This window comes from Arvicola amphibius, chromosome 2 (assembly GCF_903992535.2).
Source record: "Arvicola amphibius chromosome 2, mArvAmp1.2, whole genome shotgun sequence".
NCBI classification, from domain to species: domain Eukaryota; kingdom Metazoa; phylum Chordata; class Mammalia; order Rodentia; family Cricetidae; genus Arvicola; species Arvicola amphibius.
Window position 1 is genome coordinate 128,371,251 of NC_052048.2, and position 144,179 is coordinate 128,515,429.

Here is a 144,179-nt window from a genome sequence, read left to right on the forward strand (position 1 = left end):
GAGAAGCCCCACAGGCATGATCCAGGTAGAAGCCATGAAAGAGAAGACCAGGAAGAATGGTGGCCTGGAACTGAGATGGTACCTCGGTGATGCTAGGGCTTGACTGCTGTGGGAGCTCCTTCCGCTCCTTCAGCCAATAGCCTTTAAGATACCAGCCCACTTGGGCATGGTCTCTTTTACTGGCTCCAGCTTGCAGCTGCTAGACTCTGTCCCTGTTCACTCAGAGGACTGTTATCTAGGACAGTGATCTGTAAGTTTGCCCTTAAATAAACAACCTTTTATTATTCATAATTCTGAACTGGTGTGGGATTATTTTGATTTCCATCATCACTTGACCAGACATGCTGAGAACCCCACCTCATCTTACGTAGCCCCACACTAAGCAATGAGAACTAAGCAACCTGTAGCTGAGGAGGACAGGTCTCCTCTGTGGTTCACTGTCTTGTCATCATCCTGTGATTAGCTGATGCTTAGCTCTTGAGACTAGCTGAAACTCTGTTGTGTATTACATTTTTTGTTTTACTTTTAAGTCAGGTTGCTGTTTGCTTACATCCTGGGTTTGGTTACAGTTTTCTATGTAGGAACTCTCTATAGCATATCTACATATGGGTGCTGCATTGGGCCAAATTCAGGTTAACAGAATGCAAAGGCAATAAACTCGCAAAGACAAGCCAATGCCCCAATTTTCTAACCTCCAGGTCGAAGCTCGTCCAGAGTACCTAGAGCCCTGCCTGAAGCCTCCTTTAGCCAAATGCTGGGAAGTTGAAGATTTGCTCTTAGGTCTTCGGGAGGGCAGAAGGCAGGAAAGCAAGGCTCTGGATTTATGCTGCCAGTGAGATCAAACATCCATCACTGATGTACCGGATGGAAAGAATCATCTCACTATGGGGATCTCAACCTGCTGGCCAGGACTGCCTGGCTTGCACTCACAGTCCCGGCTCTAAAGAACTCTGATCTGCCCCTAGTTTAGGTTTCTCTGCAGTTGCCAATCATGACAGCTCCCTTTCAGCACACGCTCGATTCTGCCACCACCACCCCACCCCTCTCTGCTTCTATGTGCTCGATCCCCCCTGGCTATACTGCAGATACTGCTGATCCAAAATACAATGCAGCACCCAAGAGATGGGCCAAACAACACCTCCAAACCTAAGTATGGATCCACTCAACAGAAAACACGCACGCAGGGTGCAAAATCAAGCCTGTACAGATAGATACAAACTGTGTTCTCTGTGTTCCTGAGTAGATGGGAGAGCAGGATGGGAGCTGGGGGTGTTACTCAGTGGTAGAGCACATGCCTAGCATGTGTGACATCCTGGATTTAGTCCCCAGCGCTGCACAAAGTGGGCATGCTGGTCCAAGTCTATAATTCCAGTACTCAGGTGGAAAAGACAGGAAAAAGAATCAGACGTTCAAAGTCATCCTTGGCTACAGAGTGAGTTTGAAGACAGTCTGGGCTACTTAGAAAATGAAACTGTATATGGGTGAGAGGAACCGAGCCAATGAGGGTGATAAGAACTGTCATTCCAGACTCTTGTCCTCCATCTGCCTCTTCGGGGAGCAAACTCTGTTATTAATGTATTATATATCCTTATTCTTCCAATTATTCTGCATACAAAATAGAATACGTATACATCGATGTATATTGAGATTACACACACACACACACTTGCAGGTTGCATTAAACTTTGGTCCCAAGTGGAGCGACTCATTCACTTGCTCATCACTTGATCATTTCAAATGGACTTAACACCAAGGAGAAAATGATGAGCAAAGGCCACCCAGTGCCTCCATGCCCAGGCTGGGGGCAGATGCAATCCATTACTGATAGCCACACACATAAAGATATTAGAACCCGAGATCTGGTGAAGAAATATAGGTGAGGGTCTGAACTGTAAATTCCCCCATCCAATAACAGTCCCGTCTGCCACTGTTTAAGGGCCAGCTGTCAGCGGGTTGACACCCCGCGCCTGTCTGTGGACATGGTCTCTGCGCATTTCTAAGCTGCTTCTGGTTAAGCACTGGAGTCGTGGTGTGACTCACAACCCTACACCATCTGCGGAAGTGGCTCACATGACTCAGCCTCCACCCACTCTGCCTGTTCCTCAGAGCTGCTTCAGAGTAACAAGACACGAAATACATTTCATGTGACTCAGGCAGAAAGGCACAGCCTGGCCTGCCTGGCCTGCCTGGCCTGCCTGGCCCACACCTACTGCCTCTCCATGACTGAGTCGTGCTAGCGGTTTCTCTGGCTTTTCAAGAACATATTCTTCAGGTGATGGATGAGTCAACAGAAAACTTAGTCTGAGATGCTAAAATAAAAAGCACCGCAGACCAGGGACTTAGCCAGCATTATTGTTCCCCACAGGCCTAAGAGCCTGTATCCAAGGGCAAGGTAGATGGAGCAAGTAGTCAACATCTTCTTGCTATGTCCTCTAATGGTAGAAGAGCTCGGGAACACTTGATGTCTCTTGCTGTTACATTTGTATGTCCCAGATAAGGTCTTGCTTTGTAGACCTAGCTGGTCTCAAATTCACCATCCTTCTGCCTCAGCCTCTCAGATGCTAAGCTCAGAAATGTGTGCCACCATACCCAGCTTCATGGTGTTTCTTTTATTCATTTATTTTAAAGTATTTTTTGCTTCTTTAAAAATTTTTTTTGTTACACATATTTATTTGGCAGGGGACGTTGGGGCAGGTGTCAGGGAGGCACAGGCACACACAACACAGTGCACATGTGGATGTCAGTGGACAACTTGCAATTGCTGTTTCTCTTCTTTCACCATGAGGTCTGGGCTTGAACTCAGATCATCAAGCTTGGCAGCAAACACATTTACTGGTGGAGCCATCTTTCCAGCCCCTACTAATCATATTCACAAGGGCTCACTCCCTCATGGCCTAACCACCTCCTCAAAGTCTCCCCTTTATATAGATAGCATCACCATGGGGGTGGGTAGAATTTTAAGGTATGGACTTGGGGGTGACACAGACGTTCAGTTTACAACAGAGATCCTCCCAATAAAAGTCACATTTGTATTGGAGGAAGCCGCTTGTTGGTTCCCGGCCACCCGGCTAGCTTAGAAATAATCACACAGAAACCGTGTTAATTAAATCACTGCATTCCCCATTAGTCTAGCTTCTTATTGGCTAACTCTTATATTAATTTAACCCATTTCTATTGATCTGTGTATCGCCACATGGCAGTGGCTTACTGGGTACTGTTCCCAGCGTCTGTCTCAGGCAGGCAGAGGATCCATGACTTCTCTCTGACTCCACCCTTCCCTGCCTAGCTAAGTTCTGCCCTGCTATAGGTCCAAAGCAGTTCTTTATTCATTAACCAATAAAAGCAACACATAGACAGAAGGACCTCCCACACCACATTTGGTTTCTGGGGTTGGGAGCTGAGCTTGCAGGGAGCTCAGCTCCATTAATTTCATCTTAAGCAGAATCCTCACTGACTACTTACTGCCAGGGAATCAATCCCAGATCTGTGACTAGTTCCCTAGCATGCCAAAGCTTGGATCTGGGCTAGTGCACCCAAGCATTTATCAGAAGTTGTACCTGCCCAAGTACCTCAAACACAGAGCTGGGCATAGCACCCCTGTTCTCCCTGAGCCCAGCTCTGCCCTCTGCCTCTGTCTCCCTGCACAGTTCCACCTTCTGCCCTGAACCTTCACCTTGACATCCTAGAATTTATTTTGGATCCACCCTTCCCTCATCCTTCTTACCTTCATCATCAGTAACTGGAGTTCTACGATGCCTCCCAATGCATGCTTCCTTCTAGACAGTGGATTTTGTCTCTGCAGGCCCTCCCTCATGTAACTGCTCATTCAAGAGTTCTTCTCTGGACTTGGCATCTGCAGCCCAGAGACTTTTCAACTCTTATGATAAATTCCTCAATACAGGCCCGGTGGCAGTTCCCCCACAAAGACCATGAGGTCCAGAAGATGACAGAAGGGGCATCCCAAGGGACAAACTGTTAAAGGGCCACTATAGGAAATATTGAGGATTGGTAAGATTGGAGAATGACTGTGCTCCAGCAATCACTAAGTACACGGGAATAAAGGCTCCACATTCTAGACCTTTCAGACTCCCACAAGATTCAGGAACCCAGTTTTGTTTATAAAACAAACTCACGTAAGAGGAGGGCCCACTTGTTCATCCCAGCCACCCAGAACTGAAATAATCACACAGAAATTGTATTAATTAAAACACTGCTTGGCCCATTAGCTCTAGCTTTTTATTGGCTAACTCATATTAATTTAACCCATTTCTATTAATTTGTATGTCGCCACATGGCAGTGGCTTACCGACAAAGATTCTAACTGGCGTCTGTCTCAGGGGGAGGATCCATGGCTTCTCTCTGACTCTGCTTTCTTCCTCCCAGAATTCAGTTCCATCTTCCCTGCCTACCTAAGTTCTGCCCCATCAACAGGCCAAGGCAGTTTCCTTATTCATTAATGGTAATTACAGCACACAGAGGGTACTCCCACATCAAACTCACATCCATGAATAGTTTCCTTGTGTCTGCCTGTTGGGCTTCTGATGTTCTGGATCTCATTTTCACTTGAGCACCATCACCCATGACAGCTGTCCTCTCTGCTAACAGCCACAGGTATGCTGTGCCCTAGAGATGGCTGTGCCCTAGAGACTAGGCTCTTTGCCATTCCATTCTCTGGGCATGGATCAATTTTCTTGTTTCTGTGCTCTTCTAGCTGATGTGCGCAGCACTGTGCTGTGCCTTGCACATCTACGTGTGCCATCCTTTCCATCTTCTTCAAGGACTTATCCCTTTGTTCCATGTCTGATTTTTGCCTCATTTGCACATTGTACCCATGTCCTAGTTCAAGACACAGCCTGATCTATTCATTATGAGGTGTGTGCATCTTCCTTGCATAACTAGAGATTAAGATGGAAGATGCTGCATCTTGGTCTCAGAGCTTACACATGGCAAGTGCCCCCAGAGACTTTTCAGGAGCTATTATATTAGAATTAAAGATCCTCCGAAATCATGTTGTGCGTGCCTGACTGCATCCCTCACCATGACATCTCACAAGACTTCTCAAAGTCCTTCCATTCTACAATGGATTTGGGTTAAAAGGGACCCAACTCCAAAAAAGAGTCATTGGGTGAGTATCATTACAGTAAGTACAATATCCAACAAGAAGAAACTCACAGGGTATTATAGCTTTATTTGTGTTGTTGTGATAAAGGAAACTCTGGTAAATATCAACTTTGGCAAGGATTTATTTCAGCATGTGGTTAGTCCATTATTAAGAGAACATCAAGGCAGAAACTCAAGCAGCTAGTGACATCACTTTCATAGTCAATAGCAGAGAGAAATGAATACATCTTACTTACTACCATTTCCTCTCATCTAACTTTTCCTTATCTTGTATAGTTTAGGAATACCCTGACTAGGGAATGGTGTCACCCATGGAGGACAAGACAATTCTCAAAAGACATACCCACAGACCAACTTGATTAAGGTAATTTCTCTCTAAAACTCTCTTCTCAGGTAATTCTAGTTACTTCAAGTTGGCAATAAAAGCTAACCAGCACAAGTTAGAAGGATTTATTACAGGTCAAGAAGATACAGTCTATCATGCGGGGAAGTCACAATAGCAGGGATATGAGGAGACTTAGCCCATTGCGACATTGTTACAGTCAGGAAGCCAAGAGGGGTGAATGCTGATACTCAACTGACACTCTTCTCTTCCTTCAACCTGGTACCCCAGCTCATGAAGCTGTGCTGCCCACTCTTCAGTTAACCCTCTCTACAAAGACCCTGATAGACACAGCGACATATTGCCATGGTAATTCTAAATTCAGTCAAATTGACAATGATTAACCATCACCATCTCTAAGGAATCCCATGAGCTGACACCAATATGATGCTGTAGCCCAAGGGTGATATCGTACAAAGTTGCAAAGGTCACCACTAACTAGATAGCTTTTCACATTTCTTTAGAGGCAACTTCTCTCTGCTCTGGACTGGTAGGCTGGTTCAGTCATAAGCACACTTGGAAAGAAAAACAACTTCAGAGAATGGACTGATAGGGTGTCTGTGTGTTTGCAAAACCAGGGTGGGCCTCTTCAGCTTCAGCTTCCTCAGCTACCCAGGCCTCTGCACCCCCCCCCAGCTCCTCCCAGCCCCCACTGGCCGGCTGTGAGGTGGAGGTCAGCTCCGAGGAAGCTCTCTGAGTCACTGTCTGAGCTTCATCCTAATGCGCTCTGCAGGCCTTGTCAATTGCAACTGGGCCCACTTCTTGCTCTGCAGCCTCCTCGTTTATGGCTGAAAACATCTGTGTGAAAACAGGTTCTGCCAAAGCAGTTGCTCCCAGCCCTGCTTCTCTGCACCTGAAGTGCTGGGCCCCTTCCGGCTGTTTATGACTGTTTGCTGTGGAAACGGCTGGATTCATGGCCCAAGAGGGAGCAGGTGCAGAGGGAGCCGGGAGAGCAAATGAGTTCATGAGAATCTCTGTGCCTGCTTCCCATTGATGAGCAGGGACCACAAGGCAGCCCGATCCCCTGAAGGAGGATGCAGGCAGAAGAAAACCCAGGGGAGTGAGCTGGATATGAAATGGCCCCCAGATGTGAGGCCGAGAAATCCCCTCGTGCCTGAGGCTGTACCTGGGAGGATCCGGAGAAGTCCTCAAGCTAAGACAGCATTTCTTGTTTCTTTGCATGTGGGCCTGGTCTGTTGGTCTAGCTGTTGTGCTGGGCTGCTGGGCTGCTGGGCTCTGGGTTTTGCACATTCCATGGATTTTGGCCATTCAGGGATGAATGTCTAGAAAGATATAGAGCCAGCCCATCTGATCAGCTCTCCTGTAGGGGCCACCTTCCACCCTCGGTGAAGAACATTTAGATAAGAAGGACCAAAGTCAAAGGCAGAGACACTGGGTTCAGTATGCAAACACACACAATCAGTGCACTCACTATTCTTAGGAAGATTAATAGGCCAAGATTCAGAATAAGACCCACCAGGTGACTATCTGGAGAATCCCATCAAGAAGGACCCGTCCCCTTCCACCAGGTGAGAACACAAAAGCCCCATGGCCAAGTATGCTTGAAGCAGTTCTTTTCCCACTAAGATATATTTTTATTCCAAGCTGTTATTAAGCTCCTACTGTGTGCAGAGCACAGGGTTAGCTCTGTAAAAACAAAACGTGGCCATAGGCCCTTACTGTTCTCTAAGGAAATAAGAACACAAATCCTTCTAGTGCCATGAGGCCTAAGAAAGGGTGCTGGAAAGGGAGAGGGCCCTGGTCTATGGGGTGAATAACCTTTGAGAGCAACAGATGGGAGCTTGGAGCCTCGTGTGGAGATTTCTGGGAAAGAGTTGGCAGGCAAAGCGCAGAATGGAGGTGGGGGGGGATGGAAGGCTGAGGGGAACAGTTTTGAGTCCATGAGAAAGGTCTAAGAAGGCAGCCCATGGCTACAGGGCCTTGGTGCACAGCTAGCTGGGAGAGAGCTCTCCACTGTGGGACTCTCTGAATGGCTGCTGAGCGTGGCTGTCAGTCAGTGGAGTAGATGATTGATGAAATGGGTTTTCCTTTTCAGAACCAAGAGGCTCCCTCTCCACTGATATGGAATGACAAGCCATAATGGGCAAAGACAAACCCAGAACCCATTAGCAGTGTTGGCTTGGGGAGGCCGACTCAGCCCGTCCTTTGGAACCAGGATGCAGAGCCTAGGGCTGACACCAGGCTCTGCTCTTTCTGTTCCTACAAGAAGGAGGTTTTCACTCTTAGTGCATAGCTATCTGCTCTCCATATCTACAGTCCCTGGGACCCTGTGAAGAGTTGTAAGGAAGATGGGTGTCTCTCTGGAATGTTCTAATATTCCTTCCATTCAAGGTCAAGGCCATTTACGAACAACTCCCGTTCTCCTGTGGTAGGGATTGTTATCTGGACCAAGGTCAGGTACCTGTCTTCAGTACTCCACCCTTCCTCCCGCCTCTCGTGATGAGTTCATTGCCTTCCTTCAGTATTCCTTCTCTTGTAACTGAAGGACTGAATTTGTTGGGACAGTGGGCTTTAGAGGTCTTGGCAGTAGAGGTTTGAAGACTACTCACCAAGCTTTCCCTAAGGTCTAGAAGACTCATGGAGACATGTGTAGACAAAGGCTGCGCTTTAGTTTCCCTGCTGCCCAGACCCGAATAATCACACAAAAACTATATTGATTGCAACACTGTTTGGCCAATGGCTTAGGCATATTTTTAGCTAGCTTACATCATTTTTATTATTTTATTACTTAACCCATTTCTATTAATCTATGTATTGCCATGAGGCTGTGGTTTACTAGTAAGGTTCTGGAGTCCTTCTCCTTCGGCAGCTACATGGCGTCTCCTTGACTCCATCTACTCTCTCTACATATATCTCTGTTTGGATTTCCATCTGGTTTTATTCTGCTAAGCCATTAGCTGAAACAGCTTTACTCATTAACCAATAAAAGCAACACATATAAGAAGGACATCCCACATCAGACATGACTATCCCACCAGTCCCCATCCCTCTCCTTACCCCACAGTTCCTGGGGCAGCTGTGCTCAAAACCAGGCCATGCATCTACTAAGAAGCCTCTTGGTGCTTCAAACCCCACCCACATTCTTTTTCTGAGCTAGCTTTCTAGACTGCTAAGACAGGGTATCCCTAGAGAGAGCCCTGTGTCCTGGGCTAACTCTCCAGCACATAGGCACTGGGGAAGGTTTTTCAAGCTAAGAATGTCAGGGTCCCTTTTAGTGGCCCTTGTGACCAGCTAGCTATCTACATTTGCACAAGATCTCCGAAAGTGTGAGTAGCTGTGGAACATTCCTATTGGAGGTGCATCACAAGGTTTTCAGTGTGACTTTCATACCCTCAGAAGAGAGAACATTAGGGTGTTCTCACAGAGTTGTGTGTGATACCTTGTCCTCACACTCTCAGATGAGCTGACACTCGGTGTTCTCATGTAGAGTTGTGTGCGACACTCACCTTGTCCAACAAAACTAGATGTCTTCTTGCCTTTGTCTGTCCCATCACTATGACTTTTCTAGTTTAGAAGGAGCTTAGCAGAACCCCGTGAGTGTATCCTCTGTGTCCCTGATGGCTTTTGAAGCTATCCCTCTATTTCATCTTCTCCATCGGTCTGTAGGACCCTGTATGTTCTGGTTGGCTCAGGACTCTGGACAGGCACAAAAGGAGTGGGAAAGAAGACATGTCCCCAAATTTTGGGGTCAGTCTGGAGCTATGTAGACCTTTTGTGGGAAGCTTGGGGCCAGAATGCATCTTGAAACTGTCCTTCAGGCCTCATCTGGACAGCCTGGCCCTGAGATCTGAGCTGGCTGGGGTGTTCGGTCCACTCATCAGCAGTTCAGCTCCTCCAAGCCTGAATGAAGGCTATCCAAGAGACCAGATGTCCAAGACCCAGAAATCCTGAGCTGTGGGTCCAGCTCTGCCACTTGAGTTAGCTCTGTGGAGGCTTGGCAAAGGCCTTTGTATGCCATGGGTCTCTCTTCCCGTTGGTGTCCTGAAGAGACATGGCATCCTGAGTGGATGGCTCAGAACACCCTTCGCAGACCACCCTTCCACAAGGGCTTCTTAATGGGGCAACAGAGAGCTTGCTTGAAAACTGGCCACAGGCCACTCTCATGAGAGCATATGTACCTCTGCCACTAAGCTCTACACTGTGCCCCTTCCAGATTTTCACTCAGAAGCATACAAAGGTCAATAACCCTTCAATGTTTAGTGCTAGTTCAAACACTAAAGGCAGGCAATAGTATGCTTTCATCACTCACCATGTGCTGTGTGTTTTATATATTTATTGTTACTATACATACCACAACCCTAAGCTGGCTCTTATCATTCCAGTCTTCCAGCTAGGGAAACTGAGGCTCAGGAAGGTTAAAAAGCCCTGAACTCTGCCAAGCCCAAGGTGTAGAATCCAGCTTGGCCTTCATGCTCAGGGTCTGTGCTCCCTCCACGACATAGGACTGCCTGCAGTAAAGCCACATTCTCCCCACAGTGCTTATGACCTTCCCACTCTGTTGAGGATGGGGACTTGGGCCATACTGCTCAGGTAGGGCAAAGCATGTTGGTCCCCAAAGCTGAACTGGGGTGTGAATAGTGAAGGTAATACAGGAAGGTGAGGAAGCAGCACCCAGCACCATCACCAGAGTCAGGACCCAGGAAAAGGAAGGTTCCTTAGAGGAAGGAGACAGAAGAAGGTAGCATTCATCCTCGGCACTTCTAACTCTATAGAGGTCTGCTGTATGGCGGAGACTTTCGCCAGTGCAGAACACGTCTCCTCGTGATTCTCCAAGGCTGCCTGGAATGCCAGGGACATTAGCCAGAGCATGGTTGCTCTCTGCCATGATGCTGGAGTAGACACCAGCAGAGGGTATGAGGCAGGATCCAGAACCTGAAAGGTTGACCTGGCTCAGCATGAAAGTGAGTGGAGGGAGGGCGAAGCCACCATGCATAGGACGTGGAATGTAAGAGGGACTGAGGAGGTTTGGCAAAGGATGGGGGAGCGTGGGGTTCTGACACTCCTTGCTTTATGGCAAACAGATGTCCATTCCTCATCTGGCAGTTCCCTGAGTTCATAAACTGATCTCACATGTGCCTCTCTTAACCTCGACAGCACAGTCAGCAGGCAGCGCTGGAGTAATGTCTCCATAAAGCCGGAGCTGGGCGATGTTCCACCTGTTGACACTTCTCCAATCGGCATACAATGCACCCTATATCTATTCTGCTATAGCTTTCTAGTCCTCCATGAGCTAGCCTTGACTCTCCTCCATGAGCTAGCCTTGACTCCCCCCTCTCCATCCGTCTCTACCCCACTGCTCTGCTGCAGGACTACTGCCCCGTCTCTCTCTCTCTCTCTCTCTCTCTCTCTCTCTCTCTCTCTCTCTCTCTCTCTCTCTCTCTCTCTCACACACACACACACACACACACACACGCACACGCACACGCACGCACATGCACACGCACACGTGCGCACACACACACACACACACGTGCGTGCACACACACACACACCTCCTTGCTGAAGCAAACTATTCACAGAGGCTGGTGGACTGAAAAAAATAGGCAGAGTCTGGGATTGTCGACTGAATTGTGTTTGCCCCTTAACCTACTCCTGTTTTCCTAACACCCGGCAAAGAGCCTCACCTCACAGCCTTCCACCTGCCTTCTTTCCAGCATGGAATGCTGAGGTCCACACACAACGATGGCCGGAAAGGGTTTTGGATTTTCATTGCTTTTTTTGTCAAGTTCCCTCACAGGATCGGGACTCCTCTTCGTTAGCGATACACAGTAGGCCTGAATTCCTTGACCTCTGAACAGTAGAGATTGGAAACATCTGGTCCCTGTCTGAGCAGAGCGAGGGGACTCTAGGTCTCCCTCACTGGCCAGGCCGGATTCAGGTCATACAAGCTGTCCTTCGTCTGGTTTAACATCATTTCTGTGTGGACATCTGTAGGCCCACTTATGGCTCATATCTTCTGACCTTTTTTTCATCCAGCCAAGAAAGGTGACACACTGCCCTGGCATCTCTCACCATTATGGGTGACATCCTTCGCTCCAGCAGGAAGACTGTGGGGAGGGTTCCTGTAAAGTGAATGGGTAGCACGAGTTGGATGAACGACATTCTCCTACTCTGGAAAATATTCCCTCTCCTCGGCATGCCGAGTTACGGGGAAGGAAAAGAATGGGCAAACCATGCGGACAGAGAGAGCCAGGGGCAGAGAATCTCAAGGCAGTTGGCTCGGCTCCTGGGAATACGCCACTCTACATACCCAGGATAACGTTTCAAAAGCAAGGAAGCTAACATGAAATGCCATCAGCTACCTGGAGCATGCTCAGAGTTTGTCAGGATCCCGCTGTGCATTTATTTGTCATAGCTCCTCAGCCTCCTCCATCCACAGCTCCCAGTTCATCTTTGCCCTCTTTAACACTAATGCTTTTGATGAGTGCTGTCCAGTTGGTTCATGAGATGTCATTCAGCTTGGGACTGTCTGAGCATTCCTTGAGATCAGATAAAAGGTGAGGGTTTTTTTTTTTTTTTTTTGCTTTTTTTTTTTGTTTTGTTTTTGTTTCGCAAGAATGAGGCACCTTTTTTGGAGTGTACATGATTTCAGCATGGCTTAGGCTGGTGATGTTGACCCTGGGCAGCCAAGTATTGACCATTTTGTTCTTTCATAATGAATTTATCTAGGGCAAGATACCTGTGCAAATATGCACACATCCTGGTTCCAAGCATCTATTTTTGCTTAATTAAATGTAGTATCCATCAGTGAATTTTGCCTGTAAAAGCTGTTCCTAAGGCAAGAAGCACTCTTGCCAAAGGGTGATTTCCCAATTGCCCTCGCTTCTTCTACAGTTATTAACTGGAACGCCACTGAAAGCAAAAGTTGTCGCTCCTTCCTATTTACGTATTATTTACTTACACCCACTGGAGCTGGCGCCTGTTCTTTGTATTCTATAATTCCCTTCTATCAATCCTTGTTTGATAACCTTATTGTGTTGGCTCATGCCTTACTAGTTCCTCTAGTGGTTCATACTGTCATCTTTTTTTTTAAAAAAAAAAAAAAAACATATCTCACATTATAAGGCAATTCATTTCAATCTTTTTTTAAAAACTTCATTTTTAACTTTATTTTTATGGGCATTGGTATAATGATGTCAGATTCTCTGGAACTGGAGTTACAGACAGCTGTAAGCTGCCATGTGGGTGCTGGGAAGTGAACCATGGTCCTCTGGAAGAGCAGTCAGTGCTCTCAACCACTGAGCCATCTCGCCAGCTCATACTGTCATCTTGATGGGACTGAGAAGAACACACCTCCAGATAAGTTCACAAGGGTGTGAGCATTGTATCCTCCAGGCTCTGACTTAGTGAATAAATTTATTCCCTGATGAAAATAAATTCTCATTCAAAATCAGAATGGACTTCTGGCAAGGTATGACTTGGCTGGAGGAAGCGAGCCACTGAGTGCATCCTTAGGGGGTGCATCTTGCTCCCCTTATTTCTACCTTCTCTCTGCTTCGAGGTCACCATGATGGAAGCTGTTTGCTCTACCACACTCTCCCTAGCGCCAGAACTGCAATCTTTGGAACTGAGCCAAGCGTCTCGTCTGGTAAGATGTTTCTGCCAGGCATTTGATCAAAATGATAATAAAACAAACAATTCCAGAGCCCGTTGGCTGGGGGAGCTTTTACACTAATGCCGCGCTCTACAGCAGGGGTCGGGAGGTTTCAGAGTGCAGCCCGGGTTGAGGCTACAGCTGTTGACTGACCCAGCTCAAGTTCATCAGTTCACACAGGAGGACTCTAAGGCTGAGGCAGGAGAAGTGACTGGCTTAGCACTACCGTGGCTGAGCTGGGGAGCTGGGCCCAGTATGCAGTGATCTGCTTTGTAGGTCAGACCCCCTCTGCCAAAGTTCATACCCAGTGAAAACAGACATCAGGACAGCGGCTTTTGCTTCTAGAGACTCTTTTTGATCCCCATCAGGGATGGTCCTAGGGTCTACAATGGTCTCCCTGTGTGCTCCATCGTCTAGTCAGGTGGTATCTTGGAGAAGAGTTAAGACGATGCTTGCTCCTGTTCTCTCAAAGACGTCTGGTAGAATTCTCTAGAAGCTATGTTACATGTGGTAATAGCAGATGGGGGAGTTGTCTAGTATCAGAAACGCAAGGTGTAAAATTGTGCCTTGCTTCTCACTCAGATTTTGTTTGCAGTGGAAAATAGTTAATTTCATAGAAATAGATTATTTGTGTTAACGTAGTAGATATTATAAGTACTTAAAATATTGGTCACAGTAGGCAGTGATCACATAGAACCTATATATAACTATTTGCTGTCCTGAGCAAGTTTTTAAGAGTATAAACAGGTCTCAGGCCAAAACAAGAAAAGAAACTTTAGAACATTCTGGTTTTTTTTTTCTTTTTTATAGAATATTTTTGCTAGTGGCTTATAACAACTGAAAAAAATATTAAAGAGCTGCACTCTATCCCTTCCAAATCCTTTGGTACTGCAAGAAGATTGGGAGGCCTCTGTCCATTACCTTGCTCCGCCACGGAGCCTGCAGTGACCTTCAGGAGCCTGTTCCCAGCTCAGGCTTGGCTCATTGCTGGGAAAGCAGGCTTATCTTCCCTGATGACTTCCACACAAATAAACACAGAAGGACTTCCCGGAACACACACAGGCAGGCAGCGCGCTTCACACATTAGAAAAATAACGAGTAGATCGAAATAAATTTGGCTTGTTTATACATTTTTTTAAAGCATAGGGGATTTAAAATGGCTAATAAATCCACTTCGAATGGGGCTGCGATAAAAGTGTCATTGTCAAGCGGCAGCAGATCCATTCCAACCAGGGGACACAGCTGTTCTCTTGCATCCCACTGCGGCTGGAGAGAAGAGAGGTGGTTTGTCTTGGTCGGTCCAAAGGTATCTTAGCCTCTGGCTTAAGGAGTCAACAACAAAAGAAGACCTTATGTGGGGTTTTATTAATTTTTTTGTTTTTTAGCTTGAACGAGTTCGAGGGGACAGAGTGTATCTAGGGCACCAACTTGTCTCACAGAGAATCAGATCCAGTCTCTGGCCTCAGGTCTTGTGGGCATTAGAAGGGCACTGTACTGCAGGGCCGCACTCAGAGCACCCATGGGGCAGAGGTGCCACCACAACCCAACAGGACTTCTCCAAGGCCACCCACCCTGAATGGGAGAGGCATTCCTTGGATGTTGTGTGAATTTCACTCTTTTGAGGAGCCCACCACCCAGCTCCCAAATAAATCACACCTGGAGGCCTTTTCTTAGTTATGAATGCCCAGCCTTAGCGTGGCTGGTTTCTTGCCAGCTTTTCTTACCTTAAATTATCCCGACTACCTTTTGCCTCTGGGCTTTTCCCTTTCTCTATTTCTGTATACCTTTCTTTACTTCTTTCTCCATGACTTGCTGGGTAGCTGGTGGCTGACTCCTGATGTCTCCACTCTTTTTTCTCTTGTTCCTCTTTCTCCCCTCATTTTTTCTTTTATACTCTCTGCCTGCTGGCCCTTCCTATCCATACTTCTGCCTCGCTATTGGCCATTCATCTCTTTATTAGGGCATCACATGTTTGAGACAGGCACAGCAACACAGCTTCTCAGAGTTAAACAAATGCAGCATAAACAAAAGTCACACACCTGAAAATAATATTCCCCAACACTTGGAATCCCCGTTCTCTATCTGATGTGTGTGAGAATCATGTGGGAAGGTGCCTGCCTTCTCCTGGGGGTGGGGCATGGTCTGTGCTGCCTAAACATCCCAGGTGATGACCATAAACAGCAGGAACTTAGGTCCTTGATTCCCGACCAGGCTTCCCCAGTTCTCCAATAGCAGCCAGCATAGACTTGATGATGGGAATCATGGGCTCAGTGGAAAAGGGAATCGGACAGTCTTTGTTGAAGTATTATTAGAGCTTTTGAGACGGTGACAACAGCACAGACAGACCCTGGCGACTGCCCAGGTTATCTCCCCTGCAGTCTCTCCTTGGTCTCTGGTCACTGTTTCCACGACAACCTCCTCAGTGTGTTGGCTCTGGCTGCTTCCCCAGGCAGCTGAGGCAGTGGTCTTGGGCAACTTGCAATGGAATGAAGTCATCTCCAGGCAGGGCAGGGTCCAGACGGAGGGCCTTCTCAGCTCTTCCCAAGCCCCTCTCCTTTCCACAATGAGCTCTTGCTACCTCAAAGCCTGACTGGAGATTAGTGTGTGTTGTCTCCTGGCTGCAGACCCAGCCTCTCACTTGCCGGGGTCCACCATCGTCAACAGCCCCTTGCTATCTTTGGCCTACTGCCTGAAACCAATAGGAGCAGAGCAGGGGGATGGAGTCTGCCCTCCAGTCCCCAGCAGTGACAGCTCAGGCAAGGGTGTTCCCACGGAGCTTTCAGCCTTCCAGAATGAAGGAGTAGAAGAGAAAATGGATGCTCTCTCCAGCCAACCCCTGGGACAAAATGTCAGTAAAGAGACATAGTGCCCTGGTTTCAATAAAGAGGACATAAGTGGCCACAGGGAAACAGACTGCTCATCTGTCAGTTGATGATGGTTTCTGGAAATTGTACTGTCCATGACACTCAGCCTTGTGGCGTCTGAGCTGATGGCCTGTGTTCACCATCTGGGGACACAGGGCCTTCAGCCCTGCCGGCACAAAAACTTGGGCACCAGTGTCCACTAAGCCTTGGCACAGAGAGCCATCTCTGATTTACTCTCTCCATCCCTGTCCAGCTGGCTTTGGACCCTGGAAGGTGGCACTTCAGAAACAATGGCTTGTTGTTTGTTTCTCTTTCTGAAGGAAGGAGTGACGTAAGGGGTATGAGGAGAGAAGAACTCAGCATGTCATCTTCGCTCCCCCCTCCCCGGCTCTGAGCCCCATATCTAGCAACGCTTAAAATATTTACAAATGAAGTCAACTTGCACATAACCTACTGCTTCTAGAACATCTAAGGCCAAATGCTCATTTTATACACAACGGGTCAGAGGCCCAAGAGTGGAAGTCTCAATTCTGACGGCTGAGAACAGTAGAATCAGCTCTCAATTGGGGTCAGCTGCAAAGCTTGACAAAGCCCTGGGGTCCAGGCTGCCCACCTGACCCATTAAAGAGCCCTGTGGGTGGAGCTTGGTTGTGGGTGGAGCATGGCCGTGGGTGGCGCTTGGCTGTGGGTGGAGCTTGGCTGTGGGTGGAGCGTGACTGTGGGTGAAGCATAGCTGTGGGTGGAGCTTGGCTGTGGGTGGAGCTTGGCTGTGGGTGGAGCACGAGTGTTAAAATGAGGCAGATGCAGGAGATTTGGGGGTACTGGTCTTGGAAGTAGGGAGGCTAGGATGGGGAGCAAGCACTTATGCCTCCCACTGCTCCAGCTCCTGTCTACTTCTACAAACACCAGTCCTTGTTAAGTTTGTAGAGGAGCTTGCTGGGGGAAGCCTTCGGGGTTCCATTGGTGGGGCTAAAGCCTGCGGGTTTAACGTGGGCTCAACAGGCCTCTACCTGTTCCTTTTGAAGGGCTGGTGTTTGGTTAGAAGATTCCTGGTAATCTGGGGTCTAGCAGCTCACCTGAGATGCCAAGCCTCTCTTTATGGTGTCCTCTGGGCATATACCTCAGGCAAGAAGGACTTGCTTCACGTGCCCGCGCGAGTCATTCTGCTGCAACTCTTGAAAGAAACTCAACTCTGGTTGCTTCCAAGGTCCGTTCAAAACCACTCACTGTAAGTTACAAAAGTCTTAAAAGCTATGTGGCATTTATGAGACTCATCAGATGGAGGAAACTCCATCTACATTTTCTGTCCGGTTAATTTCACTTATCTTCCAAGTTCACGCACGTTGCCATAAATGGCTACAATTCCATTATATGTCTGTGCACCTGTATCAGGGTTCTGTTATTCACCCATCGTTGTTTGGGCTGACTCCCTATTTTGGCCACAGTAGACAGCGTTACTTTTTAATTTCAGCTACTTTGAGTCTGTATGCAGAGGGAGACTGTGAGAGCAACCGTAGAAGAGTCCTATTTTTAATTTTGTAAAGGAATTTCCTCCACGTTGCTTTCAGGGGTGGTTGCAATTTGTATTCCCACTGAGTTTATGAGTTGAAATTTCTCCATATTTGCAATGGTGAGGTGACGGTTACTTCCTTTTGATTGCGCTGAGTTCATGAGTTGAATTTCTCCATATTTGCAATGGTGAGGTGACGGTTACTCCCTTTTGATTGCGCTTTCCTGACGTGGATGTTGAGTATCATTTCATATGCTGCTGGCCCTTCATCTACTGTGACTGGAAAAAAAAATGTCTGCTCAAGTACCACTACTGAGTTTAAACTGGGTCACAAAGAATTCGCTACTGAGTTGTGGAAATTCTTTAAATATTTTGGAAACATCCCCTACCAAGTATGTGGTTTGCGAATATTTCCCTGTATTCTGCAGGCTGCTTTCTCATTCTGTTGATTGACTGACCAACTCAGATTTTGTGGCCTGAGCAGATCATGAATGAGAAACCATTGTCACGATGGATGTCATATACCTTTGCTCCTATTAGACGGTTTCTGAGTTTTTATTTACAAGCCTTTAACCAGTGTCAGGTGTGGGTCTGGTTTTTTTGTTTTTTTGTAGGGATTCACATTTCCCCAGTATCACTGTTGAAGATAATATCTTTTCCTCACTATGCTTTCTTCTTGCTTTTGACCTCAGAAATGTGGGTTTATTTCTACAGAGCAATACCTACCTGCACAGAAAGCTTATTTTCTGACCTGACTGTTCAGCTTGAGGCACAGTTCATACAGAAAAGAAAAGCAGCTGACTTATCTGCCATTTTATCAGCCCCAGATGGCAGTTCTCACCATAAAGAATTGGTTACCCAGACTGTCCCAATGTATCCATGAGCGTAACTAATGAGGAGTGTCACACCTTCCTGGTTTTTACTCTTCTCCCCACCTTTCCACCTCTCTGTTTTTGTACCACCGGTCCAGCTGTTTCCCTGGGGCTATAGGAGCCTCTTGCAGGTGATCCCTCAGTTCTTTTGACTTGGCCTTGGTGGGCTTTGAAAACTTCCTTGGCTTTCAGTATTTCAAAATGACCCCACCACTCCCTGCATCGAATCTAGGTGGAGTTGTTTGTCCTGGAACCCCACTTTCTTTTACTGGAAACATAGCCTTTCAGAATTGGGCACAAGGGTGCTAGCTGCCATTGCTACTGGTTGGTTGGTTATTCTGAGCCTTCCCAATGCTCCTTCTAATGGAGCATTAGATCTTACACGATTTGTTCTTGTTGTTTCTGTTGGTTTGGTTGAGTATTCTGTTGTTGTTTGGTTTTGTTTTTAAAGAAACATTTAGGATTACAGGGGTTTTTACCTAATTGTTTTATCTTGGTTCCTGGTAACATCAAAACTATAACAAATGTGATACTTTCAGAGAATAAGCCTATATATCATTACTAACAATATAAGGATTAAAGAATTTTGGTGTTTTGCCTTTTTTCCCTTCTGGTAGTTCTTTTGTCTTTATCATATTACTGTTGACTGTTGGGGCTTTCCACCTATCAACAGGCATAGCCACTGTGGTCTGAACGTTCACGTGCACGTCCCTAGGGTGATGATGTCAGGAGGTGGGAACTTCTAGAGGTTGTGAGGTTGCCCAAATGGACCAATGAGCAGGATTAGTGGTAACTACCATCATATAAGAGGTCCCTTCTGAAGGGGACACGTGAAGACATGAAGACGTGCAAACAGCAGTAGCCATCTATAAAATCCAGCCCTGCAAGTCATGGTGTCTGTGTGTGCCTGTGTAGGTCAGAGAACAACTTCCAGGAGCCAGTTCTCACCTTCTACCTTGTAGTTCCTGAGGAGTGAACTCAGGATGCCATGCTTGTATGGCAAGTGCTTTACTTTTGAGCCACCTTCCCAGCTTCATCTTTTGTTTTTGGAGTTTTTTTTTTTTTTTCAAGGTCTCTTATGTAGCCAAGCCTGACCTGGAACTCTTGGTCTTCTTGCCTCTGGCTCTGGGGGACTGAGGACACAGGCAGGTACCACCCAGCTCAGTCTCTGACTGTGTCTGGATGGCCTTCTTCGACAAAGGGTGGCACAGCTTTATGTGTCACTGAATGTGCTATCCTGGAGACTTTTGGGCTCCTGCACAGAACTCAGTCATATGATTATAGGAGCCTGGGATAATTTCATCGATTCCCCCAGACATTTAAGTTTTACATTCTCAGAGCCAGAGTGAAGAGCAGTGTGGGGCATCTCGTGATGTTTGGGGCAGTGTATCTGAGTCATAGATTTCTAGAAGGCAGGCTGTGGGACTGGAGTCAGTGCAGATGTTAATTAGATAGTGGTGAATTTTCCTTCGGGGTGCAAGTGGAAGATGGTGAGATAAATTAGAATTATTTCTCACAGGCATAGATTTTGAGCCGGCTTTTCTACTTTTAGTAATTCAAATCCTAGTATATTTTGGTAACAGACTGTCAATCAAAAATGACTTTCTAACACACACACACATATAAAACGTGTGTATATGCATATATTTGTTAGAAAATATCTTTCTATATATATATTTGTTAGAATATATTAGCCTGCATGTATATATGTATTATTTATATACATATATATGTTAGAAAAAAACATATTTTTAGTTTTTTGAAACAGGGTGTCACTATGTAGCTCTGGTTGTCCTGGCAATCACTATGTAGACCAGGGTGGCCTTGAATCAACTCCGCCTCCCAAGTGCTGGGATTAAAGGCATGCACCACTACGTCTGGTTTTCTAACGAAAACATTGGCAGAAACCAATGATCTTCTAAGCCTCGATTTGTTTTCATTTTGGACCCATAAACCCCTGTACTCAGCCTGTTCGATCCAGAGGTTCTGTGCATGGCTTCCAAAAACATTACCATGACGAATGTACTGTGCACATGAGCATGGCTGGCACAACGGCTGGCACTGAGAGAAAGCTGAGGCACCCGCATCTTGGCTCTCCAGAAGCGTGCCATGCAGTGGAGTGGGTGAGACTGAAACGTGACTGTGACCTAAGATCGTGCGTGATTCAGCGAGGACAGGGCCGCAGGGAACGACGGCCCAGGAAAAGGCGGGAGAGCATTCCCAGCCAGATTGACTGGGAAAATTTCTGGAAATAAATTGAGATTTGCCCAGTCTAAGGGTCAGGGAAGCAATTTCCTAGGTACTGGAAAAGGCAAGCAGACGTGACGAGTTCTGGGAACTCGGTAAGGCTTTGAGTACCCGTGCTGAAGGAAAGGCTTCACGGGGCAGAACAAGCCTGAGAATGAGGATGTGTCCGTGGGAAGGACCTGGGCCAGGTGGAGGGGCGTGGGCTTGTGCAACAGCCATTAGGAAGCACTGGGGACTGAGAAGGGGACTTCTGTGATTAGCATGGGGTTGTGATGAGGTTGTGTGAGCCGAGACCGATGTGGGTAGGAAGAACCTCAGGTAATGTGTGATACAGGTGTGGCGTGATAAGCATGGGAAAGGCTATTCTGAAAGCTATGTTGAAAGCTTACATGGCCAGGCAGGAGAGGAAGGAATGAGCGATTCTGCAGGATTGTGAGTCTGCAGTACTGGGAGAAAGAGAAACAGAGCGGGCAACATGGAAGGTCATTGGCCTTGCAGTGTTTCCATCTCAGCAAACTTCCCACTGGAGGAAGGAAACTGCTCAGTGGGACAATGCTTGAATCTGGACGATCCTCAGGGAGGCAATGGCTGAACTATTTGGGTGGACTCATTGTTTAATTCCTTCTGGGTGCGTGTGTGTGAGTGTGTGTGCAAGTACATGTGTGGGAGCCAAAAGACAAATGTGTAGTTCCTCAGGGCCATCCACCTGTTCTTGAGATGGATCGGCTCTTTCATTGGCCAAGAGTTCCCTTAGTAGGCTGTCTGGCTAGTAAACCCCAGGATCCCCCAGTCTCACGCTCCACAGTGCTAGGATTACAAGGTAATCCTTTTTTTTTTTTTAATGTGGGTTCTGGGGATTGAATTCAGATACTTGTGCTTACAAACCAAGCACTTCACTGACTGAACCATCTTATCTCTCCCTAGACTCTGGGCCTGACCCCCACCTCTGTTTGAGACAGGGCCTAGCTATGTAGCACACGCTGACCTAAACTCATGTAGCTCAGACCAGTCTTAACCTTGTGGTCCTCCTGCCTGTTTCCCAAGTGCTGGGATTACAAGCATGAACCACCACGCCCAACCCAGGTTGACCAATTATTGACGAGACTCTCCACATACAGCTCTATGGACTCTTTGGCTTCCCATACATCCACGGCTGATACAAAACGCTGTCAGACTTCTCAGTGTCTCTCCCTCTGCTGGGCCTGAGAGTACTGAGAAGGTGGACATTTGTGGTCACTTGGCCACCCATCACAAATGGTCAGCCCATGAGAAGGCAGCCTGTCTCATTCTTTCTTAGTAGACTTAAGCTCAGAGGATGCATATGTCAGGTTGCCATGTGGATCCTGTGTGAAGTCCACCAGGCAGGAAAACACAAATGGTCTCTCTAGTAACTTTGTATTTGGTATTTAGAATGCACTGTAGAGGCAGTTTCTGTGCCCATGGTTGGCATCTGAAGTCCCCACATCAGAAATCCATTTTCTGTAAAAGGGGTGAGGCTGAGTATGAGTGGGGACTGCAGTCCATGTTCTTGAGTCCCACTCCTTGGGACCAGTGCTCTTAGGGCCAGGTCAATACTCTTTTGGCCCATGTGCCCTTTCCCAGGGAACACCAGGGCTTGTACACAAAGTGCTCATTGGAGAACCAAGGACAGAATAGGCTTTTGAGCTTACAATAGGTTTTCCTGATGATGTGTGTTTTTAGTTAATGATGTTCTTTGTACATCTGTCACATTTCAGTCTAAGACTCGCTTTTGGAGTTCTACTCCCAGATAGTGAGGTGCGGGAGGGACACAGAGCCCTCAAGTTCTTTTCCTTTAAGTGTCCGTGTCCCACACTTGGGGGATGAATAGCTGACCTGAGGAAAACAGGTTCTGTTGACACTGGGGCAGGAGTTCAGCTGTATCCCCGACTCTCTCAATTAGGGAATAATGCATTCTGTTCTAAATTAGACCACATTTTAACTCCCATGGGAGGCCTACTCATCAGTGACATAGGCTAAGACCATGGCAATATGGGAAACAACAGCACTATGGCCTTTAAATTCTGTCATTCCTGTAAAAATAGAATCGCAACAGCTTTTGAACAGTGTGATTCACTCCACTTTATTCTGGATGCATATTACAAATAACAACTCACAACATTCCAGTGGACACGGAAAGCTAAGGCCATTCTGTGAGTTATTTTTAAAACTCGGTGTTCTCCACATAATGATCTTTTAAAAACGAGTTACCAAAACCAAGACTCTGAAATAAAAATTTAAGGTAGAAGACACCTTTAGAGTCATATTTAGTCTGAAGTTCATTGGATGGCCGAGCCATTTTCATCTTCTATAGTTAAGTTAGAACACTAGCCACTAGCTCAGCGTCCAGCTCTTTTCTCAAAGTTACAACATAGTGTTTTGTTTCTGTCAACCAATGACCAGTATTGAGACCCCATTTTCTCCTCTTAATGAGTGACAAGAAGAGACGTTAAGGACACGTTATAGAACTCTTGGAACAGGAAAAAGAAGGGGACCCGTAACTAAGGCACTGAAAGCACATTATTTTATATAAAGAAATGTAAACAATTTACCACCAACAGGCTCCTTCTGCTAGTCTTTATGACTGTACTGGAGCATCTCTATTGGGCCAGAGCTTGAGAGCGGGTGAAATGGAAATCTGTCTGTCTGCAGAACTCAGGCTTGGCTACCAATATGTGGTCTGCATGTGGAGTGCCCACCATTAGAGTGCACGAGTGGAAGATACTAGTTCTTTCTCGTCTATGTTGAGAGCACACAGAGGCAGGGTTTTGGTCTTAAGAGATGAGTTCTTTCAGATACTTATGCATTTCATCTTCAGCCTTTCCTCATGTAACCTGACTTGAGTTCAGGATTCCTTGAACTTATTGCAAAGATACCTACCATGGGAACCGGTCACTTCGCCAGTTCCCATCCTGATTGGTTCATACTGTAAAGTGAAATGGTTTACATCATAAATAACCCACAACTACTATACTTAAACTCTCCCAGGATGGGGTTAACTAGCAAGCTAGTGATGTGAGCATTTCGGTCCCTCAGGTTCACCATCACATGGAGCAGGGGCTAGGTTCTGCTGTAGCAGGGCTGCCAGCTGCTAGGAGCTCTGGCTGAAGGGTGGAGTGTGATAGGGGCATTTCTAAGGCCAACTGCCATCAAGGGTTGATCTAAAGCAGTTCCATGCTCAAAATCGTTATATTATATATGTAATATATATTATATATATATAAAGTTAAAAATTTAACAAAGCTAAATATGTAGGTAAAAACAAATAATTGTTTTATTTAAATATTAAATATTTAAATTTTATTTAAAAGGGGATTTTCTTTTTCCTTTGGAAGAAATTTCTCTTAAAGCAATCTCTCTAGTTTTAGTGCTATACTTAGAATTATGAATTTGGGGTAGATAATAAAATTAAGATTTTCCTACCTTAAGCATGTTTTTCTGTGATCAAAAGAGGAGGAAGATCTTCCCGTTGAAGGAAGGATAAGAGGCAAAGGGTTTGAGGACACACCATGAAATGGGCATCACTACTGGGTAATCCCAGGTACCGTGTGCAGAGAGAGCAGCTTTTTTCCTTTTACCTGGGAAACAAATGTAATTTTGATTGCTAGCTATTTCCATGTTTAAATGTGATCCAAGGAAGTTGCAGAAAAACTTAAAATTTCAGTCTTTCCCATTAAGGGAAAGGGGGAAAAAAAGGTTGCTCTTTTTTGTGTGTTTTTAACCTTAAAAACTCTAAAGTCGAACAGCTGTGTTGAGAGCAGATGTGCACAGAAACTAATTAGTAAGCTCCTGGCAGAATTGCACTGAGCTTTGATAGAACAGTTAAATACAGGCTGGTGTGCTTCCGTAGCGGCACCCCTCACAAACACAAGCTCCAAAGAAGCAAACTAAACATGATCCACTAACTGTCCCCAGCAGGGCTTTCTTGGAGAATGTGCTGCTAAGCTGAGCAGGAAGGTGAATTCACAGGGCAGTGACAGCTCCTCAGAGTGCCCCACGGGGGCTGGGTGGGGAGGTTGACAGGTCTGCTAACAGCAGAACAGTTTTATGTGCCTGTGGCCCCCCCCCCCCCCGCCCCAATCAATGACAAGGACAGGCCCATGCAGCTCAGTGGGAACAATGGCCACATGCTTCTCTTACCCAGGACAATGGTGTTATTGGTCTGTTTTCATGGCTTCCAGATGATAGGGCTATTTGGTAAACAGCTGGTCTGTGTGGGTTTAAATGTTACTGTTGAGGGTTAGCGAGGGAGTCCTTGATCTCAATGAGAGGGTTCATTCTGGGTTAGCATTTTTAATTTTAAGAGTGAAGCTGATCAAGGCTTGGGAGCTTTGGCTGTAACATCCTGTCTGTGGCTATTTTTGTTGTAGCTCTGATGGCAAAAGGTAGACACCCTACATGCGCAGGATACACACCTGACTTCCACTGTGTGTAGGTTCTAAAGCAATATTTCATAAGACCGTTTCTGTCTGAAATACAAGAATGTTCTAATACACCTTTCCATGTGTCAGTTCACAATGATGATGAAGCTACACCTGCTAAGGAGCAGGAGGCAATGAGGACCAGGGGAAGAACAAGCTTAGAACCCAACTGGAGAGCCTGCAGGTGCTCCCTGAGCAGAGTGAGGTGTGACTTCCAGGTGAGAAAGGGGGCCTCCTGGCTACCGGCTTCAGCTCAAGGCTTTGTGAGTGAGCAATGAAGGGTTTCCTATGAAATGGTGGTCAGTTTAGGACAAGACAATTGTGGTTTGGGGTTTGATGGCTGTAAAAGGATGAAAGGAGAGATGGACGGTGCCTCACAGGGGAGCCAGGATACCACCTGCCTACAGTGTGGGGACATGTTCACGGTGCCAGGCCCGCCTCTGTGTCACAAGTGGGCTGACCCTTTCAGAAAAGCTTGCATCTTGTCTCAACGGCCTCCTGATTGTTTCTAGTATTCTGGCCCGAGTTATTCATAGCGATTGACCCCTGCTACATATGCAGCATTGGAATTACATTCAGAGAGTTTAAAGAAACTGTAGCAATATTTCCCCCAGAAAATTAAGTGCAAAATATCTTTAACAAAGAATGATGATAGTAAGAAACACTTGACATAGTCATGCAAAAACTCATCTCAGTTTACAAAGGCTGTGACATTTCCATAACGCTCTTAGGGTTTTATGTGGTGAATGCAACCGTCTTAATTGTTTTTGTTTGAATTTAAATGTGGACGCTTGTGGAAAAAACGGTAACATGCAAGTTCAATGATTTCCAGTCCTCCAAATATTCTCTCCTGCAGCACGAAAAACACAATGCTAATTATGAAATACCACCAAACTAGTCTGTACCAATATATGAGCAGGCACATTGCAGAGCAGAACAAAGTCCAATACAGTATGGACAGCAGCTTGACCACAAGGACTCTGAGCTCAGACTTGCAAGGTGGCACTGTGCTCTGTCCAGTAAAATGAAAGCTTTTTTCCCCTTGGTAGAAGGAGCGCAGTCTCTCTTCCTTTTCTTCCCATCGCTTGTGGCACCAGAGCTGCAGATCCTCCTTGGAAGTGGGAAGGGCGTCGACTGGATACCTGTGGACATGGAAGTGGATCTCCTTGGGAAAGTCTCCAAGGAGGAGGTGTTTCTCAGTTTGAGGAATGTTGTAAGGATATGCCACGGTGATGTCATGGACAGCATCGAGGTTCTTACCTACGATTTGGAAAGATGAAAACTTTAGCAACAGTCAATGGGATGGTAATGCTGATTCGCTCTGCCAGGCAGAGCCATGAGCACGAAGAATCAGGACAGAGTGAACACCACGAACAAACAAGAGCTAAAAATACCAGTGTTTCTGGGTACTCAGGTCAATATTTACCAGACAGTTTTAGCCTTTTTTCCTGTTTGCTAATTACCACAAAGACCTTTAAAAAATTATCTTCATTCCCAGAAATGGTAATCTGCATTCTAGAACTGCAGATAGACACAGTGAGCTGGAGCTGAGGTAGGAGAAAAGGGTATAGGCTAGCCTTTCAGCCATAGGATGGTACACTGACACAATTAACATACTCAACTCATCAAAGGCGATAGCAATGTGTGCACCTTTACCTTAAAATGACCATGATAATCATTGCAAAGGAACCTCAGAAACAAACCTGAAGAAACTGTCAGTCACTTGAACACTTCTGTACAATTAAAATGACAAACAAACAAGCGTAACAACTTTGATCCTGACCTGAAACACCATTCTGCATAGGCATTTTTTTTTTTTTTTAAAGATAGGGTTTCTCCATGTAGCTCTGGTACCTGTCCTGGAACTCACTCTGTAGACTAGACTGGTCTCAAACACACAGAGATCCTCCTGCCTCTTCCTCCCGAGTGCTGGAATTAAAGGAACGTGCCACCACTGCCTGGCTCTGCACAAGTATTTAATAGAGTGTGTGTGTTCAAAGTCACATACCAGATACTGATGACAAAGATATGGTAAACACGGTCCCTGGTGTCCTTCAAAATGTTACTAACATAATCAGGAATGTAAGAATGCGCAAGATCCCAAACAGCCTCATGGGGACATGGTAGAAGAGGTGGGGGAAGGAACAGATTCTGTAGATGGGACGGGTTGAACACCATGGGAACAGGGCATTAAAAGCAGTCTGGGGCCCATGGTATAGGCCTTCCTGTATACTGTATGTGGCAGAGGAGCAGCTTGGGGGCAGTGGAGCGCCAGCAGTGTAGAGACCAAGGGCAAAACAGTCGCTGTTACAACAGGCCAGGAAGGAGCCGTCTACAATGGTAACAAGAACTGATGTGACATGGTGGCCAGCTGGAGGAGGAGGGGCATACAGGAGGGAGTGTTCTTTGGCTTAGCACTGAACTAATGGCGGGGCCTTGGAGGTTAAAGAGCTGGTGCGTTGTATGCTCTGCAGAGGACACCGGCTACCACTCAACTGAGCCCTGTACACACAGGTAAAGGGAAGCTTAGCGTTCTGTCCAAGGGGTACAGTGGTGTAGGAGTTCTTCTGTTCATGTGCTGCTTTCATTGGTTAATGAATAAAGAAACTGCTTTGAACCTGATAGGGCAGAACTTAGGTAGGCAGAGAAGACAGAACTGAATGCTGGGAGGAAGGGCAAGGTGGAAGAAACCATGGATCCTCCCACCTGAGACGGACACCGGTTAGAATCTTGCCAGCACGTGGCGATACACAGATTAATAGAAATGGGTTAAATCATGATGTGAGAGTTAGCCAATAAGAAGTTAGAGCTAATGGGCCAAGCAGTAATTTAATAAATATAGTTTCTCTGTGGTTATTTCGGGTGTAAGCTAGTCGGGCGGCCGGGAGAGAACAAGGGCCTGCTCTCCATGTAACAGTACAGCACTGTTGGTACTCTCTGAATGCTGTTATTATCTTCAGTGAATAAACCTAAAAGTGTTTTTTATTAGTTATATAAAACAATGGATTTTGTTATGACAGTTTCATACAGGTATGTAATATACTTCAACAATATCCATCGCTAGTCTTCTCTCCCCTTCCAGTAAACAGACTGGATGAGGACTTGACAGAATATATGACACAGGCAGGACTTGTGTTTGGTGACAGCAGTCGGAATAGTGGTTCCTACATGGTAGGAAGTACCTAGAAGGCACATGAGGAAATCTGGGGAACAGCAAAAGTATTCTAGACAGAGATGTGACCACACAGTGTTGGTCTCTATCAGAATTAAACGGCATCTGAGCTGAGACTATTTCACTATGTTCAAATTTTACCCTGATAGCAATAATGGCAAAGAAGTGAAGCGATTTTCTACCACACTCCTTCAACTGAACCTGTCACTTTTAAAAATGGTTCTTCAAGTCTTCTGTAACTGTCCATCTTGGCTACACTACAGTTTACTTTAGGGTAACAACGAGGTTTCAACTTGGTTTCTTCATTCTTTACGGAAACCTTTCCTTGACTGGACAGTCAGTGTGGTGCCATCACTCTCTCCACACAGACCAGGCTCTGCCTGCTTCTGCCACTTGCCACAGCCAGTGCTTGTGGCTGCCGGACCTCAGCTCCACCCTCAGTTTTCCACTTTCTCTCACAGTGAAGGAACGATACTCACCATGTCAAAGTCTCACGTTTTGTTTAAATCTCCTCTGCCTTCCCCCTTTCACACAAACCCTTCTCAGAGCTACTGGCATCTCTGTACCTACAAAGTACACGTCTGACTGATTCTCAGAGTTAAAGAAGACACACAGGCCATCAGGAAGCCGCTATAGCCTCTCTCTAGGAACAGTCCCCACCAGCATGGTGTCTGTGGGGAAAGCGCATTCACATCCTGTCTTTGCCACTATCCACAGCATTGTCTGCCTAGACCCCAATCTAGATGCTAATCAGGGGCCTCCCTGCTCAAGATAAATGTTCCAACTGATGTTTTACAAAGCTTTCTCCTGAATTCCTTGTTTCAGATACATAATTTATCTCCCTGAAATGCCTGACTTCAATTTCCTTCAATGTCCAGCTCAAATGAAGAGCCTTTATTAAACGCTGAGGCCCAATGTGGCCCTGGCTTGCTGTGAGACCCAGTTGCCACTGTATGCTCCAACAAGAACCATGTTTGCCTCCTTAAAGCCCAGGTTTTAAAGAGGTTCTAGAAATGTGCATGTGATCAGTATGCATGGGACTTATCTTCTCACTTGAAAGTATGGGCACTAGTTATACCTTCTTTGTGGGAAAGTTATAATTCAGTGGGTGAATGCAGAGTGAGTCTTGGACCCAGTAAGGTCATAAATGTTAGCCTGACTACAACACTTCTTGTTGGTTTAGTGAGGCTGAGTAGGCCTCACGATAGTTTTTCTATCTTGGGTTCCACGAATTGTTGGTCTTGGAAGGGCAATAGTCCAAAAATCTCTTATAAATTGCTTGAGACTTAGAACTTTGGAAGGCTATTATTATAATCCAGCATAATTAAAATGCTACCTATGTGTATGGCAAGTAAGTACAGAACAGTGTTTAGATAAAAAGATAAATTAAAGGGAAGCGGAGCTGGCAAGAAGAAACTTCTTCCTTGACATTCACGTCCTGAGCGTCAGGTAGCATAAGGGCTGGCTTCCTTAAGCTCAGACTTAGACATGGGTAAACACATCAGCAAGAGAAAGGTCTGTGCTTACGGAAGGAGAGTCAACAGTCCTGAGATGGTTTAACCTTTATATGAAGTAAAGGTCTCCAGACAACACAAAGGCCACAAGACACTATTCTGCTGGGTGGAAGAGCCCGAGTTTATGCAGGCAGAGGAGCTTACTTCTGTACCACATCTCTAGACCCCTGGTCTGTGCCCTGGAGCCCAGGGAAGCCAGGACCATGAGATAAGGACAGGGAAAGGGGAGCATGGCTGCAGGGGCTGGGATCACATATAAGACAGTGAAGAAAGAAGAGTCAAAAGTTGAGACGTGCTTCCACTTACCAGTTAAAATAATAGATTAAGAAAAACATTTCTGCTATCGCTAAGGTTTTATATTATCCTTACACCTAGCTGCCATCAATAGAAAGCAGTTTTAAAAGATCTCATCTTTTGTAGATGAGATAAATTACAAGCATGGATGCCATCTGCTTGCACTGGGCTCAGAAGGTAGATTTGTTCTGTTTTGGATACTGTACCTAATGGAATTATTTTATAAAGCTAGCGCTGTTACAACAGCCATGCACACTGGGACCTCAACTGTTTCTATTAGTGGAGGAACAGAGCAGTTGCTCACTTATCCAACCTTTACTAAGACTTGGACAGACACTGGAGGATTCTGAATACTCTGGTCATGTTTAAATAACCAACAAAAGGTGAAAACTAGGATTGATTTTTTCCAAATGTAATGTCCATAAGGGAGTGTCTCTAATCATCTCAAGCTGAAGTCATGGCATTAAAAGAATCCTATCTAGTGTCAAATGCTCACCGTGAACAGGAGATTGCCGAATCCTTATGCATTTGTATGTTTAAAAGGAAAAACTGGAAGACACTTTTGTGAGCTCTAAAATCATATCAAAGGGAAGGAACTCTGCTGTACCCATGCCTACTAAAGCATATGATCCAACTGTGCAGCTTGATGACAAAATCCAAATTCCCAACAGTGATCTTAGACAGAACTAGTAAGGATTGTAAATTTCCCTTTCTTTCCCCATTTCATAACCAACTATGCATAAAATACACAAAATACAACTTTATGCTTCATTTTGATATCTTGATTACATAAAAAAATCTAGCTGGATCTGAATCCATAAATTTAACTACAAATAATGGCAACTACTAAAGGAACTTGTCACCCATGATCCATTTTATGTTAAAATAAAAAGCTAAAGGCCACTGATTTTTTTGTTTTCATATTTAAAAACAAAACAGAAAAATTATCATCCTTGGGACAGAGTTGGGTTTATAACTAAGCAACCATTCCCTTGCACTAGCACTGACGTGCTGGCACTCGTCAGCCCACGACAAAGAAGTCTTGAATGGACGAGTCAGAGTATAAAGACTAAAACTGCTAATAAATAAGACACCTTCCAGCTTCAAAATAAGAGCATGCATGAGCTTCTTGAGACAAACTGGCGTGAAGACTCAAACAGCACCATGTTCATCACCAGAGAATTTCTGTCATTTCCTACTTGGAACATTATTCACCATTTTTTTTTTTTCCGCCCAAGTTGAAAACTTATGGAACAAAAGGTGGAGACAAACAAGCAGCAACCAGCCTTGGACCATGTGAAGCACTCTTTTAGACTTCCCATCCATGCCATTTAAGATGTCCTGAAATATTTTATGGATGAATGTTTGAGAGAACAAAAGTCCCTTGTGTCTGGATGCTTACATTATTTTCATTTACATCACATTAAATAGATATTTTTGTGATCAATGATAATGATATTTTAGATAATGTTGAGAAGTTAGATCAAAGAATGTAAATGAATACGTTAAAAATTTATTGCTACATACAAATAAGCAACTGACTTCTCAAAATGTTTGAATATACACAAGAAAGTTATTTTTTTGTGTTTTTACTAATGTTTGTACTGTGTTTTTAGAAAGTTTTTGAAACATAATTTTGATTTGATATGTCTTGATAACACATCTACGGGATACATCCATATCCATATATATATATATATATATATATATATATATATATATATATAGCTAATACTTCTGTATGCTTTCAAAATTCAATTATGTGTCATTTCTTAAGAGTTTATGAGCTTTTCATGCAGCAAAGATATCAAGCTTTATTATACTTGGTAGTATTTTGACACCTGACCACTAAGGACTTTTTCCTTTTTAATTAGTTAATTTATTTGGGTGTGGGAGGTGGGGTGCAGCCGTCCTCTCCCACCACTCCCCACAAGCTCCTCTAAGGCAAGCTTTCTCCTGAACCTGGGGCTCCGGTCAGGTCTCAGCGAGAAGCTGGCAGATTCCAGAAGTCTTGCTGTTCCATTCCTTCAGAACTGCGGCTACAAACAGAGCTTTGCAGAGAACTGTGGCTTGTCTGGTGGATATTGAGGTATAAACTGTGGTGCTCATGACTTAGGGGGAGTAGCTGTGGGGTTAACTCCTCCGTGAATGCAGGTTCATTTTTAAGTCCATTTCCTACAATCCCTTTTAGTCCATTTGCAAAGCTCCTTAGTACAGATCAGTATTTCTCTAAACACTGTGCTGCAAATATTTTACAAATATTTGTTATCTTTATTGATAGCATCTTCTCCAATACAGCTGTGTATTTTATTAAGAAATTTTCTCATTTTCAGGTTTTCAACTCTTCTGTGTCTCTTGTGCCTACAATATATGGACCTTTGCATTTCTTTGCAAGATGAAAACAAGTTTTCCCACTTCTTTTATTAAACAGTTTCCCTCCTCTATTATATTACTTGTTAACTTGGCCATGGCCAAAACACATGGCTAGCTAGCGTCGTTTTTCTCCACTGCTCCATAAGCTCCAAGCTTATTCCCGCTCCAAAACCAAACTGTTTTTTCCTCCTGACTCAATGGCTGGTAAAGAAGGCATGCTTCTGTGCTCACTATAATGACTTGTCCTGGGCAACTACCTTGTTCAATAAACTCTCTAAGAGCATCTAAAATGATTTGAAAACAATATTCTACCACCTTATGGTTTGAATGAAAATGCCTGCTGCCAGGATCCTTACTACCATGAAGCTCATGGACTCACCTTCTGAAACTGTAAGAAAGTCCCCATTAAATTCTTTCTTTTATAAGTTGCCTTAGCCACGGTATCTCTTCAAAGAAATAGGAAATTAACAAACATGCCTCCAAAAACATATAAGAAAACCTATCTGGAAACTCTATATTATTTTTGCATTATAATTTTGGAGTAACTGCCATTTTAAGTCTTCTCATTTAAGAAAAGGGGTATATATCGTCTTTCTTGCTATATGTTTAGTTTTTAAGGCTTTATGGTAGGTTTTCTTTTGCTTTCATTATCAACATTTACTTAAAATTGATAGTTTCGAGTTTAACTAAAATGTGGGTTTTAGTGCTTCAGCATTTAAAATACTCATTTCAACCTGTCATTAAAGAACTCTGGTTAGGTATAATTTTATTTAAGTAGTTAATTTCTTTTTAATTTTTCCTAAGTTTTATTATGAATGGCCTGACTTGCCAGATCCCCTGGAGCTGGAGTGATAAATATGTGGGTGTTGGGAACTGAACTTGGATCCTCTGAAAGTCTCTGAATCACTGAGCCATCTTGCCTGTCCTGACTTAACAACAACAAGGAAAGGGGTGATGAGAATCCAAATCTACCCATGTGGCAGAACTGCAGAGGATTTGCAAGCCTTATACACACAAACCACAGTAGATAATGGTGTGCATATACACTGCATGTGACACAAGAACTCTAACTGGTAAGTATCTGTCTTCCACTAAGAAGTCATGTCATACCATTAAATTAGCCTATTTTTACGAGAAATGCAAGCATAGCACACTGGTGCTAACTACATGGCAGGGTGATCTAGCAGCTAGTGTGCAGTGGCTAGACTTGGCTCCTGGGATTTTCACACACGTGTCACAAAGCCAAAATGGGCAGCAATAAACAACAACATAAAGTTCTTTGATAAGAAAGGGACAAGCTGACTGGACAATGCCATCAGGACAAATGAGGAGGTGTTGGAGAGGCAGGAACAATGGAAGAGCAAGGAAATTTTTGTTTGCTTGGTTTTGATTTCTTTTTTTTTTTAATTTTCTTTTGCGGGTGCTACAGGAGTGAGGGAGGATATGGAGGGACTTGGAAGTGAGTGGAACTGGGGTACATGATGTGAAATATACCAAGTCCATCAATATGGTAAATAAAAAAGGAGAGGGACAGTGACTTGTCTTCATCCCAGGACTTACCAGGCACAAGTGCCACCTACACCTTGTACATCTGCACTGCATCACTGACATCAGAGACTCTTCTAATCTATTCCTTCAAAAACAAAAATCTATGCACTTTCTTTGTTTTTGTTGCCATTATTTGCTAAAATAATGAGAGAAGACATTAATATTCATGCAAACAGGAACAGGAAGAAGGCCACTTGTTTCACTACTTGGACTCAACACTCAACATTGTTAGTTAGATGTTAAAAATCCTGGACTCAAAAATCATTAGCAGATTACAGAAATGTCAGCACAGGCATCAGATACTGAGTTTTCTGATGTTTGAAATAAATGAGATCATTATTACTAAGCATATGACCATAGTCTCTATGCTGATATTAGCATTGAAGGTGACTAATAGTACACTTGGGCATGGCTTTATTGAGTGCTTACTATGTCTGATATTGGCATCATTCATTCAACAATCTATAGAGCACTTAATGCATCAGATTCAGCTCCAGATCTGTAGGATATGCTGGAGAAGAGAGGGAGGGAGGGAGGGAAGGAGGGAGGGGGGAAGGAAGGAAGGAAGGAAGGGAAAGAAAAGAAGAAAGGAAGGAGGAAAGGAAGGAAGAAAGGAAGGAGGAAAGGAAGGAGGGAAGGAGGAAGGGAGGGAAGGAAAAAGGGAGGGAAGACGGGAAGGAAGAAAAGGAAGAAGGGAAGGAAGGAAAGGAAGAAAGAACGAACAAACTCAATCTCACATAGATCTCTGTATGAAAATATTCTTAGCAATTTTATATATTATGCATAAACCACATATGTGTCAGTCTGTGAACAGGTAAACAAAATGTGATATATTCTATACAATGGAATGTCATCCAGTAATAAAAAGGAAGAAAATATGCAACAATATGGATGGAAGCTAAGAGCACTTCTGCTAAGCAGAAGACTGCATATTATATAATTCTGCCTACACAAAACCCTAGACAAGGTAAAGACACTGTAACAGAAAGCAGCTCGGTCATGGCCAGGGTCCACACAGGAGAACTTTGGGAGGAATAAGATGCTCTGTATTTTGACTAAGATGCTAAGTTATGTGGTGCTATGTATTTATCAGGACACCCAACTGTACACTTTAAATGAATAGATGTTATAACAGTGAACCCTACTACTAAAAAGTATTAGGTTTTGCCACTCAGGTACCTCAGCAGGTAGAGGCACTTGCACCCAGGCCTGATGACCTGAGCTACATCCTCAGATCTCACAAGGTGGCAGAAGAGAGCCAATTGAAGATCCATGGCACATTTAAACAGGGGTGGGGAGAGGGGGGAGTCGGGAGTAGGCAGCTTCATTTAAAGTAACTTAACAAATTCGTTTTATGTGCAGTAAGCTAAGGAGAGCTTTATAAAGAGCTACTTGGATTCTTACCAAATCAAAATGTTAGAAAGAAAAAGTGTATGTTTGAAAAAAATTCAGAATCCATTCCCATGTACTATGTTTAAGGATTTCTTGATGCTAGGATTATACTGCAGAAGTACTTGCTCACTTATGAAAATGGACACTAGCATACCCACAGGCTGTGCCTTACCTTTCCATTTCCTGTCCAGTGCACAATACAATTTCCCTGGTTAGACTACATGTAATCTAACTGTTGGAAAAACTTAGGAGGCTCTAATGTTTTCAGGGTCATAAATATGTTTTCTGGATACTATCTATAAGGACTAACATTGCAGAATTTTGAAGTAATTGCAGATAATTCAGTTAGAAGTGACAAAAACAAACAAAACCCCAAGAATAAAACTGAGAAAAGAGCTAGCCAGTATCTCTGGAGACAGATGTTTTAGAGGCAGACAGCTCTCATTTATTAGGTTGACATGAGGCTTCTAGTTTACCAAAAAGGAAACACACATATCCACATTCAATACTTCCCAAAAAGCTCTGAAAATATTAAAATGACAATGTTTTAAGCTGTTTATAGTTGGACCAAACTCTCCACTCACATACTCTATTTCATTTCCTTCGTAAACTCAAGACTGCTCCTCCCTGCATAGTTCCCTGTTATGACCTAACTGTCAACTCGATGGGATTTTTATCATCACCATAGATACAAACCACTAGGAATGTCTGTGAAGGACTTTCTAGATTAGATTAGCTGAGGTGGAAAACCCACCCTGGTGTGGGTGGCACCATCCCCTGGGCTGGGGCTGCAGCCTGAGAGTGAGGTCCGCAGCAGCATTCATGTCTCAGGTTTCATGACTGCAGATGGATGCAATGTGACCGAGTGCCTCAACCATTCCTGCTGCCATGACTTCTCCACCATCCTGGACTGCACCCTATAACTAAATAAACTCTTCCTTTCTTAGATTTTTGTGAGGTTATCTGCCATAGCAACATGACAAATAACAAATACACTCTTTGATCCTTGTAACTTGCCTACCCACTTGTTATAACTTCTCTCATTATCTCTTGACACAATTTTCCACTCATTTCTCTGGTGACTTACACAGCTACACTTCTTGAGCTGTATGCCAATGGTCTTCACCCTCTGCTGTAGTGAACCAATCAACGTCAACTAAGTAAGCTCAAGGCCTCACCATCTGTGGTTGTAAGAATGAATGAAAATATCTCCCAGAGATTCAGGCATTTGAAAAGTTGGTCCCCAGCAAGTGGCAATGTTTGGAGAAGTTTGGAAAGTATGGCCTTGTTAGAAGTATGCCACTTAGGGTGACCTTTGAGAGATTATAGCCTTAACCCACATCCAGTTCACTCTGCTTCACACCTGTGGTAAAGACGTGGTTCCTCAGCTTCCTGTTCCTGTTGCATGTCTGCCGCATGTTGTCATGCTTACACCTCATGATGGAAGAACTGAAGGCCTTGAGTGTGGTACTTACCACAGCAACAGAAAAGTAACACATGGCTCTGGCAAAACCATTCTCCTCAGTGACTGGGTTTGGTGCCTTATGCTTAGCCACACATCTCTCTTTGGGTCATTCGGATCTTTCCCTGTGGACTGCTAGCTTACATGATTTCTGAATATCAGATGCCCGAGGGCTTTGCTCCTACTTTTCTCCATCCCTGGGTGACCTTGATACCAAATATATGCTGCTGACTCTCAAATTCATAACTCCAGCTGGTCTTTCATTTTTAGACTGATATATTTGACCGTTAATCTTTACATATCTTGGATGTCTTCTAATAAGTATCTCAGATCAATGTGACCTAGACTGAACTCCAACCTAGTCTTTCTGCCAAAACCTATACTTTCCTTAGTCTTTGTCTCAGTCAAGGCAAAGTTATCTTCCAACTCACGCTAGCAACCCTAGAGTCATCCCTGCCATTCTACAACCCCAGATGAAAATCGTACTGGTTCTACTTCAAGTAATCCCAAATCCAGCCATCTCTTAACTTACCAATTTTACCTTACTGTCTTTCTCATCCAGATTATTACAAATGCCTTCATAAGTGAGTTTGTTAGCTTAACTGCTACCTGACACATTTCTTACTGCAATAGCTAGAGTAACCCTTTCAGAATGTTAGTAGCAAGACATTTTAATTTCCCTTGACTCTGTCTAGTGTCTACCACCTCACTCAGAAGGCTCCCAGGCCTCTGAAGCCCTGTATTGTCTATGAACTTTCATCACTCGTTTCCGTCCCCTACTACTCATTGTCCTTCTCGGCTCCATCCACAAGGAGTGCCATGGTCTTTGTTCTACTGCCTGTTCTATCAGGGAGGCCCTGGCCCCACCCTACCAAAAACAGCAGGTTCCCTAAATTCGTAGTACATACAATCATCTGATATACTATAGATTTTACTTATTGTCCCCTTTTCTTCTGATAAATATAAGCAAACAATGACAGAAATTTCCCAGTGATTTCAGTAAATATGTTTAGGAATTAGCATTCCAGTAGGTAGTTGCAGGTAAACTGAGCTGAGGCTCTCTGGGATACTTCTGCTTGAGAGACAGCCTAAGAGCAGTCTTCTCTAACAGCCCGCAGTGGGAGGAACACAAATGAGACTATCTGGAGAGTAACTGTGACTAACCATCCTCTAAACAGAAGAGAGAAGCCACTAGGAGTCTGTGTTTCTCCCATTCCCCTATCTGTGCAGCCACTGCTACGTTGCTCTGTAGGTGTTGGTGTTCTTCACGGCTGTCCACTGATGTGTATTGATAAGATTTCACATAATATAGTGGATAGTCAAGGTCACAAGTGTCATATTAGCAGTCAGTCACAGGAGCTAACTGAAAGTATCGCGGTGTCCACAGGGTCCCAGAAGCCCTGCAAGTCTAGAGAGCCAAGTGAGTTTGATAGGTCCCTCTGTCTTCTCTATCCCCTGAATGAGGACTTTCTTAGCCATGGTGTGTTTGACAATGCTAAGCATATAATGCTATTTTTAAGATGGAATTACTTTCTGAAATTCTAGAATACAATCCCCTGTGTTTTATGTATCAGTTCTCTCTGCTAACAAAAGAAGCTTATTAAATATTCTGGAAAGCAGCCTCTCTATTCAGATATTATCATAGGAGCATTTGTTTCCTAATTAATTCCCCAAAATGTCTTTAAATAGAATCATTAACCTCCTTACAGCATTCTTCATTCTCTACTGTGCTATTTTTCCCTTTCTATCTATAAGACACATGGGACCCCCGCCCCCCCCCCCACACACACAAGGTAGAAAAATATTCTCACAGAGCATTTTAATCAGGGCAAACACTTCTGAGTGCTGTAATTGCTGTCTTACACATGACATTCTTATTCTGACTCTAATCTTTCTCCTGAGTTAGAGACCCTCCTATCAGTTCACGGGCCCTATTATGTGGCTTGTCAACTGCCTCCCCAGCCAAGGTAGGCTCCTGGCTGTTGGGCAGCTTCCAGCTCCTAAAACTTCACCAGGCCTATGAAGAATCCTAACCTGGCCTGTGCTCCCTCAGCTTCCCGGACTCATGGAAGCCCCTTCTTTCTTGGTCGACTCTTTGGCCTTTTGACTTGAGTTCCTAACATGGCAGCTTTCAGAGAACAGCTCCTACAGGGCAGAGAACATGGGAGAAAGAAAGAGTCAGAATCTCTCGGGGTTCCCAGGAACCTCTTAACTAAAGGGTACAGCTAGAAATGGGGTCTGAGAAGGTGCAAGGATGCCAGGGTACCTCTCCTTCCCAGCTCCTGAATTCCCTTGATCCCTCTGTTGAAGGGACGAGCACAGGTACGTGGGCTCCTCTCCCTCATATACCAACTACCCAATCTCATTCTAGCCCTGAGACTTCCTGAGCAGGTACTTGGTACATTTTCTGGCCTTTCCACCTGCAGTAAATCGGTACATAAGTTTTGGCCTCATATTATTAGTTTACTTAAGTTTATCCCTAATTCACACACAGGCAGCAATGCAAACTCTCATTTACATAGACGGGAAAGGAGTTAGAACTGAAAGAACGAAGAACAAAATGAAGGCTGGACCAGATGTCAGAAGAAAAGGCTTAAAGCTTAAGAGCAGGTGATGAAACCAGGATTAAACAAACTGGGGAAGATGATGAAGACAGAAATTAAAGGATCCCACCAATTAAATTTAACATCTACTTAACAGTCAGTACAGAGAGAAGAAAGGCAGTGTAGAGAGGGCAAGGAAGCAATGATGATTAAGTTAAGCAGCTTTAAAGAAAAGGCTGGGACACTGCTTAGTGGTCGAGTGTTGAACCAACCCCCACAGCAAGATATATTCATATCCACAGAGACCCTTAATTCAGGGTATACAGCTACAGTTACACTGAACTTGGGGCACAAAAGATGCACATTAAATGTATAGAACCACCTAGTTGGAATGAAAATCAACTCTCAAACCCAAGTAACACAGGTATGTAATGACTACGCTCCAACACATAGAACAGGATTAGCATGTTATATTCAATGGTAGCCTGTTCTACCAATTATGGTACTCTTGAATTAGCAGTATGACATTATACCTAGACGTGCATAACTATTACAACAAAATCTTAAATATCCCAGAGACCTGTGAATATAAAGATAATCTCAATATGCCCAGTCCTCTGGTGTTAACAATTTTCCCCACACTTTGATACGTAAGTGGATAGATCATATTAAATTAAATCAGTCTGCACTTGAATCAAAAAGAGATTTAATGAAAAGCCTTACTTTGGTGAATACTCTAATTATTACAAGCTAATATTTGTCCACAGAAAAGGAATTTGTTTCAGGATTAGTCAGAGACCAGGAAAAGCTACAGGCACTAATTCAATAACGGAATGCCTAATTAAATGATAATGGATCCTAATTATAATGTATTGCTTTTTCCTGCACATGATTGATTGAGCACATAGCTTTTCACACAGTTCATTAAGGAACCTTAAATAAAATGCAATTACTAAAACTAAAGGAAGAAAGATAAAGAGAATTGGTAAATTTAAGCTTTCTTCTTTAAAATATGGAGAAAGTCAAGTGTAACAGGAAGTTTAAAAATTAGAGGGAAAAATCCTACTGGAGAAGGAATGTTCAAACATTACATATGGAAGCTGTTTCTCTCTCCTTCCTAAACAGCATCTGTCCTCATATGCTTACAATCAATTATGTTAAAAAGGCTCATCAGACTGAAGGTGCAATGGAGAGCCTATTAAATGCTCACTACATCATGGTTATGATGATAACCGTAGGTGCCCTGTTAGCTGAACTTACCAAGACAGAGTCAAAGACATGCAAGCAATCCCGTGCCTGTTCAGAGTTTATAATCTAGTTGAAATACAAGATATAAACATGGGAAGAGCTATGTAACAACACAGGAAATGCGTAAAAATAAAAATTTTCAAGAGTAGTGAATGTGATGGGAAATTAAGCGCTGTGAGTTCAGAGGAGGCAGACTTGGCCGGAAATGTCTGAACTGTTCCAGATACAACATTCAAGAAGAAGTCCCTGTGACTGAGAGGACACTAGGTCTTAAATGGCTGCAGAGAAACAAGCTTCAGGATGTAAGGGGAAAAAGAAGAAGAATCAACAATGCAAGAAAATAAAATTCAAAGCCATGGGTATATGGGAACTTAGTTTACAATAAAGACAGTATCACAAAGCAAGGTGGTATAAAATTGTTTCATGTGTAGTAATGGGCCAAAATAAAATAAGGTGCATACCAAACAAGACATTTAAAGGATTCAAGATGAATAAAAATTAATATAATCACCATTAACAGAAGGAAATGAAGACCAAGCAGCACTTGGAAAAGGAAAACTTTCTTTTGAAACAAAATTTTAAGAACATAAACCATGAGGCAAAAATATGACTATGTTGACATTAAGAATTTCTGTCCGAGCAGTCATGCTGGCACAGTCCTAGAGCCTCAGCACCAGGCAGGGACTGGAGGGAGAGAAGGAATTCAAGGCACCCTGACTTTACACACAAACTGTCAGTAACTGTATACTAAAACCATGTTTGTAATATCTAAAACTGTTTTTAAAAAACACATAGAAAGAACTGGTTAGTACAAATGAACAGGCCACATAGTCACCTCCAAAGATACAAACAGGAAGTTCAACAAGAAGAAACCGGGAAAACAGCAGACACAAAAAACCTTATCAGACGAGAAACTGAAGTCACAAGTTACTATTTTAAATCTGTTCAAGTGGCAAAGAAGACAAAGCAAGATAATATAAGGCTGGCAGAAGTGTGCAGAGGCCTTAGATATAACAGAAGTTGCAAGAGAACAGAGCAGAGTTGGAGAAGTATTGAGCAAGTAACACAAGGCCAGCTAGTTCCTTCAACAGCTCTCCTCTTGGGCAGCATCCACAGGGAATCTCAGCACTACATGGAACTGATAAGGGTGTTCACATGATGATGGGGTGGGGATAGAGGCTTCCTGAATATCTGTCTTTAGCAACTTCAGTAAATGGGACATGTGGAAGGGACACACCAGAAGCCAAGGACATGAACATATGCATGTTCAAAACAAAATGCCCTATCAAAAGCAAGATCAAGAATGGGATAACAATCCTATTTGTGTAAGTGAAAAAAATACAGGAACACATAGATAACATGAAGTTTACAGGACTGCAAGCAAGAAAAGTACTCATGTTGTAGAAAGATTTGCTTATGGAAGATGAAAGAAACAGTACAGGGGAAAGGTATATCAGGAAAAGCTATAGAAGTGACCACACCCATAACTAATAATGCGGAAGACCCAGAAACCAAGGACTATGGTGAACTTTGTCCCCTGAAACAGGGTTACTAACTTATTACAAGTATTCTTAAATGACAGACAACTTGGAACAAAATCAGGTCCTTTACTTTACTCCTCCTCCAATCTTTAGCATCTTCATTCAGAGGCAGCATTTAAATGTCGCTTTCCATATCTCAGTCATGGACCTTTTTATGTTTTATTTTTGTTCTGTTTCTGCTTTTGAGACAGGGTTTTTGCCATGCTGCCCAAGCTGGCCTCTAACACCTGGGCTAAGCGATTCCCTGGCTGAACACTACAATTTTAAATCATACCATGGAACGAGGGGAAAGAGACAAATGACCTGCTATGGCCAGTAAAACCTATTTTAAGCTGGAATACTACAAACTGCAAACAGAAGATGAGTTAGAATTCTTTGGTTGTACGTGAAGCACTTCATTTTGGGTTTTTGGTCAAATGATACCTGACAAATACTTGAAGATATAGGAATGCCCACAGTGCAACGTCTCCTCTCCCGTTAATCCTAACAGAAGAATATTTTATGCTGGTGTCACCAAGACTCTGGGGTTTGGTAACAAGGAAGGTAACACTGTCTCCCTTCTTCCATGCCTCCCTGAACAGAACTCACCATTTTTTTTCTGGAGGAAACAGTGTTACTCTAAATGTTATTTCAGACTGGATTATGAACCCCAGGGCAGGCTGCCTGGCCTTCTCACCCATGACATCCTGGAACACAGTCTTCATACAAATACCTGTAGAGGAAGGATCTCTCTGTATATTGTGGACTAAGAGCAAAGGATATAACAGAGTGAAAGCCACACACCTGCTGTTCCCCCACTGTTTCACAGCATCCGCAGGATCCCGAAGAGTGAGCTTGAGACCTGACACTTAGCTTGGTCAATACCAGCGAGGTGCAAATTCCAACCCCTGTGACTGTAAAGACCCTGGGAGAAGGCCAAGAATTTAACAGAGAGACAGTTCAGAATTTTTCATTTTCAATGTGAACTCCAAGAGAGGGGGATCAAGTGATTTTCAAGCAGCTCTGGAGTTGGCTAAATAAACGGAAAGACTAAATTATGAAACCAGTCCCGCCTCCCAGTTTTGCTGGCTTTTTTTATGCTACGAAAGGACTGAAATAAAGGCTCCTGGATTGTACTTTGATATTCCTGATATACACAATTTCTGAATGTTAAATTGTAAGGATACAATTGGCCTTTATATTCTTTATAAGTTTGATAGGGAAAGCCTTTATGCACACTAAAGTATCTAAATTTTATTACATGAATAATCTAACTGAAATTCTTTCCGTTTCTGAAATACAAGCTTCAGCTGATCAAAGTTTGAAGAGCAAGGGTCATATTTTGAGACAAGATCTCTGGAGCTCACGATTCAGCCTATGTCCCTCATCCACAAGCACTGGGGTTATAGGCAAGAGCCAAAGGCCTTTTTTCCATGGCTGCTGCAGATCTGACTTGGATTCTCGTGCTTGCACAGCAAGCACTTTACCATTCGCTGAGCCATTCTCCGACACCCCCTCCTGGTTTTCTATTTAAATGAATAAACCCATTTTCTACTATTTTTTTTTTTTTTTTTTTTTTTTTTGTATCTAGCCTCACAGGAAAAAACTAAAGGCTTAACAAGGAGTAGAGCAGCTACATAAACTTGAGGTCTGCTGTCTCTCTCCCTACTGGGGTCTTTTTTTTTTTTTTTTTTTTTTTTGGTTTTTCGAGACAGGGTTTCTCTGTGGCTTTGGAGCCTGTCCTGGAACTAGCTCTTGTAGACCAGGCTGGTCTCGAACTCACAGAGATCAGCCTGCCTCTGCCTCCCGAGTGCTGGGATTAAAGGCGTGCGCCACCACCGCCCGGCCTACTGGGGTCTTTATAGTGCTCTACTTAGCACCCCATGAAAAACCCATCAGTTATTCTTGGACAGTGTCCTTTCTCACCTCAGAGACAGTACTGCTGTGCAGCGCTGTGCCAGTCAGCTCAGCCAGGTCCCAGGATGAACTCAAGTCTCTGACCTGACACTTTTCACATCGTTTTTTAGTTATAGGTTACCATTTTCTTGCTTAGAGCAATGTGAGTGTGTACGTGCGTTTTTGAGAGAGAGAGAGAGTTGTGTTGCTCACTGGCAAAGTTAAGGCAGCTTGATAACAAGAGGACTCACTTGGATTGCACATTTACAGTGAAAGCTAAACTTGTGGGTGTACTTCAGTCATCTAAGGCTTCCTGTTTCAATATGCTGGGGTGAGCACACATAGGTGGAAGCTCCCTTTGTGGGAGGACTGGGGAACTGGAGATCCTCGCCTGAAGTCCATGGCCGCAATCATTTTCACACTAATCTATCTTTACTCTAGAGCAGTGGTTCTCACCCTTCCTAATGCTGCGACCCTTTCATGCAGTTCCTCATGCTGTGTTGACCCGAACCATAAAATTATTTCATTGCTACTTCTGTAATTTTGTTACTGTTATGAATCATAATGTTATCTGCAAGATATCTGATATGCCAACCCCAAAAGGGCTGCAACCCACAGATTGAAAAATGGTGCTGTAAGGGGTCCCTGAGAAGACGTCATTCCTGACCTGATTAGTGTTTAGAATGATTCCGAAAAAGCCACATAACCTGCTCCTGACAAGCAAGAACACAGTTAAATGACAATGAATACCTGAAACTGCCCCAAATGTCACAGATCTTATGGGATCCATTTTTGAATCACGAGGAAGTAACATAATTTCAGTTGCTTTTTAAAATTCACAATTCATTCAGAAATATTACCAGATTACTTTGTCCTTCAAGGGCAATGTCTGAGTATTTTAGCTTTGTGATTCTGTATCACTGCTTCCAATGCTGACTTGGAATGACTCAATATTGCTGCCTGCTTGGCCTAATGAAGATCTCTCAACCTTGGTGACGATCATTTCCACTGAAATAAACTAGATTTGGAAATAGTGACTTTAATCTGATGTACTCATAGCTTTTATGACCTAGTCATCTGAGATAATCAGTGTCAGTATTTTCAGATGGTCAAAGTAGAAAAATTCCTAGTCAAGAAAACATTCTGGCTGGATGTGGTGGCAACCACCTTTAATCACAGCACTCAGGAGACAGAGGCAGGTGGGTCTTTGGAGTTCCAGGACAGCCGGAGTTACACAGAAAAAAATCCTGTCTTTAACAAAATAAATAAATAAAAAAGGAACTACTCTGGCCTGTGTAGAGACCCTAACATTCCATTCCAGTTGGTCCTGGTCAATCACCTACACAAGTGGTCACCTCTAGGAAGGTGGACTCACCTCTAGACAAGCTGGAGAGACAGGAATAACCAGTCATTTCATGTGAGTTTGCTTTCCTTCCCAGAATCCCTACCCAGTGCGGTAGCTGGCTGGACTACAGCCATGTATCTTTCTAAATCTGCCCACTGTTCTGAACTGTTTAGAAAAATGTGACTTTTTTTCATTTTCTTTTCTAAGCATACTTTCTTAAAATTTTGCATTGCCCCAACATTTCAGGCTTGCTTACTCTTTCTCTAAAGTCTCCCTCCCGCCAGATAGCCTTTGCTGGCCATGTGTCTGACCTCCATGCCAGCCTAACTACAAGCTATTTTTTCCCCTTCTTCCATTCTCTCAACAGCTGTTGAGATTACAGCTTTCTGGAAAAACAAAACAAACACTACTAAAACACTGTCCTTGAGTCCATTCTTAAAACCTTTTATTAATGAAACCAAGAATCCTAAGAAGGGAGGACCCCAACTCCCCTTTGTCAAGATCACCCAGAGAGCTAAGATAGTTCTTTTCTTGTTGTATCTAAGTTGCTAGTCCTTGATGTCAGGATAAAGAAAGACATGCTGGCCTGCCCCATCACCCGGAAGCATGTGCTTGCCAGTACTCAGGCAGTACTCTGACACCTGTTCAGGATCCGGACAACACCATCAGCTACACTGCTACAGCTACAGCCCCTTCATCTCTCTCCCTCTCCCTCCCTCCCCCCCTTCTCTGCTTATTTCTATCTCTTTCTCTCAGTCTCTCTCTGTCCCCTCCCCCTTTTCCATTCCCTTCCCCAATAACGTCTCCACGTGAGCTGTTACATGGCCGGCCTCTCTCTCTCTCTGTCCCCCCTCCTCTCTCTCTCTCTGTCCCTCTCTCTTATACACACGCGCACCCACACACACACACACACACACACACACACACACACGCCATTTTTTAAATTATAACATTGATGCCGTGACCTCAGCAGGCTCTCCTGGCACTTCCCTCCTGCCTGCCATCAGTCTGAGGCACACCAGAACCCTGGAATCCAGTCCACATATGACAACCTTGCCTTTCCAACTAACGGATCTCTGGGCCCCTCCATCCAATACCGGCATGATTGGTGAGCCCCGCCCCCTGCCACTTCCCATGAGTAAGGCCTCGTTTCTCAACCATGGTTTCTTGCCTCTCAGTCTTCTCTGTCCAGTACTGGAAAACCCAAATGTCTCTTGGACCCACGTGTTCCTTGGGCTCAGAGTACTGGCCCCTATTTTGTGTTTGACAAATCACTGAGCAGCTTGTGCTTGTGTTTTCTCAAAAGTACTGGACAACCCATGTGTCTCTCAGGCCCACATATGCCTCAGGCTCAGAGCCCTGGTCCCTGCTCTGTGTTTGATGAATCACTGAGTAGCTAGCGCCTTCTCAAATCTGGTCCTCTCTGAATTCCTGGGACACTAGAAATTGCAAACCCTGCCTTTGGGTCAGATGTGGCCCAAATACTCATTAGATTTCAATCCAAATGGCGACATCCTGGTACTCTATATCCCGGTATTTTACAGTACCTTAGCAACATTCTGCCAATGATCCAATAGTTGAAAGGGGTATCCTCATTACCTTTGCTCCACGCCCTCTCTCTGTTCTTTCTAGCTCTGCTTCTTTCATTAAAAAATTCTCCACTTTCTTCTTCGCTCCAAAACCTGCTTGTGTCTGTCCATGCTCCCTCTCTAAATATCCTGTCTAGGTCTACTGCAATGTGGAAGTGAGAGTTGGAGAAGCCAGCATCATCTTGCTCACACACCCACCAGTTTTCCCTTTCTTTTAATTTATTCAACTCTTGTTTAAGATGTTTGTGTGTGTGTATGTGACTTGGATTTAACTGTGCATATGTGTGCATGTAACTTTTGTTTAGAAAGACGTTTTAAACAGTTACCGCGTGGCTTTCCTCCATTTTAAGTAGTGACCTCATCATGATGTAGGTAGCCATATGGCTGGCAGTCTTCATTTACTAACGTTAAAGAGAAAACTTCTTAGTCCTAATGAGTTCTGTTCATTGTATCTCCTTCTAGACTAAGAAGCAACAAGTCTCAAATATTTTAGATTGGTATGAACTTTTGGACAATGATAAAAACATATGGTTAAATCTGTTAAAACATACGATATATGTGATTCAACTCTGCTTTAAAATATATTCTATATGGTGATAAAATTTAAGGTTATGAATATCTATTCAGATTAACAAAAGCTAACTTAGAGATTTACACCTAAATACTTATGCCTTTGCCAAGTGTTCAACACCAAGCTTCTCGTCTTATGAAAGCTAACATATTGTAGACTGTTAAGATACAAGTAAACAGTCATTCTTATAAATAATCAAGTTCTTTAATTGTATTCACGCTAAGTACTGATATAATTAATTATAGGGATAAGCCTTACCTAGTCACCTGTATATATTTTCAAAGTTAAGTTTAAAACAAGTAACTAGAAACAAAACTTGTCTACTCAGATATGCCTAATAGACAGCCCTCGAATGCTCAGGGATCTGCAGAACATGGCATTTAAAATGCTTAATTTAAAAGCTTTTCATAATAGAGACATGCCAGATCCTGGCAGCAACCCGTATTTCCTCCAAAGAAGATGGGTGGGTACAGAAGAACCTTTGCCCAAAGCTTGCATCGAATATGGTAGCACCAGTCACTGAGCAAAATCTGCCTTTCTCCTCAACTGCTGTCCTCTCCAGACAGGGGACAACAGGACACTGGGGAACTGGCTGCCTCACTTTGCCTAGACAAGGAGAGTCTGTTGGATCTTCTGGGCCTGACAGCTGACTGCTCCCAGACCTCTGCCCTCAATGACTATGGAGGACCATGGGGTGACTGTCTACGTAGGCAGCAAGAAAGTCTCTGTCATTTTAATCACTGACTCAGGTAAAATTTATCCTCAGAACGCAGATGCTGTTCGACAACTAGACTAGAGGTAGTTTTGTCAAGTTAACAGCAGCTACCAAGGATTCAGCTGCCTTCCCAGTTCTCTGTGTAAAATTCAGGTCCCAGGCCTCGCTCTCCAGAGCTAATACTAAGTCTAGACACAATTTACCTCATTACCATATCAAGAAAAGAGATAAACTCACAAAACAGATTTCAGTGCAACTTCTTACCATTCCTTTGTTTAAAGGAACTTACTTTGCAGTGACTCCCATCAGTAATCAGCCACCTGCATCTCCTGGTGAATTAGCTAAAGAAAAGGTGTTTTAAGGTGTGAAGTTTATGTGAGGATATGAAAGCTTAAGGCATGAGGATCTAAGAAGGTTCTAGTATGTAAAAAAGTGGCATAAGGTATGCAAACGCAAGTTATTAAGGTGTGTAAATGCAAGTTCTAAAAGGTCTAAAAATGGGAAAGTTGAAGTGGTGATAAGGAGGAAGTGATCTGAGATGTCTAAAAGAATAAAGTGCTTCAGATGTCTTTCCTTCACGATGCCACTGTTATGTTAAAACTCCAAAAGTTCAGAGTCTTAACAGTAATAGATGGAATTCTGACAAGCTATTAATCTAGCTCTGGCAGAATACTAAACACCACACGACCACAATATTATCATAGTCACAAGACCAAGATTTTAAATTCCCTTTGGTTGGTCTCTAACTACAGACTTAAAAGGTGCTTTTCATTGTGCTAAAAACATCTGTCACAGTTGTTTGGATAGAAGAAAGAGTGTTAGTGCTTTCAACCGAATCATTTCCAGTGCGAGTATAGTGCCCTTTCTAAAGTATAAATTTCATTATAGGTAATAAACAGTGAGAAGGCTAATGAGTCTAAAACCTATCTTTTTACAAACTCAAAGAATTCTTGTAAGCTCCTGGGATTTGACTTGGATTCACCTCAAACAGGTCAGACACACCTCTCAAAGTATTGTCAATCAATAGCCTAAGCTTCCCCATCTTTCCCTGGTCTTGGAACTCCCCTCCCTCAATTACCAGAACCTAATAAAAATTTTATTCCCTAAACTTAACTTCATCCTCTGTTCTGCCAGCATCTTGCCAGGTCCAAGAGGCACTGGATGGCCTCACAGAGCCTGGACAGCAAAGTGAAACAGTCAGCTATTCCTAGAGCTGACCAGCACCCCAGCTTTCTCAAGTCCCCCAAAATGTGATGCCCTCATTTCTGTCCCACCTTCTAACTCCTCACCTTTTTATAACAAACAAAAAGGGAGAAGTGTTAGCATTCAGACAGTCACCTGGCAGGATGCACTTGCCAGTACTCAGGCAGTACCCTGACCTGCTCAGGGTCCTGACAATATCATCTGCTACATTGTTACAGCCATACTCACATCCTCTCTCTATAGCTCTGTCTTACTGCCTCTCTCTGCCCCTCTCTCTTCCTCTCCTCCCCCCATGTCATTTTTTATATCCTAACACTTGGAAACTTAACTAAGAGTTACAAGATCATTTAACAGGAATTCTGAGTGAGACATTATTGGCTAAAGTCATTTTTTTTTAAATTTGTTTTGTTTTGGGTTTTTCGAGACAGGGTTTCTTTGTAGCTTTGGAGTCTGTCTTGGAACTAGCTCTTGTAGACCAGGCTGGCCTCAAACTCACAGAGATCTGCCTGCCTCTGCCTTCTGAGTGCTAGGATTAAAGGCGTGCGCGACCACTGCCGGCTGGCTAAAGTCATATTTTACAAATAGATCCTACTTACAGCTAATAAGTAGTAATCCTCCAGAGGTTGTAACTTGGATACCTGTCATTTAGGAAAAGAATAATTTCGGGGCCCTCTGGAATTATCGTAATTTTGGTAATTTCAGGAGATTTTAGGGGATTCTTTATCAAATTAATCCCTTAACCAGAAAACAGACACCAGTTTGTATGGCTACTGTGGTGGCTGAAGTCCATCTATCTGAGGGATAATTCTAATCTCACTTGTTGGGGCAGCTGGCCCAATCCCTGCATTCAGGGGCGTGGCTGCCGCAGGGGAGAAGGGTACCTTTAAAAAAGAACCGGGTCCGGGAGGGAGGCCCTGTTTTTTTCCCCGCGTCACGCTCTGCTTCGCTGGACCCTTGGCTCTGTAAGTTCCCTTATTCTCCTTTTATTAAAACTGATTTATTCTAAAAGGACTATTTTCAGTTATTTCCAATTTCCAAATTCCTCCGACCGCCGCTACACTCACTGGGTCATTACCTATGGGAACAGACACCTGTGGATCTCCTGAGGTTAAAAACGACTAAAATCTACGGATTTGGCCTAGAAGAAGACACATTCTTGGCACTCATCAACCTGAGATGAACTATTTGATGCTCTGCATTGAACTTCTGTGCACCACTTCCTGGAACATATCCTGGACAGTATGTGAAGTGGTGCTAACTGCTTAAGTGAATCAGAGAAGGCAGGAAGAAAGGAGATCTGTGGTGGTGAAGCGGTGTCTAAATTAACAGACTTATTGCGAACATAGGAGTGTCAGATGTGAGGAGACTGGCTAGCCAGAAGCATGCATCTGAAAAGCATTAGCAAGAAGACAGTGAGTCATGGCTGGAGGTTACTCTCAAGGAGCCAGTAAGAAGACCAGGAACTGTTGTCACACAGAAAATCAGAAGAGGAAAAGAAGCCATGCAGCCTGAAGGCTGTAAGGGGGGATACAGTCTGGAGGAACATCAGTGATGGAAGACACTGGCAAGCACACGAAAGTGCAAGTCCCCTAGGCCAAAGCCTTGTTCGGAGGCTTCTATCTGTGTTTTCCAGGGTTTAACTACTTTAATGACTTTGGGGATAGACTGGGGCAGCCTAGTGTCCACCAGAGCAGCAAAAGTCCCTTGGTTGGTGTTTTCAATGAACTCTGTGGGCAATCAGTCAGGATCAGAACTCAAGATTTGGGGAGAGTAAAAATGTAAAGTTGCTATTGTTTACTCTTCAAAAGCACAGGAAGGTCAGTTGGGGCTGTTGCAGGACCACAGGGACTGAGCTCCTTCATTCTGTCCCAGGCTCTGGACTCCCTCTGGCCGTCAGATCGCTGACACTGCTACTGAAGCTCTCTTTCCAAGAGCAGCTTTAGGGCTGCAGGGAGAAAGGAGACATGCTTCACTCTCAGAATTGCTAATTGTGTTACTGACGAGGAAAACAGCTTTTGGGATTCTTTTAAATTAATTCTGCAAGCCTGAAATTTACTTTATATATTTGAACACATTTTAAGTACCAAAACAATTTCTAAAAATAGTAGTAAGAGGAAAAAAATCTGGAGAAATGAACCAAAAACACAACATGCAAATTAGCCGCCTCAGAATACATCTGCATCTACTGTCCTGCAGTGGTATATTTTACAAAGGGAATTAAAGCCATGAAATTAACATTTTAATGAAGCAACAGTCTATTGACATCAGGACTACTCACTGACTGCTGCCTCCAGGTGGCCTAATAAGATGAAAATGGAGTTTATACCTTCAGCTAGTCTAAGCTAGAGCAATTTAGAGATTACTACTGAATTTAAATTAGAAGATACTGCTGTGTGCACACATGGCTAGGCTAGTAAGTAGTCTCTGCAAACCGTGGCACTATAACTGCTTAATTTAAAAAACTTCACACACACATACACACACGCGCGCGCGAATGAACAATGATTTTTTTTTTTTAAAGCACTGTCTTCAAACCCAGGGGAAGTCAGTACACTTTGAAAACATTTTAGGCTTGACCTGCATAACTCTCCTAATTGTGTTAGAAGTCCAAGTCAGGTAAGAACGATAAAGGGGGCACTTGGAAGTTACCTGGGCAACCTTCCACCTGCATGGACACTGCAAGGATACAGGGAGCAGCTTCTCCATTGTTCTCAGTACCTGGGGACTGCAGGCTGCAATCTGTTCCTACGCCCAGGCTCTTACTCTTTAATATGTCCTATAAAGAAGAGTGTGATATTCAAGTGGTTTGAGGCAGGAGTCAGTAAGATGAAACCCATGGGTCACTTCTACTTGTGTCTGAGGAGCTTGTGAATGAAGAATAATTTGTTATTTTTCCTTTTAAATGATGAAAAAAATGCTCAGAATATTTGAAACGTGAAGTTCAAGCTTTAACTTCAACAGATAAGGTTTCATAAAGCCCCACTCATTTGTTCCGATTAGCACAGCTAACATGGCTGGAGAACTAAGCACATGCCTGCACAGCCGAAAATATTTACTAACCAGCCCTTTACACGAAAAGCTTGCCAACATGATTTGAACACAGCTGTCTATTTCTCCAGAAAGTCACAGCTCTACAGAGCAGAGCAAACATTTACAGACTACTTGATGGATTCTAGTCTGACCTCCCTTTCAAGAAATGACAACCCTCCCGCTGATCCTGACCCCCCACCACGCCTCGTGCTTCTGCTCCCCCAAGGAGGAGAAAATTCCTTCATTTCCTTCATGGACTAGACTATAGAGCTACAATAGAGCTACATACCAACTCTTTGTAAGGTCACTATTTAGCATTCACATTACATAGTTAGGTGGAAAGTGAATGGCAATTGCATTTCTTTTATTCAAACATTAGCAAGCTTATCAGTCTCATCTTTGCTGGGACATTCTCCTTGGCACCTTCCCTGCTCTACCAGATCAGGACCAGATCTGCGCCTGTTATGGGGCTCCTGTTCCCGCCCTGAAGTCTCCTCCCGGAAGTGTCTTTGCTCTTAGATGACATAACACCATCATACTAAGACAGCTGTGAGGGATGTAAACCTAGGGATTCCAAATGCTTCAAGGCTGCTGCTCTCAACTTGCTTGAGAATTCGCTCTGTTCACTATGTTCAGGATTCTTAGCTGAGGCCATTTTTCTTAGAAATGGAAGAATTTTCACTTTTGCGCCAGTATTACCTAGAACAATGTAATGCCACCCCAACCCCAATGTTGGCTTTTCTAGAGCTATTTCTCCTGTCCAGAAGCTTTGAGCTCTGCCTTTCGGCCTCTAGAACTGGTGGACACTGCACATTCTCACAGTGTTCCTTCACTGTATGGTGCCTCTGCCTAGAAATGCTATCCTTCATTCTTTAACAGTTTCTGTGATACTTTCTTACCTGTGGCAAAGGGCAAAGACTGTAGCACTTAGAGCCTGTTGTAAGTATTTACTCTGGACCAGGACTGTTTCCTATATAAATTTCCTTAGTATTTTGGGTTGTAAATTAACGCTAACTTTTTAATGCATTATTTGTTTCATGGAATGGTATGTCTTGATTCTCCTTTAACAGATGAAATGGTAACAATCTGCTCCCCAGATGAGGAGAAGGAAACATGAAGCTAGTGCAATTGTTTAATTGCAAAGGCCATGATGTGATTCTGTTTCCTTGGCCCTGAGACACAGCTCTACAATCTCTCAATTTCTATTTCGTCCATCTGAAAACAAAGACTGGGAAAGCAGTCTGACCCTGTGATTAGGAAGCGCACGTAGGGACCAGAGTGCTGCTTCAGAAGAATGGCCCAGGTAGAGCCATGATGTTTACACTTTCTGTTCTAGCATCACAGGCAAAGAGACACCAAATGTGTGTGAAAACGGACACTGAGGAGAATCAAGTGCTTCATCACGCTGTGGAACACTCTTAAGGAAAGGAGGCACAGAGGCAATGACTGTGGATAATGTCAGCATTGAACAGTTCAAGATGTGTCCTGGGGGGAGTATAAGATGACCAGCGCCTCAATTCCAAGGTGCTTTACTCAAATATAGGTCTTCAAGACGTTCTATTGTGACTCTATCTTTTAAGCTGCAATTCTTTGCACCCAGCACTTGACACAGAATGAACAAACTCTAACTCTCCTGAGGAACCTGCAACTCTCAGTTACTGGCGAGGTCTAGTAACACACAACAGCAAAATGCTTTAACAGCTCAACTACCAACATGAACTTTCTTAAAGCCCTTTCCTTGCTTGTTGCTTGCCAGTGAGAAGCTCTTACAGGTTCCCCTGTTTCACCTGATGAGATCTACCTGCTAATGCAGACCACCTAAATTCTTTCAAAGCAAAAGCTATACAGGGCAGGGCAGGCAAAGGCCAGGTAACATGTTTGTTTTGAAACTAAGTCTCTTTCATTTGTTAAGTGATTATTTTTTGAATTTTACTTGTGTGTATGTGTTTTGTAGAGATATGCCAGTGTGGGGGTGACCTTGAAGGCCAGAAGAAGGCACTGAATCTACTGGTGCAAGGCTTCCAGGCTTTTGTGAGTCATCAGTGCTCAGAAGTGACTAGGTCCTCTGTAAGAGGAAGAGGTACTTTTTAGCTGGTGAGCCATCCCTCCAGCACCCAGCAAGTTCCTTAAATGACCCAATCCATTCTTATTATCAACATTAATTCTAAGAGACCATTTTTGGAGTTATCTCCCAATCTGACCTCATCTCAACTATGTTTTTAAGCATATATAGTTCAACAATCATTTTATACTATATGCCAACTACATGACTATAAAACACTTGAATCTGGCATTTATATCACTTTGTTGGTATGTCTCTGGCAGGGTTTTAAAAACAAAGAAACTTTGCCAAATAACTTGAATGCTTTTTTTATATGCATTATTCCCTGCATCTGTTAACCTTAAAGTGTGACGCTTATACTGTTCAACTGGATAAAGAATCTGTGCTGAACTAGTCATGTTCTATAAAAACACAATTTCTGTTGGTGCAGTTACCTCCCCCAAGTAGACCTTGATCTTAATGCTTACTGACCAAAGGAAACACTAAACTGAAGAAAAGTCAGTGCTTTGCTTTGGTTGTCTCAACACCTCAATAGTTATGAGCACTCAGAGCCCAGAAATACTATAACAGCTCTCAGCATGTAACAAAATAGTTGGAAAGTGATGGCATGCAGCATTCAGACTTAGCATCCAAAACTTCAGGCTCTCTTTTGGGAAAGAATACACATCCATTATTTGAAACCCTTGGTATGAATATCACCTTCACATAAATAAACCGTGTGTGTGTGTGTGTGCGTGTGTGTGTGTGTGTGTGTGTGTGTGTGTGTGTGTGTGTGTGTATTACTGTATCTATTAAGTTCAGTAAAGCAGCTGGGTACTGAAGGATACTGGTAAGAAACAGGGAGGATGGGTTCTAGCTAGGAAGAGGCATAACCCATCCAGAAGGCACTGAGAACCCAAGCTGAGCAGAATGGAAATAAAACTCAAGTTCAGTGCTTGGCATTCAACTACACAAAATCACACAAGCCAACATTGCAGCATGGACTGGAAAGGCTCATGACGTTCTATCCTAGCTTACAAGCTACTGGCAACTAACAGCTGTGTTTGTCTTCATAGTGTGGTGCTCCAGGCTGCCTGTGCACACGCAGGTGGTTTACAAAAAGAAAAAAGGACATGAAGGTGAGAGGGACACAAGCTGGGGGGGTGGTGAGCACTGAGTTAAATGTGGTTAAGATGCACTATATATATATGTATGAAACTGTCCAAGAATAAGTTAAAAACCAACAAATTGCTTTTGTTATACAGCCACAGAAATATCAAACCAAGGTAACAGAAACAGAAAGTAGCATCTTAGTCCCAAAGAAGAAACACTAGCTTGTTCATCTCCTATAAACTAGATTTTCAAATGTTGGGTATTTTAAAAAATAACTATGAGATAAATTTGCCAAACTCTTTATAATAAAGCACTGGTTAATTTTATCTATAAATACTGAGTTTTGAAGGGCTCTATGAACCTATGCTCCCTAAGCCATAATATACTAATATGTTTCATATAATTTTAAATTATGAAAATTCTTTTACCTATAACACTCAACACCAGGGTTAGGAGCTCGTTAACTTAGCTAACTGAGAACAAGAGGAGCTGTTTTCCATTTGTACAGCACACTAAAGGAAAGTGCTAGTAGCAGGTTGAGCAGTAACAACAGCAAACAGATGACTCTGGTTGCTTGTAACAAATGTAATGACTGAATTTATCTATCAAATGCTAATAAAATGTGATGTGGGATTCCCCTCTGTATGCTGTGGATAGCTTTTTCCCCCCACCATTGGTTAATAAAGAAGCTGCTTTGGCCTATAGCAGGGCAGAATATAGTCAGGCTGGCTAGAAGAGATATATAGAGAGAGTAGGCAGACTCGGGGATACCCCATATAGCTGCTGAAGACACCGCCAGAACCTTACTGGTAGGCCACAGTTTCATAGCAATACACAGATGAATAGAAATGGGTTAATTTAAGATGTAAGAGTTAGTTAATAAGCAGCATGACTTAATAGGCCAAATAGTGTTGTAATTAATATAGTCTCTGTGTGATTATTTGGGTCTGAGCAGCCAGGAACTAAAGCGCAACCTCTGGTTACAAAATGGCGCCCAAGGTACTTGCTGATCTGAACTGGGAACATAAGCCTGTGTTCTAGGTGCAGAGTTAGAACTTTCAGGGTCAGAGCTCAGCCTGATCAGAGCAGGCCTGGCAGCAGCTGGACCTAACAGATCACAGCTTGGGTAGCAGCAGTGAGACACACGGTCCAGAGAAGCCACAGAGGAGCTGCAGCAGGAAGCTGCGGATGGCAGTAACTCACTGGCTTAGTAGGCAGGATCAAGCAAGGTGGGCACAGGCCGGCGGGAACTGCCAAGTCACTGGAACCAAAATGTGCAGAGCTGCGCCAGAGGAGCAGTTCAACTGCGGAGGGGTAGTTCAGCTGTGTGGGGTGGGAGGAGGCCCGCGGGCAGGGGTCTGGGCAGGGCCCTCTCACTTGTTTGCTTTAAGAGAAACAACAAAGATTCACTTTTTAGCCTGGCGGTGGTGGTGCACACCTGTATTCTCAGGGAGCAGAGGCAGGTGGATCTCTGAGTTCAAGGCCAGCCTGGTCTACTGTGTTCCAGGACAGTCAGAGCCACACAGAGAAAGCCTGTTTCAAACAAACAAAACAAAAACAAAAACAAAAACAAAAAGACATTACTCCTTAATGTCAGCTTCAGCAGCTGCAAACTGTTCTGAGACTGGCATCCAGGAGCTCCTGTTCTGAGTGAGTGCTATGGCCCCGGCACTGAGCTAAAGTCTTCATGCAGAAGTCACAATCCTGTGAGGCAAACATCTTCACTTTTAAAGACTCAGTAGGAATGATTTAATCATTAATTTTCCAATAGCTTTAATGTTTACATTTCCAAGCTGAATTATAGGAACTAGTCCTTAAACTGTTTTAAAAACAACCATTTCATTGACTTATTTTTATTTTGTTTGGCAGAGGATGTACCATAATGTAAGTGTAGGAATCAGAGAACAACTTGCGGGGTTGGTTCAGTTCCTTCTACTGTATGAATTCCGGGGTGAAACCGGGGTCCTCACCTTAGAGGCAAGTATTACCTGCTGAGCCGCCTCATCAGCCGACTGAACTGTTTTCACCGAGCCCTGAAGTGTAAAAGGAGCACTCACAAATACAAAACATTGTTGCTATCCAGTCTGCTTGTAAGATGGAGGGCTGAAAGCAGGGAATATTTAGGGCATTAAACACCAATGCAGCTTTGACGTCATGCATCCTAAGTGGATTTTCTGTGCAGCACCTCAACAAGCAATAGGAAGCATACTAGCCTTGGTTGGGGGGTATATGCTGGTGTATTAGTACTTACCTTTTAAAAGTAAACTATGCGGCACCATTAACTGTTTAATGTTCTGCATGCATGATCAACTACCTCAGTTTTCCATGTGCTGAATAAACTTTTACTGTGAGACGTCAGAAGCTGGGCTATGTCTCCATCTGAAGTAAATGTATTCTCCCTTTGGACCCCACTCCTCCAGGCAAGGGCCTGTCTCATCGCTGCTGGAATATTACCAGGCCCAATTTCACACAGCAGTGGGTATAATTAGGTCTACTGCCTCTCGGTAGGGCATGTCTAACCTTTTATTCTGATCCACTCGATACTTTTTAAAAATGAATTGAGTTCTCTGTGCCACCCACAAAAGTGCTTTCAGTGAAGGAATAATGAAGCAACTATTTTTACTCTGACATCAAAAGAAACCCTTCAAAAATGCTAGTTACGAGTATTTTAAGGTCAATGACAGAAGTTAAAACAAATAGCTTACAAAAAAATCAAGTGACAGTTTCAAGCCACATTTTCTTCCCCCACAAATGTTCTAGAATCACAAGCTTATGTGGGTGAAGTACGCAAAAGAATCCAGATTCTTGAGGTTGGAGCGATGGCTCATCAATTAAGAGCACTTGACGGTTCCAGCACCTACATGGCTGTTCACAACTGCTTCTAACTCTAGTCCAGGTGGTCCGATGTCCTCTTCTGGACTCCACAGGTTCCTGAACATGTGGTGCACGTAAATTCATGTTGGGGCAAATAAATACACCACATAAAAAATTCTTAAAAAAAAAAAAAAAAAAAAAAAAAAGAACCCAGACACCGGTACACAAAGCAGCATCCAAAACTCCTCTCAAGCAAAATTCAGTGTACCAGCAAAGTCACTTAAAGGTTCATGTCCCTGCACCCTCTGGCTCATGAGATGTCACAAGGGAAACTTAGCACAATTATCCAGAAGGTAAAACAGGATAAATCACATCTTGGATCCCATGTTTTCTTACCAGACAGCCTTCACATGGGGTGAAGGGCAAAATGATATCCTGGCCTGTTACTAAGTATCTGTCAAAGACACAAGACAAACGTAAAATGACAACTATTGCCAGAGGAAGGACAAAAGGAAACTATAAAATTTCTGAATAAAGTTTACCCTCAATGGATACGGTAACATGCACTTGCAATAAGCACCTGTCAAGCCAAGCGGGGGACACTGAGCTCCAGTCTGGACTACAAAGTCTAACTCAAAATGAACACAAGCTTGTACCTTTACTTAAGTACCTCCTACACTTTGATTCACTGAGATAAAGCAGACTCAATTACAAATGAAACCTACCTATTTGGACATCTATTTCTTCCTGCTGTTTTACTTACTGTAGAGAAAGAAACCTGGTCTACTACAGAGCCCCTCCCCACATCCTTTTAAATACTTTAGTTCAGGCATTTAATATCAGATTTTAAAAGTAAATTTCTGTTGCTTCGATCAACAAAGTATTTGTTATAATAATCTTGAAATCCAATACAATTAACCAAGAATTTATTTTGGTAGTAATCTGCATACTTCGGGAGATTTTCTCCAAGAGTTCAAAGCCAGGGCAGGTCTAGGAAAGGAAGGCTGCTGGCAAGGCCCAGGGTCTGTTTCCACCGGGTTTGCACCAGTCAGGGCAATGTGGCCAAGGTGATGAGTATACTGGCAAGGGTATAGTTGAGAGAATGGGATACAGAATACAAACGAGATGGGAAACACGAGTAAAGAAGAAAGAATACATATATGATGCAAGAGGAAAAATCAGGGGTGGGGTAGGAAAATCAGAATATGGTGACTCTAGTGGTTTGAATGAGAATGGCCCCACATGCTCATATATTTGAATGTTTGGTTCCTAGCTGGTGTACTGCTTAGGAAAGATTGGGAGGTGTGGCTTTGTTGGAAAAAGTATGACACCGGAGGTGCAAACGCCCACAGCAGGCCCAGACCAATCTCTCTCTTCTGTGTTCTCTCTCTCTCCCCCTCCACTCCCTCCTGCCCACTCTCTTGCTTGAGTTATGGTGTCTCTTCACAGCAATAAAACAGTAACCAAAATAAAAAAGTAAATACATAGCAATCTCTGGTTTGCAGTACATTCTAGCATCAGTATCCTATTAGAAAAGCCAAAGTAAATGCTGCACATGAACAAAAGTAGACGCAATAGTGTGTAACGAAGATAAACAGTGAGCTGTCATCGTATCATGGCAAGAATGCTGGTGGCTAAAAGAACAACAATGAGAGAAAAGTTGGGAAGCTCTCTCTGTACAATAATAGTTTCCAAGTTGATATTTAGTGCTTATTAACCTAATAAGGAATTCTGACAAATTCCTTGTTAAGGGTCCAGTGCTCTTTCGTGCAACTTGGTTGTAAAGGCTTGTTCTATTTATTATTTTCTTCAGTCCATTTTTATTGAACACACAGCACTGCTGCCCTATGGGTACGGCTGATGCGTTGGGTGGGTGAGTAGGTAAAGACAGAGAGAAAAGCATTGAGGGGAGTAACAGAGATGAGCACAGATCTATGATTCTTGTTCCAAAGGTCTTAAGAAGATAAAATAGTTTACAACGTAAGTAACTTGGAAGAGTAGCTCAGCTTCTGAAGACTAGAGGCAGACTCCATAATGGAAGCCAGAGCACTAAAGCAACTAGTTAGAAGGGTCCTGCAAATGTGGTACACATGGGCCAGCTACCCTGGAGAACACAGCACAGCAGCAGAGACAGCAGCAGCTCCACCTCAACAAGGTAGAGAGTGAGGAATGACTCCTGACTCCCTAGAAGTGGTTCTCTGACCTTCACACACTGACGTACTTGTAAATACACACTACATTTTAAAAAAGAAAGCAAGCAAACTAACATCCGATCAAGGAATATCACTGCTGGGAATACACTGGACTGACTCTAAGTATAACAAGAGACACCTTTGTGTTCGTGTTTATGGAGACACTGTTCACAACGACCAAGTTAGGGGATCTATCTAGGTACCCGGCAACAAGTGAGTATGGAAAGAAAATGCTACATACACAATCAAGTTTTACCACACCCCCAAAAGAATGAATTATGCCACCTACAAAAAACAAATGGATGAAACTGAAGATTACTGTATTGAACAAAATAAACCAGACCCAGAAAGATAAATCTCTTATATAGGTTTTTCTCGATGTGTATGTGTGTGAAAGAGAGAGAAAGGCAGAGAGAAAGAAAGTTTGAGAAGAAAGGGACCAGTGGGAGAGGGGACAGGAAAGGATAACAGAGATGATATACTTGAGTGTCATCGGGAAATCTAGAGAGATTGCTCAGTGGATAACAGTACTTGCTGTACAAGCATTAGGACCTGAGTTCAAATCCCCAGGACCCACATACAAACCCAGTCATGGTGACACAGTGCCTACAACCCCAGGAGTGCAGGGGCAGAGAGAAGAGGCGTGCTGTGCTTGCTGAGACTGGAGGACAGTAATGTTTTTACTTGTTTTTGGTGAGCTTCTTTCGCCCATTTCCCATAATAGCTGTTTCAGCCTACCCACCCCACTACCGTCAGGTCACTAACCCGAACTGCTGGAGAGAACAGGGCCGACAGCCAGGTACCCTCTTTCCACCACCCAAGCCAGAATACATGCTGAGGCTCAACCCTGCTTCTTGCCTTGGAAAGCTCACTGCTGTTTTTATTCCCTTCTCATTTCTCAGAAAACAGCTCCATCGCTAATCCCTTCATTTTCAGCTGTGGCACGAATTCTAATTGGTCTTAATAAATAAAACCTGAAGTCAGATATTAGGTGGTGAAAGCTGATGGAAGCAGTGCAGCCAGCACTAGAGAGTCTTTTTACCTCTACCAATGTTCACAACAAAGGGGCGATCCGTTCTCAGACTGCACCTCACACTACAGGGGTGATCCTCACACTGCACTGAGCTCCTATCTCCTGCCTTATATTCCTGTCTCTGCCCAGCCATATCACTCCTGTCTCCACCTCCCTAGTGCTGGGATTAAAAGTGTGGGATCACTTTGTATGAGCTGTTTCTCTTTTAGACAGATTCAATCTTGTGCAGCCCAGGGTGGCCCTGAACTAACAGAGATCTCCGGGAGTCCTGGGATTAAAGCTGTGCCACCCACCACTTTCTGGCTCTAGTGTCTTAGCTCTGCACTCTGGTCTCCAGGCAAGCTTTATCTGTTAAAACACAAACAAAATATCACTACATTCAGCTTTTGCTTGGTGAATCTCAGTCTTAAAAATACTATGCTCCCAAGCCATCTTTGATGGGGCTTCCTGTCTGGTTATTTGGACCCTTTTCTCTTTACCAGCAAGCTCCCTACATCTCCACTTCTAGCATTTCACTACACTTAGCCCCGGCTTCCGACACATCAATCCTATGCAACTTATTTGCTAAGGTCACCAAATATATAGTTGTTGCTGTACTCAGAGAATTCTTGCAGAATTTATGCCCAAGGATATGGCTCCCAGATACAAGTTATCTGAAAGATATCATACAGGAGGCATATCCGTTGTATATACCCAGCCACACAATCGGACCCATTACTATTGAAAACATCGATTGAGATCAAATCAATGCTTAGAGATATAAACATGACCATTTATAGCCATACACAGAAAATACAAGGTGTTTGTTTTAAATCTCCATCTATTTTGTAAAGGCATAAATAAGGCATTTCTTCAGTGACTCTTTTCTAGCATCTTTGGAATCAAGATGAATCATACTCTAGTCCCACACTACGTCATCACATGTTCTGTAAATATCCCACACGTGGTTCAAGGGAGATGTAAAACCATGAGCTATAATTACTTTTACTGAGTCTCCTTTAAATGGAACACAATTACTGCAAAAATCTGAAAAAAGGAGGACACAATTTTTAGATAATGATAAAGATGGCAAAACCAGAAACAAGTAGTAAATGCCTGGAATAGTTAGTTAGAAGGGACAGTCTGCTCACCAGTTCTGGAGAATCTGTACTCGTCATTGCTACCTTTACAATGACATGACCTCTGATGAAAGGAATTTTTCTGTTTTGCTGGAAGGAAGCTTTTTTTTTTTTTTTGCACTGTTAAGACCATACGCTCATCATGAATGTTATACTGATGGTGTCACCAGCATACCACAATCATATGATACTGACTATAAGACAAAGGCCTTAAATATAAAATTATATGTTTACAGAGATATTCTTGTTTGAATATTTACACATGTACACCTTTGATTTAAACAAGCTTCCTATAACAGGTTTCTCTTTCTCTGCACTCATCTTTCAAAGTGAAGCCACAGTCCCAGTGTTTCCTGATTATTTCAGATCTTGTCAGTGTCCGTCCCTGAAATAGTCAAATGAGCTTTCATTAAAAATAATAGCTTAGGAGTTGCTATGACATGCCTGAATTACTAAAGAAACTAATAATGACCAACACAATAAAGATGCTTTTTACAGATAAGAAAGATTATTAATTTCTTGTAAAGATTTTTAAATTGCATGTTGTATGTATATATGAAGGTATGAATGCATGTATGTATGTGTATATGCACATGTTCATGGAGAACACGGAGTCAGATCCCTTGGAGCTGTTCTGAGTTACCTGACATGGTTGCTAGGAACTGAACTCAGTGATCTTCCGAGTCATCTATCTCTCTAATATGTTTTTAATTTCTATAACCAAAATTAAGTGGAAAACTTCCTGAAATTTAACATGATAAAGCCTATTGTGGACCTTAAGACACTGCTCTATAAAAACATGATCTTATAACTCTGAAAAAAATGTCCTTTTTTTAGGCACATGGATTATAGATTCAGGTCAATTCCTAGGTACTCACAACTGGAATAGCAAGAAATTCCTGTGTGGCTGTGCACCATGGTTGGGTTGTTAATGACATCTAAGAACAATCTGCAAAAGCAAAAGTAGTTTAGTGGCCACCTTTGAAGAACGCTGGTTGACCAGGAGTACCGACTACAGGAGACTAGGAACTAGAAGGAAGCTCACTGCCATTGTAAATCGTGAAGCCCGTGATGCAGTGAGGAAAACAGGAAGAGCCTGGTGCACTGATCTCTAAGACGGTCAATGCTAAGGCTGTGTTTGACTAACTCACTCTCCTCAGCTTGGATAATGCCATGCCCTCCTTTCAAGTCCTATGCACACACACTTTATTACTTGGCTTTGGCACTTTGGACCACACTATACTTATTTTATCTTCTGATAAAGGCCATTTAAAATTCTATGAGGAAACAAGGATACTATGTTATAAATAACTATGAATGAGGAATTTTTAAGCTTCTGTTTTTATAAGTGCTGTTGAGTTTCTCCATGGGATTGCATATCACTGATAAATATCACAAAATGAACCCAAAGAACTATGAGTGTGCGGAGACTAAATCACTTCAATCAAAGTGACCTTTAGCCTACAGACAGGACAACATAATACAATGCCTCGGATTTAATAACTAAGAAATTCTGTAGCACTATCACAGTCAAAGGCATGTTGTTTAAAAGTTTATCAAGAACCAAATAAGACAGATTATTTTCAATATGATAAATGAGTCATGAGAAATTACAGGCAAATGTATTTATGAGAGAAAAATATTTCAGTAACCACAAGAAATTGCCCTGAGCAACAGAGACAATGTTCATGGTCAAAGACCAGAAGAAATAGCACATACATGAAGTTCTTGTAAGAGTTTCCCTTATTAGAATGGCAATGTAGAAATATAATAAATTTGTAGTGTATAATACATAAGATAGCCTAAGCAGAATGCAACTGAACAATCTATGTATTTGGTGTTCTGTTTTGTGGAGCTGTTATGATTTACTTGAAAAGTAAAGGGCTGTGCACTTCTTTTGCATGTACACACACACACACACACACACACACACACACCTACCTTTAAGACTTGAAAGTGCTTTAATATTACTTTATAATACTCCAAATAAGCTGACTTTTTAATGCAAGAAAGTATACTATCTAGAAAAGAATAAAATCTACAAACCCAAAAAGAAAAACTGCAACCTTCATTAAAAAAGTAACAGACATATGTACAGATTAACAACAAACAAGATAAAACTTTTTTGGACAAACCCAAAAAAGAATTACAGCATGTTCACAATGAAGTTATATACAAAACCAAAAGGCAGCCATATGTTCCTGTTAAAATGAATCCTTGCTTTAAGAATTCAGTAAGTTTATTGTATGTATATATGAAGGTATGAATGCATGTACGTACGTGTATATGCACATGTTCATGGAGAACACGGAGTCAGGTCAAAATCTGACCTTGCTGAGAACCAATCTTCATGTAAACAGGAAGCTCGAGTATTGTTACATACACTCAGAACCTTACCTGCAGCCCTCTAAGGAGCTGTGTCAAGCAATATTCTACGGGCATTTTGCATGCAGCTGTCATACACTAAGTTGCCAGTGTGACAGCCCAGCACACCCGCCCTCTACCGTGCTTTCTTCTCTTACTATTGCATTCAGAGGGACAACTGGAAGAACAGATCAGTGTATGTAACAATGTCTTTATGGTCAGTACACAGTACAAGTCATCACTCAAAGGCAACACCACAAGTTTTACTTACAAATGTTTCTTCTTTCACAATTCTGTATTTTAAAACAAACATTTCATAAATGTCAGTAACAGCAGTTTCCAGGGTGCTATTCTTAATGTATGCATCGCAGCAGGACACTGGTATGTGAGGACAGATGAGTTTTAAATGAGTAAAAGGCCTCCAGTATAAAATGTTCACCCATTTATAACAGTGGTAACTCTGTAACAAGAGAAGACATTCTGCCCACCTTTGTTAGTGGTGCCCTCCTTCCATTAATACCCACCCACTCCTTTACATCCTGGCAGTATTAGGAAAACAGTATCTGACCAAGGACAAAATCTCTCCCACTGAAAGCTAGTGGGACAGAGTGACACAGAGCTAGCTACCCGACTGTCCCTGTGGCAACACCTCAGAACTGAAATTTGCAGATAGAAATCCTAACACTGGAAACAATAAGAATCACATTCTCAATGTACACACAGGCTTGTTTGAAATAGTCTTGTGTAATAAAGTGCCAATTGTGATGAAAATAAAAAATGGAGATTTTAAATAATTATTTCTATTTTTATATACAAAAGGTTTTTTCATATAATCAAATTCAATTACAGTTACATGAAACATGTTTCTACAGTTCTCTTCTAAAAGTATACACAATAGAAGGGGGTTCACACTTTTGTCTGAAATAGTAGTTACTGCCTGTCCACATCCCCAGACCACCATGCATCTCACCTCACAACAGAGAAGCCCTGCTGCATGAGTATCTGCCTCGTATTCAAGTTCTAGAACGGAGGTGGCAGAAAACTATCATTACATGAAAGGTAACTCTTTGCTCTGGTGATCTAGGTGGTACAGCCTTTGCTGAACTCTTAGGAAGGTAGAGGAAGATTGTATTAAAGTCGCTATTTAATAAAGAACTGTGTGGAGTGTCCCATTAGACAGCAGAAACTGGGAACAGATTAGAGGAAGGTCCTTAGAAAAAGAAGAGAGCCAACTATAGGATTTAATATGGACAGAAGAAACCAGGGGCAAAATTCAAAAGCAAAAGGTATAACTAGGAATGAATAGTCAACTAATTCAACATCTGGCTCACATTGCATGAAGGGGCGTTCAGATGGTGAATTTAAAAAAAAAATGGAGGGCCAACTCTTACAGACACGTCCACTTTCTTCCATGTCCTTTGTGCCCCACAGTGCTCAGCAGTTAAGAGTACCACTGGCTGCTTTTTCAGAGGACCTAGGTTCAATTCCCAACACCCACACAGTGGCTTACAACCATCTGTAATTCTAGTTCTAAGGGATCCAATGCCTTCGTCTGGCCTCCACAGGCACTGCACATAGCAGGTAGTGCACATATATATGCACACAAAATACACCCATACACATTAAAAAAATCAGATTAAAAAGAAAGTGGGAGAATAGAACCATGTTAAGATTTGATCAAAGAAAATGAAAGTGTCATAAATCTTTAAATGCCTTTTTTGAAAAATGCCTTACTCTTTAATTCTCACTTCATATACTACCTTCTTAGTGCCTTGATGTTCCCAGGATACCTTTATTTTTACTTCTTAAGGCAATGCACTGTAATTGTTTTCTAAACTCTACAATCTTCAAGAAAATAGATATCTAAGAACATTTTCTGAGCAAATAAACACATATATGATTATCATAGAGTGGTACTTTTACTGAAGGCAGCCTGGTCTAGAGTAGATTAGCAAAGGAGATATCGGAGCAGGCAAGTCAGAAGGGCAAGAACAAAGACAGGAGAAGCAATGGTGCCCAACACCAATGGGGACACAAAGGACATGGAAGAAGGTGGGTGCATCTGTAAGAGATGGTCCCAAGGCATTCTCAGTGGAACTGACGATCAAATAAAGAAAGCAAAAGATTTTTCAAAAACCTGAAGAAAATTAAACATTTTGGTAATTAAGCTAAGAAAAGTTCTCCTAAGGAGCAAATCATGAGGTATTTGTAAGGGTAGGAAAACTAGAATCTAGTTGAACAGTATTCTGATAGAACAGAATGCATATATTAACAAATGAGAAACCATAACTTTAAAAACAATTATAAAACAGATCTATGACCAGATCCTAGTATAGTTCGTTATGTGCATACACTTTAGCAAACAGAACCAGAAGAGAGAGAGAAGGACCTTTATTTTTTTATAGAAAGAGACCCTGTACTGTAAACATCAAGTTATGAGGCATATCTGAGACTTAATGGCTAAACAAAGGCAAAAGATGGAGCCCTGATTTGAAAGAACAGGCACTTCAAGTATGATTTTGAGATTGGTTGCAATTGTTTACACTCTAGAAGAAATACAAAGCAAATTGCAAAGACAATCAAGGTACCTGGAATAAACAATACAATAATTCCAAAAAGAACCTATTTGTACAGTGTACTAGACATAAATTGGTGTTATATTTTAAGGTAAGACTATTCCATTCCAAATGTTCACTGACCCTTAGAGAAATGGAGATGGAGTTGGTAAATAAAGGAATTAGACAAAACAATTTACTATAAAACTACACACACACTCTTTCTTACGCTTAAACAAAATTCATAATACATCCAAGGAGCTCAGTGTGAAATCTTGGAGGGTTGCTACAGGCACAAGTTTTGTAGTGTTTGTAGCAGAGCAACTGAGAACTTATTACACTTAGGAGTGCAGGAGTGCATAAGCTTTAGCATGGAGCAAGCCTAATTTCAAATTACGATCTTTCTTCTCACCCACAACCCCAGACAAGTTGCCGAAGGAAGCCTGTCTGTACAGGTATGACACATGGCTCAGTTGGGAGAATTAGGTAGCATGTATGACAGTAGGTTGGGGACGATGAATCCATGATGGCACCACCAGACAGAGTCAGCCAGTCTGGCCTGAAGCTAAATGACTATGTTTGTAAAAAGCAGTACAACTGATTGGACTCCACAGGCAAGGTAAGGGAAAACATGTATGACCCTATGCCTGGGACATGACGGCATCTGTTAATGTTAGGTGGTTGTTTCATATATATGCCTTCCCTCGTTTTTCATAAAGGCTGTCATAAACTGGTTCGTTAAAAAGATAAAGACAGGATCTATATCCACAATGAAAAGCTCAGGTTTTTTCTTTGTGTTTGTTTGTTTTGCTATAGTCAGGAGTTAAAATGAACAAAGAAAACAGAAGAACCACTCACAGAGTGAAAATCACAAGTCACTTAAGTGGACTGTGTGCTCACCCCACTGATGAGCACAGAAATCCCCTCTTAGGTGGTGTTGCACTTACGTATCACAATCAACCTGACCTCTAAAGAAAGCTAACTGCCAATCTACAAAGAGCTCTGCAAATGTGGGGAAGCAGAATAGGTCTCAGAAAAAATTCTTGCAAATGTCAAAGGTCTATTGTACAACCACATTTTTTAACATAACGGAAAGGTCTTGGCATATTTATAAATGGCTCTCGGCAATTAAGAAAAGTGCCATGAAAGGTCAGAGTGCATGGTATTTAATGCCCTCAGTATTTTAATTGTTTGTATGCCTGCCTGTCTTCCTTGCCATCTTTCACATGCTGCTGAGAAGGATGGCTGAAATTCCATCCTGGAAGAGGCTCACTGACTAAAATAAATGGAATGTTTGCTGCACAGGGTGGTGACCTCTGCTGGCTTTACTCCTTCCCCATACTAAGCCACTGCAGCAACAGACTGTCAGCAGGTAGGTGCAAATCAAGCCTCCAGCTTAAGAAGTTAAAGTCCCACAAATGTTGCTGAAGCCTGAGCTGCCTATGAATGTACAACGTTGCTTGCAGTTTTCTCATAGCAAAGGAGGGCTACAGAAACAAACGCAAGAGAGCCAGACACAGGGCCAACAGATATCAAATATCCATAAAATCCAGTGTTAAAGTGGTAATTCTCTTTTTCTGAACAAATCCAAGGGCTCGCTCTGTTCAAATGGGCTGATCCAAATTACCCGATGAGAATTTACTTTTTTCTTTAGTGGTTAACTCAGTGCCACCCAGGTTCATGGAAAAGCTATATCCTTCATTTCTTCCTATGTAGACTTTTATGCATATGAGCTAAGTATAAACAGAAATATGGACTTGTTTTAAGTTTTAAAATGACTGATTTCAAACCTAAAACTTAAGCATATCTATATGATCATTTGTAATCTCAATGGATAAGCCAACTTGCTTGGTGACTCAACCTATTAATAGACAAAGTATTACGTTTTTAACAGCTGGCCTCCAGACCACAGTTAAAGTACTGAGTGTTACTCTACAAGCTGTTTCAGCTCCCCACTGATGTCTGCAAGGTGACTGTTGGGTCCACACTGGCCCTTCTTTGTACTTCCTCATCCATGAATGCTCTTTCTGCCTTTCCAGGCCACACAGTCTCCAGTGTTCAAGAGAAATTCAGCTTCTAATAGAAGTCACAGATAAATCTTCAGTACCACAGTACCCTCTTCAATGAGCACTCTTCCTACTAATTAGCATAATATCTGCATAAAACTTCGCACTTCACATACATGTCAATTTAGACGTTTTCACTATTAATCATTCATATCTCTATCCATTAAGACTATAAGCTTCTTGAAGACAAAGTTCTATCTCAAATCAAACTGGATCATACCTTAAAAACACATTTTTCTATCTCCGTCCCTGGCATAGTCAGGTTAACCTTATTTCCAGGTTGTTTCAACACAACTCAATGCTTCCAAATGAGCACACCTGTGCCTCCTACCGGTGAACATGATTATTACAACTGCACACCTATGCCAAAATTATAATGGTTGGATAAAATGTCAAATAAAAATTAAAAATCACCAGAGATTCTAATGAATAGAGTATTTGGGAGTGATGGTTTCAAGATTTAAGATTACATTGTACCTTTTATTATAAGTGATAAGTAGAACAAAAAATAAAGCCTCTTTCCTCTAGATTGGTAACTATTTTTCAGTTTGGATTATTTTGGTATTTAAAAAAGAAACAAAAATGATCATATGTTGAAAGGTTCTGTGATTAAGAGTCCATATGAATCACCCATAACAAATACCTACCAGTATAAGATATAATGTTATAAAAAGCATGCTAGGACACTACTTTGTATTACTTTTGGGGACTTTTTTAAAAAGAGTCATCGAACTAAATACTGATTATCTCCATTTGCAGGGCAATTTCACATCCCCAAGGAAGAAAGATTCCAGCAAGATTGTAAAGCAAGTCCACTGATGGTAAACATTAAGGCACTCAAAGAAAACTGCAATTACTATGACAGAAACAACCTACTTGTAAAACATTACATAATTAGTGTTACATTTTAATTTGAGATTTCCAAGTATTCTCAGTCCTGGTAAACAGTCCAAAGAGAGACCTGGGCTCCTCTTCCTTGCTCTCCTTCCCGCCTACTCAATAATGTCTGGTCTGACTTTAACTCCTAATGTTCTGAACTCATGCTTGCCTGCCTCTGCTGTTTATGGGAACCACGAAGATGGCACTTTATGGAGCCCTGTTTGACTGTGCAGTCTCTGGGCTTCTACTGCAATACTAATTATAAGGTCATTTGGTATAACAGAAAGCTTTCTTTTCACAGTGTACTGTCAAAAGCAGATCTGAAAGCTAGGCTGGGCTTCCTTTTGAGTCTATTTCTTTTCTAAAGGAATACTCTGGACTCTAAGATTCTCTTCGCTGCTGAACTCTGATGCAGATCTTACTCTCTATTCTCTTGGACTCCATCTCCTCCCAAGTAACCAAATCTGTCTTCAACACTGTTAGCTGTGCCTCCCTAGTCTGTACGTGCTCCTCCTGTCACCTCCCACAGCATCCCAACACCTGCCTGTGACCATCATCCTTCCATTACCTGGCCATCTAGCCTCTTTTTGCCTTTCTTTCTTTTAAATCCTCTCATAAAACCACCCAACTCACTCTTGTTACAACAGTGTTTTTGTGGTTTGGAGACTAACTACAATTATAGTCTAGACGAAGGAACACACGCTACTCAATTCAGCACTATTCCAGTAACAGGTGACTCTTCACACTGCCGCCTGCCCTCATTTTGTGTGATAATGAGAACTGCTCTGGAGGCTTGCGAGGAGGCAGTGAATTAGACATTAGAATATTTAGCGCAATGCCTAATACTTGTAAATACTCAACATCAGTGCTATTACTATTGTAACAATCATCACCATGTTTCTTTTTCAGTACAGGTTCTAGTCCACAATTCTAAATGAAATAAACAGAATTATCACCTGGTTTGCTAAATAAAGCAAATGAGATCATCTGAATCTGAATATCTCTCTCTCTCTCTCTCTCTCTCTCTCTCTCTCTCTCTCTCTCTCTCTCTCTCTCTCCATAGGGTGTAGGGGATCCGTTTACAGTTCTGGCAGAAAAAAATTACTACATGTGGCTACTGACTACTGAGTGACAACCAAGCAATAAACATTTCCCAAGTGTGCAACAAAGTTATCAGGTTGCTAGATTTCAGAACAGAGAACATAATATATTCTGGCCAACTATAAAATAATCTCTCCATTATCTTGCTATATTAGGGATGATCTTTTAAGTAAAAGATATGTCACAAAGTCATCTGAAAAAATTTTATGATGTCTCCTGGTGTCGCATACACTTTTAAAGAAATTACTAAATACATACAATAGAAACCATATTGTTGAGTCTAAGTTAGATACCAAAATGGTATTACATCAGAGAGAGGAGAGGAGAGACAGACAAGAGTGAGCACACAAGTGTGAGCATACCACCTGAATGCCTTTGCACCACTTTCCACAGACATGAAGAACCCCACCCTTACGAACTTCTACATGTAGACAGGCAAGGCACACAGTGTTCACTGGCAAAGTGGAAGTCAAAACCACAAGACTACATCATATTAGTTATAATCACAGAATTTCAAAAATAATCATACACAGTTTTGGTTTTACCATCCCAATGTGATTTTGGACCGGTACCAAACATTCTTCAAAATCATGGTACTGAGATGTAAAGAAGCTTCGTTTTAGTGGATTGTACTGTGCATCTTAAAGCACATCAGACTCAGAGCCAGTGATGCCATTTAGAGAAAGAATGGACCTTCTCTTCCATGTTTCAAGGCCTTTCATGCTGGACACAAGCGGCTTCGTGGCAGGTAGCAGTTAGAGGAGGAAAGTGGCTGTGAGTCACAGGTCAGCATGGCCCTAATGTGCCTCACTAGAGGTCAGAGAGCTACACATAAAGCTCAGAAGAATGTGCCACATTGGGTTCAGAACACATTTTAAGAGCAGCACTAACCTTCCCTTAGACGGTCCCACCACAAAGTGAAGCCAGTAGTTCTTGGATGTAAGACATATTCATATTTTTGAAGTCCATTCTTCTCAGCAAAATCATTACTCCGAGTCTTGCTATTTTCTAAACAAAATAATAGACAAAATAAAAGTCATAACATTAAGGAAGATAGTTAGGTGTGGAAAAATATTAAGAATTTCTTGGATAAAAATAGCACTTATGACCAGGCATCACAAGCAAACCTTCAATCCCGGGGCTCAGGAGGCAGAGGCAGGCAGATCTTTAGGAGTTAAAGACCAGCTTAGTCTACATAGTACATTACAGCCCAGCCAGGACTAATAGTGAGAATGTGCCTGCCCCCAAAAAGACACTAACATATTACATTAACATATTACAGACAGCATACAAAGATGATGCAAACATTTTGAATATGTGTATGAGTGCTTTGCCTGAATATATGTTGCCAACATGTGCAATGCCCAAGAAGGCCAGAAGAGGACACCAGAGTCGGAAGAACTGGAGTTACAGAAGGATTTGAGCAGCCATGTGAGTGCCAGAAACCAAACCAGGTCCTCTACAAGAGTAGCAAATGCTCTTAACCACTGATCCATTTCTCCAGCCCCAAAATACAAACAGTTGCAATAATCCTTTACAAAGATCTCAATCTACTAGTATATATATGGATATATGTGAATATATGTTATGAACAGAACCTTAATAAGTTCCCTTACATTTATATCCCAAAGTTTAAAATCATTTAGAAGACTTCACAAAAGCCAATATGTAATGAAAATTGAGATATAAAAAAACAAAACAATAAGCTAAAATTTTCATTAAAGATAACTTTATGTGAGATGAGGATGTATTTCAGTGATAGAGCACTTGTCTACTATCATGCTAGGTTCAATCCCCAGCACCACTAATAATAATAAAATTCTTAAATAATAAAAGTTCAAATATAACATAAAAATGCTAGTAAAACTGAAAATTAACAAAAGACAAGGATTTAGACATCCAGAAGAAATAACCAGCAGTCAAATATATCAGATCACGTTTCTTTAACCCAGTAATTTAGGCTTCAAAGTAAAGTGAAATATCTGCCTTGCTCAAGCAGAATGACTAATATTACTAACCAAAACCACTGCACAACAAAACAGCACATGATTAGCACATCATGTACAAACATCTGAACATGGTTTGGCTGAATATAGTTACAGAGACAAGTATATGTTCCAATTGTTGGCAATAACTTTTTTTTCCCATTCCATGAGGTCACTTTACAAATTCCAAGAAGAACCAAACTCATTATTCAGCAAATACAATTGGAAAATAAAGTGCTCAAAAATTTGGCCTTGACTGGAGATCATGAAATATGTTCTGATGACAGCAGACGTTAAGGTCTGTACTTCAGCTCTATCTGGAAACCTATACACTAGTACAAGAAAAAATATCTACATAAACACAACGTCCCTAGGAGTAAGCTTATGACTGGTGACTTCTCCAGCCCACAGCAACCACAGGTGCACCCACAATATGAGATCCGGCAGACACTCTTACAGAAGTGTGTCAGTTCTCACAGAGGCACCGAGTCAAATGCTCACAGCTTCCCCAGCAGTTAAAGGAAAAGGCACTGGACATGAACGTCAGTAAGTTCTTCTCCACTAGTCTGTGAATATCCTGGGCACAGGGCTATAAAACAGCATGTCTGTTACAGCCAATTGATGGACTTTAGATGGGATTACAAGTACCAGAGTCACCAGAGAGATAAGCAGTTTGTTTTACAGTTGTTAGTGACTCTGGGGATTCTCAGGTATAACTGAATTCTGTTCCAGATATGAATACAAATACACACAACTTTAAAATGTACAGTCACACTGTAGGAAGTTGGAAATAATCAGACAAATTAGTGTGGCGATATTCCCTCCCCCTCCCTCCATCCAGCCCTTCCCAGGCCATCATTATTAGTAACTGCACTAGCATCCCATTTTCCAACCGCAGCCTCCTGTCAGCTCACTCCCTGCAACTTTCCCACTCCAGCACTGCCCCCACCCATACCCACAGGACTGCTAGCCACTCTCATCTTCTCAAGCCAACCGGGCATGTTCCAACCTCAGGCCTGTGCAGCTGTTATTCCATTACCCAGAAAGCCTTTTGTGCAGATACATCTTCTACCTTGTACATATGAATCCCTACTTAAACAGAAAACATAATAGAGATTTGGCCCTGACCACCTTGCGACTAGCACCCTGCTCCCTTCCTTTGCTATCTACCCACCCTGCTTTAGTTTCTACATAAACCTTACATCTGTACATATTATTAGCTTATTCCCCATTAACATATGCTCCAAGGAAGGGAATTAATTTGCTACAAAGTTTCAGACACTAAGATATTTACTAAAGAACTATGTAGAAGCCAGGCGGGTGGTGGCGCATGCCTTTAAATCCCAGCACTCGGGAGGCAGAGGCAGGCAGATCTCTGAGTTCGAGGCAGCCTGTCTACAAGAGCTAGTTCCAAGACAGGCTCTGAAAACTACAGAGAAACCCTGCCTCGAAAAAAAAAAAAAAAAAAAAAAAAAAGAAAAGAAAAGAAAAAAAAGAAACTATGTAGAAGAGTGTCAAATTGAATGTAATGTTGTTAAACCAAAAATAGTTTTTATTTCCAACTCAGGAAAATGGAACTCAAAATTATACCCTACCACTGTGACGGTTAATTCTGTGTAACCCTGACAAAGCAGCACCTGTCAGTTTCTAACTATCACCTTGTTACAACATAGACGCACTTGGAGACTCTTGAAATTATCCAGATCCATGATGTCAGGGGCACTACCACCCACTCTGAGTGGCATCATTTCCTGGAGAAGGGTTCTTGAACAATATAACAAGAAAGCTAGCTCCCAGCAAGCAGGCAAGGATGCATTATTCTCTTCCTATCTGACTGTGAGTGTGACTGGCTGTTTTGAAGTTCCTCCCCTGCATCCAGGCAGTGACAGACTGTGACTTGCAACTGTAAGCTGATGTAAACCCTTTTCTCTCCCGGAAGCTGCTTTCAACAAGTTTGGCTAATTTATCATAACAAGAGGAATAAAACTAGAAGAGGACAAACATTTACTTTTTCGAGGGTATTTTTTCAGGCAGGATTAATAGGTCAGTCAGTAGAATAATAAGGCCGATTACTCCACAATGCGATAGATCTCATATAAACCAAAGGTCTTAGAAACAAGGGTCTCCTTACTTTACATGCCTACAAGGAAGGTGACTTCCATGCAGGCACCTTTAGTCTTCAACTGCTCCTCCTTCCAGAGCTCAACTACGGGCCACGTCAACTACTCCCCTTAGAGCAAACCTTAATGTCTGCTCAAGCATATCACAAAACCTTTCTTTAGAGACCCCAAAACACAACATAAAACCTAAAGCCTCCACCCCAATCTTCTCAAAGGACAGACATGGGAAAGATCACAATATTGAGGAGAGAAACTGAAACAGACAAAAAAGAGCATGCATAATCTGTTTGACCAGTTTTAAGAGTTAAATAGGAGCGATGTGCACATACACATATTCCTAAGAATGTGTGTGTGCACGTGTGTACTTGTGCCAATAACAGTCCAAATGGACCAAACTTTCAAATGTGTGTTCATCCATGGGGCTGTGGGATTACAGCAACCTTGTGTCATACTTTTGGTGTTTTAAATTAACCAATATATACTTGCCCCCTTAACAAAAAGTTTATAACCAATTATAGTATATTTGAAGCCAGAATGTATATAAAGTCACAGTGAACACACTAATCTAAAACTATGCAAGCAACCTAGTTTCAGATTAAGTGAAATATAAATGTTGTAATAGGGTTTTTTTAAAAAATCCAAATTTAAAGGTAACTCTAATAATTAAAAAATACTTTTAAATTAAATGATTGAAATACTTTTGTTCGCCCATTAAAAAGAAAGGGAGGGAGGAAAGGAAGGAGGAGAAAGGGGGAGAGAGAGGAAAGGAGGGAGGGAAAGAGAAGAAGGGAGGGAGGAGAGAGGGAGGGAGGATGGAAGGAGGGAGGGAGAGAGGGAAGGGAGGGACGGAGGGAGAGAGGGAGGGAGGAAGGAGTTTACCCAATCAATAAAAATCATCTGTAGATGTTAGTTTTATAAAAATACTTTAATAGCTCCCCTGACCAGTCTACTTTCTCTATACAACAAACATGGCTTCTGCAAGCTGGCTCCTACAATGTAAGTATCATTTTAACTTACAGAAATAATCATGGTGGAGTGGTATACAGCTCAGTAGTAGTGGAGCACTTGCCTGGCCTGAGTGAGGTTGGGCCTTGAACTCAGAGATCCACCCTATCTATCTGCCTCTTGAAAGCTGGGGCTCAAGGTGTGCACCACTACCACCCAGCATAAAACTCCTATTTTACAAATGTCCTTTCTCTTTGGTCTTCCCCTCACCCCCCAGTACAGGAACTGGACCAGGGCCTCCTGGCAGTCTACCATTGAGCATAAACTCACGGCCATCACCTTACTGTTTATGTGTGAGACACTGACCTGAGTTGCTCTGGCTGGTTTTTAAACCTGTGATCTGCCCTGCATCAGTCTCATGAGTAGCTGGACCTTTAGGATGAACCTTTAGGATTATACCACCAGGTCTGGGTTGGGGTACCATTAACTGAGTGACCTTGGGTCATCCATTAATTTTGTTGATAGTCACATATCTCATGTTAGGATTAAAAGATTTAACTAGTGGTTTATAAGGTTTTAAAATTCTGTGATCCAAACCCCAGATGCCCTCACCTGTGAGGTCAGTTCCTTCTGGAAAGATGAGAAGTTTGGAGTGGTTCATGGATGTCACAAAAATAATCAATCATGTCTTTCAAAATGGCTCTTATCATCCTTCCACTTCCTATGAATGAAGATAAAAGCAGCAGTTTGCATGGCCCAGCCTAAAAAAAAAAAATTAACAAGCATTTGTATGAACTTCAAGAGCAAATTCACATTCTACTAAATATAACTTTCAAGTCCTCAATTTTTTACTATATTTACTATCATAAGCATTCTATAACATTATAAATTTAGCACTCATCTTGAATTAAACAGATAAAGCACACAGGTATTTTTTTATAGGAGTTTGGTTATCCTGGAGTTTATTAAAATTCTTAAAAATCTCCTTTAAAGTCACAACTTGCCATTATAATCTTAAGGTACTATTGTTTATCAAGTATAAAAAAGAACTTTCTCAGGGTCATGGAAGAATTCTCTAAATATTTTCTTTTCTGTACTCTCAAACTAAATGCAAATGTTATTTTCAACAGTATCACCAGATTTTATTTAAATGAAAAGGGAAACTCTATGAATGTTACCTAAGCACATCCCTTGAGCGTGTATGTGGTCACACTAGCTATCTCAGAGGTTTAGACCCACTTTACTTGCTGAAAAGGGCAGTCTTGGTAAACCCACCTGTGCTTCAAGATGCCTACCCAGCCTTCACACCAGCCTTCCCTGGCCATTCTTCCCATGGCCACAACCTCTTGAGCTTTTGTGGAGATGCCTGACTCAGGACAGCCTATGCCAGACTCTGAAGAAGCTCACTAAGGCTAATGAATAATTGGGCTACCACATAGTAACTCTCTAGGCCCAACTGAATGTCCCTTCTGTCCTTATATTTTACCTAGGAGCATTAAAAGTAAACTGTGAAGCAAAGGCAGTTAGGCAATAAAGACAGAATGATCAGCATATGTAGAAAGGCCAAAAGTTCTTGCTGCTGAGCCGAACAGAGTTCTTTCTGATTCCTAACAAAGCACTTTGGTCCTCAGTCTTGCCTGCCCATGTACAGGTTCATCTCCATGATGCCTTGAGAATCCTCCTCTCTGACTCTATCACAATAACCCACAACACTCATCTCAGCAGTAGGGATTGATGGTAATACCTTGCAACACGCAGTGCTGTTCTGAAATAAAGATATGCCATGGTTTACCTATCCCCTACTTCCTTATAAGTTAGGTTAAGACCAATCGAGAATCTCTTATCTCTATTAGACATCTAAGGGTAAGATTCCTAATATTCTTTATGTTTTTTCCTGCTATACTTCTTAGCGCTCCCCCTTCTCCACATTTTTCCGTCTTCAGTTGACATTAAGGATTTTTTGCCCCCTTCCTTGTTTTCCTAAACTCCAGGCTTTGCTAGAAACTCCGCCGTCCCATTTGATCTGTATACCATCTATAGAACTCAGCCGTCCCATTTGATCATGTATACCATCTATAGAACTCAAGCCGTCCCATTTGATATGTATACCATCTATAGAAACTCAAGCCGTCCCATTGATCATGTATACCATCTATAGAAACTCAGCCGTCCCATTTGATCATGTATACCATCTATAGAACTCAGCGCCGTCCCATTTGATCATGTATACCATCTATAGAAACCTCAGCCATCCCATTTGACATGTATACCATCTATAGAACTCAGCCGTCCCATTTGATCATGTATACCATCTATAGAACTCAGCCGTCCCATCAATTTGATCATGTATACCATCTATAGCTATTTTGGTCTAACAATGTCAGGGAACATAGGTGCCACCGGGACGTATGGCTGCCACAGGGACGGATTGCCCATAAAATGAAACAGGACTTCCTACCCCTTGGCAGACAGTATGCTGACCTCAGCTTGACGGCTTGGAAGCAGAACATTCCATTTCATTCCCTTGCTTTTTTACCCTTCTTTATTTGGTAAGTCTGTTGAACCACACAACTCCATCAACACTGAGTTCAATTATTAAGTTCCACCAACCACAAACAGCTCTTAATTCTACCACTGTGTAAACAGAAGACTCCAGTTTTAAATTTAAGTTTTAATTATTAAAAAGTAAAATGATGTCCAAACTGTATGCCTCTTACAACCACCCTTCTCACTGAATTTGTATGCTCACTCAGCTGCTCCAAAGACTCTTTACTTCTCTATCACATTCCTCAACATGACAGAAATATGTTTAATATTTGTGACTTGACCCCAAGCTTGCTGACCTCTTTGCTTGTTGCCCTTCTGTTAGTCCTTCCTTTTGAAAATTGTTTCATGTCCCCGCATTCCTGAAATGTATTTTTGGTTCTTAATTTGGAAGCTGGTTTGGCTAAAAATAGAATTTGAGGTTCCAAATCACTATTTCCTCAGCATTTCAAAGCATTCCCACAGCCCTCTGTCCTCAGTGCGGCCAGTGTGGCTAGCATCCAGGAAGAAACCAAACCCAAGCTCATCCATGAAATGCCCTACCAACCACTCCGCAGCTTTATGATTTTTCTCTTTTGTCCCAATAACTGAGCTTATTTCATCAGTCATATTTTTGTTTTTTAATATTTGCCAATGATTCTTTTCTATACAGGCTATTTAATGAAAAAATAGTGTAATTATAAAAATAATGTTTGGTGAATGCTAACAACATGTTTGGTATTAGTCTGAGCATTTATTTCATTAGTTCTTAAGACAACAATGAATCAGGTAACAGTTACTATCTAATGCACAGATGAGGCATTCTGAAATGCTTCTCGCTATATAGCCTAAGCCTGAGCTAGCCTCAAACTAACTTTGTAGCCTAGGCTGGCCTTAAACTCACAACAATCTGACCATTATACCTCTGTCTCCCAGCATGCTATCTATCCCTACTTTGCAAGCATCAAATGTTTTAAATCAGTGTGATGGGGCTGGAGAAATGGCTCGTGGTTAAGAGAACATACTGTTCCCTCAGAGGACCCAACTGTGGTTCTCAGCACCCATGTTGGATAGTTTCGCAACCCTTATACCTCAAGCTCCAAGAGTTCTGACACCTCTAGGTATCCACAGGCACCTACACTCATGAGCACATACCTACACACAGGGACACACACACATAACTTAAAAAATATTATTAATAAACCTTTATAAAAATACTGCAATGTATATTCTAAGCAGCTAGCCTCCAATATATACTTGAATTTCTCTACATATATTATGTATAATGTACAGGCTCAGAGAATTATTACTCATTACAAGTCCAACTGTATAAACCATTCCACTCTTTAAAGCTGTACAGTTTCTACGAATGCTTAATTATACCATGTTCACATTTGTAAAGAATGTTCTAGGGCTGGAAAGACAGCTCAGAAACTAGAGCCCTGGCGTTTCTGAGTTCAACCCCAGACCTCATGTGTTAGGAGAGATTTGTGCCTCAACAATGACATCCACATACATATAAATAAATATAAGAAAAAGAAAAAAACAGCTGCATCGCCCAACCTCTCTCCTCTCCTCCAAGAGACTTTTAGTCCTTCCCTGGAGCCTTTGCCATCTTCCCTTCCACCTACACAGCATCAGCACCAATCACCCTCAAGGACAAGTGAGAAACCCCTAGGCACTCTGTCCTACCACGGACCATAATCTATAATTTCACTTTGTTCTTCCTGACATTCCTTTGCTAGAAGAAACTATTCAATTGAATGTGGTTTTGTTCTGTTTTTTCCCTTTCTTGTGTATCCCTGGATGTCCTGGAGCTTCCTCTGTAGGACCTTAAAAACCCACCTGCTTCTATCTCTCAAGTGCTAGGATTAAAGGCGTGCACCACCTCCCTGGCTCAACTGAATGTACTGCTAACTCCGAGCATCACATTCTTCCTTAGTAAGTAAACTTGTGTGCCATTACTTTTTTCTCTCACTCATTTTAGTACAGATGCATACAATTAAGGAATCATAAAACATCTGTGCTACTCATCTATTACTCTCAGAATTGAACCATGGTGATAGCTTAGGCATTATCATCAATGTCTAATGCAATATGGTATCTTCTGTAGCACTATGAACAAGACAAGACCAGAAACCAAAGTAGCTAGACAACTGTTCCCTTCCATGGTATTTTCAATTCTGAAGAAGAACCAAGAAATGCTATCCAAGGCCTCTAATTAATTGAGAATAAATAATATAAGCAAGATGCAGACTGTAAGTGAAAAACACTATCACAAAGATCCCAAGAAACAGTAGTGACTGAGTGGGCACCTGTGTGCAACAGTAGCCATAGCAATAAATCCAGAAACTAGTTAACAAGCAGTCACAGTTCCCAGAATGTCAACCTCAGTCAAGACACTAGTGTCACATAGACAAAGGCAAGAGCCATCTTCCTGGAACTCCTCATGTAACAAATGGGTAATGTTCTCCACCCCTCTACTGAGAGAATCAGTTTCCACAAAGCCTCTGGCTTTTCAAATTTTCTTGAGTGGAGGCAGACCATTAATTTATGACCTTTTCCTTCAAGAATCCTGTTGCAGTATGACTGTGTATTAGGCTTTCACAGATGCTTGTTCTCAAAGAAAAGGCAAGACATAAAACACAAGCAAGCAAGTTAAATGATCTTCTACAGCAAACATTTTAAAAACACAATTCCCAAACTTGAAAGAAACCACAAAATTGAGAAGGAAAACAAACCAAAAGGGAAAAAAAAAAAAGAGCATGCATGGCTTATGGCTTATCCCACTGTCTTCGACAGAGTAGAGATTACCCTAGAAATAACCCCATCTCTTGGCAGACTCTATGCCACCCTTGTTTGAAATTGAGGAAATAAACATTCACTGATGGCATATGTTGGCAAGATGAGGCTTTTCATTTGTGGTAAAACTTAGTTCCATTCTAACATAGGTCAATAGTTTCTTTCATCCTTTAGATTGCCATTGATACATTTTCTAGATACTTGATCATCTATTTACAACTTATATCAAATTCTCAAGCTAAGTATACACTAGCTCTCCAAGACCCAGACTATGCTAGCAACTAGCAGAAGCACGACAAATCCCTCAGCATACCAACTCTGGAACTGCTGCATGTGTCACATTACAGACAGCAGGCAGCAGAGGTTGCTCCATAGCTAAGTTTAACACTGGAAAATTAACCTAGATTAATTTAGTAAACCAAAAGTAATAATAAAAGCCCTTAAAAGTAGAAGAGGTTGGGGTGGGGAAGGGGGCTTCAGTATCAAAATGGAAGGGTAAAGACTCAACTTGTCACTGCTGTCTTTGAAGATCAAAGAAGGGGCTACCAGCCAAGGAATGTGTGTATCTAAATACTGGGAAAGGCAAGAAACAGCTCGTACAGAGAGCATATACAAAAGGATGTAGAGCCAGGCAGGGTGGTACACCACTTTAACTGCAGCACTCAGGAAGCAAATGGATCTCTCTGAGTTTGAGGCCAGCCTGATCTATACAATGAGACCGTGTCAGAGAAGGAGGGTAGGGGAGTCTTAGAACATCAGACTAAAGGAAAGAAGAAGAACAAGAAGAGTATATCAATTTCCAACATCCAGAGCTAAAAAGCTTTCAGTAATAAAATAATGATAGCACCTAGACAATAAAATCAAATAATAAACAAATATGATGAGCATGGATTGTCACTGATGAATTTAGCACAGTACTGGTGAATATACAGAATCTAGCATAATGAATATAGCACCATGGCAGTAGGAAAACCTGGCTGACACCACAACCTTATCACTCAAGTGATTAAGATAAATGTCACCAACGACAGAGCACCTGCCACCGAGGAACCTCTCTGGTAGGAGACTGGCACTTCACCTCTGGTATTTTACTCCCCACATGCTTGACCACACCATCTAATGCAGTAAAACTCAAAATGAGGAGATCCTACGCAGAAGCACCATGGAAAGCAAGTGCATAATGACATGAAGTGGAACAAGAATGACTAAAGGAAAGGCGGTTCCCCAGAGAGATGTAGGACAGAGAAGAACGACATTAAGAGACAGACTGGCAAAGCCACACGTGTTCACGGTCAGTGCCTTACATAGTGCCACTCTCACTTTCCCTTGAATGGCCTTGCTGCTCGAGACCGGAGAAATGGGGACAACCCTTTACCAATCTTTCTATTTGCCAATAGACTAAAATTATTCCATATACGGCTTCTTATTTCACAACATTTATTTGTTGATGCAAATTTCTGTTTGATTAAAAAATATATAGCAAATATGTTTTTAACAACTACTTTCCATCTAATATCAAAGCTCCTAAACATTTTACTTAGAAGTCATATGAACTAAATTAATTTCAAGAGTTAAAGAGTTACCAAGTAACAACATTTTTTAAAAGATTTTTTTAAATTTATTTAATTTTATTTTATGAGTACTGGTGTTTTGTCTGTGTGAGGGCGTCAGATCCCTCTGGAGTTAGACAGTTGTGAGCTGCCATGCAGGCTAATGACAATTAAACCCGGGTCCTCTGAAAGAGCAGCCAGTGCTCTTAACCATTGAGCCATCACTCCAGCACCAATGTTTTGTGGGGGTTTTTTATTTGTTTTGTTTTGTTTTTTAGAGAGGGTTTCTCTGTGCGGCCCTGGCTGTCCTGGAACTCACTCTATAGTCCAGACTGGCCTTGAGCTCAGAGATCTTCCTGCCTGTGCCTCTCAATGCTAGGATTAAAGTTGTGCACCACTACCACGCAGATGAAATATCTGATTTTAAACATACAGAAAATATTTTCTATAAGATTTATAAGAAACAAAATATGGCAGTGCCAATCTTTTTTTTAATGACACAGGCTTATAATAAATATAACAGCTAATCTATCCCAGCACTAAAAAATGTAATGACAGTTTACACATACCTTAGTAACAAGAAAAAGGATAATTGAAAACATTGGTCAAATTATCTATTGAAATTCAGGTTAACAACTGTCAGGTACACTGAGTCAATTTTGTGGGTTTTTTTTAACTATTACTGCAAAGTTGTCATTGCATTGTTTATGTCTCACCAATAAACACAAGGCAGATGAAAAGCCTTAAGGTTCACCCAAATAATTCCTTTACACTCTCTCTTAAAATGACTACTACAAAAGCACACTTTATAATTTTAGAATATAATTACAAATTTGGGGAAAGGGACTCCGATTCTCAGCAGACCTAAGGATGCTAATTATGCTTGTTGTTGCTCTCACACGCCTCACCTGGGCGATGTACACCTGCCTGAGGGATCAGCTCAGAGCATCCACAGGATATCCTAGTTAAGGAATGGAGTGCAGTAAATTTAGTAAAGGCTTGACTAGATAACCCTAAAGCCATGGCTCTGAATCAAGGAAACTTGTCACCTTTCACAGTTTTTATAAAACTCTGAAAATAAGACAAGCAGTTAACCCACCAACGAGCATTTCCCAGCGTGGAGAAGTGGTGGGAAGCAGGTTATCCACGATATTTATGGCTATCAGGAACAGGAGAGTCAGCAACCAGTCTAGATCTAAACAAGCTAGGCTGGAATCTCCGCATAAGTAAGTCTGGCCCCAAGGCTGGCTCGGGCCCAGGATGTCACATCCTAGCTACCATATACCCTCCTCTGTGTGTGTGGACCTCACTACTCTTTCTTGTCTTGTGGTTTTCCTTTCTGTTCCCCACCACATGAAGCCACTTGTTTGATGTCCAATATACTGTTTTAGCAGGCTTGGCTGGTCTGCGTTTAAGCCATAAATTCAAAGTTATCAGCTGGGCATGGTGGACACTGTAACCCAAGTTTCAAAGAAACTGGAATTTGAAGTGTTGCAAATGTATGGAAACCTTGTGCTCTTGGCTGTCCTGGTCTGGAGTGGCATCTTTGAGAGGACATGGGAAGGAAAATCTCAGGATAAGAAATGTTTCTGCTTTTGCTGGGGACCCTTGGGACTATTTCCAAGGCCTTGTGAGTAGATCAGTATTTTCTCCATGTCTTCTGGGGAGCAGGTCTCTGGTGGATCTGGAAGCTGTTAAGTCCCTCACGGCTTGTCTGTTATGCCCTCAGTTGTCATTTAAGTGTTACCTTTGAAATATTTAAAGTCACACTTTGTTTTCAGAAGGACTCCAAGTACTAGCTGAGTGTGTTTTATCCTAAATGCCTGGCACCACAAGTGTTTTATTTTGTGTATTTTTAAAAAGTATTTTCATACACATAATGCAACCCATGTCTACTAAATACAAATTCACTGACTTTACCTTATACTCGGAGCCTGAAGTAATTTTAAACAACAGTTTTATTAGCTGTGCACAATTCGACAGTCACGAACCACGTGAGGTCAGAGGTGGATGTCTGTACACACAGCGACAGTCACAAACCACGTGGATGTTTTGGTGTAGTATCATGTCAGCATTAAAAACTTTGAGACTTGTGAGCATTTCAAATGTCAGCTCATCTGATGAGGGTACTCGGCCTGATGTAGGCTTGAGAGGACCTTTACCCACTTTCTCCTCAATCACATCCCCAGCGCCACTGTTTCCTAGTGCTGGTTCTCTTCGCCTCCCTTGTAAGTACTATGAAAATTCTTGTTACTATGCTTCCTCATGTGATTCTCTTTTTCCTCTATGTTCTTCTCTAATTCAATGTATTCTCACATTTCATCATACTTTCCAGTCAATTATCATTCTTTGTATTTCTCATTCAAAGAATTTTATTCAAATGCTTGCATCATAATATTTGATCCACTTTATAGTGTTAGGGATTTTTCTGCTTCTGTTCTATACATATTTACAACAAATAAGACTGAAACTAATTTAAAATATCCCGTTTTAAAAAAAATAGCTAAAATAACTCTCTCAACTAAGTTAGTTGAGCATCCCTATCTGTAGATATTAATTTTGTATGTAAGAGCTCATAAACACTCTCGGCACAGTGACATGGTATGATATCAACACAGAAAAATCAGGAACTTTCTTACGTACAAATGACAAACATACTAAGAAAGAAATGATCCCACTCACAATAAACACAAAAAATTAAGAAATCTTGGACTAAAGCTAACTAAGAAAGTGAAAAAAAAATCTCTAAATGTAAAGTATAAAACACAGAAAAAAACACTAGCAGTTTGAAAAGCCACCCCATGCTCATGGATCAGAAAAAAAATATTTGTGAAAACAGCTATCTTGCCAAAAGCGATCTACAGATAAATGCATTCTCCATCTATATTCCAGCATTATTTTTCATAGAAATAAGAGGAGTGGGTCTTTAAATTCATATGAAAGCATGAAACACCCCAGATACCCAAAGCAATCCTGAGCAGAAAGAATGATACCGGAGGGATCCTCTGCCTTAAGTTATACTACCGAGCCACAGCAACAAAAGCAGCATGGCACTGGCACAAAGACAAACGTGCAGCCGTGGGATAGAATAGAAGACCCAGAGATAAGCTCACACAGCTAAGCCACTTAATTTTTGACAAATATGCCAAAATACACACTGGAGAAAAGACAGTCTCTTCAACAAAAAAATTGTGTCTACAATCAGAAGAAAGAACTGAGATCTTTATCTTCCACCTGCACAAACATAGACTCCAAAAGGAAAGACCTCAACTGAAGAGCCAGAACTCTGAAACTGTCAAAGGAAAAGCAGAGGGAATGCTTAAGATGCAGGCCTAGGCAGCCACTTTCTCAACAGGACTACAGCCCCTCACAAAATAGGGGTGACAGTCAACAGACAGGAAAGGAATCACGAAATGAAAGAGTTGTAAGCGACACAGCTGAGTGAGTGAAGAAATCCTCATGAGCTCCTCATCTTACGGGGAGAATGTACAAAACACACAAACGGCCCTATTAGCTAAACAAGGAAGCAGATAATTCAGTTTTTAAAAATAAGCTACGAACTGAACACAGTTCTTAAAAACAGCAAGACAAATGGCTAACAAATGTTTGAAAATGTATTCAATATCCTTATTCATCAAATAAATGGAAATGAAAACTACTTTGAGAATCCATGTTACTCCGGCTGGAAAGGTTGTTACTGAGAGGCGAGGGACAACAGATGCTGGTGAGGACAGACCTCAGTCTTCACTTGCGGGCATGTCATCTGGGGTAGTCACCACATAGATCAGTGTGAATGTTTCTAAAAAGCTAAAAACAGGCTTCCAAAGACCTAGGCACAAACCTACAGGACTCCATATCCCACCATAGAGACTTACGTATCCATGTTCATTGATGTTTTATTCATAAAAGCAAGAAGATAGAATCAGTACAGATGTTCATCAATTGTTGAATGGGCAGAGAAACTGTGTGGTTATATACACAACAGAATTCTATTCAGCCATAAAGAAAAATGAAATTATGAAATAGCATGAAAATGGAGTTAGAAAATTATGTATTAAATGAGGTAACTTAAGGTCAAAGACACAAACACCACAGCTCTCATACACAAACTTAACTTTTATTTTATGTACATATGCATTTTTGAAGAAGTCAGCACATGTGAAATCCAGGAAAGTAAGATTCTTTAAAGAGAGGTAGTTGTGTAGCAAAATGCATGTGATTTAAAAGCAGGGATAGAAAAAGCAAAAGATAAAAAGAAAAATGGGTGGGAGGCAGGAAGAACTGGGAAGAGGTGGTCAGCGGGAAGGGTCAACCAATACTAATGAGGAATTCTGGTACTCAATAAGCTAATCAAAACATTTTTCTTTAAATGTTTGAAATGAAAATACCCTGTGTGGGTATTATAAATCAGCACCCTGAAGCTACATGTTTTTAAACAAAAATCCCAAGGCAAGGAATTATCTCCCTATGAGATTTTCAGTCTGTCGGTGAGACCCCTAAAGCCCCGAAACAATGCAGACAAATGTCACACAATTGGTTCTTCTCCAGAACCAGATGAAAAAAATCCTATTGCTAAAGATGCCATATACATTGACCACAGGACACAGAGAAGTCAATCTGGAAAGGGCTAATGCAACCTCCCTGCTAACTAGCCTTCATAATGCTGCAGGGTGCCACATAGACTGCTAGGAGAGAATTGTCACCAACAGTCTTATACAGCGTGCGTGCGTGCGTGCGTGCGTGCGTGCGTGCGTGCGTGCGTGCGTGTGTGCGTGTGTGTGTGTGTGTACGCACGCGTGCTCACATAGTATCAACTGGCCAGGCAAGATGTGCCAATTAATGCAACAGTGACAATCTTTTATGGAGATAACCAGCTGATTCACTGATCTGATCTGATGCCTAGCCCACAAGAAGGAATGCACATCTGATATGAGAACTAGTCAAAAGCCCATGGCTGGGCAGTCATAGGCTCTAGAGAGAAAGTTACTGCTGGTGTTTACTAAACGGATATGATGTGCCTTCAAACTCTCTTCTAAATAACTAGATTGATGCAGCTCTCAGCTCAGAGCAGCTCCTTTTTCCAGGGAGCTATGGTGACTGCAGGAACTCATAACTGGTAATGACTCTTGAATCTCCAGTCCTAAATTCTTATTTATCTATATTATCCCTCCAAGGCTCCATAAATGCCATGGAAGGAGCCGATATAACATAGGAGCAACTAGAAGGCATGACTATTGTCCTGAGAGCAGTAGGGGTGAGACAAAATAAGAAAATGGGGTGAACATGATCAAAATACATATGTGCATTATAAAGATATCATAATGACATGCTAATAAAGTATTTTTAAAAAGAGAAAGAGGCAGAATGCATGTGGTCTTGCCTTCAAGAAAGAAGTCTATTGCCAAAGCCTCAAGCAGCATGTGGTGCACTGAGATCCTAGCACCTAAAGACTGAGGCAAGAAGAGCTGAGTTTGAGGCCAGCCTGGGTTCTCATAACAAAACAAAACTAAACAAACAGAAAAACAAGAAAATCAAACAAAAAGAAGATCAGACTCAAAGAAACAACTAAGTAACACAGCACACAGTTAATAGGTATGTGACATACAAAAGGACAATGAGATCCAGCCTGCTGCTGCAGGAGAACCTCCACGGGACTTGTCTGGATGCAGGGAGCTGAGGAGAGAGTGGCTGCCTGAGAATGTGTTTGTGTCATTTTAATTTGTGAATGAGGTTTTATAAGAAAGTTACCAATATATTAGATTCATATCCTTCAGTGTGGTAGTCCTAAGAAATGACCTACTTCCGTGATAATAGAGTTAAGATTTGTTTAAAACAGAGATTAAGATAAGATCTCCATAACAAAGCCATTAAGAGAAAAGAAAGTGGAGGTATTTGTAGCTCCATGAGATATGCTGAGAACAATACACTTTAATTGGCACCACTGTAGTCTTAGAGTAGGCACAATTACATATAAAATGAGTTAATGTATGAATAACATACCAAATCCAGGAACACTTTTGAGACTGGATTTGAGGCAAATTTTCTCCAGTCTGAGGTAGCTGTATCTCATCAGACAATTCCACAGGAACATCCAGTCTACTCTGGTCCGATGGTTCATAATGATGACACTCCTTTCTCCAGGTACAAATGCGTCACCTGTTATAACCACTTTGACACCAAACATTGTCTCCAACAATGCCTACCAAAAAATAAAAAAAATACAGATATAGAACAATTTAGGATTTTCAGGCCAAGAAGCCAGGTATGAGATTATTCTTAAACATGTCTATTAATTTATTAGATATTTACCATATTCAAAAGAAATTAAAAAATATTTAAGAGTTATGGATCTTTTTCATTCTTGCTAACCTTGTCATGACTATACTAAGTTGCTTTTCATAATACGAAAAAAGATGACACTTAAAAACTAAATAACTAAATAAAAAATTGTCTTTGGAAAAGCAACCCCGAGTCCAAACTAAATACTTAACAATTTTTTAAAAATTACTGCAATTTTCCATATGTAAATTTTATCATGTTATAGCCTATGGTTTCTAACACATAAAACATAGTTTCCTATATTCTTGCTTCTGTAATAAATGGGGGTTAGTTGATTAAGTATAAGGCAATGAAGTACTATATACTCTTATTACACTAATTTTAATTTCTGGAAGTTTCATAATAAAAAATATAAACTACATTTCAAATCTTCAATTATGTATTATTAAGTTAAAAGAAATATGAAATAAGATTCTACTGGGTACTTTAAAAGATATATATTAAACATAATTTTTCTAAAAAGAATAATCAAAAATATAACTGAATAAAGGACTAAAGAAACTAAATTTCATTTTTTTCCATAAGATGATCTTCGGTTGCTCAAAAAGAATACATAAAGACTAAAATAACTTTGTCTACTGAAATCTTTCAGCCTACCACCTACAGCAAACGTCTGGCACATATGAATGATCAAACGCTTGCTAAGTTTGTTACATTTCTAAGGCCTGTGGATATAACTTAGACTAAATATTCAGAAGGAAAGTGTGTATCACAGTCTAGAGTTCTTAAGAAGTGAGCTAGCACCTCCCCTTCTCTTTCATTTCCCTTCATTATATATATTGCCCAGAGTCTGCACTCAACCTCTACCGCAGTCTTCCAAGAAACCAAGACTACAGCGGGCATTACCATTCCCAACGTCAACCTCAATCTCAAGCTATTATATGGGAATCCTATTTTATTTCATAATTAATCGAGAAAGGGTTGATAGGGAGGTGAAACTCAACTAAGAAATTCAAACCTTTCAAACATCTTTAAATCATCCAACATTGACGGCGAAGGAGCCACAAGTGTCTACAATAGCATGAAACACACACAGTAGTGAAGGAGAAGTAAAACAAACCATGCATGTAAATATCCACATATAAGGTTTTCTACAAGAGTAGGATATTTTAGAGGTGAATAGAAAAAAAACCCAACTATTTAAAAAGGTTGTATTCGTGTTACTTCTTCCAAAAAGGAGGGTGTTTGGGTTGGATGGCTAGTACCACTAGAGCTGGCGATGCTGTTTCTTGAGCTGCCTGACAGCTACAGTTATACCAAGGACCATGGACACAGGAGGGTTGCTGGGGTTAGCTGGTTTCTAGTCTGAGAAAACATGAGCCCCAGGTTCAGGGATAAAACTCCACTTTAGAGCTGGGCGGTGGTGGCGCACGCCTTTAATCCCAGCACTCGGGAGGCAGAGGCAGGCGGATCTCTGTGAGTTCGAGACCAGCCTGGTCTACAAGAGCTAGCTCCAGGACAGGCTCTAAAGCTGCAGAAAAACCCTGTCTCGAAAAACAAAACAAAAAAAACAAAAACAAAAACAAAAAAAAAAAAACCACTCCACTTTAAAGGAATAAGTGAGCAGTGATGGAGCAAAATAAAGGACGCGCTCTTCTGACCCCTACACACTAACACGCATCAAAATAAAGGACACGCTCTTCTGACCCCCTACACACACTAACACACACATCAAAATAAAGGACACGCTCTTCTGACCCCCTACACACTAACACACATCAAAATAAAGGACACGCTCTTCTGACCCCTACACACTAACACGCATCAAAATAAAGGACACGCTCTTCTGACCCCCTACACACACTAACACACACATCAAAATAAAGGACACGCTCTTCTGACCCCCTACACACACTAACACACACATCAAAATAAAGGACGCGCTCTTCTGACCCCTACACACTAACACGCATCAAATAAAGGACACGCTCTTCTGACCCCCCACACACACTAACACACATCAAAATAAAGGACACGCTCTTCTGACCCCCTACACACACTAACACACACATCAAAATAAAGGACACGCTCTTCTGACCCCTACACACTAACACGCATCAAAATAAAGGACACGCTCTTCTGACCCCCTACACACACTAACACACACATCAAAACACACACACATATTATTCATTAACGTGTGCATTAGTGTTTACTAATTTTTTATGTTTTTTTCTATTTAAAAATTAAAAGCTTTATGGGCTGGGCATGTTAGCACATGCCTTTAATCCAAGTATGTGTGAGGCAGAGCTAAGTGGATCTCTTGTTTGTTTGGTTATTTTTTTGTGATTTAACAGAGTTAACAGTTTACTTCTGTCCCATAAAAAAGTTTCTCATTCAAATGAGAAGTAGAAAAGACAAGGTGTGTCAACTTAAAAATGAGGTTATTTTAGGTAGTGGCCTGTCACCTCCACAATGTGGATGGATATTCTGTCCTGTTCATCATTACATCTAAGAATCTGGCTTCATTCTGCCTGTGTCCTGAGAACTTTAGTAAATCTGAATTTAAAGATAATGGACTAATTTGTTTGAGAAAGGAAATTTTAAGGCAAGAACATTTACTCTGTGGCATGGCTACTTTTTACTATGTCTACCTAGGTTTATAGTTAAAAAGAGAAAAGGAGCCAGGAAGTGGTGGTGCACACCTTTAATCCAAGCACTGAGGAGGCAGAGGCAGAAGGATCTCTGTGAGTTCGAGACCAGCCTGGTCTACAGAGCTAGTTCCAGAAAAACTAGGGTCTAGGGTTACATAGAGGAACCCCGTCTTTAAAAACAAAACAAAACAAAATGAGAGAGAGAGAGAGAGAGAGAGAGAGAGAGAGGGGGGGGGGGGGGGCGGATTTTGTTATTGTTGTTTTAACTGTGCAGCTTGTTGAGGAAGAAAAGAGCTCAAACATGTTATAAACTTCACAGCCACGAAGAACCACTTGGCTCTGTGCTGGGACAATGGGAAATACCCCTGAAGAGAAAGACTTTACACATTAAGGGTTCCAACTTGTGAACATGAAAGCTTACTTGAAGAGAAGGCTCCTGAACTGGAAATGAAGCTGAAGGTCTTCTCCATGCCTTGAAAGCAATTGTCTGGTAAAGTGCTCCCAGTGTCAGCATGGAGAAGCTGACAGCTTCAAGGGACCCAAGCTGGTAGAAGAGTGCAGCATTGTGCAGCTTACTAGCTTTGTAGGCATGAGAGATGCAAGACTGAGGAGGCCACGGAGTCCTCTTCAGAGAGCAGCCAAGGCCAGGCAATGGTGTGGCAGGGCAGATTCCCTATAAGGAGCTGCTAAGGAATGATGTGAGGCTGTGAGGTGAGCCTGTTTCCATGGAGACCCAGGAGATTGAAGATGTCAGAATCCTTTTTCCTTTAAGTAGCTGTCAACAGGGTATTTCTTCACAGAATGAGAAAAGCAACTGGTACTGAATCCCTAGAAGCTTCCATTTCCTTCTATGTAAGCACTGATAATGGTGGCAGCTGAAACAAAGTCATCCTCCTTAAGCACTTAGTAGGGGTCACATTGGTGGTCAACTGGTTTTACTCTCATTGCATCTGGATTCTTACAATGTTTTTCTTTTTAACAAAGCCTTCTAATTATTTTTGTACCTGAGCTAAATACACAACCACACCATGGTAACTTGGTCCAGCACACAAGTCCTTTCCTGTGCCTGTAGACCAGACCACTTAAAGTGTGAGTGTAGAAAGAAGTCGGAAGCGAGGAGGACCAGGCTGCAAGTACTGCACTTCATAAAACAGATACATCTGTACAGAAAATTTAAAACACAAATAACTTCAAGAAGGGCAGGATTAGCTTTTCACAAGTGATGAACGCAAGTTTAAAAGTCACTCACCACAGGACTTACATTTAAATAAGGAAAGTATGCTGGAAGTGGGTTTAACAGTCAATTATCAGGAGACTTTTAAGAAATGTCTATCCAACCCAAGCACCCTGTCAGTAACTACTGATCAATTTCCATCTGAAGGGTCCACAGCAGCTGCATGACCATATTCCTGCGGGCAGGCACTCGGCCTGCTGCCCGAGGGAGACACGCTGCTCAATGAAACAGGTAGTTTGGCTCCTTTACCAATTAGGGAAGAACATTTCCCTTCTTGTTTTCTTTTTCAGGTACTATACTCATCAACTGCCTACCAAAACAAACTGACACACCCAGCAACCTGAGGAGAAAAGAGGAATAGCTGTTGCTAAGGAGAAAGACCAGAACAGTCCCCAAGGGACCATCCAAGGTAAGACAAGTGCATAGTGCCCACGGACGCACAACCTCTTCTCAGTCCCAGAGGAGGGGAACTGACAGTCATGGGCTCAAGATCAGAAGGAGGTGCTCTTAGAGCAATTATAGAGCGCCACAGGCCCCAGGACTCTGCTTTAATATTTGACACTCTTGAAAAGCATCTCACCCAAGCTACTAACCTCATCTTCAGATAGAAATCACATTTTCTTGATTTTTTTTATGTTCCTAATTTTTGTAATTACTGGAAAGAAGTAAATCAATCACATCTCTATCAGAAGTTTAAAAAGATGTTTACTACTCACGAGGGGGGTTACTTTTCTTAAAATTTTTCATTAAAATAATTTGATATTCTTTCACCTTCCCCATAGAATCTTAATGTGTCACTGCTTTGTAAAACACAAAATGGAAATGCAGAATAAAATTTAGATATAAAAATTCTTCAATATTTAAAATTTACATATTTTTCTAAATATAAACTATATCCTCCATTATATAAAATATAAAAGAAAATTCATGAAGAATATACAAAGAAGCTCTTAATTTTCTGTAACGTTCTTTATAAGGTTTTCTTTAAAGATATGAAGGTTTGTATTTCTATTTTTTTCTATTTTGCCACTTCTTTCTTAAGTCAGACGTGCCCACTATAGAACACTGGAGAATTCTGTTTCCCTGAAAACCAAATCTCTGATGCTAAAAAAATACAAAAGATGGATACCCAATACAAACAGAGAGACCTTTCTCTTGTGTGTAACTTACCACAGGAAGTGTGAGCCACATAGCCACAAGGCGGCTGCTGATCCAGCGATACCATGACAGGTTTATAAACATCAAAGGAATAATGGGACCCAGCATAAAAATACTTCCAAAAAAGCTTCCCGCAAACAGGAAGAGTATAAAATAAATCCCCTTCCATGACACCATGATTCTGAAAAGAGAAAACAAAAACAAAGAATATATTATTACTATACATTTAGCTGTTCCAATTCCATCAAAATTATGCATACAATACTCTTTAACAATGAGGCGACTGAGTAACTCTGACAGAGGCTAGAAGAGACTGAATTCCCTGCTCTACAAGTCTGACAAGTTACCAGTACACTAGAAACGGATACTCTCAAAACAGTACATAAATGTCTGTTCTCCAGAAAAATACGTTGTCTGCTGTGTAAGAAGTCTTTTTAAAATCAATTGGCACTTAACATAAAAGGGTATTTTTCTTTCCTAGGTTACTATTTCAGAGGTTATTTCCTACCTAGGAGCCAAAATAAAGCATGAAGTTTTGCAGAAAGCTTCCTAAGGGTGAGCAGACCTAAAAGCAACAGCAGTCTCACAGAGAACATTAAAATTGAAAGAAAAGAATCTGAAGAGTTCATTCTTCATGTCAGACACTAAAGTTATATCTCTGGGCACCCGGTCTTAGATGGGCTCTTTATGAACATGCTGGGTAAGTCAGCCAACCCCTTTCCTTTATCTAGACATCTGCCAAAGTATTACCTTAGAGTACCTGAAACCAAAACCTAACACGGATATTTTAAACCAAATGCTTGGAAACATAGTTGAAAATGAAGACTCCAACATTTGATTTTTATAACCTAAACTAAATAGAACAAATTGACACTGAATGAAGTTTAACTTGGTACCAAGTGTATGTTTTAAATTTTACCAATATTTGACAGTATATACACAAAATCCTAAGAAATTCTAGATCTGAACCTTTAGGGAGAAGGACAAGGGAATCATGGAGGAAAAGATGACTCGGAAGCAGCAGAGCAGACTCCAGCCACCCAGGGCTACAGGCATGTGTTCCCACAAGCCTCCATATCACTGTCTCTGAGCCTCTTTGCATTAAAAATAGCAGCAGCAGCTTCTTCCCAGTCTTCAACATAAATCTTTTTTATCAGAAGAAAGGCACATGGGCTTTAAATTCAATATTTCAGATCTGCTTCTTATACACACACCCACTACCACCCTCTACAATGCTCCTCTCTATTTGAAAACCCTCTAATCTACCTTTTCCTGTTATTTTCTGCCAGTCCACCAGCTGGTAGCTAACTCTAGACACTTGTTCCTAACCTCCCTGGTGGAGCTACAGGTTTGCACTGTTATCCATTTAGGCAGTATCCTCATCAAAAACTCCTGCATGCTTCTACCTTACCAATTTCTGACTTGATGTGATTATAAGAAAATAGCCTAGCTATCATCAGAAAGCTTTCCACTGTATAGCAGTGAATTTGAACCCCATGGAGACTAAAAGAACTTTCCTAATTCAACACAAAGCATCCCATCCTGCCGTCTCCTTCCTGCCACACAGCTAAGAATTAGACCACCATCAGCCTTTAACTGTGTACATAAACAAAGACAAGCTAATAAAAGAGATCTACCGCATGACTGCAATGAATTCTATAGATCCAACGAAATCTACTTTAACATTTTTATGAAACAATAAGCATTTAAAGAAATCCCTACTGTGCGCCGGTCACGGGGCTAGTCGTCACCAAAGGTCTCACAAATCTAGGAATGGAACTCAGGGTCTCTTGTCCCCCTCCTCGACCTGGTGGTCTCATCTCTCTCTTATGTGCTCTTTCCTCTTTGGCTCTATTTCATAGCCTTTTTCTGTATCTTTACTAGGGTCCTAATTTGGGGGTCAATAGGTTAAGGATAGCTATGTACTTATTTGGAAGAGGCAAATATTGAAGGAAAACACAGCTTCAAGGGCCGACAAAGATGTGCAGCAATCTGAACTAACACACTGCTGAGGAAAACACAAACCTGTCTGCAGCTCTGGGAAACAGCTCGGCAGTTTTACAAAATACTACATTGATACCCACCATATGTATACTAGTAACTCCACTGGATGTCCTGTACAAATAAAACATTATCTTCACACAAAAAGTTCTACCTAATCCTTTATAGCACCATTTCTCACAACTGCACAAAGCTAGAACTAACCTGTCAGTTGAGGGTGAGTAGATACTAAATTAGTACTCATCAATGAAGATATATGCCTAATGCAGGCAATTTGAATTACTCTCAAATGCTGTGCTGAATCAAAAATACCAGGTGCAAAAAAACCTTTCTTTTTTTGGGGGGGGAGGCATTCTGGGCAAGGCTAACCCACAGGAGGGGAAACAGATCAGTGGCTGGCAAAGGTTAGGGAGAAGAGATAGCTCAAGTACCGAAGGATGGCACAGGCAAGCTTGGTAGAAGAGCAAACTGCTGTTTCTTGACTGCAAAGGGCAGACTGGTGGAAAACACACCCACTAGCTTCTTTCTGTAGAGCTGGGCACTAAATCCAGGCTTCATGCATACCTACACGGCTCTGTCACTGAGCAGCATGCCGGCCCACCCTGAACATTTTAAATTGTGATCCTGCCTATAATCTCACATTTGGGAAGCAAGAATCCTGAGTTTAAAGCTACAGAGTGGATCTGAAGCCAGCCTGAGCTACATAGCGATACTCTTTCACAAATAAAAAAATATTTAAAATGACTTAACTTGTCATTTTCTTGTTCTTGTAAAATTCTATATTTCAAATTATTTCAATAATAATGATCTGAAATATTTTCCTAAGCTTTTATAATAAGCCAAATACTGCTTGATGTATTTGATTTGCATAGACTTTAACAGTCACAATAATCTCATGGCATGGGTATTTTTATTACCCCTATTCTAGACATCAGGATTCTGTGGCACAAAAATGTTAAAGTAATTTGCTTAAGGTTAAAGAGCTAGTATACAGCAAAGCTGAGAACTGGCTCCAGGGATTCTGGTGCTGATGTCTATACTCAGTCTGCTATATTACACATCTTTTTCAAGACTATATTATTACACTACAGGGATAAATTGTAAACAAAGTTTTAATGCTTTATTTTATTTTATTTTATTTGTTTTTCGAGACGGGATTTCTCTGCAGCTTTAGAGCCTGTCCTGGAACTAGCTCTTGTAGACCAGGCTGGTCTCGAACTCACAGAGATCCGCCTGCCTCTGCCTCCCGAGTGCTGGGATTAAAGGCGTGCACCACCACCGCCCAGCTAATGCTTTATTTTAAAAAGCATTCTGAGTCTTAGACGTTCACGGGAGCTTATGAGAAAGGCTCACTAAGTCATTCTTTTCTTAAGATCCTTTAGTTCGCTGTGATAAAGGATCTAATAGAGGTATCATGAAACCGTCAGTCAGTTAGGACCAGGGATAATGGGTGCTTCTCTAAGGTATTCAAGAAGGCATCTTCCTAGAAGAAGCAGAGAGAAAATTCAGGCAGAAAAACAACATATAGGTTCATAGAAATTTGAAACAACATGGTGTAAAGACTTAGAAATTGCAGAAGTATAAAAGAAAACAAGGTTCAGAATGTTGGCATGCAAAAAAATCATAAGAGCATTGGCCCTAGGGAAAAAGCTACACCCAAGTTAGGATGGGGAAAACAGCATTAATCTTGGCACAAGGAGTGGGGGAAATCTCCAGCGTATGACTCATCTTTTAAGACAGGTGTTAAAAGTGACACAAACATGGGCAGCCTAGCTTTGTGAAGAGCCTTCTCTGGACTCTGCAATAGGTAACTCATAAGACTTATTGGCAAAAATGGCAGGACTGAGAAATACCGCTTCACAGCAGGTCAGACACAAACCACAACATCTGACAACCAGCTGATCACGAGCACACTTCTTTACCTGCATACCTCACCTGTCACATGAGGAGGTTTGGGGCAGATCCTAAGACCTCTGCTAGTTTGAATGTAGGCTTCCTTTTATTTATCAGACACTTTATACAGGGCTTGTGGTATTTATCTGCTTAGCATCTAAACATTTGCCTTGCTTGGCAGCACAAATGTGTAATCCCAGCTACTTCTCACAGAATCAGGGAAATTCCAGGTTTAAGGCCTGCCTGACCACAGTGGATGTGCCACGACCTGAGCAACTCTGATGGACCCTGCTCAGTACAGGACACTTACAAGGTACTGGGCCTGCCATTTTCTAATGACAGTTGATTTTTATACATTTTTGTTTCCTTAGGGCATATGCAGTAATTCATTCTCTCCGTTACTATTACCTCTATCCTTTTTGATTAAAAAGTTATCTGTCCAGGTTTTTTTTAAGGTGGTAAGAATCAAATCTAGAACCTCTCAAGTGCCACATAAGTACTCTACCACTGAACTACACTCCTAGCCCAAAATTAATCTAGTTGTTAATTTTGTTTAAAAATAAATGTGTCAGGAAAGAAAGTAACTCCTGTAAGTCCTTATCTTTATCCCTACAGGCCAGTGTCTACCTCAACTCTCATCAGAGAAGTTTACTGAAGTAGATGGGGACCAAGACAAGAGACGCACAACTTAAGACACCCTGCTCCACGCTGTGTGGAAGGCCCTGCTCTGCGCTGCTACACAAAACACCTTTCTGAGCCATGAATGGAATGCCAAGTGAATCTGGCACAAATTCCAGTTTGAACTTGTTTTCTGACCACATGATAATACAAGCATTGTTGTCCTTTCCATATCTGATTTCCAAATCAGCAGGTGACACTCATTTTATCTGTTTTGATGCACTTCTGTGAGATGAAAGGCAGTAGCTGTGAACTAAGAAGCAGAATGACACACATTCCCATTGGACAGTCAACACCCGCAGGGTCCCACCAGATGCCCTGACTGCTGAGTCTGTTTACCAGAACTCAACTCTCAACCACTGCTTCCTGAAGCAGAGGATCTGACCAACTCTCTAGAAGCTGAAGTTTTATGATCACCCCCAGCTTCCCAGCACCTCTAAGAGTCTCCGTCAGTTAAGGATGGCAGGAGCACAGCATGCTTACCTCTCAAAATGAAACAAACAAAGAACAACACCTAGGGCCGGCAGTGGTGGTGCACACCTTTAATCCCAGCACTTGGGAGGCAGAGGCAGGTTCTCTGTCTCTGATTCAAGGCCAGCCTGGTCTACAGAACAAGTTCCAGGACAGTCAGGATTACACTGTCTCACAAAACCAAACAAATAAACAAAAAACTTAGGTAGGTAGGTAGGTAGGTAACTAGTTAGACAGGCAAATATGGAGGTAGGCAGTAAATTTTTAAAGAAAAACAACTGGAAATGACTCGCATAAATAGATATGAGCTGTGGTACTGATAACCCTCTATTCTTAAGGACTGTGACTGACCTGTATGTTCACCAAGTGTTTTTAGACTATCAGTATCCATTCTTTACACATTTCATACGCATGTTACATTAACAACAACATGAGTATTTTATAGGTCTCCCCCACTCTTGAATAAATCATGGAGAAAACTTTAGTCCTTAATTTATTTGCTTTTGCATTAGTCTAAGTTTTTAATGAATAAGCATGCATTTTACAACTTAAAATATTTTAATTATAATATTATCAAGAACATGTTAATCAATCTATGATTAGGAATATTTGTTACAATCCCTAATTACTTTACAAAAGAGTTAGCTGAGACAAATATATCAGAAAAATTGATAATCTCTAAACTAAACTAGTAAGAATCATGTAACTCTTGACTCACACGATAAAATCATATATATAAAAGGAAAACGTGGGCACAAATTTCAATGATTGTACATACAAATATATAGGTTTGTTTAATCTTCTTTGTTTTGTTTTAATTTTTCGAGACAGGGTTTTTCTATATAGCTTTGGAGCCTGTCCTGGAACTAGCTCTTGTAGACCAGGCTGGTCTCAAACTCACAGAGATCCGCCTGCCTCTGCCTCCCGAGTGCTGGGATTAAAGGCGTGAGCCACCACCTCCTGGCTATATAAGCATATAGGGTAAGTCTTTATTGGAAAAAATGATCAAGTAACAATGAAAATAAAAATACTAAATAATCATAGCCCTTTCTCAGGTACAAAACATACAGGTAAACAGGCACTGTAGTCATAAAGGTCTTACAAGAAACCAAACCACAGTTACCCATTCTGGTAAAACGCAACTATGAAGGAGCAGAACTGGGCCAAGCTGAGGCTACATTTTCTAGAACAAAGCCAGAAGAATGTTCAGTACCCAGCAGACTCAGTCAACAGCTTCTTATAACTCCGTTCAGGGAAGTCCACTCTGGCAGTTCTTAGAACTGAGCAAGTGCAGCAAGAGTGGTGTCAAATGAAAGTGCTTATTTCATTACCTACCTTTGGTGTTTGGACAGAGAAGAAAGTGTCTACATGAGACTTACATATTCTATGTAAATATTTGGTACACACAAATATTCAGTTCTCTATCTCCTGAAGCAATCTTTTACTTAAAATGCATTCACAAGTCAGTATGCAGAAAGAAGGAAGTATATGTCTTAGTATGACTCTTTTTACTCAAAATTCCAAAACAGACAAGCAGTCCTGAGGAGCACCTGAAGTGCTGTTTCTTGATTTGGTGCTGGTCACACTTAGGAATGGAATAACTTTGAAGTTTCACAGAACTGCACCCTCAAGATACATATGTTTTATTTGTGCCTCTCCACACTATTCATAAAAACGTTACACATAATAATTTAGACACTATAAACAACCCAATCAGATACATGCAGTCCATGAAAAGAAAACACAAATGGTCAGTATCTGCTTTGCCATTTATATTCTGGAACTGCCTGTGTCCTCCTCTTCACGGTTGGAGGGCTATGAAGTAGAACAAGCCCTTCCGAGGGCAGAGGGGTAAGTAGCTGTTATGGTACTGAACATGCCTATCATCGTGAAACAGCTCTTAGTGTTTACCTCAGAGAACACCTCCGCTGCATGTACAAGCATGTCCCACTGTCAACCAACAGCAAAGAGAAGAAAGGAAGCAGGCCATGGATGGGACAGGCTGGATGAAGTCAGTCCATCCAACACTGCAGATCCCTACAGAGCAGCTGCTGTGCTGCCTACACTGCACTCAACAGCTCTTGAGGAGGATTTCTTTTGAAACCTCAAACTTGAGATCCATCCCAAGAGCTGAGATTATAGGCATGGCTCCAGCACATCAGGCTAACAGAAAAAGAATATGATAGCATTTGGGGAGTGTGGCCTCCCCTCCCCTAAGCTCCCTACCTTCTGTGGCTAATACAGATGAACACAGACACTGAGGCACTGGCCTAGAGTTGTAGTGCTTCTGAGACTGAGACAGGAGGATTACTTGAAACCAGGAGTTCACAGCTAGCCTAGACAATATCAAAAACTAGTCTCTAAAAACTAAACAAAATTAAGTGAAATGCACGGACATCTGTCCACAAGGATGGCTGCCAGGGTAACATACAGTCACAGATGACACTATCCACAACTGGGATAGGGAAAGGGGGTTGAAGTTTTCCATAACATTTTCTAAGGAAAGAGTTTCCACCTGTTACTTCATAGGAAAAGGAAGCCAAGACCAGATGAAGAAAGAAGTAGAGCCCAAGATCTACTCTCAGTAAGGCCTGTTTGTGTTTTATCCCATTATCAAAGCAAAAGTGGGTATCAAGTGAGAAGGTAGAAATAATCATGCTCTTAGCCAAATGATTGTTTGCTAGACCCTAAGCTCAAAGTAAAAATTTACACTCAAATTTAAAAACTATTTAATAATACATTAAGGAAGAAATGATAAAAATCATCTCCCGACCTAAAACTATGCCAACATCACCAAGATCCTAAGCCTAACAAAAGCAACTAGAAGCCATTGCCAAGTCAGGCTTTGTGGCATTCTTGTTACTGCAGCTAAGAGTGATGATCATGAGTTCTAGACCAACCTAGGCTATATAAAGAAACCCACCTTCAAAAAAGTCATCCAATTGACCTCACAGCATTTATCTCCATTCACTTGATATTTAAATCCATGTTCTGTTCCTCCCTTCATGAGACACAGGACTAGCTGGTCAAATGTGCAAAGGAGGACCATGGATGTAAGCTGGAGAGGGTGCTGCCTAGAATACACAAAGTCCTATCTATCCCCACCACCACATAAACCAGGGATGGTGGTACATACCAGCATTCCAAATACTCCAGAGAAAAAGAGGCAAAAACATCCAAAGTTCAAGATACTAAGTGGCTGAGAGAAGCATCAGTGACTGTCAAAGCAAGCAGGGGTCTAGCAAAATCCTATTTACAAAATATGAGGTCGTGAAAACAAGGAAGATAGACTGAGATAAGAGAAAGACTGGGGGGGGGGGGATGGAGGATTGAGGAAGCAGAGAAGGGAGTGTCGGGAGAGGGAGTGGTGACGCCTACAGGTAACTGTTTTAACAGTTTCCTACAACTGTTTAAAATGTGAGGAAAACAGAATGGGCACATAACTGCACTCCTGTTTACTTTCAATTTTTAATCAATATAGCCATGTTAATTGAGAAACAGAAAAAAACTGCCTAAATTTGTCAAGTTATTTCAAGCATTTGAGCAGAAAACAAGCAGCAATCACTCTCCAATGCTAACTAAGCATCTTCGGGCAATACATAGAGCACAAGGTTGGGTCCACCCCTCATACTGGGAGTGCAATCAACAGGAGAAGAGGAATACTGTGGACTGTAGGCGCCAAGTTCAAGAAACTAGGCAGTCTGTCCGTCTGTGGAACCATCTATCTGGAGCTGGAATTAAAGCCACTAGGCTTTAAAAATATTTGGTCTCATGGCCCGGTGTCTCAGCAGACACCCAATGAAGAAAGTGAGGAGTGGGAAGGTAGGACCTGACTTGTACCTAATTCACAGCCAGCTATGACAGGGTGACCATTAAGGAGACCACAGACAAGTGAGCCACTGAAAAAGAATTAAGACACAACCAGGGCCTGGGCCTTTAGGAGGGACAGTCACAGTTAAACTGCGGCAAAGTCAGAGAGAGGCTCGTACTGCCATCCTTATGGACCATACCACAGGTGGGGCAGGGGTGACTGGTAGATCCTAAAGAAACTTCACTCAAGTCTGGATCTCTGTTGGATTCTACTGTTTCCAAATTATTTCAAACACTATGTGAGATTTTTAATGAAATGTCACCAATATTTTTCTGTGTAAATGGCAAAAACACTGTACTTCAACAATTTCCTGTTATTACAAAAAGATTTCTAAGACCTAAAAGTTAAAACCACATACACCCACGCTGAGCGGAACATGACCAATGTGAAACCATCTCAGAAAGGATTATTAGGGTAGCCGAGATGCCACCTATCCAGTATTTAAAAGACTACCTTTTCCAATTACTTATTACAGCCCTCACAATGTTAGCCAATAGAGTTACAACATGGCCCGGAAACTCTAGCCCTCAGAGACATCAAGTGAAATGAAGGCGCACATCCATGCACAGTCAATTACAGCTTACAGGCTCACTGCTAATGACATAGACAGTGGGAGTCACGCAGACGTTCGTCACTTACTGAGTGGGTAAGCAATGGAGTAGATCTGTCAGCGAGTACTACAGAACCACAACAGGAATAGAGTACTGCTACGTGCTACCAAGTAGACTGGCTCCAAAAACATCCTGCTAAAGTGAAAGATGTCAGTCAAAGACACTTTCATGGACACTAGAATTTTGTTTCTATGAACTGTCCAGAATAGGCGAAGCTCCAAAGACAGACAACAACAGGTGGGCTGCCCGCTAAGGCTGAGGTTTCAGGAAACAGAAAGTGACTATGAGGCCAAATTTTTGGGGGGAACTTAAAAGACAGTGGTGGAGGCAGCACAACTCCACTCTATAAGCCAGTGATTAGCAAATTTTATGAGCATACGTAATAACTGTGTGGTATGTAATTACCTCTAAAAACAAGAAAATCAAATGGTGGATTACCAGCACAGGAATAATTCTAGCCAGCTCTACTCTGTAGATCACAAATCCCGAGGGAAAAGAGAAATTATGAGCTGTTATATAAAGAACTACCACCTCAGAAGCTATAAATACAGATATTTGTGAGTCTGGGAGGGTTAAAGCAGAAAGGAACTTCCAGGTGTTAGGTTTCAAACCTGGGACAATTGGCTGAAGGGTCTACTTAACATATCAAAGGAGAACTAGCAGCCAGGTTCTCCCATAACCCGTTCCCTACCTGTCAGGGGGCCCTCCTAGCTGGCATACCTGCCCCCTACCCTGAATTCTCCAGCCCTGGGGCTGGGCTTCCCTTCCCTAGCTGCTGCTCTATATATAATCCAACCATCTAGGTTACCTGGTCCTTTTATCTATTCTTTGGACACCCTGGCTGCTGTACCTTGTCTCAGTCTCTCCCCTCTCCTTTTCCATCTACCGATCTCCATGTGGCTCAGGATCATGTCCACTCTGGACTCTCCCAGATGTCTCTGCATCTGGCTGTGCTCTTCCTTTTATCTAGAATAAATTTTCTCCTCCACCATACCTAGGAGCAGCCTTGTCCTTTCCTTTTGTTTTTAATTCACCAGGGAAGAGAAGAGTCAAGGAAAGGATACCTAAGTGCAGAACTGGGCTTGGATATCATTAGAGTACATCATATGTGTGTACAAAAATGCACTTCATCATTCTGTAACATAAATGCTAAAATATGCAAAATAAAGCCAGAGAATAAAGGGAAACCAAAAAGTAAAGTAGCATCACTGATGGGAAGAAAGACCAGATACTCAAAACACTACTAATAGCTGTCCATGTGTAGTGACCACGATTGCTTATTTTTGAAGTGGTGCAAAGAACATGGTTTATATATAATAATAACAAAATCCCCAAATATACTTTAAAATGGAAACTCAAAAGTCAGAATTTCTTTAATTGGGGGTCTGAATAGAGCCTATCACTGATACACATTTTAAGAGTAGTATTAAGAAAGCTAGGCCAGGATGGTGCACACTTTTAATCCCAACACTCAGGAGGCAAAGACAGGTGGATCTATGAGTTCGAGGTCAGCCTGGTCTACATAGTGAGTTCCAGGACAGCCAGAGCTATACAGGGAAACCCTGTCTTGGAAAAAAAAACAAACAAACAAACAAACAGTGGCTGGAGAGATGGCTCAGAGGTTAAGAGCACTAACTGTTCTTCCAGGTTCTGAGTTCAATTCCCAGCAACCACATGGTGGCTCACAACCATCTGTAATGAGATCTGGTGCCCTCTTCTGGTGCAGGGATATGTGCAGGAAGAACCCTGTATACCTAATTAATAAATAAATCTTAAAAAAAAAATACAAACAAGCAAAGAATAGTATTAGTCACTGATGGAAAGTATGAAATTTGAATCACATGGTATTAGAAGACATTGATCCAATGTTTTAGATATGCAAGAGCTGATATTCAGGCTTTGGTCTTTTTCTCTTTTTTTCCAGACACCGAATTGCTGATTTCACTCAGTCAGTAGGATACCTAACAACTCACGGGAGAGACAAAGAATAAGTTGCTTCCCTCCTGAAATGACACTTCTTCAAACAACAAGCTGATTACACTGCTTCGAGGGCTCTACTGCCCTTAATAAAAGATGTTTACGATACAGGTTATGATAACTAAACAAACAACATTTCAAGTAAAACAAAGACATAGCAGGGCGGTGGTCTTTAATCCCAGTACTCAAGAGACAAAGGCAGGTGGATCTCTGTAAATTCAAGGCCACCCTGATCTACAAGAGATAGTTCCAGGACAGGCTCCAAAGCTACAGAGAAACTCTGTATCAAAAAACAAGCAAACAAACAAAAGACAAAGACAGCAATCATTCATGTTAACAGACACAAGCAAAATGAATATACCTCTCTTTTAATCTATTCTCATGGCAGAGTAACTCAGCCTAGATATAGTCAAGGATATGATACCTAGAACTCCATGCTAAGACATGTACATATTTTTTTTTCTTGAAGAGAAAATCCCTAACTTGTATCAGGCAGGGACTTTGTAACCAGAAAGACACAAAGAACTACTCCTTAGAGAAACTCTCACCAGCTGCCTCAAAGGCCTGCTGCTGGGAGCCATCTAAAATCACCTTAGGGCTTGAGGACCCATGCCATGTAGGCACCATGCCAGAGCAACAAGGTAGAACCAGATATATATATATATATATATATATATATATATATATATATATATTTGTTTTTCAAAAAAAAAAAACAAACTCTCAGTTGGGAAATTTAAAAAACACTGAAAAAGTATTAAAGAAAAAATAGACATAAGAACTCTCCTGCTCAGAAATAGATCATGTCATTGTATTATTTGTATCCTTGTATTAGACTTTCTTTCAACATCTTTGGGATGCCATGATACTTCCATGGTATTTTGTAATTTTTATCCAAAGCAAATCAGATTGAATTCTATCAACCATGAAATTCTCTGCAACTGTTACAAAATACGTTTTTTCTGAAAAAACAATGACTGGGTTTCGTCGGCTCATGTACAAACTATATTTTGTACAAATAATAACAGGGTTACTATCTGGAACGTCTGCTTTGCTATTAAAGGATTACATCTGTGACCCTTTTTATTTTTCCTTAGACTAGCAAAAATAAAAATAAGGAGCAGATGGAGAATGACCAGAACTCTATTCATCTATTTTCAAGTGTTTCATGTAACATGTTCTCATCATCAACAAATAAAAACATAAATAAAAAATTAATGTGAAGGCCTGTAAAAATATTCATTTGGTAACAAAAGCTCAGAGGCTTAAAGAAAACCAACTAATAGTAATAAAATTTTTTAAAGTATTTGTCATAAGTATAATTCTTCTATTTGGTAGGCAAAGGCAGTAGTTCTCAAAGCAATACAGTGTAATCATTGAGATATTATGAGACACATCTCTGAAAATTCAGTCAATTTAAAAACCATGCAGCCTATAAATTCTCCATGGAAACATCTGCTCAAAGAGGCATTATAGATAATGGTCATGGAACCCTTCATTTAACAAGCCCATGAAAACTCATGTGTGAACAAAACGCTAGCAGCTCTGACTAGAGCTGCCCTTCCCTCTACCCAACTTGTCCATTTGTGAGCCTCTCCCCTGCAGGTATTAGAGAGCATCACCTGAGACACAGGGCAAGCCCTTGACATCACACTTGAGGTATCAGGAACACAGGCTCAGTTTTGACAGTTTCCTTCCCTCTTTGTACAGATATGAGAATGTCTGACTTAAAAGTCACAAACACAAAATGCTGGCAATAGGAAAGGACTTGGAGTGGGGTAAGCCCTCCTTGTCTGATCTCCTCCTCGACTACCTGGCTCTATTTAAATTGAGTGCTTTGAAAATGGGTCTTTTTCAGAAGTCATTAGAAGACAAGAGAAAGCTAGCATGAACTATTTTACATTTTGCACCCCAGTCCTCACAATTCTGCGAGATGGCTAAAGCATTCTCCTTTGTTGTTGAACACGACCTCAAAAGCGGCTCGAAAAACCAAAAAAAAAAAAAAAAAAAAAAAAAAGGCATTGAAATGTCTAGACGGCATAACCAGCAGGTAGCGGCTCAGATGTAAACCCACATACATTTAACTCCAAAGCTTGTGTTCTTTGCAATACAGAACTTCAAATTTGTACAGCAAGAATTCTAGATTATGAAATGAAGACCCCATGGTGCAGACAATGAGAAACACATGGTCTCTACCTCATGAGTTACAAATGGGGCCAGGAAGAGGGTCAGGTTGGAAAGATTAAGTGTATGACTGCTCTTGTAGAAGAGGTAAGTCAGTTGCCGACAGCCATGTGGAAGAGTTCACAGCCACTCCAGCTTCAGGAGATCGTGTCTGCTTCTGACCTCAAAGGGCACTGCACTCACATGCACATATGTCCCATCCCTAAACACACACCAAAGACCTAAAAACCTAAAACCTTTTTAAAATTAAAAGAAATAGGGTTGTAAAGATGATGTTGACAACCCATTAAAAAAGAAAAGGAAAAAATAAACAGACAAACTTTAAGACCAATAAAGCAAAGCCCATCTTAGATGAAGGTTTACCAGATGAATTAAGGATTGTTTAATAAAGACACAGCCAGGGACAGGTGTGGGGTCAACACCTGCAATCCCAACACTTAGGAGGCAGAGACAAGAGAAATTAAAGTACAAGACCATCTTGACTATGAAGGGAAACCCTACATCAAACAAAACAAAACAAAACACACATTCTAAAATTAGCAAAACAAGTGGAATCAATGTAGTGAAACTACGATGTCTAAAAATGTTACTAAGTCTGAGATTGCCACAAATATGTGCATTATACTTTATTTAAAACAAGTACTTGCAAAAAAGTAAACTATCCTTCAGACAGTTAACCAAAATGACTAATGCAAAGGCTACATTTAAACAAACATTGCGGTTTTTCTCTAACATCAGTATCCCTAATCAGCTGAGATCGTCACAAAAGCAAATTCAGCACATATTCTTCTATTAAGCCAGACTACTCTCAAGCCCAGTCTAGAAGCTACAGGAAGCAAAAAATTAAGGAAGTGGGTGAGGAGCAAAGGAGTGCCAGCTAGTGCTGGAGTTACTGTATTTGTATTCATTCTCACAGGATGGACAAGACCAGAGGATACATGGGAGGCAGAGGCAGGCAGATCTCTGTGAGTTTGAGGTCAGCCTGGTCTACAAGAGCTAGTTCCAGAACAAGTTCTAAACCTACAGAGAAACCCTGTCTCAAAAAACCAAAAAGACAGATACACACAAGGCCACTTCCTCGGTAGCCAGCAACTTACTACTATACACTGCAAATAATGCTTTAGCCTTAAGACACAAGACCTCAGATTCTCATGGAATGTACCATCTGTACCATCTAACAGGAAGGAAGTCAAGTTCTCCGAGGGCTTTTATAAAGGGTTTCCTTGGCTAACACTAAAAAATTGAGCTAAAATTAAAAAGTTCTACATAAGTTTTCTGCGTTTTTCTTTTCTCTCCCTCCCTCCTGCCCTTGTGATCACTGGAGGTTGAGCAGGTAGCATCAGGGGCTAAATGGTCAGAGTATGGCATCTTAGCAGTTACACTGTCTTAGTTTCTCACGTTACTTGCATTTTTGCATATGGACTTTGAGACTTTGCACATGGATCTAGGTCATAGGTTGAATTAATTTATTTTTCAATTAATTATATCCCACCCCTATTCTTTCCAAGCAAAAGCAAACGTTTGTATTGTTAAAAGGACTTGGATAGGACTTTTCTTTTTTTTTTTTTTAGAGTAAATAACAAATAGCTATCTTACAATCTGGGGAGGGGAAAAAAAAGCAATCCAAGTGAACTAGAATAGTAAAAACTTGTCCTACAACCAGTCCAATCTTTTGGCTTCTCTAGCCACAGCAGATGAAGAATTATATTGGGGCATATATTTGGAGTGTCCAGTCTAGAGACTGAGAGAGCAGACATATACTAAATGTAAGATATCCTACAAAGTTCACACTCAAACTGGCACAACTGAGTTATCCCCCACCCCGAAAAAAAAATCACAAAAAAGTCTATAATGTTCTAATGACGTTTATGGTTTTGTGTCAGGCCATACTCCTAGCTATCCTGGGTGGCAGGATGGACGCGGCTGTGTGCTCCTGAAGGAAGTGTCACTAGGGTAACAAGTGGTGAATAAGTAATGGCTAACACTGCCTTTGCATCTCAACATGTGCCTTCATCCTTTCCAGTTGCTGTGATACAGTCTGACAAAGATCAGCCTACAAGAGATGGAGTTTACTTCAGCTCACAATCCCAGGTGACGGCCCATCACTGTAGGACAGTCAAGGCAGCAGGAACCGGAATTAGCTGGTCACATTACATCCATGGTCATGGGCTGAGGCAGAAGGAATGCATGCGTGTTAATGTTCAGTTTGCTCTTTTCTTTGTGTTTGGTCCAGGACCCAATCTATGACTGGTGTTGCCACCTCAACTTGTTTTTAAAAAAATCCCTCATGGACATGCCCACAGGCTAACCCAATCCAGACAATTCCTCCCTTTTAAAGCCATCTTTGAAGTAGATTCCAGATTGTGTCAAATTGACAATTAAATCTATCCACCATGATATGGGAGAGTTATAGGAGTTCATGGGTTGGTGGGCAGCCTTCTCCTCCCACAGAGTCACTCAGGGATCTAGGTCACTTGCACTGAGGCTCCTCATACCGTAGTTCGCCCTGCACAGAACCTAAAGATGTGAGGGGGCAAAGTCTTCTAAATCACACCCCATTGTCTAGAATTCAATCACAAGAGAAGCAAGCTCCAGTCTCAGAAAGAAGGAAATAATAAACTCTAGTGGACATCTGATAGTATCTTCACAAAGAAAATTCAAAAATGAACCTTAAAGGATGGGTCAGCAGGAGTTGGGAAGAACAAAACAGAAGCCTGGTAAGCAGAAACAAGCCACCAAGTGAAGCAACAGTACTCCCCAAGAATGAGGGGTATGTCTGGATGCAGTCTGCAGAACACAGATGGTGGCTGCTTAGGTTCTGTCTATAACAACGTGAAAAAATACGAGTTCATAGCTCATTAAAAATGCTAAACTACTGTTCAATTTTCTATTACACACGTGATGTTATGACTGTGAATAAAAATTACGTCTTAATTTTTATACTAAAAATATTTTTAAATATGTCATTTTAGACTGTGACTAAAGTTTTTCTCAGATAATGTCCCTTCCCTTCCTAACTACAAAACAATTGTCTTTATTCCATGAGCAAGAGGTACTTAATTTCATCTTCCAGTTCATCTAAACATCAGTGTTTGCCGACGAGAGGGGGGGGGAGGGAGGGAGAGAGAGAGAGAGAATGAATATGAGGGGAACGGGAAAGAAGGAAAAAATTAATTTGCAAGTTAAAATACACTCTGCTACAAAGCATTTCCTAAAGCAAGGTCCGAGGAGGGAATACATGGATCTCCCTGGGAAAGGGAAATAATAGAGGAGATCTCCTGGTTGAACTGGGGACAGGGGGGCATGAGAAATTGAGAGATCAGGTGGGGGGGGGTGGTGCTGAGAGAGATGACTGGAAAGGGGGCCTTTACCCTTTAGGGAGATGGGTAGAACCCTGCTGCAAGGAAAACTTCCAGGAGTCTACTCCAGCAGCAGTGGATGCACAGTCTGAGCAGGCTATCCCCTGTGATCCAATTGGTGACTACCCAGGTTGTCATGGAGATCCTTCATTCAGTGACTGATGGAGGCAGATTCAGAGAGCCAAGGCCAAATACTGGACCAAGCTCAGGAGTTCTGCTGAGGAGAGGGAAGAGGGAACAGGGACATCAGGAACATGGCAGAAAAACTCACAGAAACTACTAGCCTGGATCACGGGAACTCAGAGTCTCAACAACCAGGAAGCCTACATGGGACCAACCTAGGCACTCTGCATATGTGGGACGGGTGTATCGCTTGGTCTATAGATGGGATTCCTAGTGATGGGAGCAGTGCTGTCCCTGGTGCTCTGACTGGCTCTTAGGAACCTATTCCTCACATGGATTCCTTGCCTAGACTGAATACGGGGAGGTGCCTAGTCTTATGGCAGCTTGATATGCCATGCTTTGCTGATGCCCAGGAGAGGCCTGGCCTTTCTGAGCTATTATGGAGGACAGGTGGATTGGGTGGGGGGACAGAAATTGGGAGGAGGGGGAGGAAGATGGAAAGACAGGAGGGAGGGGAAGCTACAGTCATGATGTGAAATAAATAAAAAAATACTAAAGCAAAAAAATTACATACTATACACACTGTTCTACTTATCCATTATAGCAGTGGCTCTCAACCTACCTAATGCTGCTCTTTAAAACAGCTCCTCGTGTCAGAGTGACCCCAAGCATAAAATCAGTTTTGTTACTAGTTCATAACTGTAATTTTACTACTGCTATGAATCATAATGTAAATACCTGATATGCAGGATATCTGATATGTGATCCCTGTGAAAAGGTTGTTCAACCCCTTTAGGGGGGGTTACAACCCACAGGTTGAGAACCACAGCATTTAGATTATTTCATTACCACTATAAACAGAAAAAAAATTGAACATGTTGGCTCACTATGTAATCCCAACATTTGAGAAACTAAGATAGGAAGATTGCTTCATGTTTGAGGTCAGCCTAGGTGTAGTTAAGTCCAAGGCCTTGACTACAATGTTGAGACCTTCTAAGAGGGGGAGGGGGAGAAAAGCAACAAAGAAAGTGAAATGATTATTTTTGCTAGAAAAATTCAAGTGTTATTCAACAAGAAATTTTAGTGAAATCTAAGAGTATTAAATTTAGGCACTAAAGAAAATGAATGTTTACAAGTATTTATGACTAATGGGAATAAGAGCTGATGAAAAACGAAAGGCTAATGCGTAGCCTCTAATAAAAGCAGGGCTCTTTTCCAAGCCAGTCCCGTTTCTGCCCCTCATGCTAGTAATGGCGAGTACTGGGAACCAAGCACCGCACAGTGCACCTAGAGTGCAAAGGAAACGGCCCGAAAGCTGGAGCGGTGCTAATTCCACGTACTGCAAACCTAGCAAATGGCTTCAGCAAGTTGCTACCACTCACGTAATTGTTCCCCATGCATCTTCCCGGTTAGTTTAAAATTAGTTGGCATGGGAGGGCCAGCCAAATGAAGGCAACTCTTCCTGAAGAGCAGCTGTTGATGACCGCTGCCGTCAGTGGCTTCTGGCTTCGGGGGCAGTGCCTATCTCTTACCACAGTGTTTGCAATGGAAACGGCTCAAGTATTTGCTGGTGAGAGATCACACTGTGCTAAATGGAATGACCAGCAAAATCCACTACTGTTAGTCTGTTAATGTTTAGATAATTTCATTAGTCAGGTTCTGGGAAGACTCTGTTTAAGTGAGAATTGGTTTTTTTTTTTAACTTAACAAACACGTATCATTGATATAGTAAAATATCTAAAAAGTTATTTTCACAAAGAAAAAGACATTTCAGATACTTTAATTTGTTCTGCACATTTGGAAAACTGAAATTCTATTTAATAAACTGTTCAAATTTTAAAGTGAAGTGACTTAAAACAAAGAAAGTGTGGAAAATGTGTCACTGTTACATTCTCCCACAGGTATACACAGCCATACACTGTGCAGGGCGGGGCACAGGAGGAAGTCAGCTGAGCACAGGCAGCACAGCTCCTCTTCCTGACTGAGCAGAGGCCAGCTGCAGGCTCTGCTGCCTGGACTCTGCCGCCTTGACGGGCTGTGTTCTGGAGCTGGGAGCAGGAACAAGCCCATCCTTAAGTGGCTCTCATTGGACATTTGTCACAGCAGATGAGGAGACAGGCACATTGGTGGATACTTACTCTCCTTACCTCATTTACTCCTCTCAACAACTCAGTAAGACAGGCACATGACAGTTTTAAAAATAAAGAAACTGAGGTCCAGTAAGTTCATATAACTTAAATAGAGTCACAGAATGTGGCAGGTTGTATTTTCCAAAGATAGCTATAAAAAAAGAGCTCCTATGTTCTTTTTTTTAATAAACGTTTCCTTTGATAGTTCTGACTGTTAGAAAACAATGCAATGGTCAGAACAGAGTCCTCATATACCATGTATCCATATTCCCCTAGTAGAGCATCTTAACATTAGTTTCATACATGTGATGACCACAGGAATCAAGATGAATGCCTTTGTATTAATTACAATGCATACATTGTTTACATTGCCTTAGTTTTTACTCAAGGTTCTTCTGTGCCAGAGACCATCAGGACACCACAATACATTTAGTTGCTATGTCTCCTAGGCTTTTCTCAGCCATGACTACTTCTCAGACCATTCTTGTTTCTAATGACTATAAAGACAAAAAGCTAATACTTGACAGGGTATGTTTTAACCACAGTCCTAAATTAATGGCTTGTCTTTACACTGTAAAAAGGCATCCATGTTGGTCAATGCAGTGAGCCTGACATGGCAAGCAGACCACACTTTGGGAGTCGTCCTTATGGCAATGCTTTCTTCTAGTGACTGTCTTAGTCTGCAGTATATCCAATATGTGAATGGGCTGCAGTGGTATGTAAGACCATATGATTCTAAAATACGTGACTTCTAACTGGAAGTACAATTTGTTCTGATGACAGGACTAAAGAGCTGTGTTAACTTAGCTTTAAATTGCTATGTGCCCTTCCTGCTATGTTATGTAATTTTTAATTCAAATCCTACTTGCTTCCATTGAATGCTATGCGTGCTTGTTAAGTGTTATTAGATTCATTACATACATTATTTAGGGCTAAGTTGTGGCCAGTGCTAACTATAACAGGCTCAGGGAAAATTCTGACCTACACCGATTACAATTCTATTTATAAAAGAAAAATTGAAACCACAGAAACAGTGCTGTGTTTGGAACACATGTGTAACTGCCAAATGCAATCCCTATTTAGATGATGGTCTTACTGCAACACTATAATTTTTTTAAAGTGAATTTCTAAGTGTTTTGAGATGAAATAGTCTTTGAATAATTTTCAAGGCTTAAAATTATTTTCCTGAAAAGGTAACTCGTTTTTTAATTAAAACACTAACTCTAGAAGCTAATAGATTGAATATTCAATTTTATTCTTAAATGGAAGATGACTCTGATATTCAGAGCCTCTTAATTCCTAACCAAGGAAAAACTACTAGGGGTCAAAGGCCAATGCTAAGTTCCTAAAGCCCTTTATGGATGATACAAACACTACTAAATGGGTTGCTAGGACTCTTCAAGTAAGTCGTGTACCCATCTACACTACTATCCAGAGGAGAGTTAAGGTGGCTATCCACAGCCTGTTTCCTCACTACTACTTCCTCTTCAATCAGTCACAACCAGCTATTCTGTCCCTGACAGGACATCAAAACTAGAGCACTTCCATGCTGCTGCATCCAATGGCAGCTTCTCTCATTTTAGTCTACTTCTTAAGATATTCTACGCATGTTCACTCCCTCTTGGAAGCTCTGGCCTCGCTCAACTTTTGTGACAGCTACTGCCGCAATATTCTACCAGCTGGGGTTGTGCTTGCTCTACCATAAGGCCTCTAAATCTGGGGTATTCCACTCCTTGGGCATTGGCTGTCTTCATGCATCTACCTCTATCTGCTCCTTTTCTCCATGGTAACTTCATGGTGATCTTTCAAAGTGGATACCCAGCACCATCCTCTCCGCTGAACCCCACATTCTAGTTTGCTGAACACTCGGACAGTGAGCATGACTGTCTAATGGTTCTATCCACCACAGCACACTTAAAATCAACACCCTAATCATCCTTCTCTTAGTGTTCCGCTGCTCATGATCTTTCTCCACCAGATGCTTGAGCAAGAAATTTACAAGTCAAGTTTACTCTTCCCTTTCCCTCATTCTCTCAATTCCCTAAAGTCATCAAGGGGCCTGGTAACTTTGCCTCCAATCCTAAATCCACCATTCTTTTGTTGCCACCATCTTTGTCAAAACACTCATCTTTTGCTCACAGCACTATTGACATCCTTGCTTTCATTCCTGGTCAAACGGGCAACACGTTTGTTCCTTTCCTCATACTGGAGACAGATGTAAATCAGATTGTACCATTACTCAGTTCTAAGGATTTCAATTGTCTTTCTTTGGCTTTTTATGGCTGTCAGTGTGTCAATCAATCCAAATTATCTAGAGTCTTGGGGATTGCAATCCAAGAGACACAGGTCTAAAAACCTTCAAAGAGTTACGCTAAAGGGAGGAAGGGAAGTGGAAGCTTTGGTAGGGATTGGGAAGATATCGAGGCTACATGGCCAACAGAGGATAAAGACAAGAAAATGTGCACAAAACAATAACCATTTGATACTGTGTTCTACGTTTGGGTACAAGCAACTCTCTGGCTATTCCCACATCACAATGACCAGAGTTCCCAGTTTAGGCACCAGCTGCAGACCTGCACTCCTACTTCCCAGTGGCCTCTTTTTTTTTTTCTTTTTTTGGTTTTTCGAGACAGGGTCTCTCTGCAGCTTTTTTAGAGCCTGTCCTGGAACTAGCTCTTGTAGACCAGGCTGGCCTCGAACTCACAGAGATCCGCCTGCCTCTGCCTCCTGAGTGCTGGGATTAAAGGCGTGCGCCACCACCACCCGGCTTTCCCAGTGGCCTCTTAACGCCATTCTGAGAAGCTAATTCAATCATTGCTTTCAAGCAATTTCTCTTTTATCTTACAAGGGTTGTTGGTACTGTTCACGGTTACATCCCTGACACCGTAGCCAGTACACATGGAAAGCTTCGTTTCTACTTGTTAAAAGGCTCAGTTTTAAAGTGGAGGGGAGGGGCAGTCAGATAAGATGCTACAGTCACTTTGGGGAAAGAGTAAAACATATGTGGTTCAGTGGATCAAAATGCCTTTCAATACCACTTTTGAATTCATATCCTTTCTGGGTAAAAGTCACATTACAAGAAATAGCACAAAGGAAAAGTAATGTCAATTTATATCCAGAGTATTCTGTCTAGCTGTCAACGTGCCTTCATGTTTTGCCTCAATGGATACTGATACAAGAAGCTACTTTACAGATATGGCCACTAAGGCTCAGAGAGAGAGATGAGAGGGTAAAACCACAGATTTTTAGTGGGGTACCTGAGATTTAAACCTAGTTCTTGTGACATCCCCAGTCAGCCCTTTCTTGTTTCTTTTACTGTATGTACGTGTGTGTGTTGCTGCTGCTGTTGTTTTGGTATACATTTTCAGTCTTTTAAGTCTGACGACACAGCACTCCCAATGGCAAGTGGGATGTCTAAGAGCTGGAGAAGGAATGCCAAGAGACCCCAGGCATAATCTGCAGTAACCTAAGTGCTGGCTGTCAGCTTTGGTCAAAGAAGTTTCTTTTTGTGGCCGGCAGTACTAACTACAGAGATGCATAAATGATCAAAGTGTTAGGAATAAGCAACTATTGAATGCTCAGCCACAAACAGGGTATGGACATCATCCCCTCCAAGGCTCAGAGAACATCACAGGAGGAGGGTAGAAAGGATTAAGGCTGGAGGACGGAGTAGTTCAGTGCAATGCTGTTTGCACACAGCACACAGCTACGGCACTCCAACTCCCAACAGTCATGATTGCCTGTTCAAGATTGGGCCTGTCAACATCCTGTCATGGGAAGTAGGGCTCACAAGGGTCCACGCCCCTCTGAGGATTTCTAGATAGTTAAGGGCTCCTGGGAAAAGAAGAGACACTTTCTTCTTCAGTGGTGTAGCCACTGGTAAGGTGATCACACTCTCCGAGAAATACCCTCTCACCCAGACTCCTGTAAACAACCCTAAGAAACACACTGGGAAAACAAGACAGGAACTGGACGTTAGGAAGAGAAGACTTAATCAGCAGGTAGGAAGGGGACAAGAGGGAGTAATGGGGTGAATAGGATCAACATACAATTATGTGTAAAACTGTTGTAATGAGAGGCTGGGGAGATGGTTCAGAGGTTAAGAGCACTCGCTACTCTTCCAGAGGTCCTGAGTTCAATTCCCAGCACCCACATGGTGGGTAACAGCCATCTGTAAGTAGATCTGGTGCCCTCTTCTGGCACACAGGCAGACTACCGTATACATAATAAATCTTTTTAAAAATATTGTCACAAAACCATTATACATACTATATGCTAATAAAAGCTAAACTATCTGCTGAAAATATACAAACCCTACATATACAATCTGATGAATTTTTACAAAGTAAGTCAAGATGAAGACAGAGCAATGCTTGCAACCCTAGAGCCTCCTGGTTCCAGCATACCCCTCACAATGATTACCCATTCTAAATGGCAGCCATGATTCTAACGTCTATGACCATGTCTTAACTATTTTTTTGGCTTTATTTAGATGATACTACATAGTACATATTCTTCTGAATTTGACTTCTTTTATTCCTCATGCCTATGTGATTCATTCATTAAGAAAACTTAGGAAAAGTATGGCCTTTTGTACTAGTGTATAGTACTCACTGGACAAACACAGTAAAGTGAATTGCTAACCCCTACATCCTTCTAGATTTAACTATATGAATGGTGACATTATGAACATTCTTTTTTTGTGGAAGAAACTCAGATTCAGAAATGGAACAAGGACTTCATCAAAGAAGCAGAGCAATTAGGCAACCCAACTAGATCCCACAAAGCATTTCTGCTTTGCTATGTACTCAAGTCAGAAAATCTATCTGAAGCTTAAAATAAAGGTTTTAATACTCATGTGATACAAAACAAAATATTGGTACAAATGCTACACAAAATATGACTGTAGTATGTGGCTACTACAGTTACTTAATTCAATCTTAACCTAACTCGTGAAAGCCAGTAAGACTAATGACACTTACGGTGAGAATGTTCTCATGCTAGGTCTACTTTACAGATACTTGCCTAATTTACTGTCAAATAAAAATGTGACTCCCAAATGAAAAATTAAATGTGGAAAGACGAGACGTGGCTCATGAACAAGGACATTCCAAAGTATCACATTTCTGAGTCAGCATTTTCTCACTAGAACTGTAAGACACACAGCAATCAAGTTTTCACATCAACCTACAAAAGCCCATTGACTCAGACGTACCTGAATACAGCACTAGTAACAGTCTCAGTCACCAGGTACAGAGCCTAACTTGGAATTGTGGTCTATAACCGTGTCTCCTATCACCCCAACCTATGTGTTAACTCTCCCAGACTGTGGGAGACCCAGCTTATCACCCTGTCTTTTCTGTCAAACACCTCTGTGACTGGCTTATGTCTATTTTTTACTTGTCACTAACACTCTTAACTTTAAATTCCCAGATCAGAGGACACAGGATTCAGAGCATAATTTACTTCTTAATTTGTACACTGTTTTTAAGTTCCTTTTGACATTTTTCACAGCTAGAAAAACCTTTGAGAAAAAGAACTGAACTAGAAAAATAAGAAATCTTTAAAAGAAAAAATGTTCTGTTTCAACAAAAAGGCAGATAGCCTCAGGTGGGATTTTTTTCAGCTTCTCCTTTCAAAGCCTTGGTTCTTCCAGACTTTAAATCCTAGGCTGGACACTTCTGAGCTACCATCTTTCTACTAGGAAAGCTCCCAGCTTTGTTTCTTAACACAATATCTCTCATTTCTCAGTTTGACTCTAGCTAGAACATGGGGAGATATGGTCGGTAACTAGTCTGTAGGTACACAGAAAACGGAAGAGTGAGGAGGCCTAAAGGGTCAGGTGAGTCACCACCAACCTGTAACCTAGTTAAGTACAAGCTATGGACCATGTGAATGCACTGAGGCAGTTAAGAGTTTCATTTAAAAAAAATACACAATCTTCCAGAAATGAGAAGCATCTCCCTTGTACAAAATATACAGCATCTCTGATTTTCTGGAGGCTTGTCTTACTCCAGTAATTAGACATATCCTAAATTGTGTACACATAACACAGCCTGCCCTGAGTATACACAAATACCTACAACCTAGAATATTAAACAGCTAGTTCTAATCTGAGATTAGAAGTGAATTTCAACTTAGCGATAAAAAATAAAAAGACATGTCCCAATGCAGAGGGGATTAAATGGCACTGGAGACCAAAAGAGCCCTTAAAATTATGAACACCTTGAAAGATTTGACGCCTCTATTAGAAATCACTTCTTCAGATCTCAAATGTTTTAAGTACACTTAGGAAAGACTGCATCAGTCTGGCACAGAAGTCTTTATAAGGAGCCTTACAGGATGAAAACTAAGACCAATTCTAAAATTCAAACAGGCTTCAGAATCTGCCACTCCTATTTATTTATTTGTGACAGGGTCTTGGTGTGGGAAGTCCTTTTGTCTGTTTTGCTTTTATTGGTTAATGAATAAAGCTGTTTCAGCCAGTGGCTTAGCAAAATAGAGCTAGGCAGGAAAGCTAAACTGAATGCTGGGAAAAGAAGGCAGAGTCAGTGAGAAGCCATGTAGCCACCACCGCAGACAGGCTGAAACCAAGTCAGTAAGCCACAGCCACATGGCAATACACAGATTAATAGAAATGGGTTAACCAACAATGTAAGAACTAGCTAACAATACACTTAAGCGATTGGCCAAGTAGTGATTTAAATAATATAGTTTCTGTGTGATTATTTCGGTTCTGGGCAGCCAGGAACGAACAAGCAGCCATCCCCAACAGGGTCTTACCATGTAGCTCAGGTTAACTTTGAACTAGCAATCCTCCTATCTCAAGCTCCTAAGTGCTAAAATTGTGTCCAACTTGAACCACAACTTCTACAACTGAAACCCACAAGAAACCACACAATTAAGTGCAACAATGTAAAGAAGATGCATCAAAAAGTTGAAAGTTAGGGGTGACAGCAGCAGTCCTTCCCTACACTTGAGAGATGGTGCAAAAGAACCAGTTCAAGGGCAGCCTTGGCTCCACAGAAAGTTCTAGGTCAGCTAGGGCTACTTGAAAACCTGATTCAACAAGCAGAGAGACTTCAGTTCACCTAACTGAGACAACTAGGTACTTCTAAGAGAGCTGTCAACCTGCTACTCACCCCACTGTTACCTTACATGAGCAGGTCATAGTTCTAATACTTTCCATACAACCTTGGGGGAAATTATTTGACCTCTCTCACCTAAACTTTTCTGTGTTTTTGTGATTTTTTTTTTTAACCAGAATCTCAAGTGGCCTAGATTAGCCTTCATCCTCCTGGTTCCACTTCTCAAGTGCTGAGACCACAGTATGACCATGACATTTGGCTCTCAATTTCTACACTAGGTTAGAGGACTAAAACCTGTGCAGGTTAAATGACAAGGAAATGGACATGAGCAGCTCTGGGAACCATCTCCCCTACACGGGAAGCTACTTGCAGTCAAGCCCACAGCTGACATGTGGGACTCTCCAAACTCACACAGCCCTGGCACACCAGAGGTGGTCAGGATACAAGGTCTAACTGAAGCCACTGAGCTGAAGAGATTTTCAAGAGCCACTGACGTCAGTAAGATGAATCAGAGACAGTCAATCTTTGTTAGAATGTGTTGGGGTCTGAACTTGCCATGTTAACACAGCATGTAAGGATTGCTGGAGTGTTCCTTGTGAAGATTTCATTGTACTGGTTACTGACTCTCAATCATGCTTTTGAAAGGCTAAATTCACTAGAGGGCATCATATATCAGAAGAAATCACATTAGAGAAAAATATTAAAAGGAAAGATTCAGGATTTACTCAGAGAAGTTGTACCCAACCATACAGAACACACATGTTAATGTAAAGCTGCTCACTTTAGTGTACCTTAGAAATGTTCAGGAGGAATTAACTGAAATTTGTGACAAGTTAGGTAAAGGACACTGGGGTGGCATTCCTGTGTTGTGACAGGCAAGTGGTACTATTGGAAAGCCTGGGTTCTTTCCAATCCCTGTGCAATCTCTGTGACTTCATGCACGCTTCTTGCTTTTCCTGAAAGCCATGCACACGACACAGCACTCTTGCTGTAAACACCAGCTGTTCCCTCTCTCCCTCAAAAAAAAAAAAAAAAAAAAAAAAAAAAAGCCACAAATACAAAGGAAAAATTTTTGGAAAACTATCAAGTTTCTAGAAGACCAGGAAAGAAAATTTAGACCTAGGTCTGTATATAATCAAATATTTAAAGTCAAATTATTTTAAAATGCTTTTTTATTAACAGCATAATGATACAGCTATAAAGTCATGGAGTTCCAAGAGTATCCACAAAAATGAACTCAAATACCTCACAGCTCTGCCTACCACAACTCACAGTAACAAATACCCGAAAGCTCCACCCACCACCAATCAGTAACAAGCAAATACCCCAAAGCTCCACCCACAACTACAGTAACAGGCAAATACTCCAAAGCGCCACCCTTCACAAATCCCAATAATAAGCAAGAGAAAATCTGGCACCCACCCAGCACTCCCTCCACCTCACACACCAGGAGTGCCTGAGAGAGGCAAAGGTTCCACTGTCAGGTAAAAGATCCAGCTGACTTCAGTCTCTCCCAAGTCTCCTCCCCAACTATACACCATCATGTGCAATCCATTTCAACATTCCTTCACCCCACATAAATTTGTGGGCTGCTTTACTTTTGCTTTGAACCAGTTAAACCATGTGCTTTATCCCACACTGACTATGAGTTACATGAAATCCTTAACACATGTTTATTTTCATGTCTGCCTGAGTCCTCATACTCTAGACAACTTTGTTATTAGGAAGCCACTACTTAGTACTGCGATATCATCACAATTAGAAACTAACAGCAAAAGCAAATTATAATGGAAAGACCCACCTGCCAAGCACATTAATACACGGGCCTTTGGCTTTTGAAAAGCATCAACCCTTTGTGAATTCGGCTGGTGGAATTAAGTACTGAGCACTGGGTGAAGACAAAAATCTTGGTTTAAACCCATCTTCGGGCCGGGCGGTGGTGGCACACGCCTTTAATCCCAGCACTCGGGAGGCAGAGGCAGGCGGATCTCTGTGAGTTCGAGACCAGCCTGGTCTACAAGAGCTAGTTCCAGGACAGGCTCCAAAGCCACAGAGAAACCCTGTCTCGAAAAACCAAAAAAAAAAAAAAAATAAATAAACCCATCTTCGGAGTGTAGACAACATGAAGATGGGTTCAGCATCCATCTCCAGCATCCTGTTGCCTACTCATTTACTGTGCACTTAGGAGTCCTTTGAGACAGGTACACCAATTGAGGAAAACACACAGTCCAAAAGATCAGTTCCTTTTACAAGAAGTACAGTAGACTTGTGCTGTGAGAGGCTCTCAAACCGCCCCAGTCCTTTAAATCCATCCATGTATCAAGCCATCTGTACAGTATTTCATGAAGGAAGAAATTAATACAAAAATCTGTTTCGTTTCATAAAGTTCTAAGACTATAATTATGGAAAATTATTGGGCAAGCGAAGGCATGAAAAAGGTATGGACAACAATGGAGTACAGATGACCCAAACCAGAACAACCAAGTGGTATCGAAATCATCAAGTCCTCCCCTGCTTTCTATACTCCCAAAATTAACTTTTAAATAAGCAAAAAACTTGCCTGGCAAGAAAGCTTAGCTGAAAGGTGTTTGCTGTACAAACCTCATTCCCAAATCTGGACCCCCGAACCAATGATGGGAAAGAGAGAATCAGCCTGGGAAGTTGTCCTCTGACCTCCACATGTGCATCATGGCATGCATGGGCCTGTACTCTATACACATACACAAGCATATCTATAATCATAATAGTTTGTTAGAAATAATCCTTAAAAAAGAGCCTCTCCGCTGACGCAAAAACTCCAATTAAACCAAATTAGACCAAATCAAAAATGACTCCATCCCAGGTGGCCGGGAGAGTATGGCAAGGAGGGGGTGGGGGAGACACGCAAAACCCAAAACCGGGTGCAAGCCTAAATAGCCTATGGGAGTAGTCCTGACCCTCCCTGGGGAGGGGTCAGCGCTTGGCAGGCTGGGAGTTGGAGTCCGGACCAAGGCAACTCCCAGGCCAGGGGCTGGGGTGATGCTTCCAATCATAGTTAACTTTAAATCATAATAGATTTTTTATTTAAATTCAACACACAAAACTCAACTGTAAGTCAAGCTTGGAGGTTTGTGCCCATAATTTCAGCTCCTGAGAGCCTGAGACACTAAGATTACCATCAGTTCAAGGCCAGCCAACCTTGTCTACCTAGAGAGTTTCAGGCCAGTGTGGAGTTTACAGTAAAATCCTACCCAGAAAAAAGGGGGAGGGGAGAGGTGAAAGAAAACCAAGAAAGAACTTAAGAAAACACTGACTTCTACAAGTACACTAACAGTAATATGCCTAAGAATAATTCAACCAGAGAGCTAAGTCTTCGAAACTGCTACAAATTACAAACGACAAAGCACTGCCAAAAGAAATGAAAGACAAGTCAAACATTTAGAAGGAATCCCACATTTATGAATATGGCAATAAAACACAAAGTAATTTATAGACGCAATATAATTTCTATCAAAATTCCAATGTTTTTTTCCAGGCATGTAAAAATCTCTCAATTTGGTATTAAATGTAAAGGAATTCCAAGTAGCCAGAGCGGTGCGGAAGAACAAGAACGTTGAAAGACTGGCGCTTCCCACTGCAACAAACGTACAGGAATCAAAACAGGATACCATTGGCATAGAGAACCAGCAATGATCAGTAACAAAACTAGCCCAAGTTAAACACTGATAGCTAACTAGCAGAAGAGAAATAATTAGGGTTTGTTACTAAAAGGAGACAGGTAGCCCATCCCTTAGGGCACACAAGTTTCCTGCATCTGTGGTAACAAATTCCCAGTGGCTTAAAATAAATGCATTCTCTAATCTTGGGACCCAAATAATATCCGGTTGATATTATTTCAGATTCAGGTACATGTTCAGGTGTAGGTCATATTTCCTCCACGCTGTAGAAGGAACAGCTCTTGCCTCATACAGCTGCCAAAATTCCTTGACTGTGACCATCTCCTCCCAACATCTGCCTCTGTGGTCACTGTCCCTGCTTTTCTGTGCATTGTGTCCCTCCACCTCCCCCTTTTAGGGTATATGTGACCTCCTGTAGGACCCATCCATGAACTCAAGATTGTTATCCTACTCCAGAGCTCCAAATCATCAAGAACTCCCTTTGCCATAAAAATAATGCATCTTAGCTTCCAGATTTTAGATTACAAGGTCACAGGCCTTTTTCCCACTGAAACTTGAGCATCTCATCAGGTGTATAAAAAGCTACCACACAGCAAAGACAGCTGTACTTTGAATACAAGAGTTTCATCTCTTCTGTATAAAGAGGGTGCAATTCTGCTCAAATGCAGATTGTCCTGCACTACCTGCAAGCACGCATCTGACATGCACACTCAGTAAGAACCCAGCTTTCCTTCTGCTGCACTAGCATAGAAGGGTCTTCCCCATACAAGCAGGACCTGCAGAGCTGGGTAATGCTAACTGAGGCTTTAAATAAATCTGAAGCAAGCTACTCTCCAAAGGCAACAAGTTTATTTTTACCCTCTAAATTTTTCCAGACAATTTCAAGGCCCACTAGCCCTTGAATCTTCTCCAAAATCAAGCAGTTTTCATTCCATGAAATCAAAATAAATTCCAGATGAATAAAAGAGTTACATGTAAACTATGAAAGCACTAAAGAATTAGAATAAAATATAACAATAGAAAAAAATGGGCAAAGAATCAAAATGGTCACATATGAGAAAATACACAAAAATCAAATTAAGGCAGTGTGAGACATGTTTTCAATTACTCGTTTTTTCCTATTTGTCAGTGATAATCTATAAAAGTGAGCACAGAAGGAAGAGGACAAACACACTGTTAATAAGGACATGCAGATAGGCTCCTTTAAAAGTGAACACACAGGAAGGAGGACAAGCACACTACTACTAAGGACAGTGACAGACAGGCTCCTTTAGAAGTGAGCAGAGAGGGAAAAGGACAAGCACACCGTCACTAGGACATTGATGGACAAGCTCCTTAAAAAAGACAACATAGTGAAGCCGGTACTTTTTAAGTGCATATATATTTATACCCAAAAATATCATTCAAATTTTCTATCTTAGAAATATATTCATAAAAATGAGAAACTATCGTAAAGATCATCACTGATGGCTGGTGTTGTAGCTCAATGGAGGCCATGAATTCAATCTCGACATAATAAATACATAAATGAATAACTTCCTGCAGTAGTATGTAAATATGAAGATCAGAAGAGCAAAATGTCCATCAATAAAGAAATAGGGGCTGAAGAGATGGCTCAACAGTCATTAGTGCTTACAACTCCTCTGAGCTCAGTTCCCAGCACCCGTCACATGGCTCACAACCACCTCCAACTCCAGTCCCAAGGAATCTGATACCCTTTTCTGGCCTCTCCCAGCACTGCACTTATGTGCTCATAACACACACACACACACACACACACACACACACACACACACACACACTCCTACAGAAAATAGAGAAATGGCTAAGCTATGATCAACAGTCACATCAAGGAGTACTGTGGGGTCAGTTTTAAACAGTGAAGCTACAGTTAGAAAGTAATCAATGAAGTAAAAGGAGCAACTGACAAAACTGTAAATAAATTATTCTGTAGTTAGTTAAAGGAAAGCCATCCTCCCAAACTCTATATATGATGCTTATATATTAATAGAAGTCATGGGGGAGGGGAAGCATAATTCAGAAAAGATTCTGGTAATATAAGTTAGTAAAAAAGTGGGTACAAAGTTGTATAATTATATCTAAAAATTATACAACATAAATAATTTATCAATTACCTGAATAATGTGATTTTAACTGTTCTTTATGTATTATTTTTTCCAAAGTGTATAAATGTTACATAGCACAGCTAATCTTCAAATAAGAATCAACTAAAGTTTGTCTTCAAAGCAGGAGAACAAATGACCAGCAGTAAATTCTTATGCTCTGAAGAGTCAGGAAAGTTGCCACAAACCTACCCTTCCAAATGCCAAGAGTTACACACAGTTAGCACTGTGTCCCTTGAAAGGCCGCGGCTTCCCCAGGCCGCCTATGTTGATACTCACTTCAATGCTTCACCACTAAAGGGTTTGAACATTCTAATCTAAAGCTTCCTTCAGCGAGCTCAGGTAACATAAAAAATATTTCAGGCCTTGTTTTTAGTAAAATTGTGACTGATTAGCATACTCATCCAACTGTATCACTGGTTGACCCTAAAACAGCTTTCAGCATATTTAAAAGGAGGGCAAAAACCAAGATCTGGCAAACATTCAACTAGGAAAACATAGCACAGCTTTTCAAGAGGAGGAAAAGGATCCTGCCTCAAGAAATGGCTCCCTCCAGATAAAGTAAGGCAACCTCTGCCTCAGCTTTAATCCAAAATCCCCTCAATCCCTTTAGGTCACATTCTTCCTGCCTAGGAGCATTGCCTGCCCAGTCACAGGTCTCAAAATCCTACATTCTCTTCAGGTCAAACTCAAACAGCCCTGCTCCATGAAGCTGCTTGTCCAAGACCTACTCACATGGTCAGTATGTGCTATTCTTATGCCAACATCCTTTTCCTATATTCTGACCTCCCATTATATTTTACCGGGGGCCAGAACCCACACATTCCATTCCTAACACAACTCCTACAAACACAGAATGGAGCGGCCTACCAAAAAACACAACAGGCGTTGATTTAGTTCCATCTGAACAAAATATGGGCAATATTACCACTTCGGGCCTTGACCAGCTGCCTAAGGAATATTGTAATGGGGGAGCAACTGAAAAATCCCTGAGCTCAAAAATAGTGGCCAAGCTCTGTTGTCTATTCATGTAATCCCAGCACTTGGAAGTGCAGGCATGGCCCTAGGCTTCAAAGCAGACCCTGTCTCAGAACAAAAAAGAAAAAAGAAAAAATGCAAAGATCACACTTGCCAGGTCAGAGGAGAGTCTTAATCTCCAAAGCAAGTTGCCTCAGCACAAAGGATTAAGAAATAGGTCTGTGGTCAGAAAGCATGGAATTCTCCCAACAACCCCTGGTTTTGTGGCCCTGGACTAGTAGGTCTACACCTTCCCTACTACAAAGGGACAAGGGAGATAAAGGCAGGCATTACCTTTCTAGGGTACTACATGAAATGATGCACACAGCACAGTGCCACAATACCTAAAAGGGTGCACACACTACACTGACACCAGCCAGATGCCCTACAATTTCTATTTGATTCTGACACTCATTGCCCGAAAGTAAGATCAGATCCAACAAGGTAAAGAGCAAGAACCTAACAAAAGCCCTCATTCTTACTTCAGATATCTCTAGGCTCACTACACTAATGCCCATTTAACCACAAACGCTGTTTCTCTAAAGTCTTTCTCTGGTTCAGTAATTCACTAGAACAATCCTTGTGAAACAGTGAAAGCACAATACTTACCAAGCACAGCTTTATTTTACTATAAAAGGCTCAACTCAGGAACAGCTAAATGGAAGGAAGAGATGCACTGAGAAGGGTCTGGGAGAGAAAGAGTGGACACGAAGCCTCCATGCCGCTCCAGAAACCCAGGGGTCAATAGCCCTGTACCTTAACACATTCACCACTGTCCCAGACTTGCATTACCTAAACAAGACTAGCTAAATCATGGGCCCCCTAAACATGACTAGCTAAATCATGGGCCCCCTAAATATGACTAGCTAAATCATAGGTCCCCTAATTAAACTCAACATCTAGTTTCCTCTTCCCCGCTCAGAGACATGGGCAAGCATGCATGGGGGTGAGGGTGGGGTACTGAAAGTTTCAAACTTCTAATTTTGGTCTTTCTGATACACAGCACAAATTCCCAGTACAATCAAGAGACACTGGAGATAACAAAAACTATTCTTACCATTCAGAAAATTCCAAAAAATTCTTTTTTAAGTCCAAAGTCAAGAGCCAGAGAAAGATCAGATACAGTTTATCAAATATGTATAAATAAAAGTTATTATTTTTAATACCAACATAGACTACTGAAATAATATAAGTATAATGAAGAGGGGGAGCCTAAGCCTTACAAAGCAGCAACAAAAGAGAAATAGGGAGACATACCAAAACTGTATACAAAAGTTCAAGACAGGACAATTAAATGGACAAAAAATGGACAAACTCTGGCAGGAAATGGAATACGGGACTGAAGATAAATTTAGCTCAGCTGAGGCAGAAAGTGGTGACTAAGCATTTCAAAGGAACACTAAACAGATGGGACCTAGAACTGGACAGACAAGGCCAGAGTCAGCTGTCAGCTATCCACACAGAGAAGGCCAACAATGTCATTAAAGACAATATGTGGCCCATATTAGTCCAAAAGTTGGATCAATCAAATGGCACAGGCTTGTAACCCCAGCTGCTGGAAAGGTTAAAGCAGAAGGGCTATAAATTCAAAACTAGCCTAGACTACTTTAGGCACTTTCCAAAGTATATAAATAATATGTAACAATCAAGCTAATTCCTCAGCCTCTGAGGATTCCCTCAACTTTCTTTTTTCTTCTCCCCTAGTGACAGAAACCAAACCTAGACCTTGCATATGCTAGGCAAACACTGCGCCACTGAAGTTACCCAGCCCTGGAATTCACCCTACTGCCATAAGGAAAACATTGCTAAGCACTGAGTGTCAGAAAGAAAGGTCAATGCAAGAAAACAGTCTTGAACTGTCTTTCCAATCCCAACGCCCACATACTTACCCTCACACTGACCAGAAAGCTCGAGTGGTTGTCCCTACATTAAGGGACACTGCCCTCCCTTACCCCCTCTCCCTGAAGGGTGTATCCAGGCCCACCAAGGTGTTAGCAGCTCCCAAGCATCCCTTGAGGACTCATTCTCTGCACTGCTCTATAAAACAGCATGGCCACCAAGACTCCAATTTTTATATCAGGTACCTCTGTGTTGCTATGGTAAAAATACCATGCATGAAACAAATTAAGGAAGAAAGGCTAATGGTTCCAGATGGATGGTATATCAGGGCATGGAAGACATGGCATGACAGCAAAGCAGGAAGCTGAGAGCACATCTCAACCTCATGCAGAAAAAAAATGGGAAGAAAGAATAGGACATAGAATGTCTTGGTTAGTTTCTGTCAACTTGGCACAAGCTAGAGCTGTCTAAGAGGAACCTCAATTGAGAAGTGCCTCCATCAGACTGTCTGTAGGACATTTTCTTGATTAACGAGTAATGTGGGAGGCCTAGCCCATTGTGAGTTGTGCCACTCCACGGCAGGTGGTCCTAGACAGCAGTCCAAGCAATACATGGGGAGCAAGCTAGTAAGTAGCATTCCTCCATGGTCTCTGCTTCAGTTTCTACCTTCTATCCTGAGTTTCTGCCCCGACTTTTTTCAATGAAGGACTGTGATACAGAAGTGTAAACAAAATAAACATTTCCTTTCCACTTCCTTTTATGGTGTTTTATCACCACAATAGGAACCCTAAGGCATAAGGCCAGGCTATAAATCCTCAAAAAATCTGCCCTCATATTTTGATACACTTCCTACAGCAAAGCTCCACTTGCTAAAGGTTCCATGACACCTCCAGTTGTGTGACCACTGGAGACCAAGTGTCCAAGTACACAAGCCTGTAAGAGATCTATCACCCCTATTCTTCTCCATCAAGATGGTCCCAGAAGAGACTTCTAGACAGGAGGCAAGAAGGCCATCGTCCTGGCCCAAGGTGTCAGTTAAGACCATTTGGGGAGCAATAATGAGACATGACCACATCAACTGAAGTCGAGCAGACTGGTAACACTGACCTGCTACAGCTGCCTAGCAGAAACGAGGAGTCCTACTCCGTGTGCCACTTCCTCAAAAGCACTAAGCAACATGAGTCACCCAATGAAATGGTAAGTTTGAATAGCACATGATGATCATGGAAACTGAACTCAGACCTAAAGGCTTCTGAAAAAAATCTAGCCCAGGCTGTTTCATCAGAGAATTTTATCAAAGGACTAAAGAATTCAAACTAACTCTTACAATGTCTCCTAGAAAACAGATGACGAATTGTGAATGCTTCTCAATTTTATGAAACTAGTACTACCTCAAAGCGGAAACCAGGAAAACTATATAAAAATACCAGAGACACAAAAAACCTTCAAAAAGCATTAGAAAAGAAATTCAATGATATTAAAAACTGTTTTAATCCAGGGTGTAAAGATTGTTCAATAGTCAGCAATATTAAGATTTTCTATAAAATACTAGTCAGTCCAAGAAAAATAAGTATACAATCATACATGCCAACAGATTTTTTAAAAAATGGCTTCTGAAAACAATCCATTACTTGCTGTGACCATGTATTTTGACTGTCAGCCTGAAAGAAGCAACTAGATTTGTAGCATGCCTCTGGTCATGTCCACAAGGATAGTTCCAGAAGAACTGACTATAACAACAAAATAAATAGGAACAAGTACTGAGGCTAAGAAATGGAAACCTGGCCACACCATTGGCAAGATAGTAAACTCAAACAACCAGTTTGGAAAACAATCTAATAATTATTCAAAAAGTTACATACCACTACCCTGTGGGCCAACAATTCTAGTACTTAGTATATACAAGAAAAAAATGAAAACACAAACCTATACAGAGCTTGTAAAGAAATGATCACAGCAGCATTATTCCAAATAGCCACTAAGCAAAACAACTCAAGAGTCCACCAGCTGATGAATGGATAAATAAAATGTGGCAGGCTAGGTGTGGTGGTACACACTTTCAGTACCAGCGTTCAGGAGGCAGAGACAGGCAGACCTCAAGCCTGAGGCCAGTCTAGTCTACACAGTACATTCCATGCCAGTCAAGGTTACAGGATGAGACATTGTCTCAAAAACCAAAATAATAATAATGATAAATGTGGCACTATCCATATAAAAGATGGTTTGGCAAAAGAAAAAACCACGTGCTGTTATAATATACCATGTGTGGTGGTGTGAGAATGTCCTCCACAGGCTCATGTATTTGAATACTTGGTCTCCAGCTGATAGAACTGTTAGGGAAGGGTGAAGGAGGTATGGCCTTGTTGGAGAAGATGTTTCACTAGGGGTAGATTCTGAGATTTCAAAACAATGTACCATTCCCAGCGTGCTCTCTCTTTGTCTCCTGCTTGCAGATTGAGATGTGAGCTCTTGGCTGTTCCTGCTGGCCTGCCTCTGCCCACCATCATGGGCTCATCACCCTCTGAAACTATAAGCCCCATTAAAGATTTTATTATTTACCTTGGTCATGTTGTTTTGTCATAGCAACAGACAAGCACACTGTGCCACTGTGCACAGGAATCCTGAAAATATTGTGCTAAGGGGAAAAGCCATTCAAAAATGATGAGATAAAGTTAGACATTATGATGTGTAATCCCAGCATTTGGGAACCTGAGGCAAGAGGATATCCACGAGCTCAGGGCCAGCCTGGGTTACACAGTGAGTTCTAGGCTAGCCTGGGCTACAAATATAGACCCTATACAAAAGAAGGGGAAGAGGGGAAAAATGTAAGGAGGGGTACAATATATCATCAGTCCATGATGTGGGAGAGTCTTTTATTTGTGTTGATTTCATTGGTTAATAAAGAAACTGCCTTGGCCTATTTGATAGGCCAGACCTTAAGTGGGTGGAGTAGACAGAACAGAATGCTGGGAAGAAGGGAAGTGAGGCAATCGCCATGCCTCTCCTCTCTGGGTCAGACACAATGAAGCTCCAGCCCAAGATGGACGTACACTAGAATCTTCCCGGTAAGCCACCACCTTGTGGTGCTGCATAGATTATTAGATATGGGTTAAAGCAAGATATGAGAGTTAGCCAGTAAGAGGCTAGATATAATGGGCCAGGCAGTGTTTAAAAGAATACAGTTTCCGTGTAATTATTTCCGGGGCTAAGCTAGCCATGTGGGAACCAGGCGGGATGAAAAGCAGGCCTGCTTGTCTCCTCACTACAAGTCTATTTATATAAAAAGGCTGGAATACACAAATCTAAGGGAAAGAAGATCATAACTGCATAGAGAAAAGGAGAGTCTGGAAGAGGGCAGAAGTGTCACTACTAATACACATGACACATGGGGATTCTTTAGGACAACAAAATGTTTTAAAACTGATCGTGGTGAAGGTTGTACAATTTAACAAATAAAAGGCACCTCCTGTCAGATCCCCCATGAGCCTATTGTGTAGAAATCGACAAATCAATTCTAAAATTAATATAGACTGCCCGGCATAGTGACACAACCCTGCCAATAATCCAAGCACACTGGAAGTGGAGGGGGAGGATTACACATCCAAGGATAGTCTGGATTATGTAGTGAGTTGAGACAGCCTGGGCTACAGAGTGAGACGAAACAAAAAATATAGACATATAAGAAACTACAAATAAGTTAAAAATAATCTTAATGAAGAATAAAATATGTCAGGCCAGATGGCATGGCTGGTAAGGGTACTTCCTGCCAAGTCTGATGACCTGAGTTTGATTCTAACCCCTGAAAGTTGTCCTCTGACCTCCGCACACCATGCACATACACACAAACACACACACACACACACACACACACACACACACACACACAGAGAGAGAGAAAAATAAGTTAAAAAAATAAATTATTTTTAGGCCGGGCGGTGGTGGCGCATGCCTTTAATCCCAGCACTCAGGAGGCAGAGGCAGGCGGATCTCTGTCAGTTCGAGGCCAGCCTGGTCTACAAGAGCTAGTTCCAGGACAGGCTCTAGAAGCTACAGGGAAACCCTGTCTCGAAAAAAAAAAAAAAAAAAAAAAAAAAAAAAAAAATATTTTTAAAGAACAAAACAGGATTTGTGTTTCTATTTTCAAAACTCAGTACAAAGCAACAGCAATGAAGATAGTGTGGTACTGACGTGAAAAAAAAACAAACAGATCCGGGGAAAAGAGCTGAGGGTTCAGAAATAAACCCATGTATCCACACAACCTCCATATGGTCCAGAAATTACACTGCTGGGTATTTACTCCAGTGAAGTAAAAATTTACATTCACAAAAAAAAAAAAATACACAAATGTGCATAGCAGCTTGTTTCTAAGAGCCAAACACTGGAAACAACACAGATGCCCTTCAATGTGCACATTCCTATGAAGGAGTGCTAAGGAGACTAAGGAATACAAGGGTAAGAAAAGTACAAACTCATGCATAACTACAATGAATCCAGAGAGAATTACGCCAAATAGGGGTGGAAAAAAGTCAAATCCCATGGACTGAATGTTGTTTAAATCCATGAGTCTAACATTCCTTCAATGACCAAACTGTAAAAACAGAAAACAGATTGGTACTTGTAAGAAGTCAGGGAAGGGAGGGAATGTGTCCATCAAAGGCGACAGAATGAGCCCTTATGGCAAAACTGTATTTTGGCTATGTGTGTATGTTTCAGGGTTTTGAGACAAGTTTCATTATGTAGCCCAGAGTAAGCTGGAATTCACTATGTGGCCCAGAGTAGCTTTAACATACCAATCCTCCTGCCTCAGCCTCCAAAGTGCCAGGACCACTAGCACATATTGTTGCACCTGGCTCTGCTTATTCCTAGGTTTTGAAAGGAAGGAGGTAAGAGAAAGTAACAGACATTTGCAAACTTTGTGACTTTAGGCAATTAATCTTGTTTCTTCACTTATAAACTGTTGACAGAGGTTTCTGTCCCGCCCGATCCCGCAGCCCAATCCTGCAGCCGTTCAGTCCCTAAGAAACACACCGTGCCACAGCTGTTACTCTTGATCTTGGCTGACAACATTTCAGAGTGCTTGTCTCCACAACATGTTTGTAGTGATTTAGTACAACAGCTGTAGGAAACTAATGTAAACATCTAACAATCTAGAAATGCCTAGTAAATGCCAGTGAATGGAAAGACCCTGAGAAGTCTTAAGGATAGTCCCCAAAGACAGAATCAGACATTAAGCATTCTTAATTCAAAGTAAGAATATAAGACTTCCTCACAAAACTCTAGATTCAAAAAGGAATAAATAAATATAGCTTTGGGAACACCTGAACTGAATGAAGACTCAATTTCAAGGATGACTAGTACCTTCAATAGACAAGAACTCTTCATCCCAGTAGCAAAGAGGACATCTAATTTCCAGTAATTTTCTCGGAAGGAAAGAAAAGTTAAACCATGCTGCTGTCATTACTACCATAAGTAAAGCTAGTGACAAAGGCCTGGCTACAAGAGAACAAAACAAACATGTACTGTGAATTCTAACTGGTCTCAATAAAAACCTGGAGTCAGATATTGGGGGTAAAAGTTGAAAGATGGAGAAGTAAAGCAGCCAGCCACTAAAGTTCTTACCTCCATGGAATCTTCAGACTGAAAGAGCTATCCTGTCTCTCTACAGGTCCTCAGACTGAATGCCATGAGCTCCTGTCTCCTCCCGCCTTATATTCCTCTCTCCACCAAGTCATATCCTTCCTGTCTCCACAGCCCTAGTGTTGGGATTACAGGCACACGACTCCCAAGGACTGGGATTAAAGGTGTGAGTCACCACTACCTGGCCTCTGTAGTTAACTAGTGGCTTAGCTCTGCACTATGATCTTCAGGCAAGCTTTATCTGTTAGATCACAAAGTATCACCACACAAATACTTTTTCCTTAATCAACTGAGTTTACTGAACAACTTAAGTGTTAGGCAGGTGTGGTGGCTCACAATGCACTCTCAATACTAGTAAGGATGAGGCACCCTGGTTCAAAGGCCTGCCTAGTCACACAGAGACCCTATCAGAAGTGGGTGGGGGCTATATATTTATACATTTTTACTAAATTTCAAAATTATATAATGAAGCATTAAGATTGTCCAATAAATTAAAAAAACTGCAGTAGCCCACGAAAGGCAAAAGGGAGATTTCATTTAAAAATCCCACACCATAGAAAGAATAGCTCTAAAGAATCACAGGAAGGCATATTCCACATGGGTCTTCAGAAACTTTGGGCATAATTTGTAATACAGGGACTATTTTTGTTCAAGCAACCCCTTCAAAATAAAGCCACAAGAGTACCATATATTTTAAATTTTCACTGAGTTGAAACAGGCATGCAGGCACAGAAGTGAAGAGCACAGGCTGGCCAGAGTGGCACATGCCTGCAATCAGCACAAAGTAAGCACAGTCAGGAGAACCAGGAATTCAAGACCAGCCTACACAACTTGGCATAATTCAAGGTTAGATTGGGTTGTGTAGCAGGGCCCTGACTCTAAGGGAGGAGCTTTAAAAAAAAGTGTTTCCGCTACCCCTACTTTCCATCTTTTCTCCCTATCCTAGTTAAGGTGCTATGGCTGGAAAAAAAAATGAAACACTATGACCAAAGCACCTCGGTAGGAGTGACAGAGCCATGCATTTCAAAGTGACTGTACGTACGAACCATGTCATACTGCTATCAACATGAGTTCCCACTGTTCTACATCAGCAACTACACATTAAAGATTAACTTTTATAAAATCATTGCTTTCTGAATCATTCAAATAAATTTGTTTACTCTATCTGCAAGTACTGATTTCTGTTTATGATTTGAAAGGTTCCACAGCATGCTCAAAAGAAACAGGATCCTCCAACTGTGGCAAGTTCGCACTTTCACCCTAACTGACCCCCCCTCCCCCCGCACTGTGGTACTGTTGGCACTGAGTAATTGTAGTGCTATAAACATCTGCATGATCCATTTACAACCACCTCATTTCATCAGTGGCTGTTTCCACATTGAAATCACTGCTGTGCAAATATATAAGTACTCAAAATAGGCTGGGGGTGGAAGTACGTGTCTATAATCCCATCATTTGAAAGCTGGAGGCAAAGGATCAGCTTCAGCTATAGAGAGAATTCAGAACCAGCCTGGCCTACAGGAGACCTGGTCTCAAAATCACAACAAAAGCCTAATATAAGAAAAATATCCAACGGGGTGGTGGTGCACACCTTTAATCCCAGCACTTTGGGGGCAGAGGCGGGCGAATCTCTTGAGTTCGAGGCCAGCCTAGTCTACAGAGCTAGCCTTAGGACATCCCAGGCTAAACAGAGAAACTCTATTTCAAAAAAAGAGAGAGGGAGGGATGGAGAAAGGAGGGAAGAAAGGAGCCTATACACCATACAGCCTATTTATACACCATACAGCCTATATATACACTGTCCAGCCTATATATACATCATTTAGCCTAGATGTACACCATCTAGCCTATACACCATGTTGCCTAAGTATACACCATACAGCCTATATATACACCATACAGCCTATACACCATCCAACCTATATACACCATTCAGCCTATACACTGTCAAGCCTATACACCATCCAGCCTATATACCGTCTAGCCTATACACCATACAGCCTATATATACACTGTCCAGCCTATACACCATACAGCCTATATATACACTGTCCAGCCTATACACCATACAGCCTATTTATATACCATACAGCCTATACACTGTTCAGTCTCTACACCATCCAGCAGAAACACCATCCAGTCTATACACCATCCAGCCTAAACCACCAAGCCTGGATTATGAAATGATCCTTAACTGGTTTCTTTTTTACCTTCTGTTACCAAAGACACCTCTCCAGAACATAACGAGGTATGGCACCTCATGTTAGCCTGTAATCCCAGCACTTGATAAATACTGAGGCAGAAGGATAACCTTGTGCTTGAAGCCAGCTACATAGCAAGGCCCAGACCAGCCTGAGCTAGGGTGAGACCATGCCTCAAAAACACCCAATAAATAAATAAAGAAGCAGAACAGAAAGCTGATCATTTCACTCCATGTCTTAGTTAAGATTTCTGCTGCCACCATAAAACATGACCAAAACCAACTAGGGAAGAAAGGGTTCATTTCAACTTACAACTCTGTCACAGTACATCACTGAGGAAAGTCAGGGCAGGAGACCAAGGCAGAGACTGAATCAGAGGCCAAGGAGAAACGCTGCTAACTGGCTTGCTTCCCATGGCTTGTCAGATTGCTTTCTTATCCAACTCAGGACTTTCTGCCCAGGGAAAACACCACTCCCAAGCAGGCTGGGCCCTTCCACATCAATCATTAATCAAGACTGGGTCCTAGAGATTTGCCTACAGGCCATCTGATGGAGGTATTTTCTCAGCTGAGGTTCCTCTTCCCAGCAACTCCAGCTGGCCAGCTGACAGAAAAGCTCAAGTCTAGTTTAGCTCTAGACTTAAAGTCCTTGTGAAATCCATACTGCCAGGAGCATAAAATCAGTCTTAGTCGAGAATTCCCAGCCTGGACCTAACTCTTCCTGTATCTCTCCCTGAAAGGATACACACACTTTCATTCATCCGGCCACGACAGCGTTCCTGCCTATGCACTTCTGGAGGCTGGTCTCCCTCATGCTCTGCTTAGCTCCCTTCCTCACTTAGCTAGATCCATCCCAGCACATGCTCCCAGAGTTCTCTGTGCCTATCACTGAGAGTTTAGCACACTGTAAGTTAATCATCTATTCTTTCCCCACATCTTCAAATTGAACTTGGGCCTCTCCTTGACCTCAAGGATTAGATGAGGAATTAATTTTACATTCCAAGGAGGCAGAAAGATTCCAGATAGAGTTATGAAACAATGAAATCACAGCCACTTTTATGTCATTTTTTTCCTATAGAGACTGAGAAAATATCCCAGCACTCAGGAGGCAGAGGCAGGCAGATCTCTGTGAATTCAAAGCAAGCCTGGTCTACATAGGACAACCAGCAGCCAGGGCTACACAAAGAAACCCTGACTCAAGGGGAAAAAAATCAAAAACAGAAACAAAGAAGACTAAGAAAATTATTAGCTTATTGTTTAGTAATGAGTTGTACTAAAACACAGTCTGTTTGTTTTTAAATTTATCCATCAAAGTATTCTCTCAAAGAATTTAACCAGAGTTGGGGAGATGGCTCACTGGGTAAAGTGCTTGCTACACAAGCATGAGGACCTGAGTTCAGAGCCCCAGCACCCAAGTAAAATCCCAGATCTAGCAGCATATGCACGTATGTAATCCAAGCAACAAGAGAATGCCAGTCTACTCAATAAGTAAGCATCAGGTTCAGTAAGACCCCTTTCTCAAAAAATAAAGCCTTTACATGAACATGTGCATGCCACATCCTACACACACATGCAAACACCAACACAAACACAAAAGAATCTACTAAAAATTAAAACTATAAACTTGTGTTTCCTGGTAGGTATTAGTCACAACTCTGCTTTAAAATAGTTTTTAAACATATTGGACATCAAAGCTGAGCAGGAGTCCTCACACCCAGAAGGCTGAGTGTCTATAACTGCCTAGAATTTGAAGCCATCATGGATTACAGATCAAGTTCCAAATTACCCTGTCCTACAGATGAGATTGATGTCTTAGAAACAAAGTAAGCAGGGTGGTGGTGGTACCAAATGATACCAGCATTTGGGAGGCAGAGGCAGGCAGATCAGTTTGAGTTTGAGGTCAGCCTGGTCTACAAAGCAAGTTCCAGGACAGCCAAGACTGTTACATATAGAAACCTCGTCTCAGAAAATAAACAAAAAAAGTAGAATTAATATACTATTTAACCAAAGTAATTGTAGCCACTGCCACACAAATAATGAAGGATGCCAAAGTAATGAATCATAATTGTTTATATAAGTAAAAGACCCTGAAAACTCAGCTCACATATTCCCCTTAGCACATGATACACCTGGATGCATATAGTGAAGGTATGGAAGAACACGGGAGCCAGCCCTGTGGTACAGGACTGGAATTTCAGAGGGCTGAGGCAGAAAGAAAATCACAAGTTCAAGTCCTTCCTGGGCTCCAGAATGAGTTCAAGGCTAATATTGGCGACTCAGTGAGACCCTGTCTCAAAATAAAAAAGGGCTGGGATAGCTCTGTGATGAAACACTTGTTTAGCATATGCAAGCCTCTGCATTCAATCCCCAGGACAGGAAAAAAAACAGACAGGTGTGGGCGGCCCCAAGCTGGACTCACAAAGCTAGCTGAATGGTTTAGGACAAACGATGTCATTTGCTCCAGTTTCCTCATCTGTTGATGCAACCACTTTACACTGGCATTGAACGACTGAGTGGACCCAAGGCCCTTAACACACTGCTAGGCAGAGTAGAGCATACTAATACACGTCAATTCTTACCACTGTTTGTAAGTCTTTGCTCCAGTTTCCTCATCTGTTGATGCAACCACTTTACACTGGCGTTGAACGACTGAGTGGACACAAGGCCCTTGACACACCGCTAGGCAGAGTAGAGCATACTAATACATGTCAATTCTTACCACTATCGGTAAGTCTTTTAGATGCACTGCCCTGCCCCCTTACAAAACTTTAATGAAGACTGCTTGGCCAAGAACTGTCCTCTCCACTCAGAGACAAAACACCCCACGGAAGTTACATAATTACCGTATTTTAAGAAGCAACCTAGTTATCACTACATATAACCTCAACACTAGGCCAAACTGATGCTATCTCCCCAGATTCAGTGTAGAAGAGTTCCCCTCCTGCCATCTGCAGCAGCCAGTCTTCCTACCTGGTGGGAAAAGAGCGACCCCCAACATTTGTTCAACTTAAGGCAGAAGCTATGTGAAATCACAGAGCCAGATGCACCCTGGGCACTCCTGAGACAGTAGCTAGTGAGGAGTGAAGCCAAGTGCGCCTGTGACTTTTCAATTCTTTTACTAATTCAAACATGCACAAGTTTATGGGCTTGAGCTATAGTTCAACGCTTAAGAGCACTTACTGCTTCTTTTAGGGGGTCAGGGTTGGGTTCCCAACACCCACATTAAGTGACTCAAAAACATCTCTAACTCCAGCTACGGGAGGTCTCTACATTGCATGATGCATATAAACTCACCAACCTCAAATAGGCAAATAAAAATAACATTTTTAAATACACAAATTTTGCAAAGTCTCTTATCAAAATAGTTTTTTATTGTTGTTTTTGTTTTTCCTGGTTGGTTGGCTGGTTGGTTTGGTTTTTTTCAAGACAGGGTTTCTCGTGTAGCTTTGGAGCCTGTCCTGGAACTTGCTCTGTAGACCAGGCTGGCCTTGAACTCACAGAGATCCGCCTGCCTCTGCCTCCCAAGTTCCGGGATTAAAGGCGTGTGCCACCACCGCCTGGCTAAAATAGTAGTTTTTTTTAGATAGTCCAACTACTTAAAACTTTTTGTGACGTGCCGAAATACATGAAGGACGTGAATGAAAAGCATTTATCTTGGTAATCCCTTCGCCGACATTCCTTCAACACTTTTCCGGGACTTAAACTGAATTGCAATACTCAGATATGTCTACATCCATTCAAAGCGCACAGAATACAGAACGTGAACTTCAAAGGCAACTAATCCTTCAGGAAAGGTCGAGAAAACCAAACAGTTCCACAACCACAAGAAAACACCTTCCGTCTTTATTGCTTCTGATCAAACATAATTTTAGATGGTAGGATACAACCTGAATGACAGAACCTGCCAGGTACCACGCCTACTTTCGCACCAATTATAAGGTACAATACAGAGACAAGAAGAACCACGAGTTGGAAGGCTAGCCCTTAGCAAGAGCATGTCTCAAAAAACGGACGGAAAAATCAGTCAGCCTGGACGTCAGCCTCTAGCGTGGCCTACCTTTCCTTCTGTGGCACTGCTACCTAGACCTGGTGCACACCTCTCGCACCCGCGGCAAGCAGGCGGCTTGAGCCTTGGACAGCTTTCTTGTGGGTATCCCACGTGGGATATGCCAGCTTTGTGCACCTGGGATCTGGCCCCTGGCACACCTTAGGTGGTGTCTGGGGACCCAGCAGCTCCCGGGGCCGCCAAGGTGTGGCGTGGACGAAAAGGTGCCTGTCCGTGAGCACAGACGGGGCACAAGGCGACCCTTGTCCCACAGCCCGCTCGGCTCCGGAGGCCTCCGACTCTCTCGAGTCGCTCGCTCTAACCCTCCCCCAACTCCCGCGAGTGACCGTCCCTCGGGGGCCCACCGGAGGAAGCGCTCAGGAAAAGCGGCCACGCCGCAGCTCCCCCTCCGCCCACTCGGGAAATCCCCTGGTCGCCGCCATGTTCCCCGCGCCCAAACCTGCACCTGACGCTGCGGGCCGCGCACCTAGGACACGCCGGGGAGACCGCGCGACGCCGCGGGGACAGCGGAGAAAGACTGCGACTCCACAGGGGTCAAAACCTGCGAGCAGAACCCGCCGCTAATTCATCCCGAAACGGGGAGGCGTCCAGTCCGTCGCCTTAGTAATGCGTCCCGTCAGGCTCCACCCTGATTGGCTGCGGGCGCTGTGACGCAAGGCGTCCCTGGCTACGTAGAAGCCCTTGTGCTGGACGCTCCGCCCCTGCTCCGCTGCCGGGAGAGACCCCTGACGTCGTCTAGGCTCCTTTAAAGGGGCCGTGCCCTGATCGTGGTCTGGCCTGCAACAGAAGACTGGCGGAGAAAGCGATATCAGAACTCAGTGAAGCCCTCTCTCTGTTCCGGGGAGCCCAGTTGTTGCATAAAAGATAACAAATCTAGAGCGCTCATTTGCAAGCTTAGTTTTTACGGCCCAAATCAAAGAGCAAATTAGCATCCAGCCAGACCTAAAACCAGGGTCCTGATGGTAAAACTAAAGGCACCTTCGAACTCTGAGGTTGCCTAAAGGAAAACAAATCCGAGGCACTAATTTCTAAGCCTTGCTTTCTTGCCCCAAATCAGAATACAAATCCACAGTTCATAGAACAGAACTGTTGCTAATTAACATGTTTGCTCAGCTCTCAACTTTTCCTCCCCTGGACACGTTCGTTCGTTCGTTTGTTTGTTTGTTTTAGCATTCTTGAAAGGTCTTAGTACCTTTCTACTGCCTAGGGTCTGAACCCAAACATACTAGAATAAGCACCTAGATGGTAGAAATTGTGGTTAATTTAACCTCCCCAACACAATGCCTTCCTGCTGGCTTTTAACAAATAATAAAAATCTTTAAAACAGTAAATATCCACCAATAACCCACAGAATCCCTCCATGGCCATTTTTGTATGTTTATACATTTAATTTGTTTATTTAACATGGAACAGAGAGAAAGAATTTTTTTTAAGTACAAGACAGCCTTGTGTGGCAGGCAGTGCATGCCTGTAACCCCAGCACTCCCCATAGCAGAACCAGGAAGGAGGGTTGCTTTTTTTTTCCACCCAAGACAGGTTTCTCTGTGTAACAATGGCTGTCCTAGAACTCGCTCTGTAGACCAGGCTGGCCTCAAACTCACAGAGATGCTCCTGCCTCTACCTCCCAAGTGCTAAGTCAAAGGTATGCACCTCCACCACTGAGCAAGACTCTGAATTTGTAAAAAGGAGGCAAGGTACCTTCCTGCCCAGAACCAGCATTCTATCTCTTTACTTGTGTTCAATATTTCAGTATTTGAGATGTGCAGAAATTGTATCAGAAAATGAAAATACAACAAAGGAGAACACTAGAACCCAAAATTCAGTTATGCCTATGAGGTTCGATAGACCCCATTTTTGTCTCTAAAATCAGAGTTCTGGAAATTCTTAGTTTTCAAGGACTTGTCGTTGTCGGATGAACGTGGTGATCCCCGAGAACCTCTCATGGATGTCCTGTGTCTTCTCGGAGGACCTGAGGAGGCCGCAAATAGCCTCTCCTCTGCTGCAGGTTCTGTTTGTGTGGTGCTGTGCTAGAGAGACAGGACTGCTGTGCCCCGGGGAAGGACACGCAGCTGGGCCGTGTCTTGTTCTGGCCCCTCTTCCTCTGCAGCTGCTCTCCACGTGAACTGCTAAGGGACAGCTCAGATCTACAGAGAACTCACTCTGTAGATCAGGCTGACCTCGAACTCACAGAGATCCACCTGCCTCTGCCTCCCGAGTGCTGGGAAGAAAGACGTGCACTTCCACTGCCCCGCGCAGAATGATTCT

General features: G+C 42.0%; 1 protein-coding gene across 1 annotated transcript; it reads right to left on the reverse strand.

The window, feature by feature from the left end:
- Positions 1 to 22,696: 22,696 nt before the first annotated feature.
- Lclat1 (lysocardiolipin acyltransferase 1) lies at positions 22,697 to 112,107 on the reverse strand. The gene is given in 8 exon segments (XM_038320200.2): positions 22,697 to 26,310; positions 72,633 to 72,749; positions 77,404 to 77,437; positions 77,439 to 77,480; positions 77,482 to 77,552; positions 89,667 to 89,865; positions 95,004 to 95,172; positions 112,049 to 112,107. Coding segments are annotated over 7 exon segments (1,131 nt in total). The 5' UTR covers positions 95,169 to 95,172; positions 112,049 to 112,107; the 3' UTR covers positions 22,697 to 25,807.
- Between the last annotated feature and the right edge of the window lie 32,072 nt (positions 112,108 to 144,179).